Here is a 144,179-nt window from a genome sequence, read left to right as displayed (position 1 = left end):
ACGAAACCTCCGCGACATTGTGTGCATTACAAATCAAACAAAAATGGTCTGAGGCGCCTCGTGAATATTATAGACGGCTACGTACTGCCTATTTCCAAGGTAGTAGCGCACCAGGCTTGGAAGAAGATAGAGGTTTCATATCTCTCTTCTTACATAACCTCCTCCCAAGCGTGCGGACCCATGTCACACTGACATGTCAACGAGGTCGCTATTCGATGAGGGAAATTAGGCGACTAGCCCAAATGACCTGGGAGACCATCGTCAAAACCGCAAACGGAAACGATGATGACCCCAGAGTCCTTAGGCTCCAGGATGCAAATGGGCCCCCGCTAACCTTAGAAGGAGGCAAAGCTCCAAAAGGGGGACCCCCCTGGAGAAATCCCGGTCCAAACCGCCCCTTGCTGAACCATCACAAGGGTGAGTGGAAAAATCGACAAAGTAAGGCCAGGAGGGACCGAGGGCGAGTCCACAGTGACTATGGCAATTGCCCATCACATGAAAAGGGTCGTAGGGAACAAAACGGTTGGCAGCAAAACCGTCATCCCCGCTCTGACCAGAAACGGCAGAAGCATTCCGACCGTAGCTCTAAACGTAAGGGTAGAGACGACCAACACAGTGACTCAGACCAACCTGGTGAGTTCCCCTCAGAGCTGGACTCTTTAAAAGCCCAATTGGCTGAGATTAAAGAACTGTTACAGGAGAGGTCAGACCCCTCAACAGATAAAACAAAAGAGCCCAAGAAAAATGACAAAAAGCTATTCGCTGGCATGACTAGGCCAGGAACCACGGGTATATCTCGTGAAAGGGGGAGGAGATCCCTCTGAAACAGGAGGCGAGGGTCAGGATGTAGGGCCCCCCCGATGGCGAAGGCAAACACACAAAACGCACCTCTCATGTGCGCTAAAGTCTTCACCACCATCTCTCAGACACACGGCTCTCACAAGGCGACCCAATCCCAACCAAGCCCTGCGACATAAACTTCGTCAACTTCACACAAAACAAAACCATTCCCCGTCGCGTATCGCATTAGGACATCTAGGCCTAATCAAACGCTTTCATATCGATTTCCATTATAATCGAATCAAACCTTGTTTGAACAGTCCTCACTCCAAAAGGGGGTGGATGACAGCTAGGCCCATCAAGTCCACCTAGCTTGTATGCATCACTCAACCATAAGCGTACACTAACATTCCCGGTCAGACTTCACCAACCCAATGAAGTAATAACCCTTCAGTATAACATGGTAGATAAAATATTAAAATCCGCTATTATTACTAGTGTGTATTCATCGCAAATACACCTGGCATATAGTCTTGGCAGTGCTATCCTCATTTTTGTGAATCCACAAGACTTAGAGATATGCACCCCCACTAAAGACATCCACTGGGTCTGCCCAGGCAACCCATACATAACACTATGCCAAGTTAGATAAGATGGTCTGTGTCCCTGACAGCTTTAGCCGCAGTAGCGCACGATCTCTGGCCAGACCACCCACTGCTATTACCAAACACAGAAGATGTCTAGAAGATTAGGTTTGCCAACCCAAACACTAATACTTCTTTCCTTCCTTCATTTCTTCTCTTTTCTTGTTTTTTTTATGCATAAGAAATTGAACACGACATGTTTCATGTTCAATGTTTAATATTTTTTTGATGTGGTTTTGATCTAGTTAGTTAGATAGTGATTATATGCCCAAAATGCCCGTAGTGATTATATGCCCAAAATGCCTCTGTCTCCAACTGTCTTACTGGAACTCACAAGTTTACACAGTCTTCACAGGACACCATGAACTGTGTAGAACAAGTCTACCTCAAGGACTATGGACACGGCGATGATACGATACGGTGCTCTCAGTGCTACGACTCCGTCATACCCCTGAGACCAAAAGGGGGAATGTAGGCATCATGCCGCCATTTTGTCTCTAAGAACTACAACTCCCAGTCCTCTTCCGCATGACCTACGTCACGCGTGGGCAGGATCATCTACGTCAGTCCGCCATGCGCACATAAGTCCAGGCGGAAGCTCCGCTCTTTGTCTCTCGTGTCCGGATTCCAAGGAATCTAGACGCACAAAAGAGATGCTCTCAAACCCGAAAACACTTCTTTCTTGCAAGATTCACCATCCAGCGCGTTCTGTGCTTAACCACTGGCCAAGGTAAAAGTCCAGAATAGCGCGATCTTTAAACTCAACCTGAGTTACAACCGGTTTATTCGTATTAGAAGTGACGTCACGACTGCAGCTCAAACGCAGTTTTAATTTGTAATTAGGAGCGACCAGAATTCCTCCTGATTGAAGTTCTGTGCACATTAATCAGAGACTTTCCTTTCATCACGAACGACGCGTCGGATCAAGAGAAGTTCTCTGTCCACGGAATCGACTCACGTGCTTCATGAACAGCGAAGCTCTGCAACGGCGAACATCTTCTCAGAACTTTGCTAGAGGCAAGATATTGAGTAAAATATATTTGGGCATAATAATTAAGCTAGTTTTAGGAAGTTGTTTTATTGAAAGTGTGAATTTAAACCCAGGTTTATTCATTACACTATTAGACACGCAGCGTGTCGAATTGAATTGTTCTGTTTGTTTAATCTCATTTGTTTTAATAGGCTGTGCATGCCTCTCTCTTTCTCTTATTCTTCTTACTAACATAATTCTCTTAAAACACATTTTGATCTTATTAAGAGTTCAGGAGTTTGGTAATGTTATGAGTGTGGAATCCTTTTTTTTTTTTACTTAGAAACACGTGCTCAACAGGCCTGACCAGGCCTGATACACTTTAGATAGCTTCCCTTTTGTCTTAGCTTAGCAACACGAAGCTAATCTGGGCCTACCTCGTGCTCAAACACATTTTGGTTAGCTATACAGAACTAGCCTTTTGTCTAAACACATGGTCAAGCCCCTCCTCCACACTCAACATACCAAGACATCAGATAAGAACATTCCAAATTTTATAGCTCCCTCCTACACCCACCTTGGCTCAGGCCTAGGGGCCTAACACACACACACACACACACACCACACATAAACACACACATATATATCTACACACCTCACTGCTTGTATATATTGATTATTATTTTTATCTTTGTATAATAAATTCATTTATTATCAAAGCTGTGTGTATTCATCTTGTTGGTGTGAACAATATCTGAAGTCCCCAATCGCAAAGAATCCAAAAAGGTGCAGATTTATGTAATATAGTAAGTGATCAATAATAATTTGGAAATATACCATAATCTAGCTGTTTGGTAATTTATCCAGGATTAATGGTATGATTCACTAAATGATTCATTGAACGATTCACTAAATGATTCACTGAATGATTCACTTCAAATGAGACTGATTCTATGGTATGATTCAATTCAAATGAGTCAAATTAAACGATTCAATGGGATTGATTCATTTTAATTATTAACCTTCAAATTTAATGAGACTGATTTAATGAGATTGATCACTTAATTTCAATAATTAACTGATTGCACCTACACAGCTCTTCCTGTTGGTTGTGCACATACTGAGAAAGCGATGGACAACTTTGTTGTTCATAAATATGTGGACAGTTAATGGGTTCATCTTCTCTACTCCTGTAATGACAGCATGAAAGCATAAAATGCTTGCATTTTCATAGATGTTTAAAAACTAAAATCAGGCAAGATCATTATGGAGGAAAAAAATATATCCAATAGTTTGGGAAATAGTGGGCGGCACGGTGGTGTAGTGGTTAGCGCTGCCGCCTCACAGCAAGAAGGTCCGGGTTCGAGCCCTGTGGCCGGCGAGGGCCTTTCTGTGTGGAGTTTGCATGTTCTCCCCGTGTCCGCGTGGGTTTCCTCCGGGTGCTCCGGTTTCCCCCACAGTCCAAAGACATGCAGGTTAGGTTAACTGGTGGCTCTAAATTGACCGTAGGTGTGAGTGTGAATGGTTGTCTGTGTCTATGTGTCAGCCCTGTGATGACCTGGCGACTTGTCCAGGGTGTACCCCGCCTTTCGCCCGTAGTCAACTGGGATAGGCTCCAGCTCGCCTGCGACCCTGTAGAAGGGTAAAGCGGCTACAGATAATGAGACAAGATGAGTTTGGGAAATACCTGTGTCATTAGAGCCATCTGTTATCAAGGTGTAGGGTGCTTCCTTCATTTTTGCCACTTACTCCTCTGTAAAGGATGGGGACAGTGCTTCATTGACTATACACGAAGCTTTTGTTCGAGCACACCTATATTCCTGAGCTGTTTTGGAGTCTTTGAAACACTCTCTCAGTGCAGGCCCCAGGTGGTCGGAAAATGCCAGTGGGACATTGTGCTCAACTAAAGTTGCAGTCATTTTGACCTCAGCCCTCCTTGTCTGTAAGAAAAGAAGTTATTAGCACTCCTACAAGAACACAGTTAAGTTTAAAGAGACACCAGAAAAAATAGAGCACAGGTGCCCTATTGAGCTCTTAAGACATCTCATCTCATTATCTCTAGCCACTTTATCCTTCTACAGGGTCGCAGGCAAGCTGGAGCCTATCCCAGCTGACTACAGGCGAAAGGCGGGGTACACCCTGGACAAGTCGCCAGGTCATCACAGGGCTGACACATAGACACAGACAGACAACCATTCATACTCACATTCACACCTACGCTCAATTTAGAGTCACGGGTTAACCTAACCTGCATGTCTTTGGACTGTGGGGGAAACCGGAGCACCCGGAGGAAACCCACGCGGACAACATGCAAACTCCACACAGAAAGGCCCTCGCCGGCCCCGGGGCTCGAACCCAGGACCTTCTTGCTGTGAGGCGACAGCGCTAACCACTACACCACCGTGCCGCCCCTCTTAAGACATAGAACGAAGAAAACTCAACTGTAAAACATAATACAGAGATTTAAAAAAAAAAACAGAATTAGTCAAAACTATCAATCATGATGATACCATGATCAACCGGACACAAAAACTCTTTAACCTTGACAGGACCATGACACATAGCATACCTTAACCTCTTGGTCGGACATCCCCCCCAACAGAGGGAGCAGACACTGCATACTGGGATATTGAGGCTGTGGGCTGAAGAGCCCGTTGCTTGTCCTGATGGCTTTTGCTTTTTATGTGGCGCACTACATCCGCCACACCCTGGTGGCAACACGTGTTCTCCACACGGCATACTGCACACCAGTAGTGCGTGTTGAGGCTCCCTCTGGTAATGAATGGCCATGTAGAGGTCCACTCATTTTTAAAAGCACACCGATATGATGCTGCCCCAGACAATGTGTGACTCTTTGGGCCATGTCTGGGCTGCTGTTCTGGGGGGGATGCTGTCTGTTGCTTCTCTTCTGTGTGCTCTTCTGTCTGTCCTGTCTCCTGCTCTTCTGTCTGTCCTGTCTCCTGCTCTTCTGCACTGTAAACAAAGAATAGTTGAGAATACTTGAAATTTCAAGGCAACCATCTGCATTAAGAATTTTATGTTTTGCCAACGAATTTTATGTTGTGCCCATGATAATCCAAACTATGATAACACTGTTATCTTTATTCAGAATTCTTAATTAAGTCAATTTTCAATTCCTCATTCTGCCAACATAGATTTCTCTTTTTGCTGAACAGTGGCATTCACAGTAGTACAAAAAGGCAATTGAGGTTATCACAATTTATCATTAAACTATACATGCCTTTTTTCATTGTTCTACACAATTACAAAACTTCAATAATGTACAATAAACTTCACACTTTTTAAAAAACTTTATTTCAATAAGCACTTTTGAACAAAATCAAGTATTTGTATAAAATTACAGCGCATGCCCCCTGAGTTCAATCTATTTTCTGTCTTTTTAAGCATGAATAGGCTACATGGGGTTTCATTTCTTTAATCAAAACATGGCCCTTCAGTACTTGAACTTGGTTTCACAGGCCAAGCGACAGTGCAATAATAAGTGCACTTGTTGTCATTCTAATCTAGCTGCTCTGAAACACAAGCTACATCCATGTCAAAACATTCATGTTTAAGGGGGGGGACATGGCCCTTCTAACTGTTAAGATGCAAATTGACTTAGAACATGACCCTGCGCAGCCTAAATACACACTGGCTGGTTCAGAACATGGGCCTGCACAACCTAAATGCCATAAGGTTCAACATGTCTGGTAAGTAAAAACAATAATGTAAAATAAAGACAATGATGGGCAACTATGGCCCAAGTAAGGAGGTAAATACTGAGGTTGAAATAAAAATTACTTTCAGGTTAAAATAAAATGTTTACACCTGTGGAAAGAACTTCAACCGGAGAGAGAACCACATTGCCCAGCCCTTGCATTTGGGAGAGGAAACCCCGTGCCTTGGTCATTAAGAGCATGCGCTGAATAAACACCTGTGGCAATTATGTATTTTCAATTCAGATTATTCACTATTGTATATTTACACATCATTGAGGTGCACCCTATCAGTTTGATGTGGATTTTTCTGTTTGTTAATAATTATTCATATTTTCTTGTCCATTCAATTGTGAATGTGGAATTACTTGAACAAAGCGTAATTCTATTTTTTACAGTGTGTCTGACATTCTGTCTGTTCTGAATGCTGCTCTTCTGTCTGCCCTGTTTGTTGCTCTTCTGTCTGTCCTGTCTGCTTTTTCTGGCTTGGCTGGACTGTCAAAATAAAATATTCCGCTTTTGTCCTGCCAGTGGTCTTACCCTTCAGGACATCTTACCTTTGAAAGAATTCAAATAGTCATGTTGGTTTAATAAATCTACGCAGTCACAACAACATGCCTTTTCCTGGAGGACAAGTTTCTTGTGTTTATTCTGAACCTTACCTGCTCTGAGTGGTAGGCAGGCCTACAGCAAAATGGTCAAGTTCTTTGATATTACAGGTGACCATGTTTTATTTACTTTAACTGAGCAATTACATACATCATAAATAATTAAAAATAAATACCCTGTAAATAAACAATAGGTATGATGGCTAATGGCTCTTCTTGCATTTGTAATATTATCTCTTCCTTGCTTTATTTTACAACATTTCCAGTATGGCTTCAAATAAAGTCATAAAGTATGATAACATACAGTAAACAAACTAAAAATGCGCCTTAATAAACGTGTGCTAAGGAGGTGCTCTCCCGTGCTGCTTGTTGGGGAAGATAGAGGCTGTGGCACGGCAGGAGGCCTATAATGATTTAGCATGCCTAGTACACAGCTCTCAATATGGCATTAAATATTCTCACAACACTTATAGGCTAAAACGATTAAGAAACTTTATATAAGTTCATAATTACGCCAATAACGCCACACATTGGCGTGCATATGTACAAACCTGTCTGAGACACCTGTCTTCAACTTGGATACCTTCTTCTCCCTCCTCTTCCTCTAAATTGATGGTAGGCAATTATCCAACTTCCGGCAAGTGCAGCATCATTAGATGCGCCACCTACCATAGGGGAGTGTGTACAGAAGGGAACACCTCTCTGCCTGTTTAGCCGTGCATAAGGCATAATTGATCGATCGCAAGTGGTTGGCGCGACGCAATGGGTAGCCGAGATCAGATAGATAAACTAGATTTTTTTCTAGCGTGAGAAATCGGAGGTATGGTGTGTGAGCGTGTGAAGACAGTCAAATGCGTGTGTCTCACACTCATTGCGTGAGAGTTGGCATCCCAGTGCATCTTGGTTTAGGTCACGGTGAGGCAAGAAAAACATGGTGGAGAATTTAGGGCCACAGGGCTTTAAATTCATTAATTGTTCTTTGAGGAAAAAAGGTAATAAAATTTGAAGTCTGTGATTCGAATTCAGTAGCTTTTGGTCCACTAAAAAAAATAATAATAATAATTGAGTGTCAGGGAAAATTCTTTTTATGGCCTAAATTCGAAAGGCAGTCTACCTTTAAATAACTGATTGAAAATATTGACCTTTTTCACAATATTCTCATTGTTTATGATGCACTAGAATGTCAAAATGTCACCATGTGAATGTTGTTTTTCTGATTGGCACAAGATAACTCATGTTACTTATAGTAATGGATGAAACTGGTGGCATTACATCAGTCCGTCTTTCTGTGACAACACTCATATTACTGTGAATAAATATTGACGTAATGATAAGGGACTGTGCAAGTGCTGAGCCAGAAGCCAGAATCTGTAGGGCAGAGGGGTAAAGAAAATCATTTAAGACCTAAAGTCAAGCAACAGTCCTCAGCATGGGCGATTGCTCTAAGACAACGAGGGAGGCTCAGCCTCCTCTAAAAATGACGAACATCGTGTAGGATGAATTGCGCTAGGCTTATGTTATAGCCGACCTTATAACATTGCTATTTCAGATCCAGAATCATAGAAATATATGTGCTCAACCCAACTACAGTGCGAAATCATTCCGTTATAACTTTCCCCAGTTCGCCTAATGTGTGCGTGAGTTTTTCCCCCTCGTGACAGCGCGATGCAGCCCAGCCTCAGTGGATTGGGAGCTATGTGCTTGTCAATCTCAAAATGCAAGACAATTATTGGACAAATACTGCGAAAACGCCCGCCCACGGAGTCTCATGGACTCCCAGCCTCAGTGGACTTCAACGGCATTTGGGAGCTCTGCGCGTTTCAATCTCAAAATGCAAGACGGTTATTGGACAAATACTGCGAAAATGCCTGCCCACCGGACTCACAGCCTCACAGTGGGAGGGACATGGCAAAGCTTTCCGCGAGGAGACTGGTGATTGGTGAAAGCGACAGGATATTTTCTTTGATTGACAGCTCGTTTCAACTATAGACAGGCAGCGACAGTGTTGCCAGATTGGGCGGTTTCCCGCCCAATTGGGCGGTTTTAAGTGCATTTTGGCGGGTTTTGAACATATTTTGGGCTGGATAACGTCAGCAGTATCTGGCAACATCAGTTCAGTCCCATGCGGATTCGCAAGTGCTGTGGTGTATTGTAAGAGATCAGCTTACATTTCGATTTCATTCATTGCATACGGTTTCTACCAGCTTTTTTAGTTTGTATATATTTTCATTGTAAATAAAGTGTAAATATAGTGTTGTCAAGTTTGCTATCTTAGTTCCAGAAATTTTGTTTATTTGAGTGACTGAACTTGAACTTGAGGGGGCTAGTCAGCTAGCAAGAAAGCTGCGCACGGATGCCAAGCATTGCTGATTTAATTTTGGCGAAGCCATTTGCCAGTCTTCCTTTCGAGGAAAAAATTAAAATTAAAGAGCAGGGTAGAGCAACGCCTCAAATTGACTTGGTGAAAAAGGTAGGGAATAATACTCGTTCCTTTCAGCTCTCCTGGTACGAGAAAGTGAATTGGCTAACAGCAAGTGACCCACATCAACAACAGTAAATAGGCTACTTTAGTAATATGTCATGGATGGACCAAAAATATAGAATCTATTTAAAATGTTTATGCTGAGTATATTATATTGGAATATATGTTTTTCTGGATATGAATTAAACACAGCTACAATTTGGAAAACATTTTTAAACAAAAACACAGCCGAGGTCAATTTTTAAACAACATGCCACAATTTTAAAATATAAAATGTTAAAATATACCCCCCCCCAACACCACCATCATGTATATTGGACAGTAGGCTAATGGGCCAAAAGAACCTGTTATTTCACAGTTTGTGACGCTGCCAACAATCAGCCAGATCAGAGGCAAGAGTATGGGCAAAATTGATGTGTTTTTTCTTTTAAAATCTGGAAATATCGTAACCGACCAGCCTCCCCTGTTTGAAAGACTACAGCTGCCACTGGTCCTCAGGAATCCTGCTGGGACGTCGCTATGAGCTGCTCCTGCAGGTGGAATTAAGTGCTGAATTCAAATGAAAATCACTTCAAGGGAAAGATCAAACTTTAATCTTTTCTGCCATCGAGTGTCTTCATGCTTTGTTACTCAGGACACTAAAATATCACAGACAAGCTGTAACAAGTTCTTAACATTATGTTTTTGCTTCCTTCATCTCACACACACACACACACACACACACACACACACACACACACACACACTTTATAGTTTTATAACTTTATTTCCCAGTTTTTTTTCATTACATTTAATTTTTTACTGGGTGTTCAATAAATTCTGTCACAATACAGGCGTCATATTTCTTTTAAAATCAACAATCAACTTCTCCATCCATGGAAACGACGGAGCCAAGGAAGAGCCACAGTGTGGCAGAAAGGGAGCTACTTCTGACTGTTGATGTCACCAAGCTGTAACTGCTGTCATTTTCCCTTTCAATTTTATTTTTAAATGTATTGTTTGTGCTTGTGAATACACACTTTCAAAACTCATCACAAGACATCAAACCATCACAGACGAGCTGTAACAATTTTTGAACACTATGTTGTTTTTTATAACACACACACACACACACACACACACACACACACACACACACACACACAAACACTGAGACTGTGTCTGAGTCCTGAATGCAACCTGGAAGCCTGTTCACTCTGCTGACTCACAACTGTGCAGCAATACACAGTTCGAATCACATCATCACATTTGCTGATGACACAACTGTGATTGGTCTCATCAGTAAGAATGACAAGTCAGCATACAGAGAAGAGGTGCAATGGCTATCGGACTGGTGCAGAGTCAACAACCTGTCTCTGACCGTGAACGAAACGAAAGAGATGGTTGTTGACTTCAGAAGAACACGGAGTGACCACTCTCCACTGTACATCGACGACGCACTCGTGGACAACGTCAAGAGCACCAAATTCCTCAGTGTTCATCTGGTGGAGAACCTCACCTGGTCCTTCAACACCAGCTCCATCGTCAAGAAAGCCCAGCAGCACCTCTACTTCCTACAGAGGCTGAGGAAAACCCATCTCCCATCACCCATCATCACAATATTCTACAGAGGGACTACTGGAAGCATTCTGAGCAGCTGCATCATGGTCTGGTTTGGGAATTCCACCGTCTCAGATCACAAGACCCTACAGCGGATAGTGAGGTCAGCTGAGAAGATCATCGGAGTCTCTCTTCCTTCCATCAAGGACATTTACACCACACGCTGCATCCAGAAAGCCACCAGCATCGTGGCCGACCCCACACACCCCTCACACAATCTCTTCACCTTCCTGTCGTCTGGATAAAGGTACCAAAGCATTTGGGCCTTCACAGCCAGACTCTGTAACAGTTTCTTTCCACATGCCATCAGACTCCTCAACTCTGAAGGACTGGACTGATTCTCACAGACTGTTGATCACACACTCACACTGCAGTCTTTGCACAGTGGACAGTAATGCACTATTGCTTACAATGTCTACAATGTCTCTCACGCAACAAGGTTTACACTTATTTATTCCCGTTTTCATACACTACCTCAATATGCACACTCAACTCTGCACCTTATGTTGTTTGTGTCGTTTATTGTCCGTTTATTGCCTGTCTATTGTGTCATTTATTGTCTGCTGTGTTGCAGTCTTGCACTTTATGTTGTATTGTAGATTTGTAGTCCTGTGATGTTTAATGTAGCACCATCATCCTGGAGAAACGTTGTTTTGTTTTAACTGTGTACATGGTTGAAATGACAAATTAAAAAAAAAACCTTGACCTTGAACTGTGGAGCTTTGTAAGAAAGGGCTCCGCCCCCTGATGTAGCTTTCACTATTTGAGGTACCAACAAATAGCCTGCACCTCTGTTGCACATGTCAAAGTACCTGAGCCTCCTGAGAGAGAACAGTCTACTCTGTCCTTTCCTATAGGAGGCCTTGGTGTTGTCCATCCAGTCCATTTTATTGTTTATGTCCACTCCCAGGAATCTGTAGGTGTCCACCATCTCTATTTCCTCCCCTGATATGGTAACAGGGATTGGGGACTTTCTGCTCTATCAGAAGTCCACTATCAGCTCCTTGGTCTTGTCAATATTGAGCTGGAGGTGGTTCTCCCTGTACCACAACTTTGTACTCTCCCTCCTCCTCATCCTCACTGATGCAGCCCATGATAGTGGAATCGTCTAAGAACTTCTGCAGGTGGCATGCTCCAGAGCTGAAACTGAGGTCAAAGCTGGTGTTGCCCATCACCACATCTGAACTGTGGCCTGTTGGTTGCTGAGGTAGTCTGTAATCCAGGCCACTATGTTGTGGTCCACCTGCACGACTCAGAGCTTCTCCATAAGTATGATGTTGAACGCAATGGAAAAGTCAAAGAACGTGTCTCTTATAGTGCTTCCTGGCTTCTCCAGGTGTGAGTAAGCCCTGTGCAGCAGGTAGATAATGGTGTCATCCATGCTGACATGGGTCTGGTATGCAAACTGCAGAAGGTCCAGGGGCTTAAGGTGCTGCAGAACCAGTCTTCATGACATGTGATGTCAGCTCCACTGGCCTGTCATTGTTGTGAGTGCTGGAACATCCTTTCTTGGGCACTAACAATGCAGGAGGCCTTCTACAGCTGGGGCACCTTCTTCAACCTCAAGGAGAAGTTGAGTAGGTGCTGGAACACTTCTGCAAGCTGTCCAGGGCATGCCTTAAGCACTATAATATGATGATGATCTGCTCACTAAGAACCAGTATGAATTCATGTATACATAAAATTATTTTTAAATAAACTTCTCGGGTTACTTGTTTTTGAGTTATTAAGAAAGCAAGGCTTAAATAGGTTGAAACAGGTTAAATGTGATAAGTTCAATAATGGTTAAACTGAACATTTTAACGTGGTGGACCTCATGTCTGCCTGTCACAGACTTTGTTTTGCATCACTGGACCCCACAGTGAAAGGCGTGGCTCTGTAAATGTGCGAAAGAAGTGTTATGAATATTGAGTTACTTGTGAGTCTGCACTGTTTATTTTGGGCTGTAATAAAAGAGCAATCTTTAGTGATATTACACTCGTGAATCAGTGCAGTGATTCGTTACTACGTTACTTCAGACAGTGGTGAGGTTTCTGAGGCTTCCAAACCAAACACATCTTAATTTCCCTGAGGGAACCCTCCCAAAGGGATCAAAAAATTTCATCTAATCTATCTCTCATGCTGAGACATGCTGCTGTATTGACATGCACTTACTGTATTCCATGACAATGATTTCACGTCAGCAGATGATGCAATAATTTTTAAACACGTCAAAGTGTGGAGTTGTGGTAGGAATTCTGACAAAACATTAAAAAGACTGTGTTTTTAATGATGCTTTTATTTAATGCCTGAAATAAATAACTTTTGAACACAGAAGAGGAAGAAAGATATTCACAAACAATTTTAAATAAATTTTTTTTGAACACTGCATTGAAAACCCAAACAGTTTGACTAACTTGTAAACATTATCGGTATAGCACTCAAAACCTCTTATTTAGTTCACCCAGCAACAAACCGTTTGACTTTTCTGAATGAGTAATGATGTAGTTTATTTGAAGATATGTTTTTGAGTAAAAATTGCCCACTGCATCATAACTTATGAGTATACAAAGACACACAGCGTCTATCACCAACATCTTTGCAGGCTTGCTCTACGTCTTTGAAAAGACACAAGATGGCTACCGTTCAGCAGGCAAGTAGTACGAGGGTAAGTCAAAAAGTTCTAAGACAGATGTTATTATTTCAAAAGGTGTGAAAGACGTCCCCCAGAATTCTACAAAGAAGGAATTCTCCGATGGAAACACCGCTTGCAGAAGTGTTTAGAAGGATATGTAGAGAAATAGCTTTGTTGTTTTTCATAAATAAATATTTTTTTTCAATTTGTCTTTGAACTTTTTGACTTACCCTCATATTTGCGTGCAAACCGTATATCGTATATTTCGTTATTTATGCAAGTAACTGCAGGCCTTACCAGGGAGTCACCAATAGGCATTATTTTCTCAATGTCATGGTCCTACCTGTGGGCTTCTCTCTTCAGGTAACATCTCCACTCAGCATTACCGGCCACACCCGCACTCACTTCCTCTTATTAACTTTCAGTGACTGTCATTGGCTGTTGCCGATCACCTGCTTCCCCCTGGGTGTATTTAAGCTGCAGTTCTCCCTAGCCTCAGTGTCAGATCGTCTGCAGCTCTCAGCCTGATAACCTGCTCTGTGTTCCTACTGCTGTGACTCCTGAAGATTTCTGGGCTCAATGATCTTCCAGTCCTCCACCAGCCAGAAACCTATGCTCCAAGTTCGTCTTCGTCTGTTGGATTCCACCCACACCCTGACCACCCTGGTCGACTCTGGCGCCGAGGCTAATATCATGGACACCGAGCTTGCGCGCCAGTTGGGTCTGCAAAGCCTTCACTTATCCTCTCCCGTTCCAGCCAGGGCACTGGATGGCCATCTTCTTGGCACCATCGCCCGCCTCACTGCCCCTGTCCCGATGACTCTGTCAGGCAACCACCACGAAACCATCCAGTTTCACCTGCTCCATTCCCCCGACCAACCTCTCATCCTGGGCTATCCATGGCTCCGCCAACACAGTCCTCACCTCGACTGGGCCACTGGTGCGATAAGAGAATGGGGCAAGGACTGCCACCGGATCTGCTTACGGGCTGCCACTCTAACCCCCCGTACTCCACCTGCCAGCTCTGCCCCCTCCAAGGACCTGCCCCTCCAGGTGGAGTCTCGTAAGCTAGCACCTTGTTTCGTTGGACCATTCCCTGTCCAGAGGATAATCAGCCAGTCTGCTGTCCGGCTCCAACTGCCCAAGTCCATGAGTGTGCACCCCACCTTCCACGTCTCTAAGATCAAGCCAGTACATGAGAGCCCGCTGGTCCCAGCTGCACCTCCTCCTCCTCCTTGTCTCATCGACGGTGGTCCGGTCTACTCCATCCGATGGGGCCGACATAGGGGTCCTCACCGTGCGGATCTACTCCCGGACCCTGCCCCTGCTCCAACGCCTGAGCCTGACACCGAACCGAATCCTGGGTGGGGGTCCTGGGATGACGATTCTTCTGACGGTGAAGAGGGTGTGGAGGCTATGGACACTGACCGGTCTGAGGAGTTCTAACCCTCCACCGGTATTCCCCCTCCTCCCGCCCGTCTTTGGTGATCTGTGGCTAGGGACTTCTGGGGCCGTCCCTTGAGGGGGGGTTCTGTCATGGTCCTACCTGTGGGCTTCTCTCTTCAGGTAACATCTCCACTCAGCATTACCGGCCACGCCCGCACTCACTTCCTCTTATTAACTTTCAGTGACTGTCATTGGCTGTTGCCGATCACCTGCTTCCCCCTGGGTGTATTTAAGCTGCAGTTCTCCCTAGCCTCAGTGTCAGATCGTCTGCAACTCTCAGCCTGATAACCTGCTCTGTGTTCCTACTACTCTGACTCCTGAAGATTTCCGGTTCTGTTTGACTCTGTCTGCTGTCCAGCCCCGGTAACCTGATCTGCCTTCTGTTGACTCTGCCTCTTGCCTGCCCCTCCTGTACCTTTGCCTGATCTCCAGCTCGCTCAGCCCTACAGCCCCTCCTCTCTGACTATGCCTGGTCCCATCTCATCTCTGCTGCTAAGCAGGGTTGGGCCTGGTCAGTACTTGGATGGGAGACCTCAGATGTCACTACCAGCCATCCCTGCCTCTCAGTTCTCCTGCCACTGGACTTCACCCACACACATTCTTCCAACTCCCCTTTCCCCTATTATTAATAAACTATGGTTTGAGCGCATTTGATCTCCTCTCCTGTCTGTTCCGTGACACTCAAGTCTGACCCTGCTGCTTCTAATAAGCCTTAATGTTTTTTTCTGTTAATGGCTAGCTTAGCTATCTCTGGACAACCACAGCATCCTGACTGTAGGGCTAATTGATTTAGCTCACTGGGTAAGAGAGATAATCTTAGACTTCAGTTTGCACTGTTTATAACTTAACTAATAATAAATGAGCATGTGTGAGTGTGAGGCAAAATAACAACAATGTGACTCCCACGTATTATGTTCAGGACATAGAAGTCTATCTGAAAAATGGGCAGAATCCAGCAGGTTGATTGACGACTCTCGACTCTGACAGGATCATTTGAATCTGTAAAGACTTCTAATAAGCTGGAGCATGAAAGATATTTTAACCGTTTCTCAGTTATTCCAAAACTAGCATTTTTATGGAGAAACAGTGAGACTACACTGTCAGAAATAGGGGTACAGTACAAGTCCATTTCTGTCCCCGAAGATAGAATAGAATAGAATGCCTTTACCATCATTGTATCATTAAAAACCATCCAACAAAAATTGCAGTGCAACTCCAGTAAGGTGCCATTAGTACAGAAAAAAACCTCTACACATTCATTTCACAATGTACCACACAATGACAACAATAATTGTATTTAAGCAAATCTGAGTAGAAGTTATATGCACCCTAGGTACCCCTACCTTCATGACAGAAAGAATCAAAATCGGTGAAGAATTGAGGGAGAATAAGTGATTTGTATGAAGACTGCTCATTAGAGCTTAATTACTCCATATCTTCATTATTAATTGCAGTTATGCAAATTTGTGTAGAAATTATATGCACCCTAGGTAGACCTACCTTCCTACCAAAAAGAATAAAAACTGATGAAGAATTGAGAGAGAAGAAGCGATTTTCGTGAAATGTGGACAATGACAGATGGACAACAGACAGCACATGATGGTATAAACTCATCGCTTGTTGGCCAGATGAGCTAATAACCATACATTCAGGGGTGGTGTGATGCAGCCTGACACAAAGCAGAGTTTGCAACACTGAAGTGCATCATTTTCATCAAACCACACAGTCTGGAGTGTGTTATTCCACTGATACCACAGTGATTTATTCCCACTTTACCATTTTGACGAGCTCCACTCTTCTCTTCTGTTGAAGCACCTTTTGATTTAATTACAGTCTTTTTGGGTCAGAGTCTATCAGCCTGCCACATCTAGACTTGGCGATATTTGCCCACTCTTCCTTGCAAAAGTTCTCTACAGCTGTCAGATTGTGAGCGCATCTCTTGTGCATGGCCCTCTTCAGGTCACCCCACAGATTTTCAATTGGATTTAGGTCTGGGCTCTGGCTGGGCCATTCCAAAACATTTTTGGGGGTCATTGTCATGCTGAAAGATGAAATTCCTCTTCATCTTCAGCTTTCTAGCAGACACCTGAAGGTTTTGGGCCAAAATTGACTGGTATTTAGAACTGTTCATAATTCCCTCCCCTTTGACTAAAGCCCCTGAAAAAGCTGAAGAAAAACAACCCCAAAACATGATGCTGCCACCACCATGCTTCACCGTGGGTATGGTGTTCTTTTGGTGATGCGCAGTGTTATTTTTGCACCAAACATACTGTGGCAGCGGGGGCGTGGTCAAGCATCGGTCTGTGACCGGAGGGCGGAGTCAGGGAAGGTAAGTGGCAGAATCACTGCACCTGACGTTAATTAATGTGTTTGTGTGTCTTCCCTAGTGACCGCGCCCTATTTAAGGAGAGAGAGCGAGAGCAGAGGGAGCTCTCTCCACAACCAGACAACTGATGTGTGTGCGTGTCTGAGTGTGTGTGAGAGTGAAATAGAAGCTGAAAAGCTAAATAAAAGAGTTTTTGTGAACTCACTTCTGGCCTGCCGTCCTTCTGTGCTCCACCCACCTACACGAACTGTCAAACGTACCTTTTGGAATTGCGGCCAAAAAGTTCAACCTTGGTTTCATCTGTGGGTGCAATCAGTTAATTATTGATATTAAGTGATCAATCTCGTTAAATCAGTCTCATTAAATTTTGAAGGTCAATAATTAAAATGAATCAATCCCATTGAATCATTTAATTTGACTCGTTTGAATTGAATCATACCATAGAATCACTCTCATTTGAAGTGAATCGTTCAGTGAATCGTTCAATGAATCATTTAGTGAATCATTTAGGGAATTGTTCAATGAATCATTTAGGGAATCATTTAGTGAATCATACCATTAATCCTGGTGCTTAATAATAAATTACCAAACAGCTAAATTATGGTACATTTCCAAATTATTAAGATCACTTACCATATTATATAACATTTGCACCCTTTTTGAATTCTTTGAGAAAATTGGGGACTTCAGATGTTGTTCACACAAATAAACACAGTTTGTTTAATAAATGAATTTATTATACAAAGATAAAAAGATAAATCAATATATACAAGCAGTGAAGTGTGTGTGTGTGTGTGTGTGTGTGAGAGAGAGAGAGAGGGAGTGTGAAGGACTTGACCATGTGTTTAGCCTCGTGTAGCTAACTACACGTGGTGGAGGCCTAGCTTGTTGGTAGCTAAACAAAAGAATGTTATCTAAACAGAACAAAGGATTAGCTCTGTGTTTAGCCTCGTGTAGCTAACTACACGTGGTGGAGGCCTAGATTAGCCTTGTGTTGCTAGTATGTGTTTGTGAAAGGCCCTATAGCCTAGCTAAAGTGTGTTTGTTAGGCCTGATGGCTTGCTGAGCACATGGTAGGCCTTGATTAGCTTTGTGTTGCTAAGCAGACAAAAGCGAAGCTGCAGCTAACCCACTAGCTCATAACCATACTGAATCCACTGAAATCTTAATGACATCAAGATGTATAATAATGAGAACTATATGTTAGTAGTAAAGAATAAAAGAGAGAAGCATGCGCAGCCTATCTATTAAACAATTGAGAGAACATAGAACCAAAATAAATCAACACGCTGCGTGTTCAACAGTGTAACAATAAACCTGGGTTTAAATTCACACTATTTCAAATAAAAGCAAATTCCTAAGACTATCCTAATTATGCCCAAATGCCAAAATCTTACTTAATCCTGCCTTTAGCAAGATATGAAGAACTATTCGCCGGTGTAGTCTCGGGCCTCGCCGTGGGAGCACGTGAGCCGCTCGTGATGGAGGCGGAGAAAACTTCCGGGTCCAGCGGAGCACTTGGGTGGTTCCCGTGAAAAGCAGAGGGTTCTTGGTCCGAATCTCAGCGTTCGTGAGGAAAAGTCTCTGATCAGAATCAGATGCACAACGCTTTTGAGTTAAAAAGGATTCAATCGCTTCTTAACTTCTGACTGCCTGGGCTGCAGTCGTGACGTCACTTCTAATGCAAGTAAACCGGTTGTAACTCAGGCTGAGTTTAGAGATCGCGCGACTCTAGAGTTTACCTTTGCCAAGGGTAAGAAGCAAAATCGCGCTGAGTGATGGATCTTGCAAGAAAGAAGACGTCTTTTTGGGGTGGAGAGCGCCTCTTTATACGTCCAGATCCATCGGGAGCCAGCCGTGAGAGACAAAGATGGAAGCGTTGTCCCATTGTTTTATGTTTCCTTGTATGATGACGTAGATGATCCCGCCCACGCGTGACGTAGGTCACACGGAAGCAGACTGGGAATTGTAGTTCTGACACAAGATGGCGGCATGATACCTACAGTCCCCCTTTTGGTCTCAGGGGTATGACGGAGTCGTAGCACTGAGAGCACCGTATCGTATCATCGCCGTGTCCATAGTCCTTGAGGTAGACTTGCTCTGCAGTCCATGGTGTCCTGTGAAGACTGAAAACTTGTGAGTTCCAGTAAGACAGTTGGAGACAGAGGCATTTTGGGCATATCACTATGGGCATTTTGGGCATATAATCATTATCTAACTAAATCAAAACCACATCAAAAAACATTAAACATTGAACATGAAACATGTAGTATTCAATTTCCTATGCATAAAAAAAACAAGAAAAGAGAAGAAATGAAGGAAGGAAAGAAGTATTAGTGTTTGGGGTGGCAAACCTAATCTTCTGGGAAGGTGATAGCAGTGGGGGGTCTGGCTAGAAAGCGTGCGCTACTGCGGCTAGCTGTCGGGGACACAGACCATCTTATCTAGCTAGGTGTGTAGTGTTATGTATGGGTTGCCTGGGCAGACCCAGTGGATGTCTTTAGTGAAGGTGCACATCTCTAAGTTTTGTGGATTCACAAAAGTGAGGATAGCACTGCCAAGACTATATGCCAGGTGTATTTGCGATGAATACACACTAGTAATAGCGGATTTTAGTATTTTATCTACCATGTTATACTGACGGGTTATTACTTCATTGGGTTGGTGAAGTCTGACCGGGAATGTTAGTGTACGCTTATGGTTGAGTGATGCGTACAAGCTAAGTGGACAGGATGGGCCTAGCTGTCGTCCACCCCCTTTTGGAGTGAGGACTGTTCAAAAGGTTTGATTCGATTATCATGGAAATCGATATGAAAGCATTTGATTAGGCCTAGATATCCTAATGTGATACGCGACGGGGAACGGTTTTCCCACGATCGAAAGGTCTCGACCAGGGTGGTAGGAACTTCTCTGAGATTCGGGCGTAGTAGGCTTTGTGTCCTTCTACTCTCGAATCGAGATTCTTTTGGGCACCTGTAAAGATTGACTGTAGGTGGCGTTGTAGGTCGGCGACATGTTGATGTGCAGTGTATGCAATCGCGACGCTCATGGCCTCTGGTTTGTATAGGAGATGCGGGGGAAGAACCGACTCTCGCCCAGTCATCATCCCAAAGGGTGTGACTTCAGTGGCGCAATGAGGGGTGGACCGAATGGCCCTTAGCACCAAGGGAAGTTTCACATCACAAATTTTACCATGGTTTGTGATATACTTTTGCAGCATGCTCACAATGGTTTGAATGGCTCGTTCAGCCTGACCAGAGAATTGAGGGTGGTACGCGATATGGAATTTCGCCTTGACGCCTAACATGTTCCACAGCGCAGCCATTACACCAGCGGTGAAATGGGTGTCTGTGTCTGAGTCGATGGATAGAGGGAGATTTTTGCCACTAGGGGGAGTCGCGATGTCAGGTGTTTCGACACCGGACTCGGTGTGCAAAGACATGAACTGAAGTTCTTCAGAAATTTGATCTCGCGTGGCGCTCGGTTGATCGGTGTTCGCACTGATCTCGTCGCAACGGGTTTGTGCATATTTTGTGGGATTCAACGACTGTGGGGTTTTGTTTTGTGTGAAGTTGACTAAGTTTATGTCGCAGGGCTTGGTTGGGATTGGGTCGCCTTGTGAGAGCCGTGTGTCTGAGAGATGATGGTGAAGACTTTAGCGCACATGAAGTGCGTTTTGTGTGTTTGCCTTCGCCACCAGGGGGGGCCCTACATCCTGACCCTCGCCTGCTGTTTCAGAGGGATCTCCTCCCCCTTTCACGAGATATACCCGTGGTTCCTGGCCTAGTCATGCCAGTGAATGGCCTTTTGCCATTTTTCTTGGGCTCTTTTGTTTTATCTGTTGAGGGGTCTGACGTCTCCTGTAACAGTTCTTTAATCTCAGCCAACTGGGCTTTTAAAGAGTCCAGCTCTGAGTGGAACTCACCAGGTTGGTCTGAGTCACTGTGTTGGTCGTCTCTACCCTTGCGTTTAGAGCTACGGTCGGAACGCTTCTGCCGTTTCTGGTCAGAGCGGGGATGACGGTTTTGCTGCCAACCGTTTTGTTCCCTATGACCCTTTTCATGTGATGGGCGATTGCCATCGTCACTGTGGACTCGCCCTCGGTCCCTCCTGGCCTTACCTTGTCGATTTTTCCACTCACCATTGTGATGGTTCGGCAAGGATCGGGCTGGACCGGAATTCTTCCAGGTGGGTCCCCCTTTTGGAGCTTCACCTCCTTCTAAGGTTAGCGGGGGCTTGTCCTCACCCTGGAGGCTAAGGACCCTGGGTTCATCATCGTTTCCGTTTGCGGTTTTGACGATGGTCTCCCAGGTCATTTGGGCTAGTTGCCTAATTTCTCTCATCGAATAGCGACCTTGTCGACACGTCAGTGTGACATGGGTCCGCACGCTTGGGTGGAGGTTATGTAAGAAGAGAGATATGAAACCTCTATCTTCTTCCAAACCTGGTGCGCTACTACCTTGGAAATAGGCAGTACGTAGCCGTCTGTAATATTCACGAGGCGCCTCAGACCGTTTTTGTTTGATTTGTAATGCACACAATATCGCGGAAGTTTCGTCCGTGTATGGCGCATATTCTTCCCTCATGTAATTGCGAAGTTTCGAATAACTATCGCGAATGTTTGGGGGTAGTGTCTCTAAAAAGGCACGAACGCTACTACTGGAGGTCTTCCAGATTAGTTTAAGTTTTTCACGTGTTGTGGCGTTCGGCAGGTCCATCAGGCATCGATCAATTTCTCGTAAATAGTTATTTACATTTGTTCTTTGATTGTCGGGATCGAAATGTTCGACATCTTTAGCAAGTAGGTCAATTTGCCGTAAACGAAGGGTTTGGTGCACGTCCTTGTGCGACCTTCTTGGCTCTTCTGAGTACTCACTGTCTGAGCTACTCTGGAATCGCTCCCGCTTCGCACGAGATGCGTGGTCTGATTCGTCTGGAGATGGATCAGGGAGACTGAAGCGCACTGACCTAGGTGTGCTACGGGCCTGGGCTTCGGATGAGCGCAGGATGGCTCCATCTTGGCTAAACGACGGAGTCGAGTAGCGAGTTGATGGAGTTTGGCGGGGTGTCTGGTCCTCGACCAGATCATTTACGGTGTCCGGTTCGGACGCCTCTTCCCGCTCTGAGCTTTGGCGCATTGTTGGGGGTCTTTCACGCCCCTCGCGCTGCTCATGGGGGGTCTGCTCCTGGGCAGCCCTCTTAGCAACCATTTCGGCTTTCTCTAGCCGTTTGGTGCAATTATCAAGGGAGGTCTTCAAGAGCTCACACTCCCTATGTAAATCATTATGATCGGCTGTCAGCTTGGCGTTGCTGGTGGTCAGCCTTTCAACCTCTCCGCGAAGGCATCTGATTTCTGAATCAGCATTTTGGAAGTATGATAGGAATAGCTTACCTAGTGCCACTTGGATACTAATAGTTGTTCTTTTTGGATCTCTCATATGTTTGTTTGAATTGTCTAGGTTGTTTTGGCATTCACTCTCACTCATGTACTTAATGTTTGCCTTTTCGGAGGCAGAGCAGTGAATGAGGTCTGCAATGACCTCAAGGAGAGACACGTCTTGAGCGTTGTCTTCCATTTTTGAGACATGAGGGGATGCCATTTTACTTAGGCTGGATGTTAGATAATTAATCAAGTTAATTATTAATTTAATCATTATTAATTAACTATGTAATTAATTATGAAGGTTTATTTGGAAATGCTCTCTTATCCTAAGTTGAATAGGTTATGAGTATTGGTGATATGGTTATCACACTACTGTTAACCGTTTTAACACACCTGGGGATATACCTTAGCAGTTGAATTAACTGAGTTTATTTGTTGTTGAACAATATTCCAGAAGTCAACAAACCAATCTCCTCACACGGGGCACCATTTTAACTGTGGGTGCAATCAGTTAATTATTGATATTAAGTGATCAATCTCGTTAAATCAGTCTCATTAAATTTTGAAGGTCAATAATTAAAATGAATCAATCCCATTGAATCATTTAATTTGACTCGTTTGAATTGAATCATACCATAGAATCACTCTCATTTGAAGTGAATCGTTCAGTGAATCGTTCAATGAATCATTTAGTGAATCATTTAGGGAATTGTTCAATGAATCATTTAGGGAATCATTTAGTGAATCATACCATTAATCCTGGTGCTTAATAATAAATTACCAAACAGCTAAATTATGGTACATTTCCAAATTATTAAGATCACTTACCATATTATATAACATTTGCACCCTTTTTGAATTCTTTGAGAAAATTGGGGACTTCAGATGTTGTTCACACAAATAAACACAGTTTGTTTAATAAATGAATTTATTATACAAAGATAAAAAGATAAATCAATATATACAAGCAGTGAAGTGTGTGTGTGTGTGTGTGTGTGTGTGAGAGAGAGAGAGAGGGAGTGTGAAGGACTTGACCATGTGTTTAGCCTCGTGTAGCTAACTACACGTGGTGGAGGCCTAGCTTGTTGGTAGCTAAACAAAAGAATGTTATCTAAACAGAACAAAGGATTAGCTCTGTGTTTAGCCTCGTGTAGCTAACTACACGTGGTGGAGGCCTAGATTAGCCTTGTGTTGCTAGTATGTGTTTGTGAAAGGCCCTATAGCCTAGCTAAAGTGTGTTTGTTAGGCCTGATGGCTTGCTGAGCACATGGTAGGCCTTGATTAGCTTTGTGTTGCTAAGCAGACAAAAGCGAAGCTGCAGCTAACCCACTAGCTCATAACCATACTGAATCCACTGAAATCTTAATGACATCAAGATGTATAATAATGAGAACTATATGTTAGTAGTAAAGAATAAAAGAGAGAAGCATGCGCAGCCTATCTATTAAACAATTGAGAGAACATAGAACCAAAATAAATCAACACGCTGCGTGTTCAACAGTGTAACAATAAACCTGGGTTTAAATTCACACTATTTCAAATAAAAGCAAATTCCTAAGACTATCCTAATTATGCCCAAATGCCAAAATCTTACTTAATCCTGCCTTTAGCAAGATATGAAGAACTATTCGCCGGTGTAGTCTCGGGCCTCGCCGTGGGAGCACGTGAGCCGCTCGTGATGGAGGCGGAGAAAACTTCCGGGTCCAGCGGAGCACTTGGGTGGTTCCCGTGAAAAGCAGAGGGTTCTTGGTCCGAATCTCAGCGTTCGTGAGGAAAAGTCTCTGATCAGAATCAGATGCACAACGCTTTTGAGTTAAAAAGGATTCAATCGCTTCTTAACTTCTGACTGCCTGGGCTGCAGTCGTGACGTCACTTCTAATGCAAGTAAACCGGTTGTAACTCAGGCTGAGTTTAGAGATCGCGCGACTCTAGAGTTTACCTTTGCCAAGGGTAAGAAGCAAAATCGCGCTGAGTGATGGATCTTGCAAGAAAGAAGACGTCTTTTTGGGGTGGAGAGCGCCTCTTTATACGTCCAGATCCATCGGGAGCCAGCCGTGAGAGACAAAGATGGAAGCGTTGTCCCATTGTTTTATGTTTCCTTGTATGATGACGTAGATGATCCCGCCCACGCGTGACGTAGGTCACACGGAAGCAGACTGGGAATTGTAGTTCTGACACAAGATGGCGGCATGATACCTACACATCAGACCATAACACATTTTCCCACATGCTTTTGGGAAAGATGATTTTTTTTTTTGGCAAAATTTAGCCGGGCCTGGATGTTTTTTCTTTGTAAGAAAGGGCTTCCATCTTGCGACCCTACCCCATAGTCCAGACATATGGAGACTACGGGAGATTGTTGTCATATGTAGTACACAACCAGTACTTGCCAGAAATTCCTGCAGCTCCTTCAGTGTTTCTGTAGGCCTCTTGGCAGCCTCCCTGACCAGTTTTCGTCTTGTCTTTTCATCAATTTTGGAGGGACGTCCAGTTCTCGGTAATGTCACTGTTGTCCATACTGTGTGCACTGACTATCAGCATCAGTACTTTACAGCAAACTGCTAGCTACACATGGTTAAAATGGCTCTTGTGCAATATACCTATACTACCTGGGTAATACTGGAAATAATACTGTACCTGTGCAATACTTATATGTGCAATTCCACCTTTATAATACACTTATGCTAACTGTATATCTGCAAACCTGTTAATTTATGCAAATTTGTTAATTTTTATCTCTAAATTTGTAGTTTATTTCTCCTTTTTTTGTATACTTAGTACTTTTGCACTACTCCTTCACTGCCTTATCTTTTTCTCTTTATATATTTTGCTGCTGTAACAATGTAAATTTCCCCATGTGGGACAATAAAAGGCCATCTTATCTTATCTTATCTTATCTTATCTTATCTTATCTTATCTTATCTTATCTTATCTTATCTTATCTTATCTTATCTTATCTTATCTTATCTTATCCACTTCTTGATGACTGCCTTCACTGTGCTCCATGGTATATCTAAAGCCATGGAAATATTTTGTACCCTTCTCCTGATTGATACCTTTCAACAATGAGATCCCTTTGATGCTTTGTAAGCTCTCTGTGAACGATGGCTTTTGCTGGAGGCTGCAACTGAGTAAATGTCAGGAAAATCCTACTTGGACAGCTGAACTTTATTTGGGGTTAATCAGAGTCATTTTAATTGCCAGGTCGTTGTCGTCCCTGATGAGGCCCACCCCTGTTGTGCCGTCCGCAAACTTCACAGTGTGGTTGCTGGCAGCCCTGGGGACGCAGTCTTGTGTCATCAGGGTGAACAGCAGAGGGCTCAGGATGCAGCCCTGAGGGGAGCCTGTGCTGAGGGTGAGGACACTGGAGGTGTTCTGTCTGACCCGCACTGACTGAGGTCTTTCGGTGAGGAAGTCTAGCAGCCAGTTGCACAGGCGGGTGCTGAAGCCAAGGGGACCCAGTTTGTTCACCAGATGCTGTGGAATGATGGTATTAAACACTGAACTGAAGTCCAGGAACAGCATCCACACAAGTGTTCTCCTCCTCCAGGTGTGCAAGGCTCAGGTGAAGAGCGGAGGAGATGGCGTCTTCAGTGGAGCGGTTTGGCTGGTAGGCAAACTGGAAGGGGTTGAATGCGGGAGGGAGTCTGGAGGTGATGTACTCCTTTACCAGCCTCTCAAAGCACTTCATTATAATGGGGGTGAGTGCAATGGACCGGTAGTTGTTGAATGATGTGATTTGAGGTTTTTTTTGGCACTGGGATGATGGTGGCAGTCTTGAAACATAAAAAAAAATAAAAATAAAATGATGGGACTTTGGCTTGATCCAGTGAGGTGTTGAAAATGTCCATTAGAACATGAGCCAGCTGGTCTGCACATTCCCTGAGCACCCGACCAGGAATATTATCAGGTCCTGGGGCCTTCCGTGGGTTGACGTTCCTCAGAGTCCTCCGCACCTCAGCTGTATCAAGACAGAGTGTCTTTTCATCCTGATGGGGAACAGCTTTCACCGCAGGAGTGTTATTTAGTGCCCCAAACCTCCCAAAGAAGTTATTGAGTTTGTTGAGGAAGTCCGCATCATCATCACACTCAGGAGGGGCTATCCTGTAGTTTGTGATAGCCCGTATGCCTTTCCACATACCCCTGGTGTTGGTGGTGTCATGGAAAAGGTCCTGGATCTTTTGACTGTGAGCACGCTTTGCTAATCTGATGGCACAGCGATGAAAACCAAACCAGTCAATCCTCCTCTTGATTCATCAATTGCATCTGAGGAAAATTCTGCCATTACAACAAATGATCCGTGTGATGTGTTCAAAACTAGTGGCCTACAGTTTATTCATCTGAACACTCATATAATCTCTCTCAATTTATTCAGGACTATATTAGAATTGGAAAGAACTCTCAGTCTATTATTGATCTGACTCTAATTTCTGATGAAAATAAAATCTCAGTGTGGTGTCATTAGTTGTGGTATCAGTGATCATTGCATGATACACTGTACCAGAAAACATGAACAGATTGGTAAGCACAGCAATGTTAAACTGAGATCTATGAAGGGTTATAGTAAATCTGATTTTGCTAATAGACTCAGTAATGTCAGCTGGAATTGTGTGCTTGATTCTGATGATGTCAATATTGCCTGGTCTAATTTTAAAACTATGTTTGTCAATGTAATTGACTCTCTTGCTCCTATGAAGGAAGTACGGTTTAAACAGCGTACTGAACCATGGTTTGCTGATACAATTTTGGCAAAGATAAAAAATCGGGATCAACTATTTTCAGACTTTAAGAAAACTAGAGATGAATCAAAAAATTTAATCAGTATAAAAAAGCTAGAAATTTTACCCAAAGGCTGATCAATAAATCTAAAACAGAATTTTTCCAAAACAAGCTGGAAGAGGAGAAAAATCTTCCTAAAAAACTCTGGAAAACTCTAAAAGATCTTGGCTCTCCCAGCAAAGCAAAGCTATCAACTAGTAATATTGGTCTTGACATTGATGGTGAAATTATTTTTGATAAATCTAAGGTCACACATAAATTTAATAAGTTTTTCACTACAGTGGCATCAAACCTGGTACAGAAACTTCCAGTTGTTACAGGTAAATTTGGCATGAGCAAAGTGGAACAGTTTTATGCTGATAAAGGTGTATCACATAATACATTTTCTTTCAATCAGGTAACAGAAGAAAATGTTTGTAAATTACTCAGAAATATAAATTCTTTCAAAGCTACTGGATTTGATAACATTCCATTGAAATTTGTAAAAGTTTCTGCAGAAATTATTGCTGCTCCACTCACTCATATGATGAATTTATCTATATTACATGGTGTTGTACCAGACGATCTCAAATATGCTAGAGTGGTTCCATTGTATAAAAAGAATAGTAAAACCAATTAAAGTAATTATCGTCCTGTGTCTATTCTTAATGTGATATCTAAAATATTTGAAAGAGTGATACATGACCAACTGTATGTCTATTTGCATGAGTCAAATTTGTTATATGAATTTCAGTCTGGATTTCAAAAATCTTATTCTACTGATACATGTTTATTGAATTTAAATGATTATAATAGGCTAGAAATGGACAAGGGTAACTATGTAGGAATGGTGTTGCTTGATTTACAGAAAGCTTTCGACACAGTTAATCATGAGATTTTGCTTGGTAAACTGAGGTGTATGGGTTTGTCTGACTCTGCTGTAAATTGGTTCAAGTCATATTTATTAAATCATAAACAACTTGTTGATCTTTCAGGCATTAAATCTAATCTTGAAAATATCACATGTGGAGTGCCGTAAGGATCAATCCATCCATTATCTGTAGACGCTTTATCCTGTTCTACAGGGTCGCAGGCGAGCTGGAGCCTATCCCAGCTGACTACGGGTGAAAGGCGGGGTTCACCCTGGACAAGTCGCCAGGTCATCACAGGGCTGACACATAGACACAGACAACCATTCACACTCACATTCACACCTATGCTCAATTTAGAGTCACCAGTTAACCTAACCTGCATGTCTTTGGACTGTGGGGGAAACCGGAGCACCCGGAGGAAACCCACGCGGACATGGGGAGAACATGCAAACTCCACACAGAAAGGCCCTCACCGGCCACGGGGCTCGAACCCAGAACCTTCTTGCTGTGAGGCGACAGTGTGAACCACTACGCCACCATGCCGCCCAAGGATCGATCCTTGGGTCCTTATTGTTCTTGATGTATGTTAACAATATGGAAATGGCTGTGAAATGTAAGTTATTGTTGTATGCTGATGATTCTGCATTGTTAATATCTGGTCACAATTTAGTCACTTTACAAAATCAACTTGGTGAAGAATTATCATCTGCTAGTGATTGGCTAGTGGATAACAGGTTATCTCTACATCTTGGAAAAACTGAATCTATACTGTTTGGCTCTAAAAGTAACCTGAAGAAAAATTCGAATTTGGACATTGTGTGCAAAGGTATTGAAATCAAATATTACTCGAAAGTTAAATGCAGAGTTGGACCAGTCCTTAGATGGAGAGGCAATGGCCGAAAAGGAACTGAGTAAGGTATATGCCAGATGAACATTTTTATATCGAAAATCAAAATTTTTAGATTTAAGAACTGAGAAACTGTTAGCATCAGCACTGGTACAATGTCACTATGCCTGCTCTTTTTGGTACTCAAGTTTGACGAAGAAAACCAAAACAAAACTGCAGATTTCTCAGAATAAATTGGTTCATTTTACTCTAAATTTACAACCAAGAACATCATTATTTACTGAACACTTCAAAATCTTAGGATGGCTCCCTATCCGATATAGAGTAGAGCAATTAAAACTAAATCATATGTACCGAGTGCTTGATGGGATTTCTCCGAAGTACCTTTCTGACCAATTCCTTTCCATCTCAAGAAGACATTCTCATCATACTCGCTCTAGTCAACATTCGCTTGTCATTCCTCATTTTGGTGCTTTTGGTAAGTTTTCATTTTGTATCACTGGTGCTCAGTTATGGAAACGTCTTCCTTCTACTTTAGTCAATTCTAGTCAATCTTTGCTAAATTTTAGGAAAAATGTTAAGTCTTATATGTATAATGTTATGACTTCTATTGAGAATAATGATTTTATTTTTTATTAATTTTCATATATTTTTATTAGTATTAGGTTTATATCGCTCTTTCATGTCACATCTTGTATTATGGGGACCACAATGGAAATAAGTTTTTAACTTTTTTGTGTTATCCCTGGCAATATCTACAGTATTTTGTATTTTTTTTTATACTCATGTTTATTTTGGATTATTTTGTTATGCTTATCATTTTTATCTACTGTATTATTGCCAAATAAATCAAACCAAATCAAAAATCAAATCTCTTTTTTTTGTTCTCACATTCAAGTGTTATAAAGATGTACTGTGTGATAATCAGAAATTATTTGGCTGTTCCATTCACAGACTGGTCTGTGTTAGACTTTCTCTCCATTTCCCACTGCACCCACCCACCCACCCACACACACACCAGTCAGCATGTGGGTTGCAGGGATTCCTCGGAAAACCTCCTATTTTGAATATAAGATTGTAAATCAGTCATGCTGTATGTGCCCACTCACGGTTTCTCATTTACTGCTTTGCTGTGTTTGTTATTTAATGCCTGCATGTTTTTACATGCTCAGCTCATCTGTATCTTAAAACTTCTCAGATTACAAGGATTGCCTCATTGAAAAACTGTCACTCTGAATATAGCTTTTCCTGCAAGCCCTTGTTCATCACATGCTTTGTGAGCTGTGTGTTAGCTTACTGATGACAAAAGGGGATACTCCTGTAGCCCACACACTGATGAGTGTGTGTGTCTGTGTCTGTGTGTTGGATTATAAAGTTTATGTTATGATTCACTTTGTTTAAGCTCTTTTACAGACACGTTAATCAATTTTCATTTCAGTTAAAGGTTTTCTACATTACCCAGAATGTCATTTCACTCCCTGCTGATAGTTGTGTCAGTAAGATTTAGCCCTCACTTTATGTTTACTTAAAGAGATTAGCGCAGCGGGGCTTTAGTCCTTTAGTCTGTCCAGATGTGTATAGACTCTGCCCACACAGTGTCAGAAACAGGGGTACAGTAGGAGTCCATTTCTGTCCCCCAAAGGACAATCTACATTACTATACCCTCTAAAGCTCATTATTGTCCTCAAGGTAATTCTGTACCTTTTTAGGGCCAAAAAGGTACATATACACTCTTTAATAGGAACTTACTGTTGATTCTAAGATCCCTGTTCTTGGCTGCAGGAGTGGAATCCAATGTGTTCTTCTTTCTGCTGTTGCATGCTGAGATGCTTTTCTGCTCACCATGGTTGTAACAAGTGATTATATGAGTTACTATATCCTTCCTGGCAAAAAAAGCTCGAAACAATCTGTCCATTTTCCTCTGACCCTCTCTTATCAAACACATTCAACATGTTTATACTGAAATGTTTGTGATGTAGCACAGCTCCACAGTGCAACCACGCTGAGTTGGATGAGAGCAACTCGGCTCGTTAGCAATCCATGAGAGTTCGAGCAGTGCGTACAGATAAGGAGATGATAAAGCTGGACAGCATAAAGGACTAAAGCGCTGCTGCATCACTGTTTTTAATTAAGATGAAGCTTTGGCGATTGCTGCATTCTCTGACCTACGACTCAGAAAATCCGAAGAAAAAACAAAAACAGGCCCTGAGTGTGAAATTCCTACTCGTAAAAACTAGGGATGGTCTCCTCAACTCCAAGTTCAGGGAGTGATGTCAAATCAAAATGGCCACCACAGCATCAACACCAGACATAAACACAGCAGCACTTCTTTACTTTTCAATGACTTACACTGTATGGACAAGTATTAGGTTTAAATCAATCAACATACAAAGATACTGACTTGTTAAATGTGTAACACTGATGATAAAGTTCACTGATCTGAGGAGGAAAAATGTTCACCGTCCGGCTTGCTGAAAACAAAAGACAAGCATGGAGGGGAAACTAAATTTTTAAAAAAATTATTATAATATCACAACTAAATATATAATAGACATCTAAATTATTATTATTATTATTATTATTATTATTATTATGACTGGTTGAGACTTAAAGAGATGTATAAAACTCACACAGGATTGGATCTCACACAGAGCAATCAACCAACTGTGTCTTCTCATCTCATTATCTCTAGCCGCTTTATCCTGTTCTACAGGGTCGCAGGCGAGCTGGAGCCTATCCCAGCTGACTACGGGCGAAAGGCGGGGTTCACCCTGGACAAGTCGCCAGGTCATCACAGGGCTGACACATAGACACAGACAACCATTCACACTCACATTCACACCTACGCTCAATTTAGAGTCACCAGTTAACCTAACCTGCATGTCTTTGGACTGTGGGGGAAACCGGAGCACCCGGAGGAAACCCACGCGGACACGGGGAGAACATGCAAACTCCGCACAGAAAGGCCCTCGCTGGCCATGGGGCTCGAACCCGGACCTTCTTGCTGTGAGGCGACAGCGCTAACCACTACACCACCGTGCCGCCCAGCCAACTGTGTCTTCTTTTCATAAAATGGGCAAGGCCATCACCCCATGTCTCTGACTCTTTTTTGGGCATTCCCTCAAATCACATGCATGGGATGAACAAGTGAAACCGAATGAAAGCCATAAACATGAAGCCCTGAACATGCAGCAACATGTGAAGGAGTGACTTTCTGAATTCTGAAGATTTGAGTCACAGCGCAGTTTTAACGCCTTCAGTTCAATACACTGTTATTGTTTTATGACATCAAAGTCAGGTTTTACTGTCCAGAGGAAAAAAAGTTATTAGGAAGCCGAGGGTGTGGTCGAGTGTGGGCTGCGAGCAGTGATGGAACAGGCTGAACCTGCAGGTAACATGTGATGAGTTACACCTGGTTACTATGATTAATAACTGTGTTTTCAGACAGAAAGAGCATTCTGTCACAGTGCTGTGTGTATGGGCATTGAAAACTGGTTTAAAAATTAACACACTTGTTCTGGAAGCATGGCTCCCAGTTCCTCATTTTCCAAACCCAGAAAGTTCATCTCATCTCATTATCTGTAGCCGCTTTATCCTGTTCTACAGGGTCGCAGGCAAGCTGGAGCCTATCCATTCACACTCACATTCACACCTACGCTCAATTTAGAGTCACCAGTTAACCTAACCTGCATGTCTTTGGACTGTGGGGGAAACCGGAGCACCCGGAGGAAACCCACGCGGACACGGGGAGAACATGCAAACTCCACACAGAAAGGCCCTCGCCGGCCACGAGGCTCGAACCCGGACCTTCTTGCTGTGAGGTGACAGCGCTAACCACTACACCACCATGCCGCCCCACCCAGAAAGTTGTTACAGTAAAATAAAACAATGACATTGTTAGAGAATGCTTTAAAACACCAGCACACAGAAACACATCAAGTTAAATCACTTTATTATAACATATATACAAATTCCAAAAAAAAGGGGGGTGGGGGGCAAGTTGGACCTAAATGTTTCTGGATGAAAACTAAAAAAAATCTTAATTTGTCTTTAATGCTAAGAATACTAATATTGCTACCACTAATAATAATAATAATAATAATAATAATAATAATAATACGTATTGATTTAATTATATTACTTATTTAATATTACATTTTACAAATGATATTACAATATAATATTATTACCCAGTGGCGGCTCCTGAATTTTTTTTCAGGGGGGGCAATTTTCCCCCGTTATGTCTACACGGACCGTAAATGTCCACAGGACTGAAGTAAATTGACCTAGGTAGCAAATCAATTGGCCAAACTTGTTTTTGCCTGGTAAATTCAGATATCAATATAGACAATATCTCTTCTCTCCACTAGGTGGCAACACTAAACAAGTTAAAGGTGGCAAACTAAGGTAGCCTCGTAAACTAGACCCACCCACCTAGCGGCCAAAAATATTTTTGCCTACGAGTGGCAAATATTCACATTTAGTCTGGCTTGCCAGGCTAAAACTAAGGAAGATTCATTGTGAAGCCTTCAAAGCAAAACATCTGGCATCACAATCAATTAATATTACATTACTCATTTATTTTCGCATATTATTCTAGTAGGGTGGCACGGTGGTGTAGTGGTTAGCGCTGTCGCCTCACAGCAAGAAGGTCCTGGGTTCGAGCCCCGGGGCCGGCGAGGGCCTTTCTGTGCGGAGTTTGCATGTTCTCCCCGTGTCTGCGTGGGTTTCCTCCGGGTGCTCTGGTTTCCCCCACAGTCCAAAGACATGCAGGTTAGGTTAACTGGTGACTCTAAATTGAGTGTGAATGGTTGTCTGTGTCTATGTGTCAGCCCTGTGATGACCTGGTGACTTGTCCAGGGTGTACCCTGCCTTTTGCCCATAGTCAGCTGGGATAGGCTCCAGCTTGCCTGCGACCCTGTAGAAGGATAAAGCGGCTAGAGATAATGAGATGAGATGAGAGATTATTCCAGTATTCTATAATAAGTAGACACAAATTCTTAATTATAAACATATTCTAATTTCTTCAATTCAAATTCAATTCAATTTGAACACATACTGTACAATATATAAAAACTGAAAATATGCTTAATTTACACCAAGTCAGAGAGAACTTGAGGCTACTGAAATATTCCAAGCATGGCAATGTTAAACTGCCATTGGTAAAACAAAAACATGGCAATGTTAAACTGCCATTGGTAACACACACACACACACACACACACACACAAACAACCTTTGCCTAGTAAATTCAAATATCAGATATCACTGTACCGTCTGCTGTGCTACTTCCAGGGTGGAAGAGAACGCAAGGGTAGCAAAAAAGAGCACTGACTACATCACAGCCAGCTAGCCAAGTTTTCCGGTGGTACCAGTTCTTGTTAAAACCTCTTGAGCAGGTCTTCTCCCCTTTCGTAGACACTTGCTTGATGTTTAAATTCGGTCTAGGAGGTCCTCGCTGTTTGATTGCCGTTTTCTCCTCATTGGTACAACGACTAAAGGGAACTTCTTTCAGATACGCTATCGTATTGTTGCACTCAACACTCGCCGTCATCTTCATAGAATGTTCACACATTTCCCGCGCAAGTTGCGTTTTCCAGCCCAAAATTATGTTCAAAACCCACCAAAATGCACTAAAAACCAATCTGGCAACACTTGCACGGCGCAACAGGCGTATGACGTAAGCACGCTGCTTGTGCGAGCACATAAAACCTAATAGAAAATGCATTGGGAGCAGGATTTTCGAAAAAAAACGTACGTACCATTAGTGTCAATGGGAGATTTTGGGGCAAATCTGAACCTGACAGAAATCGCCCCAAAAGGGTGTGGCTACACCAGGCGTGACCTTAGCCTGATTGGACAATGACATTACTGTTGCCGTGGTAGTAGGAGTAGATAAAAAAAAAAAATTCCCTCCCTGTTTGGGAGTGCGTCGCCCAAATCGCCCCTATTAACGAGCCGCCAGTGTTATTACCTCCGCCAAGGAGGTTATGTTTTCGGTAGTGTTGGTTTGTTTGTTGGTTGGTTGGTTGGTTTGTCTGTTAGCAACATTATGGAAAAAGTTATGAACGGATTGCTCTGAAATTTTTTCCAGAGGTGTGACTGGGCACAAGTAACAATCCATTAAATTTTGGCGGTGATCCGGATCACCTTCTGGATCCCAGATTTTTTTAAAGGATTCTTGGCTGAGGTCTGCGCTCGCCGAGTGCTTTTCTAGTCTAAAACATTATTAAATAATGTCCAGCATGTTCTGCGTTCTGCGATGCTTTTCTGCTCACCACGGTTGTAAACAAATTTAATAATAATAAATTATTATTAAATTTGTATTAATTAACAATTATAATTATTATTACAACAATTGTTAAGCAATTTATTGTTATATAAAAGTATTTTACACATCTTTCAATGAATTTATTTTATAATCATGATTTATTTATTTAATATACATGTATTTATCAAAAGTGAGGTGATGTTGGGTGCGGGAGGTTTTTGCATGACCCAATAAAAATAACTTCAAAAAAGTAATATATGAGTAAAAGTTCACCAAATGCAACATCAGGAAAGTAGAAATTTTGAAAAAACTTCACAGTCATAACCCTACTGGTGGTATAGTACACGGAAAAAACTACAAAAAATCGATTGGATGGGTTTACCATTTTTTCTTAGGTATGGTGCTCCGCTGGAGCTCCGCTATTATTTTGTGTGTGTGTGTGTGTGTGTGTGTGTGTGTGTGTGTGTGTGTGTGTGTGTGTGTGTGTCTGTTTGTCAGAGGGAGAGAGAGAGGTAGAGAGAGAGAGAGTGTGTGTGAAAGAGTGCGCTCATACAGTGGTGCTTGAAAGTTTGTGAACCCTTTAGAATTTTCTATATTTCTGCATAAATATGACCTAAAACATCATCAGATTTTTACACAAGTCCTAAAAGTAGATAAAGAGAACCCAGTTAAACAAATGAGACAAAAATATTATACTTGGTTGTTTATTTTTTGAGGAAAATGATCTAATATTACATATCTGTGAGTGGCAAAAGTATGTGAACCTTTGCTTTCAGTACTGGAGTGACCCCCTTGTGCAGCAATAACTGTAACTAAATGCTTCCGGTAACTGTTGATCAGTCCTGCACACCGGCTGGGAGGAATTTTAGCCCGTTCCTCCGTACAGAACAGCTTCAACTCTGGGATGTTGGTGGGTTTCCTCACATGAACTGCTTGCTTCAGGTCCTTCCATAACATTTCCATTGGATTAAGGTCAGGACTTTGACTTGGCCATTCCAAAACATTAACTTTATTCTTCTTTAACCATTCTTTGGTAGAATGACTTGTGTGCTTAGGGTCGTTCTCTTGCTGCATGACCCACCTTCTCTTGAAATTCAGTTCATGGACAGATATCCTGACATTTTCCTTTAGAATTCGCTGGTATAATTCAGAATTCATTGTTCCATCAATGATGGCAAGCCGTCCTGGCCCAGATGCACCAAAACAGGCCCAAACCATGATACTACCACCACCATGTTTCACAGATGGGATAAGGTTCTAATGCTGGAATGCAGTGTTTTCCTTTCTCCAAACATAACGCTTCTCATTTAAAGCAAAAAGTTCTATTTTGGTCTCATCCATCCACAAAACATTTTTCCAATAGCCTTCTGGCTTGTCCACGTGATCTTTAGCAAACTGCAGATGAGCAGCAATGTTCTTTTTGGAGAGAAGTGACTTTCTCCTTGCAACCCTGCCATGCACACCATTGTTGTTCAGTGTTCTCCTGATGGTGAACTCATGAACATTAACATTAGCCAATGTGAGAGAGGCCTTCAGTTTCTTAGAAGTTACCTTGGGGTCCTTTGTGACCTCACAGACTATTACACGCCTTGCTCTTGGAGTGATCTTTGTTGGTCGACCACTCCTGGGGAGGGTAACAATGGTTTTGAATTTCCTCCATTTGTACACAATCTGTGTGACTGTGGATTGGCGGAGTCCAAACTCTTTAGAGATGGTTTTGTAACCTTTTCCAGCCTGATGAGCATCAACAATGCTTTTTCTGAGGTCCTCAGAAATCTCCTTTGTTCGTGCCATGATACACTTCCACAAACATGCGTTGTGAAGATCAGACTTTGATAGAGCCCTGTTCTTTAAATAAAACAGGGTGCCCACTCACATCTGATTGTCATCACATTGATTGAAAACACCTGACTCTAATTTCACCTTCAAATTAACTGCTAATCCTAGAGGTTCACATACTTTTGCCACTCACAAATATGTAATATTGGATCATTTTCCTCAATATATAAATGACCAAGTATAATATTTTTGTCTAATTTGTTTAACTGGGTTCTCTTTATCTACTTTTATGACTTGTATGAAAATCTGATGATATTTTAGGTCATATTTATGCAGAAATATAGAAAATTCTAAAGGGTTCACAAATTTTCAAGCACCACTGTAGATGTTGCGTGTGCATGTGAGTGCATACTTGTGAGTGTATGTGTGTATGCATAAATATGCATATGACTGTGTGTGTATGAGTGTGCACAGAATTGTATATGTTATATCATCAGACTCATGATATCCAATATTTTGTAAAGTTTCAGATCAATCCATCAATGAATTGAACATTTTTCCCCATTTCCTGCTTGGCCAGATGGTGGCGCTGTGCTAGGCATCTGAATTACACATGTGAATATCATCACAATCATAATACACAATATTTTGTAAAGTGTCAGATCAATCAGTTAAGGCATTGCCAATGTCTGGCACATTTCCTGCTTGGCCAGGTGGTGGCGCTATAACAGGCAGGCCCATTGGGCGTCAGGTAATCATAATAATCATAATATCTACTGAAGTAAGAAGTGTCCGACAATACAGTCAATGCACTGTGGCTTTCTGACATGTTTCCTGTTTATGTGGCAAGATATTAAAATCATAAGGCCATTTCAACATATTACAAGATATCAAAAATCCCTTCGCAATTTAATATCAGCGACATCTTGGCATCACGTATAACAAATTTCACATGAATCTCATGAACCGTCTAGGAGGAGCATGTTAAAATTCATCATGTGTCAAAACACACATATTCAAAACCCTATTCTTTCCTTGGCCAGTTGGTGGCGCTGTACCAGACAGGCCCATAATGGCTAAAGAGCATCAGAATCATCTCATCTCATCTCATCTCATCTCATTATCTGTAGCTGCTTTATCCTGTTCTACAGGGTCGCAGGCAAGCTGGAGCCTATCCCAGCTGACTACGGGCGAAAGGCGGAGTTCACCCTGGCAGACATCCCAAGTCTCCCGGAAGTTCCGGGAGTCTCCCGCATATTGATAGCGGCTCCCTGATGCCCGCAAATGACATACAATCTCACGGAATCTAGAGCAAGCGAGCAATCTTTATCCCGAACCTATCGACCAGTCAGCGAGTGCATATAGAGCATGAAGAAGAGCAGCAGCTGTTCCAGCTGTTTTCTGGAACCCAGGAAATTAATGCATGGTACAAATCATCGGGGTTTGTTTGTTTGTTTGTTTGTTTTTTAACTGATTTGGTGTTAAACTTTCACGGTTATGATAAAGCAGTGTCTCTTTGTAATTGTCATCTTTGTAAGCTCACTTGCTCGGCGGAAGGCTCAATAATGGCAATAAATGACTTTCCCTTTTGGTGCTGGAGCTGCAGGAGCAGGTGGCGCGCAACCGCCAGGAATTTGTTCGGATTCACCTCCAAAACTAAGTCGCTCATAAAACTACAACCTTCTGGTTCAAACAGAACCAATTAGGACCATGTACACCCTTTCTATTTTGTGCTACAACGTTAAGTGTGTGTGTGTGGGGGGGGGTGTCAACGCGTAATTACCGTTACTTATTTATTTATTAATTACTTTATTTTTACTAAAATCGTATCTCTGCAACCATACAAGATTTTTTTTTCAAAATTCCAATCCCTATGATCTTCTTGCGGTGTCCCTTTACAGAGAGCTGATTTTTAAGGTGAATTAACTGTTTGAAATTTTAAGGTAAAGTCTCCAATAATCACGGGACTGGAGTGAAGGAAAAAGCCATTGCAAGATTAATTTATAATTTATACACTTCCCTGTGTATTTCTGAATCTTGTCGTTGCCTTTTTGTCCACTGAAACACGTGTGATGTTATATTGCATCTAAAAACATGATTTCAATATCAAATGAATGGACACGCCATCCTGTTCTCTCTCTCAACTAACTCATCGGGGTTTTCTGTGTTTATAGGCTCTGAAAGAGATTCTCTCACAATATGAGCAAAATTTACGCTGTTCAATTAATACTGTATCTTCAGGTACTATTAACACATCGTATCCATCTTCCGTCAGATATGTGATTTTCTGATGTGAAAATCAGCACTCTCCAGTCACAAGACAAAGCAGTTCTACAGAGATTCGAGAGCATTCTACGTCAGAAGGTTTCCAAAAAAAAAAAAAAAACGAAATTCCCAGTGAGAGATCAAATCTTGACGAATCTGTCAGTGGTCAATCCTGAGAACCATGATGATGTGAAACCAGAGCAGAACTTGACTTTGGCAGAGAGATTTCCAAATGTAATGAAGGCCAATGCCAGAGAATAACTCCATTTAGAAGTGCTGGATTATGTCTCATCTAACGTGGAAGCACTGGTGCCAAATTATAAGAATTTACCAGTTGACGAGTTCTGGGGGAAGCTGTCCAAAGTCACATCTGTGAGCTCAGGGCGGGTGAGGGTCAGGGAGCTCTCTCAGCTGATGAAGCTGCTGTTGGTGCTGCCAAATTCTAACTGTGATGTGGAAAGGGCTTTCAGCATGGTGCATCACATCAAGACAGAATTTAGGAGTCAGACGTCTCACCAAACACGTGTGAATCTGATGTCTTGCAAGATTAACAAGTTTATTGACACAGAGTACTACGAGGTGGAGGTGTCTGGAAAATTGCTCAAATCTGCAAAGCAAGCAGCCTCTAAATACAATGAAAGCTTGCAAAAGGAACAGGCAGAGAACAGAGGAAAGGAAAGAGCCCTTTAGGCCTAGGCCTACATGTACAGTTGCATTCATTGTCATTCATGCAATTCATTCATTGTTCTGTTATATTCATCTGTGTTTCGGTATCTAAGTAAAGCAATGTTCTGTGGTAAACATTTCTATCTATCCTGGTCATCCTTCCTTATTTGGGGGGGGGGGGGGGGGGGGGGGGTCCAGATTCAATCAGTAAGGACCTTAATATATGGCACATTGTAGTTATCATAGTTTATGGGTTGGGGGCAGCTAAGTCCCCAAGTCAGGGTGTCAGCTATGAATCTGAGTGAATTCACCTATTGTTCATCTCCAAAAGGCCACCGCAAAACCCACCAGAATGCAGGAAATCACATCAAATTCAAATTTTCTGGGGGAGTACCCCCATACCCCCCGGCAATGTATTCCCCCCCCCCAAAAAAAAAAAAATCCTTCCCCAAAGAGGGGGACCTCCCTGAAATGAATTTTGTCAGGTTGGGATGTCTGCCCTAGACAAGTCACCAGGTCATCACAGGGCCAACACATAGTCACAGACAACCATTCACACTCAATTTAGAGTCACCAGTTAACCTAACCTGCATGTCTTTGGGGGAAACCAGAGCACACCCACAGGGAGAACATGCAAACTCCATACAGAAAGGCCCTCACCGGCCACGGGGTTCGAACCCGGACCTTCTTGCTGTGAGGCGACAGCGCTAACCACTACACCACCATGCCACCCGGATTGGATCTCCATCCAGTGTAAAGTCCTCAGCCAGTATCTGAGCCAAGATGTTGGGCTGAATTGTGTTGAATGTGAACGAGAAGTCAAAAAGCAAGATTTTGACATGTGTGTTTTGATGCCTCAAGATGTGAGTAGACAAATGTAACAAAGTTAAAATGGCATCCTCGACCCCTCTGTTGGGCTGATAAACAAATAGCAGGGGGTCTAGTCATTGATGTGTGTGCACGGCAATGTGTTTTTAACTAACTTTTCAAAGCATTTCATTACCAGTGAAGTCAGTGCTATGGGGCAGTAATGGTTATGCTCAGTTGGTGAAGGAGTCTTGGGAATCATGGATGGGGATAATAGTTGATGTTTTCCATGAAAGTGGCACAATGTGCTGATCCAGAGAGGACTGAAAAAACGCAGTAAAAATAGTGGACAGTTGTGCAGCACAATATTTCAACACATTGCCACAGATGTTATCTGGACCAGGGCTCTGGATGTGTTGTATGTTGCTCTGGATAAGAGCGTCTACTAAATGCCTGTAATGTAATGAATATCAGTAATGTAATGTAAAGAGTGGTGATTTGAATTCCTGTTGCCTTCCTTACTGGCAGCTTGAACCAGGTGTTGGTTGAAGAATAACTGACTGTCTTGTTGGATTTTTCAAATGAGAAAACATCAGATGTTGTGTAATGCAGTGAACCATTAATAATAATAATAATAATAATAATAACTTTTCTTTATATCGTGCCTTTCAAAGAACCCAAAGATGCTTTACATAATGAAACAAAAAAATTAAAAACCGAAAGCCTTAGTGAACAAGTGAGTTTTTAGGTGTGTTTGAAGGAACCAAGGGAAGGAGAGAGTTCCAGAGAGTGGGGGCAGCTACGGTGAAGGTTCTATCCCCAAATGTCCACAGTCTGGTGTGGGGGATAAGGAGCATACCCTTATCAGTGGACCGCAGAGTCCAGGATGGGGTGTAGTGGTGTAAGAGGTCTGACAGAGACTGGGGAGCAAGGACATGAAGAGATTTGTAGACCATTATCTTCAAACTCAAGATGATGACTGAAGAACAGAATGTACGGTTATAGTTATAAACTGAATTGAATTATATTAGAGAAATGATGAGGTTAGACGCCGTACAGCAGTCCAGTCACTGACTAACACATAATCTCAGAATGACGTGTACAGGTGTTCCTAATAAAGTGGACAGCTGGTTTATGTTATCTAATGTTTTGTTTTTTGAAAATAAAACTAGTAGAATTGCTGTCAGTGTAAAACAGAATATTTGGAATCTACAGTTTAACCGTGTTATTGGGTCCATGGGTGGAAGGTTTATTGGCTCTAACAGGTAAATATATAACAGTACATGTGTAATTGTGTGTAATGTGCTGAACATTTGAATTAAAAAAAATCTTTATTTACCAAAAACAATCAATAATCTAATTAATTAGCTAACAAATTTCCTCTCGATATCTAACCAGAGTTAACAGTGAACATATTAATATCGAACTTGCGTGTTTATTGATTTCAATAAACAATTTTAAAAATTGTGTGCGTTATTAAAATGTTATTAAAACTGTATAGTGCAGTTCGTGCGCGTTCCCGGGAAGCACTTCCGGGTTTGCATCAAGTGCGCGTTCTCGGCGAGCACTTCCGGTGCTGTTTCCTGTGTTTGTAAACTGTAGCTCGCGCTAGCTGATGTGGAGGCTGCGATAAGGAGCCAGGTTTTTTTTTTTTAAACCCACATACCAAAAGACTTGAAGGTAATAAAAAACGCGGGGTTTTTCCAGCTTATTAAAATATCTTTGTGTGTTTTGCGGTGTTTAGGATGTGATTTAACGATGCGGACGTGCATTCGGAATGATTTTATATTTTCTGAAGGAATTGTTTTCGACAGGGAGTGGAGCGCTAACGGGACTTAGCACACAAGCTAAGCTAAGCTTGTACGCTAAGCTAGCGCTGGCATGGTGTCGTTAAATATCTGCGTACGCACTTGTTAGCATGCATTAGCACCTAAAAGCGAGCTAGATTATTGTCTTTTAACGTGTATTTGAACAGCTTTCACTTAATATTTTCTTTTGCCTCTTTTATATAGTGTGTAAATGTTAGCTAGCTAAATACCAGCTAAAGCTAACCATTTTAGCTGATCCTGAATCAGAAGTTAGTGAGGGAGTTACATGAGCAGAAAATTATACAGCATCCGATTTAAATTGATGGCGAATATGATCTGTGAGTTCAGCTAAATAAAAATACTGATTGCAGCGTGTCCTCAAGCCAATATTTGAAAAATAAAATGAAGAAATTTAAGTTTTTTGTTTAAATCTCAGCCCGAAGAGTTATAAAGGAGTCACGTGACATCATGGATGCGCGATGATATCGAAAACCTCCCATCACAATAGATACTGTCCCTGATTTATTCTGATGTTTCTATGGAGTAAAACTGCAGTCCCAGTTACTCCTAACAGCTGTTATAAACAGTGATATTTGTAAGTTTGTTTTTCATCCTGCAGGATTTTTAAATATCAGTGTATATACATGTAATTTTATACATTGATACCCACGTCTGCTGTTTCATCCTTCTAAGAGGAGTTGGGTTTACAAAACAAGAAACAAACGTATACAAGTATCACGATCCAATTTGCATTTGAATTAGTATGTACTATTTGGTTTGAAAAATTACCTGCTAACTCCGAGTACTAGCAAGCCAACTTATCGTTGTCATGGTAACATTGAACTATTATCATTTATTTTATTTTTTTTTACAAGTTTAGCTAAAAATAAAAACTAGCAAACTGAATAATTACGTCCTCGTGTTTCCGTTTCAATATGACATTCATCCCTCCATTTATCTATCTGTTCTGTCTCTCTCATTTCTCGTCCAGGACGAAAACTGGTGCCAGATGATAGCAGTGGGTGTGTCCTTTTGTCTCGTGCATCATCCTGAGTGACAGCTCCTGGTCCCTCCCCTTGTCCCTGTCCTCTTCAGTGATGTCACACATACCAACCACCTCGGTCCGTGACCATATGAAATGGGTCAGTTTGTGCATGGTCCGACCCCACAAGCTTTTATTTTTTATTTCCTCTTTTTTTCGTTCATCATTGTTTTTTTTAGCCATCCCCATGTGTATGTGGACATTTTTCACTGTCTGATTGTCCTCTTCATAATTGTTATTAATAACGTACGTACGTGTGTGTGTGTGTGAAGGCGGGGCTGCTCGGATGTGAAGCCGTCCTCTCCAGCATGGCTCTAATGCAGGCCAGCACCATTTCTGCTCCAAAGAAGATGATGACGCCACTGGCTCCTCCCCCTGTTCCGGGTCCCACTCAGAGAGACCCGCAGGGGCACATGGGCTTAACAGCAGCCATGACCTGCCCTCCACTGGTTAGGAGATTAAACATAATGCACTACACAAACCAGGGAAAAGGCACAGTGCCAGTGACCACTGAATGTTACCAGTAGATACTGAACCGAATATTTACAGGTGACTCATGAATGTTATTCACCTCACTTAATGAATGTTAATGGTAACTGCTGAACATTACCAATAAACATCATTTTTTTAGCACTGAACATTATTGATTACTAACTAACTACTGACCTTTATCGGTAGATACTGAACTTGGGTATTAAGTTCAGAACGGTTCAGTTTACCGCATACGTGTGACTACCAAAGGTTACAGGTAACTGACTTCTTGAATGTCGCTGTTCATGAACTCCTTTGACCAGTACGGGCTGAATTTCTGCTCTTTCGGACTTGTCTCGGCACTCACGCTGAATGCATTCATCCTACGACTTTACTGCAGCACGCTTTACTGCCGACTCTCCTGATGACGGAATCTACATCATGTGGACCGTGCCTGTGGAAGTGTACTGGCAACATTCACCGAATGTCCTTAGTAACTACTGAATGTCACCAGTACATACTTCATTTGACCATTAACTCTTGAACTATACATTTGTCTGCTGAATGTTACTTGTGGTTCTCAAACATTACACCTGACTACTGAACTTGACAGTCTAGTAAACTAGCCAACTGCTGAACTTTGACAATAACTAGTGGCTTTTGAAAGTTAACTCGATCCAGTCAACGTGACCAATAACCTACTGAACTGTACAGATGACTACCTCACATTTCCTACTGACTGCTGAACAGAACAGGCTCTACACAGCCAGTACAACAAGTAAATATCTGCAAATATCCACATTCTATTAAAAACCTTTCTTTAGTGGGCTTCTTTTAAGTAACAAACGTTTTAAATGGTGATTTTATTTTTACTTTGATATTAATATAAATTTAGTAATAAATTTGATGATAAAAATGATAGTAATATAAAATTGAGGTTTTTTTTTTTTTTGAAAAGTGAAGGTTGTTTTAATGATTCCAGAATGCATTGTTAAAGTGTGTGTGTCTGTGTGTGTGCGCGCGCAGCTTGTCCGTAAAGAAGGCGACTTTCACACCCCCCGCCTGCTGGATGAGAAGGAAATGAGACCGAGCGAGGACATGCAGCTGAAGAAGAAGAACAGGAAGTCTGGAATGCCCTGTAAAGTCCGAGAGCAGGAGGGGAAAGGAGGGAAGGTCAGTGCTGGGAGGAGTGTGGTGTGTGGGGGAGGTGGATGGGGGTTGTTTGTGCATTCATTTTGTGCATTCCGAACACATGCGCGCGCGCGCGCGCACACAGCCTTGGTCTAGGTTTACAAGTCTGTGTATTTGTATCTAAAATGTACTACAGTTGTATAATATCTTGGAGTGTTATTTTTGAGCGTTTATCCATGTATGTATGTATGTGTTGTGTGGAGGAGGGAGGGGAGGAGGAGGCCGCCGAGGTGGTGGTGGTGAGTTTTGGTGTGGGGGAAGGGTGGGGGTTTCTCACAACAAAAAAAAAGGACAATGAGCAGGACAAGATTTACTGTTTTAATTTAAGATGAGATGATGTGCAGTTTTAAAATGAAAACGTATTATCTTTTTAATAACTTTGCAGTCCTGAAGTGTTTTATTTTAAAATGTCCTTTATTTGCCATTTCATGAATGAATGAATAAAGTTTCCTGATCTTTCTATGACCAGAGATTTTGGTGTTTCAGGATGAAACCTCATACATGATGGCATTGAGAGTCTCACACTTGGCTCAGTCTGCAGACTATGAATTTGTGAAACTTTAGAATAATACTTTAATAGATCGTTGAGTCATCAACATAGTTATCCAGTGTAAACTCTAGCAGCTTGTTTTGCATGTTCCTTTGTTCAGCTGTGTTTCTGGTCGTATTGTTAACTCGGGGGTTGATGGTGGTGTTTCGGTGAAATTTTCAGTGCAGCTACATTTTAAAACAGCAAACAAAACCCCCTGAAACTCAGGCCCTGTCCACACGGCAACGGATTCAGGTGAATCCGATTAAATTGTTTATCGTTTCAGCCTGGCGTCCACACGGCACCGGCGTTTTGGGTGCCCCAAAACGAAATATTTTGAGAACGGGTTCCAGAGTGGAAAGATCTGGCAATGGCGCCGTTGCGAGGTCGTCTGGATGAGTAGAACGGATTTGTTTACGATGACGTCACAACCACATGTGTTTCACGCCGGGTAGAAGTGTAACGAACTCGATGCGAGTTGTCAACAAATCCTATAACTTGGTTCATGAAACACGCTTACAAAATATTTTCACTGTGAATATTTATTGTGTAATGGTGCAAAGTGAGAAAGAGAGAGAGAGAGTGAATAGCCCTTACGGCAGAGTCAATCACGCCAGCAAAAATAGGGGAAAAAAAAGGAGCGATCTCACCTCTTCAGATGTTGGTTTAAGTCCTACAATACATTCCTCAAAAAGGGCGTAGAAGAACAAATTAATCCATCAACGTGTAGCATTCAATTTATTCCGAACCATTAAAGACGCCGCCTTCTGCGTAGAATCATACGTCATCCTCGCCGCCATATTGGATGGGGCAAAGCGGAGAATAAAGATGCCTCATTCATGTGCTGCGTTTAACTGTACCAACAGGTTTACCGTCCAAACGAGATCACATGGGATTATCTTTCACAGGTGAGACTGGAAAAATACTTTTCATTGTATTTGGTCATTATAACGTAATTTTACGAACTGATTTTTCTGACTTTGTGGCTAATATGAAGTCTCGCGCATAATAGTTTATGCGCATGCGTCCTTACTTGTATTGTTCTGGTGTCTCCGAAGAGACCGTCTTACAGCACCCCTAGAGGTGTGGCATGTGTATTGCATCGTTTTCAGCAAGCGTTGCGTTGCCATATGTACCTGATATTTTACTGATCCTTTGCCCATGTGGACGCGATATTTTTTTTAATAACATCTCGTTGCCGTTGTCGTGTGGATGTAGCCTCAGACACACTGTTGGGTATGGGAGGCTGGCCTGATCTTTTAATATATAATACAGGCAAGTCTGGACTGCCTTTTTTTTTTTGGAAAATGTATTGGAATTAAATCTGAATATTTGCTATAAAAATAGACCATGGTGAACTGCTCAGTAATTTAAACTAACCTGGAAATCCAGTCCTTTATTGTCCTTTCTGCTACACTGCCTTCACTGAAACATAAGCACTGGGCAGCATGCCACACTCACTCTTTCCACCAGTAGCACTGCTGCTCCTTACTTACTGCACCAAAGCAAGATTTAGGTGCACCCTTTAAACCAACATACAATACAGCACAATGTTTTCATGCTACATGCAGCCTTCAGCCTCTGCCATCTTGGTCAGACTTTTTTTTGTTCCTCACACCTCTCTAGAGAATGCCACATTAAAAAAAAAAAATCACAGCTACCCCTTTTCCACCAAATCAGTTCCAGGGCTGGTTCGGGGCCGGTGCTGGTTCACAGCTCGTTCAACTTGTGAGCCAGCTGAGAACCAGTTTGCTTTTCCATAGCTCGCGGTGCTAAGGGAAGCCACATCAGTTACGTCGCTGTATACGTCAGTTACGTCGCTGTATACGTCAGTTACGTCGTTGTATACGTCAGTTACGTCGCTACGTTTGCATAAACCTTGGCACGAATATCGAAGCAAAAACAACACGGAAGAAGCAGCAGCAATAATAATAATAATGGATGACTTCACGTTTGTACAGCTGCTGCTTCTCGTTGCTTAAAAATGGCGATCTTTCGCGGTCTTGTAATTGTTGTTGGTCTTAACAACTACCCCCCCCTCCGCTGACGTAAGCGGTTCTTTCCTCTGGCCCAGCAGAGAGTTGGTGCTAGCCTGGAACCGGTTTTTCTGGCCCCAGAACCAGTTCTTTGTCAGTGGAAACAGAAAACCCGGTTCCAAACTAAGCACTGGCCCCCAACCAGCCCTGGAACTGCTTTGGTGGGAAAGGGGCAATGGAGCACTTGCATGTGACGTCACAGCCGATCCAGATTGTGACAGACGCCATCTTGTCGGTCAAATGCCATATTCCGCCTTCTACTTCTGGTTCTACTTCTGCTTTTACTTCTACCTTTTCTTCTGGAAAATCCTACTATATACAATTCTACTACAACGGCTGCGGCTACAAGCTCTCCCTACCTGTGCACGTTTTTTGTGTGCATTTTTGCATGTTGTTCATCTGTACCGGACTTCAATATCCACTACAACCGTATGGACTTACTGGACATTGGTTTCCAGCAGAAAATGACGGTTTGTAGCGATTTCCATCGCATGCACAACATTCCGGACGAGATAGTGAGACCAGCGGGGTCTCCGTGGATTGTTATCGGAAGCAAAGCGAAGGAGGCGGCGCCGGGAGCAAAAGCAAAAGCGAGGCTGCAGAGCCGGCCTGTTGACTAAGCTCAGAAAACAGCCACTCAAACCTCCACTGCCAAGCCTCTACCTCTCCAACGCCAGATCCATGTAAACAAGACGGATGATTTGGAATTACCTTATTCTATTCTATAATCGGCTGGTCAGTGCTATACTCAATACTTAAGTGACTTACCCATCCAATGAGGATTCTTGTTTACAAGATGCCACATCTGAGTCGCTGACAAATCCTGAATTTCTGTAAAGATAACTGTCCAGAGATTTATAAGCACGCAGTGCTTCACCACTGAACAGCGAGGGAAAGTTAATGAGATCATTATACACGTCTGGGTATTCCGCTGGCAGTTCAAAATCCTGTCGTGAAGACTCCGTCCGGAAAGCCATAAGGGTCACTAATCTGTAGATCGTTTATTTTAGACATATATCTAGTTATCTGTTCATTAGAAAAATGAGCCGTGTAGTCCATCGGTTGAAATTGATCCATTCTGTATACGAGTGCAGCAGTATTCAGCTGTGCTGTTGACCGACAAGTTGGCGGTTGTGTACTTTCCGGTCACGTGACTGCAAGATCTCTATACTGAACTAATTGGTTCTCATTTGCATGAAGTTGAGAGTTCACAATCTCGATGGTGTTTGCCTCAGCGAATTCACTCCCACTGGTCTGGTCGGTGTGACATCATATCCAGCAGTGGCTCAACAACTTGGTGAAAAGAAAAGATAATTCAGCGTGTTGGATATTTAATGCTGATATCACACTTGCATTTTGCAAATGATAAAATACAATAATTTAATATTAATAATAATGTGTTGCCAGGCAAAACAAACTTCGCCTGGTAGCACTTATGATGAATATGAAGTAAGATATTGCAGGAAAAAAATCAGTCCCCTATGGGTCCATGTGGCTTATAAATAAAATAGTTTTCTGATCCCATGTCCATACAGTAAATACAGCATATATATTTACTCTGAGGCAGGAGCCACAAAAATGAAGCGTAATCCAAAAATGAGCAATTTAAAAATCACAGAAGTAAAATGTACCAAGTGTCTGTACTTTGTTATTCTACTCTTTCCTCTGTTTTCGTAAGTAAAACCTCCAAACTGAGGCTGACACGCGCGCACACACTGTCGCCATGACCCAAACTCTTATTTCCCGGAAATGGCCCAGCGCTAGAGCTCAGTGGAACGCGCTTTCCCTCTGTAATAAGCATAAACATGTCTGAAAGCGATTTCTTTAAGTCTGGTCCATAAAGTCTGTGTTACAGTCACACGGTCTTCACTCACGTCTGCAGTCACTGTCTTGCATCATTCAGTATTTCTTTTTTTCGCTGTAGCCATCCTGCAGAGTCACGAGTCTTTTGTCGTTATAATCATGGAGAATGAGCAGCATCCAGGCTTCAGCTCAGGTATTTTGTGTCGCTCGTATGTAAATGTCCGGGAAACATGAAGCTTTCTTTCTGTAGTTTCTGCTTTTGACAGCAGTTTGTTTTTTACCGAGTTGTTGCAGTGTCGTTGTCAAGTGGCACTTCTGGTTATTCGCCCAACCAAAGTGAATTTCACCCTCCTATAACCTGAATGAGAGCGAAGTGAAATTCGCTGCTGTGGAAATGTACCGTTCGCTCTCCACTCTAATCACTCCATCATGTTCAAGTGTGCTCGCGCACACATGTGCATCATGGTTTTACATTAACTTTTTTGCTCACCGGCCACTGTGGCTAGTGGTTTCCCCGAGTCACTAGCCATTCAGCCTTTTCACTAGCCACAATTTTGTTGCCAGGAAATCGAAGTTTTTTCTTTACCATGATACGTTAAAGTTCGGAAGATCTAGATTTAATTATGAACGGCAGCGTATAATGTATCTCTACAGTAGCACTCAGGTACTCAGTGCTGTTAAGGTCGCTCCCTATATGAAGACATGCAACCAGTTCAGACAAAAATATAAACAGAGTATTCTGTTTATTGAACTCAAATTCAAGCCCCTTACAATATGAAATATTATATAATATGAAAAATAACATTCAGTACAACTGAACTGATTCTAATATTAAAAGTCCAATTCAAAACATTTACCACTGAAAAACATTTGATGTTTTGATATGCAAGTATTATGTGTATTATCAAGTATTATTATGTATTTTATGTATTATCTATTAATAGTGTGTGTGTGTGTGTGAGTGAGTGAGAGAACGTATAGAGAGAGACGTTAAGGCTACGTTCACACTGCAGGCTGAAGTGACTCAAATCTGATCTTTTCGCCCATATGTGACCTGTATCCGATCTTTTATTGACAATATGAACGACACAGATCCGATTTTTTCAAATCCGACCCAGGCCGTTTGGATATGTGGTCCTAATTCCGATCCCTATCCGCTCTTTTCATATGCGACTTCAGTCTGAACCGCCAGGTCGCATTCATCCGACTTACACATCAACAAGCCACAAACGTCACTATTCTGTGCTGAAGTAGGCGGCGGGTCTCTCAAAAAAAGTTACAACAACATGGCGCATAACCACGGGCGCAGATAGAGGGGGGGACTCGTCCCACCCAGATTTAAATTCACCTCGTTCGGTCCCCCCACTTATAGGGAGGAAAAAACGTCTATGCTGTCTTTCTTTGCATAAGGCAAACCTCACGGAAAAATCAAAAGACTAATTACCATTCGGTTTATTGAGGTGCATGGCAGTGTATACATAGTTGCAACAACTCACATAAAACAAAACAAAGACTGATATTCGGTTGGTTGAGCTGCACAGACTGCACAGGTTGCGAGCTCGAGCTTGGTTGCTATGGTTACTAACAAGAAGTTTGACAGGCATATTGGGGTTGGTTTGCTGGCAGCTTTGTCCCCCCCCCAGTTTTTTGTCCTCCCCAGTTCAAAAAACGTATCTGCGCCCCTGCGCATGACATCAATGCAAGGAACGTTTCGGGCTGTGAAGGTTCTGAATCTTCTCAATGGAAGGACGCAGAGGTTAGGGAGCTGATTTCCATTTGGGGGGATGCAGCTATTCAAGCTAGATTGGATGGGTCATACCGCAACCGGGCGGTTTTACTTCCGTAAACACTGGCCATGCTCACTGCGTGTGACGTCGTCGTATCCTGCAGTGCGCATGCGGAACACTTTTAGGTCGCTTTTAGTTCATACTGAGGATCACATACAAGTCGCATATATTTGTTAATGTGAACGACCTCACGAAAAAATCGGATTTCACAAAAAAATCGGAATTGAGCATTAAGCCTTGCAGTGTGAACGTAGCGTTAATGTCCTCATTACATTCATCATCAGATGAGTCTGAATGGTCCATGAAAAATGGTCTTCGTGACCTGAGTCTTCCAGCAGGCCCTAAGTTGATAGCTGGGGCGGATCAACTTTACAATCGCGTGAACGTTTCTAAACAGCAGCTCCATCCTCTCCAGCTCAGCCGACTTCATGACAGCCAGGGACTGAAAGCAATGCTGTCCTGTAGTGAACCAGCCGTCTTCGCCTGCTTTGATGTTATAGTACCGATGTGTGCATTTGACTTTTCGTGGTCCTTTATAGTTTCGAGTTTAAAATTGCTGGTGCCTGTTTTTGCCAGACTTTCTACAGTCTTCGCAGTACATGGTATTTTCGGTTTTGCTATGAACTAGCCAATCTCACCCGAACTTCCATTTGTCATTGAACTGTCTTATCTTCCTATTAGCGTCTTGTTCGTCTCCATGGCCGCAGCCAGCTCTGGGGCCCCCGCTGTCCGGACTTCGGTCATTTTTAAGAGCTGAAAATACATTTGTACGCTAAATATTCAACTGGATAAAAAAATAAAGAATAACATTAAAACATCTCCGTAAAAAGTGCATTGTTAATGATGTTAAACGTTGATTCTGTCTCTGGTGCGTGCGGCTCTGAGACCAAGAACACAAAAGCGAATGAGCGCACGCGTGACTCGGGGGAGGAACACGGTGCAGGAGACATGGGGTTTCCATGGTAACCATCAGCGCACTTTCATGAAGCTGTTAAATTTACATTTTCAAACTTCGTAGTCAGCTGGGATAGACTCCAGCTTGCCTGCGACCCTGTAGAACAGGACAAAGCGGCTAGAGATAATGAGAAGTGACATTTCATGTCCCAGCAGCCAGCCGCTGTGTCCGGGGATCAGGTCATCGAGGCCCCTGCCTTCGACTGCCACCCAATCCACACTGCACCAAACCCCTACTGCTACCTCTGTGGGTGGTGAACCCACAGGAGGTCGGGCCCACGTCACCTCTTCGGGCTGAGCCCGGCCGGGCCCCATGGGCAAAGGCCCGGCCACCAAGCGCTCGCATACGAGCCCCAACCCCGGGCCTGGCTCCAGGGTGGGGCCCCGGCTGCGTCGTACCGGGCGACGTCACGGTCCTGGATTTTTTCTCCATAGGGGGTTTTTGGTGAACTGCTCTTGGTCTGGCCTGTCACGTAGGACCTGTCTGCCTTGGGAAACCCTAACAGGGGCATAATGCCCCCGACAACATAGCTCCTAGGATCATTCAAGCACACAAACCCCTCCACCACAATAAGGTGGCAGTTCTAGGAGGGGTTAGGGCCTCAAGTGGAGGAGTTTAAGTATCTCTGGATCTTGTTTACGAGTGAGGGAAGGATGGAGCGTGAGATCGACAGGCGGATCGGTGCAGCCTCCGCAGTGATGCGGTCGCTTTACCGGTCCGTCGTGGTGAAGAAGGAGCTGAGCCAAAAGGCGAAGCTCTCAATTTACCGGTCAATCTACATTCCGACTCTCACCTATGGTCATGAGCTTTGGGTAATGACCGAAAGAACAAGATCGCGGATACTAGCGGCTGAAATGAATTTCCTTCGCAGGGTGGCTGGGCGCTCCCTTAGAGATAGGGTGAGAAGCACAGTCACTCGGGAGGAGCTCGGAGTAGAGCCGCTGCTCCTCCACATCGAGAGGAACCAGCTGAGGTGGCTCGGGCATCTTTTTCGGATGCCTCCTGGACGCCTCCCTGGGGAGGTGTTCCAGGCATGTCCCCCCGGGAGGAGGCCCCGGGGAAGACCCAGGACACGCTGGAGGGACTATGTCTCTCGGCTGGCCTGGGAACGCCTCAGTGTTCTTCCCGAGGAGCTGGCCGAGGTGTCTGGGGAAAGGGAAGTTTGGGCTTCCATGCTTAGACTGCTGCCTCCGCGACCCGGTCCCGGATAAGCGGAAGAAGACGAGACGAGATAATGAGATGAGATGAAAAAATAAATATTTTATTTAGTTAGTGTTTTTTTTTTTTTTTTTTTTTCTTTTTTATCAGACATCTAATTTTTGGGTTTGTTTACCTGACATGTTTCGACGTACAACTTCCATCTTCCTCAGAGTGTCACCGGATGTTAGTTGGTGACGCATCTTTTATCAGCTGCTGTTTCTGAAGGCGTGGCCTTCCTGTCTGGTTTGACAGGTCGGTCACGCCTTATACTGTCTGTTCGTCCCCTGCAAGATGTCACTCCAGGTATGGGAGAGCATGTATGCTCCCTCATCCCGGTTGATGGTCCTCGGGCTTCGCTTACGGATCTCCATGGCCTCCCTGATCCAGCGCTGATGTTTGTTATCTTCTGTGCGGATGACTCTGGCATTCCCCCAGTCCATAATGTGATTTTCCCTTTTACAGTGATCTGTTATGGCTGACTTATAATTTTCCTGTTGTGCCTTTTCTTTTATTGTTCGGGTTTGTCTTGTAGCTGTCTCCTTTTTGCACTCTTTCTTATGTTCATGTTTTCTTGTGTTGAAACTCCTTCCTGTCTCCCCAATATAAGTTTTATTGCATAATTTACATGGAATCTCATATATGGTGTTGCATCTGTTGTCCGGATGTATTCTGTCTTTGGGATGAACCAGGATCTGACGGAGTGTTGTGTGTGGTTTGACAGGTGTGTTAATGTTGTGTTTCCTCATTGCTCTTTGAATGCGTTCAGTTATTCCCCTGATGTATGGTAATGTAACTACTCCCCTGTGTTCTTGTTTGTTAGTTTGTTTTTTCTCTTTCTTCTGTGTTTTGTTGTTCTTAACCTGTTCCACCCCTTTGGATATTGCCCATTGTGGATATTGACATGCCTTCAGTGCGTGTTGTATCTGTTGTTCCTCCTGTTCTTTGTCCTGTGGATCTGTAATTATTGCTGTGCATTCATGTAATGTTCTAACTACGGATATTTTGTGCATTATGGGGTGTTCGGAAGTCCAGTTTAAATGTTGGTCGGTATGTGTGGGTTTTCTGTGTACTTTTATTTTGATGTCCCCATCTTCTGTGTGTTGTATTTTTAAATCCAAAAATGCTATTGACTGCTCCGTTTCTTCTTCATGTGTGAATTTTATATTGCCGGTATTGTCTATGGTGTTGAGATGGTTGTACGTCGAAACATGTCAGGTAAACAAACCCAAAAATTAGATGTCTGATAAAAAAGAAAAAAAAAAAAACTAACTATATTTAATATAAGACATAATGAACGTAATCGAAAGAAATATTTTATTTCCCAGCTTAAGGTTGGTCCGTATCGTGAAATACTGTGACCTCGGTCCAGAGGCCTCGGTCAGTATTTTCAAGACCTCAGTCACAGTATTTCACGATATGGACACCCCCAGCTGGTAAATAATACACACACACACGACGGTACTGTTCCGTCCCGGGTTATGAGAGATGCGTTACACTGAATCTGACAACATGATGACATCGTGGCTACAGCCTACAAAAAAAAAAAAGACCCTTACGAATGAGTAGGTACGCCTTTTCAACCAACAGGGAACAGGTTCTTGAACCAATTCCATTCAGGATTCTTTGAACAAGAACAGAATCCGTTCTCTGTGGGTCAAAAAGGGGTAACGTCCCAGTTTGGTTATACTAAACACAGGCACTAATGGAACGCTGCTCAGCCAATCAAATTAGTGACTCTGTATATTACTGAACTGTTGTATAATTAGTTAATTAGCTGATTATATCTGAACCAGGGGAAAATGATGCATTCCAGGACCACATTCAGGAACCTGTGGTGTATCTGTGAAGATTCTCAATCATCCAGGTCATAGTAAACTGTGGGTGGTAGAAATGGGCAACTGGACTTGCTTGAAAATTCTTGAAAACGTTTCACCTCTCGTCCAAAAGGCTTCCTCAGTTCTGTCTGACTAAGGCTACGTTTACACTAGACCGTATCTGTCTCGTTTTCTTCGCGGATGCACTGTCCGTTTACATTAACCCCCCTGGAAAAGCGGGGAAACGGGAATCCGCCAGCGTCCACGTATTCAATCTAGATCGTATCAGCTCCGGTGCTGTGTAAACATTCAGAATACGCGAATACGCTGTGCTGAGCTCTAGCTGGCGTCTCATTGGACAACGTCACTGTGACATCCACCTTCCTGATTCGCTGGCGTTGGTCATGTGACGCGACTGCTGAAAAACGGCGCGGACTTCCGCCTTGTATCACCTTTCATTAAAGAGTATAAAAGTATGAAAATACTGCAAATACTGATGCAAATACTGCCCACTGTGTAGTTATGATTGTCTTTAGGCTTGCCATCTTTCCACTTGCAAGTAATAAGTGATATGCGCTGGGATCACACACACAGCGGCTCAGTCCCGAATCGTGGCTTGTTCACTTCACTCGCGCGCTCTGTGAGCTGCGCAGGGCCGGAGTGCGCACCCTCCAGAGGGCACTCGCTGTTCAGGGTGGAGTGATTTGGAGCGCAGGATGCCTGCGGAGCCGAGCGTATCCGCGTATTGGTGTTGCTGTGTGCACGGCTAACGGTTTTAGTGTAAACGCGAATCATTTTAAGAACGTTAATCTGATGATCCGCTGATTCGACGTAATGTAAACGTAGCCTAATAGGGAGTATCAGATATTTATCTTCTCCTGGATCAGAATTCTGATGACCAGCTCATCTAAGGTGTCATTGAGGCATCATGTTGGTGTGGGTCACTGGAGGCTGGGTGTGAACGGCGAGTCATTAGGGTGATCAAAGGATTGCCCGTTAGGGTGATCAATGGCAATCTGACTCCCTCTGTCCTCCTGTGAGTCACCGAAAACGCCAGGACCCAGCTGTTTTCGGTGACTCACAGGAGGACAGAGGGAGTCAGATTGCCATTGATCACCCTAACGGGCAATCCTTTGATCACCCTAATGACTCGCCGTTCACACCCAGCCTCCAGTGACCCACACCAACATGATGCCTCAATGACACCTTAGATGAGCTGGTCATCAGAATTCTGATCCAGGAGAAGATAAATATCTGATACTCCCTATTAGTCAGACAGAACTGAGGAAGCCTTTTGCAGGGTCTCCGCGGATCCTTAAAAAGTCTTAAAAAGTCTTATTTTTAATATGTGTTTTTTAAGGTCTTAAAAAGCATTATATTTCGCTATTTTTTGAGCTATGGTATTAAATTTCACATGGGAGGTATTAAATTTCATCTGGGTAGCCTACGGTAAATGAAAAAAAAAAAACATATGTCTGGATTTTTTTTTCCGCGCTAACGTTATTTATTCAACCAGCGTCGTTTGTTATCAAGATGCTGAACAAGTAGCACAAGAGCCGTTGTGTGTCTAGCACTAGTTCTAATAGCGCAGGAACCACGCCACTGGGGGCAGTGTGTTCTTTTATCCATGTAGTAGACAGTGATGGGAATAACGGCGTTAGAAATAAACGGCGTTACTAACGGCGTTACTTTTTTTTAGTAACGAGTAATCTAACTAATTACTTTTTACATCGTTATAACGCCGTTCCCGTTACTTACAATAAAATACTATGCGTTACTTTATTAAAGCTGTTCTCATCTGGCACGCTGCTCGTTCAGCCTTTCTTTACTCTGCTTTAGTGTGGGGCGGGGAGACACGAGACAACGGCACAGTAAGCCAATCAGAGTAGATTTGGACAACATACGTAGGTAGGCCACGCCTACTGCACTACTGCGCGCTCTTTCAATCGGAAGAGCCAGCGATGGCGAGCGGTCAGCCCAGCACTGCGCTTTCACACTGGAAATACAGCCAGGACTTTTCATTACTTTAAATAAAAGGCAAGAGTGTTTACGTGCAGTGCACATTATGTCGAGGAACAAAGCGTTTGTCCTCGTCAGTGGCCAGTAATTAGTAACAATTTTAATAACTACAGAAATATATTACATTTGATAGATGTCTTATCTCACATTCTCTCACAAAAATATTAATATAGTGTAGATAACATTACTAATTGGTTCTGTTAAGTGTCCATTTCAGTCATTAAACACATTTAACATTCACTTTTATTATGATTACACTAATTGAATTTGATTTTTTTTTTGAGGGGGAACAAAATGTAACGGAATAATTACTTTCTCTGGTAATTAGTTACTTTTATGACAAAGTAACTCCGTTACTAACTCAGTTACTTTTTGGGAAAAGTAACTAGTAACTATAACTAATTACTTTTTGAAAGTAACGTGCCCAACACTGGTAGTAGAACCATTGAGAGTAGAGCAGACGAGGAAGAAGTGGTTGAACTTGAACATGAACGGAGATGGGGAAGTGTAAGTTTAGTAACAAGTGGCTTGAGGAGCCAAAATACAAAAGTTGGCTAACAACAGCAACTTCAGAATATGAAGCGAGATGTAAGGTATGTCGGAAAGACATCAAGTTAACAACAATGGGCTGTAAAGCCCTTGACGCTCACTCGAAAGGGGAAAAGCATATGCGCTATGCTGCTAGTCGGGCAACAACAGTCCCCAGAGGCAGTTCGATCAGTAGTCAAACTTCCTTGCTTCCTCACTGTTTGTTCATGGCAGTACCCTACTATTAAAATATTGAGAAAGCAGTTAATGTTCTGTTTTGTTAACTGAAGATCAATTTGTTTCCTCACTGTTTGTTTACAGCAGTACCCTACTATTAAAATATCGAGAAGGCAGCTAATGTTCTGTTTTGTAAACTGAAGATGCACATTTTTTATAAAAAAAAATGCTTTGAACTTAACCTAGAGTGTGCTTTTTTTTTTTTTTACTGTACGTATTTGTTCCGCGGTAGTGGTCTTATTTTTTATACTCAGTGGTCTTAAAATGGTCTTAAAAAGTATTATTTTTGCTGGTCAGAAATGTGCAGAGACCCTGCTTTTGGACGAGAGGTGAAACGTTTTCAAGAATTTTCAAGCAAGTCCAGTTGCCCAGTTCTACCACCCACAGTTAACCTGTGGTTTAATGTGAACGTGGCCATGTTTTGCCTCTAGTGGCTTTCCATATAGGACGCACCATCAAAACCCTATATTCGGTATCTTGAAAGAGGCTCAAGAGGAGCTCATATGACTCTCTGAGCAGATCGGGTTTGCTTTTCAGGTTTCCTCCGGACTACATGTGCAGCAGCGCATTTGTAGCCTGCCTTGTTTGTGATTTTAAAAATAAATCATTCGATAAGCCAAAGCAATAGAGTGGAAAGTTTCAACTTATGTTTGCCTTGGATAACTTTGCCTAAAACATGGTGGTGTATACTGATTTTTTTTCCCCAGAATGTTGTGTGTCGGTGTAACGGATGCCAGATTGTTAATGTATCTCAGTTCCACAGGCTACATGGTTAGGGGATCTTTTGTCCTCATTGCTTGGGCCAGATCAAACCATTAAACAAGCTTCAATTATTCTCAATCTTGCCACATACATGATTTTTTTTTTTTTTTCAAAACTGATGTTCAGTTCAAACACCATTAAAAATAATTTCAGGAATAGATCTCTTGTGTGGTGTGTAATTCACCCTCTCATTTAAATATGTCGAACATTTTCGGCGCGCGCTTTGCGCATCACGGACCTCGGTGATTTTAAAATGCTGCTCCGGCCCTGATCATCTCTGCCCCTTTTTCCCCGAGCAGCAGGGTTTGAAACTCCAGCTATGTGCCGCCACATAGTGCGCCTGTCAGTCGTCAGCAACTTTGTTGCTTCGTTCATTAACCGCAGGTTACCGCATCACTGATTTTATCTGAGATGTTAACGAACGTTCTAAACAATTCTAACGTCAGAATGTTTATGCAGGTGCTCATGGGAGTTGTAGGCGCGTAATATTACATTGCAATGCGTTTATTATATCAGAGGCCTTCAGAGAAAACTACAATTAAAATATATTGTCATACCACAGAATAAACCACCCGCCAAAGTGGCTAGTGGGACTAAAGCCATTACCCGCCAAAGCCCAATTTTACCCGCATTTGGCAGGTGCTAATGTGCATCATAGCTCCCTCCTGGTGTTTCATGTGATGTGACGTATAATGATTTAAAAAAAAAAAAAAAAAAGTTGCCGTAATTGCAGCTCCCCGTGGTGCACCTAGTTAAATTTTATCACATCGTCTCCAAAAATAGTCGCAGTTTAGAGCCCTGGCGTGATTCTCTATTAACGTTTGTTGCAGTTCCCATTCTTGACCACTAGGGGCAATAACTTTATGGGGTTAAATGTGATGAATTTTTTTTTTTAAATCACTGGTCATTGAAAAGAGGAGTTAAGTATTTAAACAAAGTTTAAAATATATGGAGTAAAGAATAAGGACTATCGTCTGAGGATGAGTGGGGCTCTGTACAACCTGACCCTCTGGACGAGCTGCTTCGTGTATGATGACCTTTATTTATTTCTGTCTCCCAGGCTGTTGTGGTGGATGAGAACGGGAATTGTCCACTTTCCAAAGTGCAGAAGAACTTCATCTGCGATCACTGCTACGGTGCTTTCAGAAGCGGCTATCATCTGAAACGACACATTCTCATTCACACCGGTGCGAATCATTTCGTATTTGTTTCAGAGGGGATAAAAGACAGCATTCTTTGTAGTTTTATTTTATTATTTAATTCATTAATTTACTTTTATTTTTCTGTGCTATTCTTTGGAATTTTCATTTTCTTTTCCTGTGGTTTTCAGAATGCATCCATCTTGTTGTAAAATTGAAAACTATTAAATGTATTGTTTAAAAAAACAAAGTATGTTGAATTTTAGCTTTTTACTTTTTCTCCTCCTTTTCCTTCCCATCCAGGAGAGAAGCCATTTGCTTGTGCCATATGTGACATGAGGTTTATTCAGCGTTACCACTTGGAGAGACACAGCCTCACTCATACTGGTACGAGAAATCCGTCCTTACGGCGTTTTCCCTTATAAAATAATGAGTTTCAGTCGCAGCCATGAAGTGTAAAGAAAGTGGATGAGTCCACATAATTTATTCATACGAGGTGCTCCACAGTGAGAGGAACTGATGTATAATGTAGTACAGAACATCTGAAATTTGGTTTATCTTTCTGAAAAATGATTATAAAAGGAAAAAATATTTTGTGTGTATATTGATAGGATTTGTTTAATTTTTATTTTTTGGTCTAATATTCTGATTGGGATTCCTCCGATATAAAATTAAACATGTCTAGTGTCTGATTTGGATAAAAACCAAATGGTCGATATTTTAAAAATATATTTAAATGTTCTTCAGTGTGACTTTATACAATTCAAATATGTACAAGTGCTGTAGTATTCTCCATTTCGAACTCTACAGTACAAAAACGCTGTTTAGGGTTTCTGTGATGGAGATAGTAGGACATATCAATAATCAACTTAATTTACTGATGCAGTGTCATTTTTGTTGTTGTTCCACCAGAAAGTGACACATTTTTGATTTTCCTGCAGAAGTAGGTAGATTATTTTTGGGGCAGCAAGTTCCCGTCTCTGTTTCATTCCACAAGGAAGAATATGGACGAACGTGGCAGGGGAAAATTCCATAATTCTGTTAACTGCACCGGATTTTCATGAAACTAAAAAAAAATATTAAATGAAAATGTTATATTCATGCATGCATCAAACTGAGATTTTCTGAATTTAGCAAAGTGGATCAAAATACTTGGGTCCAGTAAATCCTTTGAGTTTCTGATTGGTTATAAATATTGTTGTGGGTCAGTTGTCATTCCAACAAAAGCTGCAGTGTTGGTTCATAAAAGCTGTAAGTGTAAATAATAGCTGACGTGAATATAATCAGTGAGCAGGAAAGAAATACAGAGACTGAAAAAAAAAGAAAGCATGCTGCTATTAAACTGTTACGCTGGAATAAATCTCGCTCATTAAAACACCATTCACGACTTGTTTACCTCCTGAGATAGATATTTATCCCACAATAACCCTCTCGTTTCTGATGTTAACTAGACCCACTTTATTTTCGCTCATGAAATAAGTGTTTGAAACTGAACATTGCTTTTCTACACATTATGTTGCTCCTTTTGCTTTAGTTTGTGTTAGTTCCATCTAGTTTGTACCTACAACACATATGGAGTCTAATGTATGTTCATTGCCCAAATGGCAGACAGACTATCTAATATCTATCATAGTCTAATATATCATATCATATACAGTGCCTTGCAAAAGTATTCATACCCCTTGAACTTTTTCACATTTTTCCACCTTACAACCACGAACTTAAAAGTTTTTTACTGAGATTTTATGTGATAGACCAACACAGAGTAGCACATAATTGTGAAGTGAAACGAAAATGATAAATGGTCTTCAAAATTTTAAACAAATAAAAATCTGAAAAAAATGTGGTGTGCATTAGTATTCAGCCCCCTGTACTCTGATACCTCTAAATACAATCCAGTGCAATCAATTGCCTTCAGAAGTCGTCTAATTAGTTAATAGAGTCCCACTGTGTGTAATTTACTCTCAGCATAAATACACTTGTTCTGTGAAGGCCTCAGTGGTTTGTTAGAGAACAGTGAAGAACAAACAGCATCATGAAGACCAAAGAACTCACCAGACAGGTCAGGGATAAAGTTCTGGAGAAGTTTAAAGCAGGGTTAGGTTATAAAAAAAATATCCCAAGCTCTGAACATCTCAAGAAGCACTGTTTAATCCATCATTCAAAAATGGAAAAGTATGGCACAACTGCAAACCTACCGAGACATGGCCGTCCACCTAAACTGACAGAGCGAGCAAGGAGAGCACTGGTCAGAGAAGCAGCCAAGAGGCCCATGATCACTCTGGAGGAGCTGCAGAAATCCACAGCTCAGGTGGGAGAATCTGTGCACAGGACAACTGTAAGTCGTACACTCCACAAATCTGGCCTTTTCGGAAGAGTGGCAAGAAGAAAGCCATTGTTGAAAGACAGGCATAAGAAGTCCCGTTTGCAGTTTGCCAGAAGCCATGTAGGGGACACAGCAAACATGTGGAAGAAGGTGCTTTGGTCAGATGAGACCAAAGTTGAACTTTTTGGCCTAAATGCAAAGCGCTATGTGTGGCGGAAAACTAACACTGCTCATCACCCTGCACACACCATCCCCACTGTGAAACATGGTGGTGGCAGCATCATGCTACGGGGATGCTTTTCTTCAGCAGCGACAGGGAAGCTGGTCAGAGTTGATGGGAAGATGGATGGAGCTAAATACAGGGCAATCCTGGAAGAAAACCTGTTGGAGGCTGCAAAAGACTTGAGACTGGGAAGGAGATTCACCTTCCAGCAAGACAATGACCCTAAACATACAGCCAGAGCTACAATGGAATGGTTTAGATCAAAGAATATTCATGTATTAGAATGGCCCAGTCAAAGTCCAGACCTAAATCCCATTGAGCATCTGTGGCAAGACTTGAAAATTGCTGTTCACAGACGCTCTCCATCCAATCTGGCTGAGCTTGAGCTATTTTGCAAAGAAGAATGGGCAAAAATTTCAGTGTCTAGATGTGCAAAGCTGGTAGAGACATACCACAAAAGACTTGCAGCTGTAATTGCAGCAAAAGGTGGCTCTACAAAGTATTGACGCGGGGGGGCTGAATACTAATGCACACCACATTTTTCAGATTTTTATTTGTTTAAAATTTTGAAGACCATTTATCATTTTCGTTTCACTTCACAATTATGTGCTACTCTATCACATAAAATCTCAGTAAAAACTTTTTAAGTTCGTGGTTGTAAGGTGGAAAAATGTGAAAAAGTTCAAGGGGTATGAATACTTTTGCAAGGCAGTGTGTGTGTATTCCCCAACCTCACAGAGTAGCCTATTATTGACAGATCATTTTGGTGACTTTGATGAAATTTAATGAATTTAACCAAGAAATCCTCAGGCTTTTTATACGATGCATTCTGAAAGTCTGTACTTTCGCTCATTACCCTAAAGTGCATATTTTTCCTCATCGGTCTTGCAAAAAAATTCTATAAAGACCAAAATTTGGTGATGCATTATCTTTAAAATCTGAAGTGCATTTAGACTCGTATTCAGACCTTTTCTGCTCTGACACTCAAAATTGAACACTTAGTGTTTCAGTTTCAAGATTTTTTTTCCCTTTCTTTAACAATAAACTCTTACCAGTTTGACTGTGGTGAATTCATGATGTGGGAGGAGAAAAACTTCAAGACTTGAGGTCAAACAAATTTAGACCGCAGACAGGGTTATGTCCAAATCTGGGGGAAGGAAGCCAAAAATTTCTGCAGTTTTCATGGTCTGGAAGAACATCGTGGCTTCCGTGACCTGAGAACCACAGAGACTATTCTGGAATCTGGAGCTCAGTCAAACCAAGCGAATGGGAAAGAAGAGCTTTCGTCATGGATGTAGCCACAAATTGATGGTCGCTCTGAGATGCAGATGGAAGAACCTGCCAGCAAATCGCCAATAATGACTTCTAGTCAAGTGTTTAACAAAACGCACTGGTGGTTGCATCATGCTGTGTTAGCTGGCTGTTTTTCAGCAGTAGGAACTGGGAGTTTCTTCAGGATTGAGACGAAGCCTGCTTAAGAGTGCTCAGCTGGGATTAAGGATTACCTTCAAATTCAACAGTGACCAAAAACAAAGCAGGTTTGATTTTGGGACAAGTCCATAAACACCTTTGAGTGTCTCTGGCGGAACCTCATAGTAATGCTCCCCATAAAACCTGACAAAGCTTGAGAGGTTCTGCAAAGAAGAATACATTTTTTGATGAGATCTTGGTTTAGATGATCCACAAATCCATCTGGGCTGAGCAAGTAACATCATTATAGCCTCAGTTTTCTTGGGAATCAATGCTGTGCTCAGAGGTATCATTTCTGAGTAAAGGGTCTGAATATGCTCTGAATGTCCGTGATCAGTGGTCTTGTACTTGCCATGTTCCTCAGAATAATTCAGGTAGAATTTGATATTTTTAGGGCGTATGATTTTGTATCTTGCTCTGTGCATTCAGGGGTGAAACCGTACGCTTGCACCATGTGTGACATGCGATTTTTCCAACGTTACCACCTTCAGAGACACAGCCTCATACATACGGGTAATGACCCCTCTTATCCTAACCACTCGCCATGTTTCCGTTGCAGTTGGCTGCATCCAAGCACTTTTACATCTTCTTATTCATTTTTGTAACCATTATTTGGTCAGTAAGCTTTTCCATACATTTCCCCCCCACTTTCTTTCTGCTTATTGGCGTGCATAACTTTCTGCGGCATTCCTTTCTCCATTGTCTGTTTCGCATGCTAGATGTCCGTCAGCATGAGCTTCTGCTTTTTTGTAAAGCAATCGCTTGTCTATATTTTGTGATTCATACTAAATCTTTTTCCTCGCCATAAATAAAATTATGGTTATTACTATACGATGCAGGAAGCAGTGGTTGTACCTGCAACCACTTGGTCTGCAAATATTATGTTTCTGGACCAGTATTCTCCAGAGTATCCACAATATTCATGAGCCCATCAATATTTTGTGTGGAACACATTTTAGGGCAAATGTAAGGAGCTGGTAGTAACGGGAGACAAGTGCTCAAGCTATACGGGTGGTTATGGTGGTGGTTGGGGGGGGGTAATGCAGAACAGCAACACAAGTTGTCCTTTCATGTAGCAGGGAACTTTCAATTAGTGTGAGTCTCCACATAACCAAATACATTTGATCTGAAGAGAGAATTTTTATCCCGTTTGAATTTAAGAGGGGTTCTCACTTTCTGGGAAGAAGAAAAAAAAGTGTGCCATTATTGTAATGTTACAACTTAAGAGCGAATTTTGGTTTTGATGTTTCTTTTTATCACCCAATTTTCGCCCAAATTTATTTTTCTCTCACCAAGCAGCTCGCCTTTATTACACGCTAACGACCTAGGTAGGCAAGGGTTATTGTGCATAACGTACTCGGAGGAAAGTGCTATCGGCCCTCTTCTGCATGCCTGAACTCAGACACCCACGATTGGCTAATGTCACTGTGATTGATAAGGGAGCGAGAGTATGCCACCCCTCCCACCCAGAGACTGGCCAGTATTGCCGTCTTGGCCTCCCGGACACAGTTGGCTGTGGTATCTTAGGGATTCAAACTTGCAACCTCCAGTCAACAGGGAGGTCTGTTGTGCCATTTGGAAGCCCTGGTTTTGATATTCTGATCAAAGGTGGTCAAGAAGCTTACTTGATATCTTTTATCTTAAAATTACAGATGATATAATGCTCAGATACATGGATTCATATCACTACATTGAGGGAGTTAACACTCTGGCTATAATAATTCAGCCATATAGAATTTGATTTTAAAAAGGTTTCAATAGAGTTTTGTTGCTTTGTCTTGTAAATGGCTTCCTGGTGCATTTAGGGACATACCCAATGCATTGAGCTTTTACCAGAACCTCTTGACACATCAGGTGCAGCTGAAATGTGTTGCAAAGTACAGTGCCTTGCAAAAGTATTCATACCCCTTTAACTTTTTCACATTTTTCCACCTTACAACCACGAACTTAAAAGTTTTTTTTTATTGAGATTTTATGTGATAGACCAACACAGAGTAGCACATAATTGTGAAGTGAAACGAAAATGATAAATGGTCTTCAAAATTTTAAACAAATAAAAATCTGAAAAATGTGGTGTGCATTAGTATTCAGCCCCCGTGTCAATACTTTGTAGAGCCACCTTTTGCTGCACTTACAGCTGCAAGTCTTTTGTGGTATGTCTCTACCAGCTTTGCACATCTAGACACTGAAATTTTTGCCCATTCTTCTTTGCAAAATAGCTCAAGCTCAGCCAGATTGGATGGAGAGCGTCTGTGAACAGCAATTTTCAAGTCTTGCCACAGATGCTCAATGGGATTTAGGTCTGGACTTTGACTGGGCCATTCTAACACATGAATATTCTTTGATCTAAACCATTCCATTGTAGCTCTGGCTGTATGTTTAGGGTCATTGTCTTGCTGGAAGGTGAATCTCCTTCCCAGTCTCAAGTCTTTTGCGGCCTCCAACAGGTTTTCTTCCAGGATTGCCCTGTATTTAGCTCCATCCATCTTCCCATCAACTCTGACCAGCTTCCCTGTCGCTGCTGAAGAAAAGCATCCCCGTAGCATGATGCTGCCACCACCATGTTTCACAGTGGGGATGGTGTGTGCAGGGTGATGAGCAGTGTTAGTTTTCCGACACACATGGCGCTTTGCATTTAGGCCAAAAAGTTCAACTTTGGTCTCATCTGACCAAAGCACCTTCTTCCACATGTTTGCTGTGTCCCCTACATGGCTTCTGGCAAACTGCAAACGGGACTTCTTATGCCTGTCTTTCAACAATGGCTTTCTTCTTGCCACTCTTCCGAAAAGGCCAGATTTGTGGAGTGTACGACTTATAGTTGTCCTGTGCACAGATTCTCCCACCTGAGCTGTGGATTTCTGCAGCTCCTCCAGAGTGATCATGGGCCTCTTGGCTGCTTCTCTGACCAGTGCTCTCCTTGCTCACTCTGTCAGTTTAGGTGGACGGCCATGTCTTGGTAGGTTTGCAGTTGTGCCATACTTTTCCATTTTTGAATGATGGATTGAACAGTGCTTCTTGAGATGTTCAGAGCTTGGGATATTTTTTTATAACCTAACCCTGCTTTAAACTTCTCCAGAACTTTATCCCTGACCTGTCTGGTGAGTTCTTTGGTCTTCATGATGCTGTTTGTTCTTCAGTGTTCTCTAACAAACCACTGAGGCCTTCACAGAACAAGTGTATTTATGCTGAGAGTAAATTACACACAGTAGGACTCTATTAACTAATTAGACGACTTCTGAAGGCAATTGATTGCACTGGATTGTATTTAGAGGTATCAGAGTACAGGGGGCTGAATACTAATGCACACCACATTTTTTTCAGATTTTTATTTGTTTAAAATTTTGAAGACCATTTATCATTTTCGTTTCACTTCACAATTCTGTGCTACTCTGTGTTGGTCTATCACATAAAATCTCAGTAAAAAAAAAAAAACTTTTAAGTTTGTGGTTGTAAGGTGGAAAAATGTGAAAAAGTTCAAGGGGTGTGAATACTTTTGCAAGGCACTATGTACTTCAGAAAGGACAATCTGTATTAATCTGTAAAGAAAATAGCTTACAGCTGACTCAGCTGGCTAGCTTGTTCGTTCTTACATGGGCATAAATTTCTTGGTAGTTGGGATTAGGGTGAAATAGTAGGTAAAAGTTTATTGTAATGGGTAAAATCTAAGATTGAGTCTCTTGAAAATTACTCATCGTTTATGACTCCGATAACCTCCGTTTGCTTTCTACAAGGGGTGTAGATGTATTTAACAAAGTCCACGAGGGTAGATAAGACTGATTATCTGTAACTTGTGGATTTGGAAAAGTAAAGTCAGTTAGGACTGTATGACAGAATTGGGTGGAACTTTGGTAAAGAGTTGGTTGTGAGTTTTGTATGATGAATGGTTAAGTGGGAGTTGTGTGGGAAAGGGTCAGGCAGGGTTTTGATTTGGGAGGAAAAGGTTAAGTGATGTGGTTATGGGGTAACTCGATTATGGTAAAGGGTCATGTGGGTCTTGGCTATGGAAAAGAGATGGGTGGGACCTTGGTATGGCATAGGGTTGAGTGGGACTTGGGGTATGGCTAATGGACAGGAAGAATGTAGGAATGGTATATTGTCTCATGGGACTTGGACATGGTATAGTATCAGGTGGCACTTGAATATGGTATCGAGACAGATAGGACCTGCATTGTAAAGGGTCAAGGGAGACTAAGGGTATGGTCAGGAGTCAAGGGGGACTAAGGGTATGGTCAGGGGTCAAGGGGGACTAAGGGTATGGTCAGGGTTCAAGGGGGACTAAGGGTATGGTCAGGGTTCAAGGGGGACTAAGGGTATGGTCAGGGGTCAAGGGGGACTAAGGGTATGGTCAGGGGTCAAGGGGGACTAAGGGTATGGTCAGGGGTCAAGGGGGACTAAGGGTATGGTGAGGGGTCAAGGGAAATGTTAAAAGCTCAGTTGGGACTTTGGTGTGGTATAGGGTCCGGTGGGTAGAGGCCAAGCATTTAATCTTGGTCAAAGTTGAGCTAAATCTGCAAATTAGACTCGCAGACCAGCATCTTGCCCAATAACTGTTCATACACAAATGTTGCAAATATTGTGGATACCTCCTGTCTGTTCTGCTCATGTGTAAAGCACTGCCAGAAAGCATGACATTTGATTTTGATGGCTGTAAAACTGACATGGAACCCTTCAGTTGTAGGAACCTGAAAATTGCATATATGTTGGGTAAAATGGGATTAAATGTATTTTGAGCTTGAATGGGAGCTAATCATTTGCTCTGTGCGTTTAGGGGTGAAGCCCTACGCTTGCTCCATGTGTGACAGGCGTTTTTTCCAACGCTACCACCTGCAGAGACACAGCCTCACTCATACGGGTATGGGTAGTCTCTCCTTACAAATTTGCCCTCTTACACCTAGCTACACTTGTGTGTGCAATTTAGCACTGTTGCCAACTTTTTTCCTTTCAGAAGTGTTTTTTATTTTAAATTCATTAGCAGTTAACCGTGACCAGGACTTAATGAATTGGTCAATATTTCACAATCATCAGTCTTGTGCTGTTGTGTGCGCAGCAAAAAAAAGAAAAAATTCCCATCGAATAAACACTTAAAAGTTAATCAAACTTTTATAGGTTGAAAGTTGACAAGCAGTGCTGAAGTCCAGTCTGAATTGCACATCTATTTCTCCACAGCAAAAAATATTGGTTTGATCTTTGACTTAACAGAGTTGGCAACAATGCATTCAAGTCTCTGCCGCATTTGTCAGTTTGTTTGGTGCAGCGCACCATCCATCTTTGTTTTGGCTGCAACAAACTCGAGTATGGATGTGGTGACTTGAAAATAGGTAGTGGGGAAGGGTATTAAACACATACTGTAGTTTCACTGACTGCCGAATCCTGACGTAATGGTACTCTGTATGTTTAGGGGTGAAGCCGTACGCTTGTTCCATGTGTGACATGAAGTTTTTTCAGCGTTACCACCTGCAGAGACACAGCCTAACCCATACGGGTATGGGTCGTCTCACCTTACAGATTTGCCATGGCTACACTTCTGTGCAATTTAGCACTGTTGCCAACTTTTTTCCTTTCAAGTGTTGGTCTATTTTTCTACCTCAGAACTTGACTGTGACCAGAAATTAATGTGTTTTGAAAATACGACAAACTTATGAGGATTTCACAAACATTGGCCAAATTTTGAAGTTGAGAATTACTTTATCCTGGGAAATGCAAATCTTTTGCTGTTGCATGAGCAGCTAAATATACAAGTTCCCATCGAATAGATGCTTGGAATTTAATCAAGCTTTTATAAGTTGGAAGTTGACAAGCAGTGCTAAACTCCTGTCAGAATTGCACATCTATTTCTCCACAGTGACTATTGTTGATTTGATTTGATTCGATCTTTGAGTTAAGAGTTGGCAACAATGCATTCAAGTCTCAGCTTCATTCACCACAGTTTGTTTGGTGCACCGCACCATCTTTTATTTATTTATTTATTTATTTATTTATTGGCTGCAGCAAACTCGAGTTTGAATGTGGTGACTTGAAAATAGGTAGTGGGGAAGGGTATTAAACACATACTGTACTTGAAGTGTAGTGTCACTGACTGCCGAATCCTGACGTAATGGTACTCTGTATGTTTAGGGGTGAAGCCGTACGCTTGTTCCATGTGTGACATGAAGTTTTTTCAGCGTTACCACCTGCAGAGACACAGCCTAACCCATACGGGTATGTGTCTTTGCAATCTGCCCAAATTTCTTAACCACTTTCCCGAGACATTAGCATGGGACCTATTCAGTGCATGCATTCAGTAGTTGCAATTAAGAAATGATTTTAATCTAGACTCGTATGAGTCTTTGCTGGAATTAAAAACTGGTGCCATCCCAGTTGGGCACGTTCCCATTATTATTATTATTATTATTATTATTATTATTATTTAAACTTAAAATGGTCCCTCGTGTTTGGCTAGAGTGACCATGAACTGAAAGAAAAAAACAATCCATGCTAATACAATGATACTCTATTTAGGGGTGAAGCCATATGCTTGCTCCATGTGCCATATGAGGTTTTTTCAGCGTTGTCACCTTCAACGACACACTCTCACCCACACGGGTACGTGTCAATTTCCTGTGCCAAAACATATCGCTTATTAAACCTTTACCAAAACCACATGTCTAATATTGCCGAGTTTTGGTTAGGTTTCCCCCCCCAGTAATATATTGACTTGGTCAGTATTTTTGGTGTTTGCTAATTTATATACAACCCAGAGTTTGTGAAAGCACTACATTTAACTTTTTTATTATTATTTAAGTCCTCTAAAATCTGTATGCATCATTCCTAGCTAGTGCTGAGAGGTAGAGATGTGTAAAACTTTTGCAAAGCGACAATTTCAAGCTGAGATAGAAGTTACAGTATATTCTTGGTGAAGATCGAGATAGCGTATTCTAATACTAGTACTCTACGTTTAGGGGTGAAGCCATTTGCTTGCACCATGTGTGATATGAGGTTTTTCCAACGCTACCACCTCCAGAGACACAGCATCACCCATACGGGTATGTCTTGTCTCTTTATACTCAATCAACCCCAATGCAAGTGACCTTTTTAAAAGATAATTTCATTTTTTCGTGAAAGTAATGGTCACACAGGAATTATCACGGATACTAAAAAGAATTAAAGATTTTCTTCCATGCTTCGTGTTTTCTTGCATTATTATACGCATGTCTTCATGGATTGGATTTCTAACTAGGGTTAGAAATGAGCAGATTTAAATTTTCTAAGTAAAACCTGCAATTGTCTTTTTGAATAAATATACACAAGACTTCGTAATACTGTCTTACACATGAACTCATTCATATTCATACTTGATATGTACAAAATATAGGTGGATAGAATTCTGTGTGCAACCACTTGACAAAATGGTGTGACGTATGCGTCCGCTGCCATGTTGGATAATATACAAATCCAAAATGCCGTCTCGTTATAAACAATAACTGTGATGTATCTCTGACTTTCTCAAAATTATTATGATTCTCTGGAGTCCTCTGCCAAGTCAAGGTTCAGAGAAAAAGTTGAAATTTGTGGCTTTGGCCTGTATATATTAAAGGAGAGCCGCAGAACCTTTTATTTTTAAATAAATTTCTGAGTGGGTAGTATCTCCTTCCTTGACTCTTGTCTGCTGCATAAATGGGAATAAAAAAAAAATTTTTTTTGAGAGTTAAAATTGACGGCAAAGTTGTGATTGGAGCTGAGCCAGCCAGCCCTGAGCGCATGACGTCACAGCGGGAACCGGTTTTAAGGGCGAGGCCTTTTACAGCTATAGACCAAAGTCATATAAATAAAAATTTATGGTGAAAGTAAGAAATAGCGTTACCGACTCGCTCAACTAAGACTGATTTGACTTCATTGATTGCGGGTTGACTCTCATTAAAACAGGATGGGTGTTATAACTTATGCAACGTACATGTATATGCATTTTCAGTGATTAAAGCGTAAAAGGCTCATTAAATAATCAGATGAACTGAGACAATCACATTCTGAAGCAAATTAAATGATCTTATACCGCTAACTTAAACACACAATACAAGTTACATGGATTAATCTAAATGCAGGTAAACAACGTGTTGTTTCGTATCCAAATGAGAGTCGGAGCTTACCCGTCTGTGTTCTCGCTTCTTGAAGGCTGAGCTTGTGGCCGATATGTTTTTAAACAATCTGACTTTCAGTTGTTCGTTCAGTTCTCCGTTCATTTGCTTCTTCCACGTAAGGGCGAGATATTGCTGCTGAGGCGAGCTTATCCAGCGCAGAAATCAGACGGCTGGTCCACTCATTCTCCATTTTCTCCATACTGAATACTCCGCCATTACTGCTCGGCTCAGGCAATTACTAAAACCCGGGACGTCACCAGTTTTAGCAACAACTGCGCTAAACTGGGTCACTGCCCAAGCAATAATATATCCCGTCCCGTCCCAGGTTTTAGCAACAACCCTCGGCTCACGCTCCAGGAGAACTGGTGCAACTGAACTTACTTTCCTTTTCTTGTAGTTTCCTTTTCCTTTAATTGTTGGTACTGCACCCTCTTTCAATCCGGGCTTATAGCCAACGCTCCTCAACAGATCAGAGGTCTCATACGAGTCTTCAGTAAAATGTGCAGAGGAGAGACCACTTCATAGGCGCCCAATGTGCCCGTGAACACCTCGCAAAACGCGTCCAAATCTTTGCAGTTTGAACATTCTTGGGCCATGAATGCAACGTAAATCCACCTTCTGTCGCGTTGCTGCACCGGCCAGCAACACATCTACGCGGCATGGTGATAAATTAGCTCTAAATGGAGGATCGGAGTTGCCGTCAGCTCTGTGTTTTAGTATAGCGCAAATGGCGATGAGACGGATAGACTTCCTGCTGTGACGTCACAGATGTCAAGGTCATTCACTCAGACCGCTACCTATATAAATCACTTTAATCGTAAAAATTACTATATTAGATTTATTGTTAACGCTTAAAACTATTCCTGTGCCATTCTTGAGGTCTCAAGGCATTTATAAACGAAAAGTGAGGCCATGGCTCTGTGCATCTCCTCTAAAGCTGTCTGATTATACAGAGGATTTAGCCTCATTACCAGCGATGGAATACGCTGAGACTGAACTGTCTCATTCTACAAACCTCATGGACAACCAACACACAGATGAAGGCTTACAAGAGCCAGATACCTACAGTTTCCTTGTGTCTGGCAGGGTTGGTTGGTCGTCTTCTCACCAAACAAAAGATGACAGTGTGCTTGTTCATGCTCATGTCAACCATTCTCAATGATCTCGAGAAACGCGGCTCAAAAGTTCAGTTTAATCAGCAGAAAACAGCTTTAATTAGCAATGAACTCTTCCCGGATATAAAGTGGTCACCACACACACGTGGGTGTAATTAGCTTTTTCCTCAGTTAAGTCTTTATGATGCATGTTTTTGAACCACAGCATACGCACGGTGTTCTCTGGGCAGTTCATCATCTGTTCGGTCACCATTTTTAATTATTTTGGGAATTCTGAAGAACCGTTTCTTTTTGTTACAAGTAGCATTATTACCAAAATTATGTCCCACACACAAAGGGATATAGAAAGTTGTCTTTCTTCAAAAGAAAATCACAAAGTGTTGCAGCAGCTCACATGTGAAGCGCTGCTATCTTGGTTGTTATCATCCAACATGGCGGACTTGCGGTTTGGAAAATAAGCGTGACGTCACATGCACACAAAGAATAGTGCAGTTATTATCCATGATTTTTTTCCCCCCCTTCAATTCTATGCTGTACTTCTCTATGCACACACAAGTTGTCTTAATGATTACTTAGAAATGTCTCCATTTTAGGTTTTAGTGCAGCAACAAAATAATAAAAAAAGTTAATTTATGTCGATTACTGGTTTAAAATAAATACTACATATTACACATCCCTAAACCGAGGTTTTTTCTTTTTTACATTCTTGAACAAAAAGGTTTTTTTTTTTTTGCCTTCTGCCAAAACACTTATACATAATTGATTCAAATTAAATTTTTTTTTTAACAATTCGATTGCTAGATTGTGTCATAGCTTTGGAAAAAAAAATATACCTACAACTATGCTTACTCATTAAATTTTTGAATAACAGTATAAAATGTTCTGGTAGTTAAATTTAGCTATTGATTTTCAGAACCTTGTTTTAATGTCTGAGGAAATGAAAAGTTTGAAAACTGACCACTATGAATATCAGTGAGCTGTTGTAAATGACTTGGCGTGTATTTTTATTTTTTTCGACGTAGTGAATGCACATGACTAATAATTTGCTCTGTGCATTTAGGAGTGAAGCCTTACGCTTGTTCCATGTGCGACATGCGTTTTTTCCACCGTTACCATCTGCAGAGACACAGCCTCACTCACACGGGTATGTGTCTTTCTACCTCAACCCACTATTCTATAGAAATAAACCACATACATGCGACCTGAGCACTGTTGCCAACTTCTGGAATGAAAAATAAAAATTAAAAAAAGTGAATCTTGAACTGATAAAGGGTTAATACAGTTTCTGAATGTTGTCGAGTGTTTATTGTTCCAGATTGTCCTTATAGTCACTTGTGTGCTGGATCGGTGTCGCAGTCTTATACTCAGTATGCTAGTAATATTCTACTGGTATATTTACACCTATATTCTGCTTAGCTTACTAAACTTACTCATCATTTAGTTATATTAGTATGAAACACTGAATTAACTTTCTCAGTGTAATATTTGCGTATTGTACTACAAGTAATAGTTATGTACATGTAATAAGTAAATATTTGTACAGTTTATTTTATAGTTGACTTGTGCAATGATTTTAGTTTACTTGTATCGTTATACTGTTGTTATAGAAGGTATTATTCTATTCTAATACTTTTTAGATATTCTACTTCCATAATTATACTATATTTACCAGACTATAATATCCAAAGTTTACAGATTATACAATACTCATAGTATGGAAATACTTCACTGTCTCCTCCGTATGGTGTAATACATTTCATACTATCTTTCTGTTCTTATTATATTGTAAGCATACATACTTGCATACTTTTACTGTTTTTAAGATGTTAATATTTGTTGTCCTTTCATCATATTCATTTCTAAACTATACTATTTGCACAACGTTTAGTGTCGTGGTGTAGTTGCACCAGTGTTATACTCACTCCGTATATAAACAGCACATTTCTCTGTCAAGTCTTTTGTCTTAAAGATCGAAGGATAACAAGAAATACAGAAATGTTAGTTCTGGTCCAAGTTGGCAACACTGTGTTATGAACATCAGCATGCTTAATCAAATCCTAAACGACCCACACTACTCTCTGTATTTTTATCATTTTAACTATTTTTATGTTGTGCAGATCTTGAGTTTTAATACCCCGTCTTCTGTATTTCACTGAGATTAATATGAGTAGTAATCGTGTAGGAATAGAAATAAACAAAAATGTCCATACTCTTACTTAGTAAATGATTGATTGCGCTTAGGCATGTGCTGATTTAAATATTTTTAAAACGTGTTTCTTAGACATTTGTACAGTAATTTTCTAATATTTGTTCCAAACTTTAGTCTTTTCCATCTGTGTTGCAATGGAAAACAAAACTGATATGGTCGAAGATTGCTTGCTCTAAAGTGACTCCTTTTATAGCAAAGCTTGTTTTTAAATGAAAATACTCTGTGACAGTGAATTTTGGGGGGGGGGGATCTCTCTCGCGCTCTCTCTCTCTCTCTCTCTCTCTCTCTCTCTCTCTCTCTCTATATATATATATATATATATATATATATATATATATATATATATATATATATATATATAAAATTTTCAGCATAATGCAACATGAAATGCTAAAGATTATTGTAAAGCTTTCTAATTAAACCACATCTAATATTCACAATAATATGATCACATGTGTTAATTACAGTGTTGTAGAACAGTTTATCAGTACATGCCTAAATCAAATCATATATTTAAGTGCTGTTGATTTAGTGGGGTTTTTTGTTTGGTTTAAATTTATTTATTTTATGTTATGACGCATCCTTGATAAATGCGTTAGTTTGTTTGTTTATTTGTAGCTCACTGACCGTTCTCGCTGTCTGGTACTAATTAAACTGATTATAGCTAGTGTCAGGTTGCTAGGTCGATGACATGGCTAATACAAATTCATTTATTTTATTTTTTGCACTTAGGGGTGAAGCCTTATGCTTGTAACATGTGTGACATGCGTTTTTTCCAACGCTACCACCTGCAGAGACACAGCCTGACCCATACGGGTAGGTTTCGTCTCTTTATACCACTTGCACATGATGGATATTTAAACTCAACACAACAAACTCGAGTTTGTAGTTACAACAGATCCACATTCCCAAACTAATATACCCAATTCACTCATATAAACTCATAACATCATAATTAGAAACAGCATTAGCTGTTGTGGGGTGTGGTTATTTTATTTTATTTTATTTTTTGGTAATTATTGAATTTAGCTGACGTTACTGTAGAAACCGAGTACCAATTTAAAGCTTATTTTCATTTGTTAATCCTTTAATTGTCCATTTTTAACCAGTCGAGCTTCACCAAGCAAAACTTTGCAGGATCAGGGAAAACTCTGGATATCTTTAGCATCATGTTTGTCCATTGTACAATTAATTAGATGAAAAAATTCAGCTTTATTTCATAATACTGAGCTGAAAAGTCCAGAGCAGGAACTGATTCCTAAAGGAAGGACACCTGTGTTTACTTTCAGCAAGGTTGAGAGATTTGTAGTTATAGAACATTACCCATAAACTTGTACATTTAAATGGATAAAAATTTCACTCTCTGAATAACAATCATAGTATTTGTGTCTTTTGAAAAATCTGTCAAATTGTAAGCCTTAAAGTTTGTGAACTTTTAAGTAAAACTATTAACTCCTTTTCATTGAACATTGCTGATTTTAATAGTTTTTAAAAAGTGGTTGCAGTGTTAAGCAGCAATGTGTAAATCTCCCTCCCATGAATGAAATGGCTTAATAAAAATGATTTACATCATTGTGATTTTGTTCACTGTGATGAGTTTAGACAAGTCTGAGGATATAATTTGATATAAAGCGTATAATTTCAGCAGATACGGAGATTAGATGGTGTACATGTAGAAAGGGCGGGGTCAATGTGAATGATTGGTGCTCTGTGTATTCAGGGGTGAAGCCATACGCTTGCTCGATGTGCGACATGAGGTTTTTTCAGCGTTACCACCTCCAGAGACACAGCCTCACTCATACGGGTATGTGACTCCCATCGACATGCAAGCAGACCTGGCCCTCATGCACTGACTGTTTGAATTTGTCCTGTGATAAAATCTGGAATGTTCAGTGTTGTGCTTTGTGGGTTGCTGTTGAGTTACAACCCCATAACCAACGTGTAAAGTGAAAGGTGGTGTGAGTCACACTCGTACAGTTTTCCCTACCTGTAGTTTCAGACATCCTGCAGGACGGTGAAGGTTATTTTAAGAATTGCTTAACTTTTTTTTTTTGGAAGAACGTGTCTGGAGTTGTTGTGGGTTTTGTTTGTTTGTTTGTTTTTGAAGCTACCTGTTGCGTTGTTAGAAGCTGCTGTAAACACACTGCGGTTAATATTAGGGCGTGTTCATTATGAGTAATGCAGTCGGAAATCCAGTCAGGGCACGCCTGTTAGTCAGGAGCATCCGGACTGAGAACGCCGTTATGAGAAAACATGTTTCTAAAAATAAACAGTGAAAGAACACTACTCAGGAATTTTGTCCCTAAAGAAACATCTTGTGTCCAGTTTTTGCCCAGAACGTTTCTCCTGCTTGTGTTGTGCAGTAATGGTCATTTTAATGCAGTCAGCAGTCCAGAGTGAGCTTTAGTCTTCTGTTTCTGGCTCGATAGTGACACGTTTCTTGGGCTCTTGCCTTTCTGTTTTTGTTTCCAGGCGTGCTGCTGTGATTCGACTTCAAACACGGTGAAGAAGCAGACAAGGACACTAAATTAACGCTTCCTCACATCTGCATTTCTAGAGCAAGTGAACATTTGAGCCGATGTAAATTCTTAATGAACAAAAAAGCAGCCGTCCCCACCGTGTGCCGTAACGCAGTGTTTGGGTTAATTCAGGAAGTCAGAACTCAGACTGGTCATTTTCAAGCTACAACATAAATATTTAGCTGGGCGTTTTTGTTTATTTGTTTGTTTTTCTTTCCTCCACTTCATGTCAGAACGATGAATGAGCGTCACTGTGGAGGTTCAGGGGTCGTCATTGTGCTGGTTTGGAGGTGATCAGTGTCGTGGTGTGTTTCTAATGCTGAGTGTCTGAGAATTGGTGCTCTGTGCGTTTAGGGGTGAAGCCGTACGCTTGCTCCGTGTGTGACATGAGATTTTTCCAGCGTTACCACTTGGAAAGACACAGCCTCACTCACACGGGTATGTGTTCTTCCCCTCTCAGTAAAAACACACTCGGATTCCAGGTGTAAAGAGACAAGTTCTACTCACTTCATTCACCTTGAAATAATGCACAGTGGCGCTGTGTTTTTCACTAAAAATAATAAACATGGCATGGCGGTGGAGTGGGGAAGAAAATAAAAAGCTGTCGATGAATGTAGGTTGAAAGGCCGAGAAATATTTCAGCAATAATTAACCCATAAATAAAAAAAAATTGCTTATCAGTTGTATAAAGTTATATAAATAATTATTTACATTTTATTTGATGAATATTTATTGAGGGGAATTTTTAAAAAATAAATTAATTAATGCTTTGGGCCCACAGTAATTCGTTAATGCTGTTGTGGTCACACTGCCATACTTTTTAAAAAATTTACTTGTACTGATTTACATTTATTTTATATTTTTGTTAATTTAAGTACCGATGGCAAAAGTGATAAAAAGTAATTATTACAACCCCAATTCCAAAAACGTTGGGACGCTGTGTAAACTGTAAATAAAAACAGAATGTGAAGATTTACAATATCATGGAAACCCTATATTTCATTGAAAATAGTACAGAGACGACATATCAAATGTTGAAACTGAGAAACTTCATTGTTTCTTGAAAAATATCTGCTCATTTTGAATTTGATGTCAGCAACATGTTTCAAAAAAGTTGGGACAGGGGCATGTTTACCGCTGTGTTGCATCACCTCTACTTTTAACAACACACTGTAAACTTTTGGGAACTGAGGAGACCAATTGCTATAGTTTTGAAAGAGAAATGTTGTCCCATTCTTACCTGATATACAATTTCAGTTGCTCAACAGTTCAGGGTCTCCTTTGTCATATTTTGCGCTTCATAATGCACCAAATGTTTTAAATGGGAGACAGGTCTGGATTGCAGCAGGCCAGTTTAGCACCTGGACTCTCTTACTACAGAGCCATGCAGTTGTAATATGTGCAGAAAGCGGTTTGGAGTTGTCCTGCTGAAAGAAGGAAGGCCTTCCCTGAAAAAGATTTGGTCTGGATGGCAGCATGTTGCTCTGAAACGTGTTTATATCATTCAGCATTAATGATGCCGTCCCAGATGTACAAGCTCCCCATGTCATGTGCACTAACGCCCCCTCATACCATCACAGACGCTGCTTTTGAACTGTGCACTGATAACAAGCCGGATGGTCCCTCTCCTCTTTAGCCTGGAGGACGTGGGGTCCATGATTTCTAAAAAGAATTTCTACTTTTGATTCGTCAGACCTTGGGATGGTTTTCCACTTCGCCTCAGTCCATCGTAAAAGAGCTCGGGCCCAGAGAAGGGGGCGGGGTTTCTGGATGTTGTTTATACCTGGTTTTAACTTGCATTTGTGGATGCAGTAATGAAGTGTTTTCACAGACGATGGTTTTCTGAAGCGTTCCTGAGCCCGTACAGTGATTTCCACTACAGACACGTGTCTGCTTTTAATGCAGTGTCTCCTGAGGGCCTGAAGATCACAGGCATCCAATGTCAGTTTTCAGCCTTGTCTCTCGCACAGAGATTTCTCCAGATTCTCTGAACATTTTAATATTATGGACCAGAGATGATGTGATCCCCAAATTATTTGCAGTTTTACATTGAGGAACGTTATTCTTAAATTGTTGCACTGTTTGCCCACGCAGTCTTTCACAGAGTGGTGAACCCTGCCCCATCTTTACTTCTGAGAGACTCCGCCTCTCTGGGATGCTGTTTTTATACCCAATCATCTTACTGACCTGTTGCCAATTAACCAATTTTTTTTTTTTTTTTTTTTTTTAAGCATTACACAACTTTTTCAGTCTTTTGTTGCCCCGTCCCAACTTTTTGGAAATGTGTTGCTGACATCAAATTCAAAATGAGCAGATATTTTTCAAAAAACAATAAAATGTATCAGTTTCAACATTTGATGTGTTGTCTTTGTACTATTTTCAATGAAATATAGGGTTTCCATGATTTGCAAATCTTCACATTCTGTTTTTATTTATGTTGCACAGTGTCCCAACTTTTTTGGAATTGGGGTTGTACATGTAGAGTACATCTTAAATTCTAGATAATTATTTAATCAGTAATTAAATTTAACATGCTTGTGGAGTTATGCATAATTTAATATAAATTTATATAAATATATAGATTTCGTACTGATTTTTTTTCCAGTCTCTGCTATGGACAAAATTCCATTAATATTTTATGTAGGTTTCTTTTTGTTTGTTTGCTTGTTTGTTTTTTTTACATCCCCCCCCCCCCCCCCCCCCCCCCTTATTTTTTTTTTTGGGTGAAGCGTTGCTTTTGCAGATGTTCAGACTGGAATTGCACGAATCACAGTCGAGCACTAAACCTGCCCCAGTGTGCCTTTATGTTTATCAGCTTTCACTGCAAACTCGAGTTTGTATAAAGCCATGATGTGTGTAATTTTCACCCGTTTGTAGCGACTGATTTAAATCTAATACGCAAACGGTTTGTAACTGTGTACCCCGCCTTTCGCCCGTAGTCAGCTGGGATAGGCTCCAGCTTGCCTGCGACCCTGTAGAACAGGATAAAGCAGCTAGAGATAATGAGATGAGATGCTGTAGAGCAGAATGAGGGGTAACTGTTGTCATTTTTTAAACTTTTCTGTTAATGATTACGAACACAATGACGTTAATAAAATCTGTGTGTCTCTCTCTCTCTCTCTCCCCCCCCCCAGGTGAGAAGCCATTTGCATGTGATATGTGCGACATGCGCTTCATCCAGAGATATCACCTGGAGAGACACAAGCGTGTCCACAGCGGAGAGAAACCGTATCAGTGTGAACGATGCCAACAGGTAAACCACCAGACACGCAAATATCAACATCAAAAAATAATTCAGTGTTTAGGGATGTACTGTATGTACATGAAGCATATACTTTTTTTTTTTTTACTTTATTTGCATAATTTGAGATTTGCGTGATAAATATTAAATACTTATTTATAGAGTTGAGCTGAATACTCGGCTGAAATGAGTATCCGGTACGGATAAAGCACTTTTGCCGAGTACGAGTATTATACGAGTAATACGAGTCAATATCTGTGCTCGGCCGAATGAAAATCCTCACACAGCGCCCCTCCCCTACACACACTGCTCTGCTCACTCACACAGAGAACAGCCCTCTGTCTCTTTCTGTTAATGTTTCAGGTTTCTTCAATTTCAAATTTGTTTTTCTTTCAGTTTGTACTTCCTTCTAACCAGTAGAGTTCTGGTAAACGTGGGTTTGTTCAGACGTGGTGTTTGGTAGAAAGCGGAGATTTTTTTTTTCTTTTTTTAACCGTCGGTTAAAAACAGTTTTGTTTTTTTTTGTTTTTTGTTTTTTTACTTCACGCATTGAGTGTCTGACACTTTCTTGCTGTAATTCATGTAAAAATAAAGGTAGTAGTGGTATAAGTATTACAAATTAAGCTTCTCTCTCTCTCTCTCTCTCTCTCTCTCTCTCTCTCTCTCTCTCTCTCTCTGCCGGTCGTCGGAGTTTTTTTTTTAAACAGTCAGTTGGCTCTAACCAGTTTTATTTTACTTCACGCACTGAGTGTCTGACACTTTCTAGGTAGTAGTGGTATAAATAATATTACAAATTAAGCTCCACACACACTCTCACCTGGTGTGGAAATAAAAAAGAACCAAAAAAAAAATCACACTGATCATAAAAAAATTAAAAGTTTAAAAAAAGAAAGTTATGTTGAGTATGAAAACTCTTGTTCATTACATTTCATTTCGTAATTGCAACCGCATGTGTTGTATTCATTGTTGCAAAACTTGTTCTGTAAATAGTTCGTTTGCTATCGTGATCAAAACCAGTGATCTGAAGCTCAATGCTGATGCTGTCCTGTAAATAGTTTTCTAATCAGCAATAAATATAACAATTTCTGATCAACCCATATCAATTGCATGCTTAAAATAGCATACTGGTTAAAGCCCCGCCCGTTTCAAGACAACCAGACCCACTTCTGGGTTAAATCCCGCCCACTTCCGGGTTAGGCCCCGCCCACTCCAAGTACGGATACAGATAATTCATATGGTTAACGGGTACAGATAATGCTGTACTCACTCATCCCTACTTATTTATTTTACTGATTACATAAATCTCCACATGAACAAAATTAATTCCTAAATCTCACATTCATCATTAAAAAATTAAATATGATTTATTATACATTAACAATAAGTTAATACTTATTTCATGCAAATTAACAATTAAATATGATCAAATGCATGTTAGACATTAATAAATAGCTAAATTACAAAATATATAAAAATTCAGATATCTAAAAAATGTATCTAAAAATATCTAAAGCAAAACAAATTCATATTGCTTATTGTCTAAAATAATTTATCTTTATCATATAAATATTACAGTTGCAAAATCAATTAAAATGTTTCCATAAAAGAACATTAGAATATGATGGAAATATCTCATAATAAAATATAATAATGATGCATTAACTACACGCGACAGCTGCGGAATTAATCCATTATGACTGTGTGATACTGGTGTCGTGATAAATTGTTAGAGTGCAGTGTTCGGGGAAATCGTGGGAACTGAAATATCTTCAGTGTTCCTCACTGTGGAAGCTGGTGACTTGATAATCTTTTGCTTTTTAAAAATGATGTTCATGTTAATTTTTACACTTTTCCTTCTTTCATTTCCGGCTTGAAATAAATATATCATCGACCCCAGAGTTGAAAGGTGTATTATTTTTAAAATACGTCACCACTGTTTTAGCAAAATGACTATTATTATTATTATTATTATTATTATAATAATAATAATAATAATAATGAACAAAACAAAAACTATAAACACATTTTGAAATGTAAAAGTAAACTCGGGTTTTTAATTCCATCCCAGATTTTTAAGTTGTTGAAGTGATTTTGGCTGATGAGCACGTAGACAGGAATGCAGCGATGATAAGAATCTGTTTGGTTCAGTCGAAAGAGGCAGGTTCTGAAACCAGGCAGTTTCTCTTTCCCCTGATGCCTTTCAAGATTTTGATCCGAGTCCTGAATGCGCTCATCTCAGGTGTGTGTTTGGGGCCAAGAGAACAAATTTAACTGACACACATTCATACACACACCACAAAAATCAATAACCGTGTGTGTGTTCATCCATCCATCCATCCATCCATCAAGCACGATACTGTGGTTGAGACCTAAGACTGATGCTGTGTGTTTGTGAGAAATTGAAGGAACTGTACCGTTTGAACAGAGTGTTCAGATTTCAGTCACCAACACTGAATACTGCCAAAAATAACACAAAAGAGAGTCGTTACCATTGTTCATGATTAATGTGCATTTATTTCAAGACCCAAGTATTTTGATACTGTTGTTAAATACATAAATGAGAACAACACAGAGCACCATAATATAATATCAACAAATAATAATATATTGGAAAACTTGGCAACTTGGTGTACGAGTATTGAAAACAAATATACTTACTATCATGACTATAGCACCCAAAATATGTCCAACATGCTTTCTGTATTTAACCATTTATGAGAGAGAAAGCATTCGGAGCTTCATATTGACGAGGAATCGACTTGAAAAAAATTAATTATTCCATAAAAATCGTATCGCAGCCAAGGCCTACCCTGCTCCCACGCTTGCTTATAAGTTTCTCCTTCTCGTACGCATTATCGGCGGCCTTTTTCTCCTCTTCAGACCGAGGTCGCTTTGTCCCCGTCTCTGGCGGTTTCTGTACACCTTTCACAAAATTCCACATCGCAACGTAGCTTTGGCAGATGTCGATGTAAACAACAACAAAAACACGTGTTTAAATGGGCGATAATGTGGCCACATCTATTAAATTTGATAACGTGATGTGGCAGCGGGGGCGTGGCCAAGCGTCGGTCTGTGAATAGAGGGCGGAGTCAGGGAAGGTAAGTGGTGGAATCATTGCACCTGATGGGGATTAACCTGTGTTTGTGTGTCTTCCCCAGTGACCACGCCCTTTAAAAGGAGAGGAGAGCAGAGAAAGGGAGCTCTCTCTCCCCAACCAGAACACGTGTGTGTGTGCGCGTGCGTGGCTGGGAAGTGATATAAATAGTTAATTGAGAACTCAGTTCTGGCCTGCCGTGCTTCTGTGCTCCACCCACCTGGTCCAATACATGTGATTACCGCGATATTCAACGAGATGCGTTATATGCATGCGCAATAGTGAAAAAACTGACAGCCTGATTCGTACACGATATGATTCGGAATTCTTCGGTGTTTTCCGTCCTGCCGAGAAACACATCGATTAACACAGACACGGCACGCGCTTACTATGTGGCGGCTTTAGTTGACGGTGCATCTGAATCTTTGCTTCATATATATTTTTTATTTTCAGCTAGCCAGCCGGGCTGCCTAGTGACAGGAATTACCCACCAAATGACAAATTAAGTCGCCTCGGGCAACCGGACCACCGCGAATTTCGAGCCCTGTATATACACACATACATACATTTTATACAGTGGTGCTTGAAAGTTTGTGAACCCTTTAGAATTTTCTATATTTCTGCATAAATATGACCTAAAACATCATCAGATTTTCACACAAGTCCTAAAAGTAGATAAAGAGAACCCAGTTAAACAAAAGAGACAAAAATATTATACTTGGTCATTTATTTATTGAGGAAAATGATCCAATATTACATATCTGTGAGTGGCAAAAGTATGTGAACCTTTGCTTTCAGTATCTGGTGTGACCCCCTTGTGCAGCAATAACTGCAACTAAACGTTTGCGGTAACTGTTGATCAGTCCTGCACACCGGCTTGGAGGAATTTTAGCCCGTTCCTCCATACAGAACAGCTTCAACTCTGGGATGTTGGTGGGTTTCCTCACATGAACTGCTCGCTTCAGGTCCTTCCACAACATTTCCATTGGATTAAGGTCAGGACTTTGACTTGGCCATTCCAAAACATTCACTTTATTCTTCTTTAACCATTCTTTGGTAGAATGACTTGCGTGCTTAGGGTCGTTGTCTTGCTGCATGACCCACCTTCTCTTGAGGTTCAGTTCATGGACAGATGTCCTGACATTTTCCTTTAGAATTTGCTGGTATAATTCAGAATTCATTGTTCCATCAATGATGGCAAGCCGTCCTGGCCCAGATGCAGCAAAACAGGCCCAAACCATGATACTACCACCACCATGTTTCACAGATGGGATAAGGTTCTTGCGCTGGAATGCAGTGTTTTCCTTTCTCCAAACATAACGCTTCTCATTTAAACCAAAAAGTTCTATTTTGGTCTCATCCATCCACAGAACATTTTTCCAATAGCCTTCTGGCTTGTCCACGTGATCTTTAGCAAACTGCAGACGAGCAGCAATATTCGTTTTGGAGAGCAGTGGCTTTCTCCTTGCAACCCTGCCATGCACACCATTGTTGTTCAGTGTTCTCCTGATGGTGGACCCATGAACATTAACCTTAGTCAATGTGAGAGAGGCCTTCAGTTGCTTAGAAGTTACCCTGGGGTCCTTTGTGACCTCGCCGACTATGACATGCCTTGTTCTTGGAGTAATCTTTGTTGGTCGACCACTCCTGGGGAGGGTAACAATGGTCTTGAGTTTCCTCCATTTGTACACAATCTGTCTGACTGTGGATTGGTGGAGTCCAAACTCTTTAGAGATGGTTTTGTAATCTTTTCCAGCCTGATGAGCATCAACAACGCTTTTTCTGAGGTCCTCAGAAATCTCCTTTGTTAGTGCTATGATACACTTCCACAAACATGTGTTGTGAAGATCAGACTTTGATAGATCCCTGTTCTTTAAATAAAACAGGGTGCCCACTCACACCTGATTGCCATCCCATTGATTGAAAACACCTGACTCTAATTTCACCTTCAAATTAACTGCTAATCTGAGAGGTTCACATACTTTTGCCACTCACAGATATGTAATATTGGATCATTTTCCTCAATAAATAAATGACCAAGTATAATATTTTTGTCTCATTTGTTTAACTGGGTTCTCTTTATCTACTTTTAGGACTTGTGTGAAAATCTGATGATGTTTTAGGTCATATTTATGCAGAAATATAGAAAATTCTAAAGGGTTCACAAACTTTCAACCACCACTGTATAATATATATATATATACGTACCCATACCCACATATATACACTTATATTATCAATAGCATGTTATTCTGTGGGTGGTAAAAGAGAGCAACTGGACTTGCTTGAAGATTCTTGAAGACGTTTCACCTCTCATCTGAAAGGCTTCTTCAGTTCTGTCTGAACTTAACTGAAGAAGCCTTTCGGATGAGAGGTGAAACGTCTTCAAGAATCTTCAAGCAAGTCCAGTTGCTCTCTTTTACCACCCACAGTTTACCATGACCTGGATGACTGAGAATCTTCACAGACAATAGCATGTTATTGTAATTCCTCCTCCCTATACCTCATAAAGATCTGTTCCTTATACCTTTTTTTGAACTGGTTTATAGTTGTACATTTCATGAGCTCCACATTCAAACTGTTCCATAGCTTTACTCCACAAATAGAGATATTGAAAATTTTTAACGTTGTCCTAGCACTGCAAATTTTCAGTTTCCCCCTAAAATTATAGCCCCCCTCTCTGTCCGAGAACATTATTTGGATATTCCTTGGTACTTTATAATTCCTTACTTTGTACATTATTAAGGCAGTTTTATATTCTATCGACCCTTTTCACTCACGTGACCTTCGTAAACGCGACCGCCATTTTGGACATGAAGAAATAACGGTTTATGGTACAGACCCTTTCGGTTCTCACTTATCTAGCTGCTACAATGACTGCTTAGACTGCAACAATAATACCTAACACACATTTAAGTATCCGTCGTAAAGACGTGAAACTCGTCGAGTGTGTTCATTGATAAGCTAATGCCGCTTTTCCACTACAAACGCGGCTGAGCCGTGCCGTGCCGAGTCGAGCTGAGTCGAGCTGAGCGGGGCTGTTGGAGTTGCATTTCGACTACAACCGCGCTGAACCGTGCTGGCTGGAAGTGGGTGGACACATTGGGTGGAGTTAGCGAAAGTGGGTGGACGTCACATGATGTCGTTAAGCAGCGCAAACGGTGACATCAGTGACAGTGGCGGAACAAGTCAGAGCCGGGCCGGGGGCGGGGCAAATGACCAGGCCCTTTATTAAAGCTTATCATAACATCATTTTAGGCTACAAAAACGAAATCCTTCAAACGAACATGTAACTCAGAAACAAAAAACATTAGGATACTGTACATGGCTCATAATAAAACATCAATAGCCTATACTGCGCACATTATTTGAAGGGCATACGAATGAGCGCTCAGAGGTTGCAACGGTGACAGGAAGAGCCATGTACAGTATCCTAGTGGTCTTTTCAGCGGTGGTCTCACGACCCGAATAGTAAACAATAAACATGGAGGACATGGAGTCGTTAGTGTTGCTGGTCTTGGTGCTGTGGTTTTTTGTCACCGACAACGCCAACAGATACTGGCAAGAGCGTATAGATGAGGCGAGGCGCATAAGGCTTCAGAAATTCTCGTAATTCATAATTATTCTCCTTCCGGGTTTGCGGTGTTTACAGATCCCAGCGCTCTCGTGGGGCGTGTGTGGGCATGTGAGGACACTCCTCCTCACCAATCAGTGCACAGGGGAGTGTCTGCTCACGCCCCCAGCCTCACTCGGCACGGCTTGGCTCACTTCAGCCCCACTCCAAAACGGTGCGAGTTTTAGGGGCTAAGCAGGGCTGAAACGAGCTGAGTCGTGCTGGTTTTTGGTAGTCGAAACGCGAGCCGTGTCGGGCTGAAGCGAGCTGAAGTGAGCTGAAAAAGGGTAGTGGAAAAGGGCCATAACACAATCTAAAAGTAGACATACCATCACACTGCCCTGCCGCTGTGTACAGTTTACCTTCTATGGTTTGTGCACTCACTATTTGCCATTACTTTCTCCAACCCAGTGTTCAAACTATGCCGATATTTTCGGGGGGTCCCTTTTTTTCCCTTGGGGGGGTGCTTGCACTTGTCTCGGAGCGCGGATCTCCAAACACATGAGAAGCCTCTCTTACGCACATATCACGCAGACTCCACACCTCCACACACGCATCGCGTCTGAAGTCATAACTCATCAGGGGAAATCGTGTCCGCACTGGCATGTTCAAAAAACAACCTCGCATCAACAATGATACCGCATAGCTGCCAACTACTACGAATAAATCGTATTTATTACGATTTGTCGTTTTGATTACGAAAATACGAATTTACTACAATAAAATACGATTTTGCCAATTTTCATGGGTCATTTTCAAAGTCTATCACTGGTGGGATTCGTATTTGAACCCGCTCTGACCAATCAGCGCAACAGTGACTGTGACGTAGTCAGAGCGACAGAAAGCAGTGGGGGAGGGTAAACCATAGACATATAAACATAGACGTCGCATTCTGCGTAGAATCATACGTCATCCTCGCCGCCATATTGACTGCGTTTACTGTACCAACAGGTTTACCGTCCAAACGAGATCACATGGGATTACCTTTCACAGGTGAGACTGGAAAAATACTTTTCAATACTGTTCCTTCAGTCTTCAGTTTCCCAGCTCATCTCCACCGGGGAGGTGTAGAGTTATACGCAGTGAGAATTAGAGAATACAGTGCCACACTATGATGAACGTTTTTAACCTTTCTGAATGGGAAGGAATCAGTGATGGATTTTGTTTTGGTATGACGTGAGAACCTGGCCGAACTCAGTTTGGCGCTCATTCAGCTCACTTTGTGGCCTCAGGTTTTGGTAGCTTGCTACGGTATGCTGACTGATTAGCTTACCTGAGCTATCTATCGCTAGTTTGCAGTGTACAGGGTATTTCACACACTATTTATAACCATCACATTAAAAGTTATACGTGTTGTTTTGATGCCTGTTTGTTTCCCAAATATGTGTGTGTGTTAATGGGTGAATAAAAGGCATGGAGTTAAATATTATTGTAGAAAGGGGCTTTATGAAGTTCAGTCCATTTACTTGCATTGGTTTACGGGGAAGATTTGTGACATCCAATATGGCGGACACTCTGACGTATCCCAGCAACGGGCCGCCAGCTCAATGCAGCGTCTATGTTTATATGTCTATGGGGTAAACAAACAGCATGTGGAGAGGGACACCACTGGCGCGTCGAGTGTTTTGGTGAAGATTCAGCGATCATGGAATGAGCGGAGAGCCTCTTCCTGCTCATGTTTCAACGAAAACTCCAAGTCTAATTCTTCTAAAACTGATTCCAAAGCGGAGTCAAACGCGTGCTGTTCACCAGCGCTTTCTCCAGCGTCGCGCAGCTTTGTCGTCACTCCTGCAAAAGCCCGCCCAAAGAATCCAAACAAAAACCTTGCGTTGTGATTGGCCGGCACGATTTGATGCCCGGGGTGTGTTGTTGATTCTGTTCTTTTTGATTTGTAGTCATGTGAAGAAGCAAGTTGAAATTGACACTTTTTTGAGCCGTTTCACTTTGTGCCAAGCATGTTTTGAGGCATTTTTATGTTTGGTGTTGATTACAAGAGGTTCCTTTTATGTTTGATCTGTGCCAAATTGCTTTGATGATATGTATTCTAGTTCCAGGTAAATTTGTTTCCATTGTTGAAAAGAACTTTGCAAAATAATGTAAGATGATAGTTTAGTTTGTAGAATAAATTTTGTCAAACTATTTTGTTTGTGATTTTTCAGGGTAGTTTTGCTAGAAAGCTTTGGCGGTGGGGGGGGGCTTTGCCCCCCCACCGAGACTCAGTACCCAACCTTGTATTACTATTTACAATTTCAGAATGTTGGCAGCTATGATACCGCACGCAAGAAAAAAAAACAGTCAGGCTACTCAACACATCTGATCCACAGCAGCACCAAAGCATCACTGGAAATCATGTCAACAACCAATCTTCCATTTCAACACGCGTCAACAAACAAATGGCACCACAAACATGAACGAATCGGTCAGGCTACTGATTCCAAACCCACAGCAGACGAATAATTAAATGCATCTTACCTTAAAGCAGAATCGACCACAAAGGAAGTCTGTTGGCACTGTTGGCACACTTCCTTTCTACTAGTTTGTGTCCCCAACCTGGCAGCAGCAGTCGTTGTCATATCGGTTTATTTTATCTTTGATGTAAACACAACACTTCGGATATGCAAACGCTTCCCGTTACACACGATTGCTATGTCAATAAACATCATTTTGCCAATATTTTAGAGACCATCCATCTTCTCCGTCGGTCAGCATCTGTCGGGATCCGATAAAATGATAAATCTTGCCTTGTGTGTTGATGGTTACTACATCCAGGTGCACAACAATATAATGGCATGATGGAAGTCTTGCTGAAAGTAAAAACTTTCTTTGATGGCTATATTCCTTTCGATGCTTCGCCGTCGTTCCTCGTTGTTGGCTGTGGTAGACTACTGGTAGTTCATGTCCAAAATGGCGGCCGCGTTTGTCGTGACGTCACGTGAAAAGGGTCCATAATATCCCTGAATTTTAAACATTTTGGATTTAAGAATAGTGAATTAGTATGATCTCGGTAACCAGCACTATGAATTATTCTTTTAGCTCTTTTTTGAAGTATAGCTATTGCATGAAGTGAACATTTATACGTATTTCCCCACACCACTGAGCAGTAATTTAAGTACGGTAAAACCAGGGAACAGTAAAGAATGCGGAGTGAATTATAGTCCAGGACGTGCTTAGCTTTACTCACCACAGATATGCTTCTTGATAGTTTCATTAGTATGTATTTTACATGTGATTTCCAATTAATTCTCTCATCTATTATTACCCCAAGAAATTTATTATTAGAAACTCTTTCAATATCAACACCATCTACCTGTACATTTATTGCCCTATTTATTTTATAATTATTAAATAACATGATATTTTTGTTTTAGACAGATTTAATGATAATTTATTTCGATCAAACCAACTTTTTAACCTGCACAGTTCTGAAGAGATTGTTTTCTAACTCATGTAAATTTGTTCCAGAACAAAACATATTTGTGTCATCTGCAAATAATACCATCTTAAATATCTTTGATACATTGCACATATCGTTTATATAAAGAATGAACAGTTTAGGACCCAGTACTGACCCCTGAGGGACCCCACAATCAATATTCAAATGAGTTGAGACAGAGTCACCCAACTTGCTCAATCGGGCATGTTGGGGACACGTCCGACTTACCTGAATGTATGCTTTACTTTCCCCGGGCAACCAGGCAGTCCTAAATGTCAAGCTCTGTGAGTAATGTTATCAGATTTGGCGAATTCTTGAGTGTGAGAGTCATAATGTAAAATAAGACCATGAATAATGACTCAGTGGCTGGATTACAACAGTTGAGATGAACAGACTGGGTGAAATACCCAGCCTCTGGGGTTGTACAAGACAGCACATGCTTAGGCCCAATCCCAATTCTAATTTCTACCCCTCCCCCTTCCCCTTGGCCCTTCCCCTTGAAACTGAGCTACAAGGGATAGGGCTTGAAATTCAACCCCTACGTATTGGGATAGCCCTTCAACGATCGCATACGTCATCGCGTACCTCCGTCAGCGTTTACGTTTACGCAAAACGCGACCAAATGCGTCATTGGCTGCGACCAGCCACTACAGTCAGAGCCAGAGGCAGAACCAGAAATCTCTGCTGGCAGGGTGTGATTTGTTAACTAACACCACTGAATGGGATATCTTTGGCGCTTCGTGCACCACATCCGACAGAATGAGGTGTCAGAACACTTATGTAAACAATAAAAGCGAGAATAACAGAACAAAACGTACGCAGTCAAGCAACCGAAAACAATACTCACTCCCAAAGCTTTTTAGCAGCAGCTTGGATTTCAGAAATTGCTGCTCATTCTCAGCTCGAAAGCGAATCAAGCGGCGTGTTTCCTCTGGATAACAACTTAAAACACGTAAATAATGGAGAAAATACATTTATGACAATCTTTCGCCGCGGGAACCGCCATCTTTCTGAAATCCGCATGAAATCTCGCTGAAATCCGCATGGCATTGTGGGAAATCACTCAAACCCCTTCGTTCGGAGTCAGCTCCAGGAAAATCTCCGTTTGGAGGGGTACAGAAGCCCTACCCCTTCCCCTACCCCTCCGCGTTAACTGGGATTGGGATACCTCTACCCCTTCACGTGAACGCGCAAAATGGAGGGGAAGGGCCAAGGGGTTGGTCCAAGGGGTGAAATGGGATTCGGCCTTAGTGTCTGTCCCAAGCCCAGAGAGATGGAAGGCCCAGTGTAAGATTAGCATCAGCAAAACTGGTTATTAACCTTCTGAAAATAAAGTCTAATTTCAACAAACTGGGGGGTGGGTTTACTTTAAAACAGGGCTTTTCAAAGTGTGGGGCGCGCCCCCCCTGGGGGGCGCCAGAGTTCTTCAGGGGGGGCGCAACGTGAGGGACAAAACGGATAAATTTTTAGTACCTAAAGCTACAGTCAGTGAGGAGACAAAGTCTGGGCCAAGCAAAAAAAACAGAGCCTCCAGGATGTTGCGATTTGCAACTTCAGCGCAAATTCAACCAATCCCCGCGAATTCAGGGCGGTGTTGCAATTATATCCAATCACCGCAACTTTCCCGCAAATTTGACCAATCATTGGCGTCGTCTTGAGGTGACGTCAACAAACTATCTTCCGCCTTACTTCCGTGTGTTCAAGAGAAGCAGCCTGCGCGCAGTGTTGCCAGATTGGGAGGTTTCAAGTGCATTTTGGTGGGTTTTGAACATATTTTGGACTGGAAAACGTCAGCAGTATCTGGCAACACTGAAAGTGTGTTATGTTTACAGTGAAAGACTGTGTGCACTTTATTTTTTTTTACTTAATACAAGAAATTAATGGATGCCAACATTTTTGCCAAAATGGTATTTTATTTTCCATTGTTTAGGCAGCTTCAGCATCATACTGTGAGATTCTGTTCAAATTGTTTTTTTTCTTCTATGAAGCCTGAGCCATTTATTTTATTAGTTTATAATTGTTGTTTAATTTAGTCTTCAGGAGAGACTGCCTGCACACAGTACTAGTATTAATAGTTTTTTTCTTATATGAAAGCTGAGGCATTTATATTATATTTTAAGGTAACTTCATGTTGTGCTGTGAGGTTCTCTGCACTTTAACTTTAGAACCAACAGGTGCATTTGGATAAGTAAAGCCTATTTTTCTGCATTTTTGTAGTCCTGGTAATCTTTTATATTGGTAAAGTTGTTTATAGGACCATTTCTCAGTGTCTTTGTTTTTTTAATCAATAGTTTTTCAGTAATAACTTAATATTTAACATATCACTAAAACATATCACAAAAAGAGAAAATCGCAACAATTTCTTGCAACTTTCACTTCCTCCCGCAATGTAATCGCAACAAAAACCTAAAAAACACTGCAATTTTCATCGCAATTTTTTTGGAAACCCCCGCAACATCAGACATTTTAGCCTGCAACAATCACAAAAAAGGCCTGCGGAATCCTGGGGGGACTGAAAAAAGAAGGAAGTCTGACCACGATTATTTAAAGTTTGGATTTTCATGGACTGGATGTGAAGATGCTCCACTGCCACAGTGTGTTGTCTGCCAAGAGGTGCTAGCTAACGATGCTATGAGATGTTTAAAATGTGTAAAACAAGATGTTTTAAAAAGCACAGATGTTTAAAATGTGAAAAAGAAAAAAAATAATGTGTACAACAACCATTTTTTTAAAAATACGAATGGAACATTAAGTATAGCAACAACAAAAATTGTAAGGGGGGCGCGGTTGTTTATTTGTTCTCCGAGGGGGGGGCTGACTCTCCCACACTTTGAAAACCCCTGCTTTAAAATAAAGATAGATTTGAGGGAACAGTTACTTTATGAATTATTCTACTGGCAATACTGTATCTATGTACTTCAACTACCCCATGTCTACTGCTAATAATACTGCCACTGTTTACTAATACTGCTGCTAATATCAATACTGATGCTGCTGCAATATTAAATATTACTGCTATGACAACGTAATAACATCAGTTGTTACGATGTTTATTCATTCTGCTAATATTATCACTGCTGTGACTAAGAGATGTCATCTGATCTATTTTAAAGTATATAGAGCCTTTTTAAAGCCCAAGATCACTTTACAAGTACACTGCAACCCCGCGCTAACAAACGAACTCTGGGTTTTTTGTTTGTTTGTTTTTAACTCCAAACATTTGTGTATAACAGATTAAGTTCATGTCCCCCGCCTTTAATAACAGTGAGTCAGAGTCTTCAGAAACCATCACTGTCATGTCCACGTGTGTTTGTGCTCGGAGTATGCAGCAGATTCCCACACATGCACAGCACCATTAGAACTAATTACAGTACCATGCACCTGTTCTGAATTAGAGTACAATCACAGCACGCATTTATAAGGACTGTCTAAACACAGAGTTGAAGTATACATGCTGTACCAAGTGTCTCACATTACCAAGCCTTGGATCTGTGTTTTGACTTTGTGTGTATTTGGACTCCGCCTTTCAGCTTTGCCTCCACTATTCTGTTTGTGCCTGTTGTGCATTTCACACCCCCTGCCTTTGTCTTGGGTTTTTGCCCTGTTTGTAAACAAACACACTTCCTGCAATTACATCCATCATGTGCCTGCTTACACACACACTGAGCCATGTGCTGCTCCCCCCAGAGACAAACAATAAGTAATCAAGTCCGCAGTCGAGTTAACAGTACGTGTTAATGCCATAAAACAAAGGCTTGACGAGCCTCGCTTAGGTGTCAATCACTAACAATTATCAAGAACGCTGATCAAAGGATCGATAAAAGGATGAAATGACTGCCTGTACCGCTAAACTTAACACCTAAAGAGCACCGGTGGTGTTTTTATACCCTCAGCCCTGCTGTGCCACATAAATCAAGTTTCAGATTTATTATCCTTTAAAAAAGGAAATTTGGTGTGCAGCAGGTATTCAGAGAACATGAGTTAAGAAAACATAGACATGGACCACACAGACACGTTCATAAATATATTTACACACAAACACATTACTCAAATAGATATGCCCACCCCCCACCCAAGCCACTAAACAATGACAATAACAATAACTATGGAAAAAAATAAGAGGTAAAAAAAAATTAGGTGTCTCTTAATGAATTAAGGGTCCTAATAGCCACTAAAATAAAAGAATCTCTGGCACGCCTTGTCCTTACAGCAGGAATTCTAAAACGGCGGCCTGAGGGCAGCAAACTAAATTCCCCAAAAAGCGACATCTGTGATTTTACGACCTTTGAATGAATTGAATCATGAAGATTTAGAGAACAGAGTCAGTCAGTGTGTGGGCATCGACAACGATACACCATCATTTCCATAACAGACGAAAAAATCATCGTGATCCTTTCACCCAGTCCGTGAACTGCGATAGTGACTCAGAGGAGAAATTTGATGCATAAAATGTCACATATAATGTGAGTGAGTGGTGTTACCAGTGGGTCCGTTTCAGTATTACGAACATTTCAGTTTAATGAACTATTTGGATGTCGCCCAAGAAGTTTAGCACAGGGTTGCAGTGTATGATCTCATCTCATTATCTGTAGCCGCTTTATCCTGTTCTACAGGGTCGCAGGCGAGCTGGAGCCTATCCCAGCTGACTACGGGAGAAAGGCGGGGTACACCCTGGACAAGTCGCCAGGTCATCACAGGGCTGAGACATAGACACAGACAACCATTCACACTCACATTCACACCTACGCTCAATTTAGAGTCACCAGTTAACCTAACCTGCATGTCTTTGGACTGTGGGGGAAACCGGAGCACCCGGAGGAAACCCACGCGGACACGGGGAGAACATGCAAACTCCGCACAGAAAGGCCCTCGCCGGCCACGGGGCTCGAACCCGGACCTTCTTGCTGTGAGGCGACAGCGCTAACCACTACACCACCGTGCCGCCCGCAGTGTATAATATTACAAAAATTGTTCAGAGAGAACTGAGAACACCACAAAGTAGGGGAGACACTCATATCTCTCTCTCTCTCTCTCTCTCTTTCCAGAATTTTTCGAGAACAGACCGACTGCTCAGACACAGACGACTGTGTCAGGGAAGGGGTGTGGCTAAAGTGGAGGCTCCACCCTGCTGCGAACCACGCCCATTTTCTCAAGACCCTCTACCAGCTCCGCCTCCAGCTCCGCCCAACACCTGGAATCGACTCGCGGTCTGACATTCCATCTCCTGAAGCAGCACGGACCTGGAAACATGAACACACTCCTGGCTCTCTGACTGCTGCCTCGCACAGCGGTGGAGAAAAAATAATAATAAACCGAGACTGATGTTCCAGAAGGCGAGCGAGAGAAAGAGAAACGCTTCTTTACCTTGTTTGTGCTATCAATTCTTATTTTAAGAGCGGGACCTGTTTTGGAGGGTTTTTTAATGTTTAAACAACTTATTCGCTTTATTATTGTTTTTTTTTAATGATTATTGGAGCAGCGTTTCAGCCATTTTGTTGGTTTGTGGCTGACAAAGAAAAATGTCTCGATGGTTGAGATCATGAACAACGTTTCGCAAAACTATCTGCCTGCGGTTTTAGCTCGACGCAATTTGTCGAAGAGTGAGCAAATGAATGGAAATATCGACGACATTTTGTGCAACATGAGCTGCTTTTTATCTTCAGCTTTCACACAGCTGAGGAATATTTTATTTTCTGGAACATTCTCCAGATTTCACGCGTTCGTATCGTTATTCCGCTCTGATTTCGCTGCTCACACTTGATATCAGTGCTGTGTGTAAATAACTGTGTTGACTAAATTTTTACTGTAACACTCGACTCCACAGACACGCTCGCGTCACTGCTGCGTAACATGCTCGTTAGCCAGAACATTCGAATCTAAATGGTAAGTGAATTCAAATGGTTTAATATCACACTTCGGAAATTCTTTGCTAATCAATGTGACCTGATGCTACGGTGCATGAGGGATTTTTTTTTTTTTGGTGCAATCCCTTCTTTTAATCATCAGGTCGCAGATTGCTGGCATAAAATAAAATTTACTCCCGACAACCTTTTTTTTTTTTTTTTTTTTTTAAATCTATTCATGGCACCAAAAACCCCCAGGCTGATTTCCAGTTAATCTTTCAGCAATAATACTGCTAATATTTAAAATCCTGTTCATCAAGTTGAGTTGGTCATGCTGTTGCCATGGCGGTATGATTTACACCTCCTGACATTAATTCCAGTCGTGTGTCTTTTTAGCGCTGGAATAAAACTGATATTTGGCTCACAGCCAGATGTTCCGGTGTTGAAATGGTGACGCAGTTCCATGTCGCAGCCACATCCGTCATCACAACTCTGAATTCAAAGTTGCTTTGTTCAGATATACACAATCTCCGTCAGTATGAAATAAAATAATCTCCAGGTTTACACGCTGAAAGACTTTCTCACCTCCACGAGTGACGCACAACCTTTTACGCTTTGTCGAGACATTAACGCTTCCTGTCCCTCCCCATCATTTATAACTCGATCTTACTGAATGGATATTGTGCTGAAGCATCTCTTACCGTAATAACACAGTGACTACAAAGACTACACATCCCATCATCCATCTCTTCACAGACTGACCGCCTTCAGTGCAAACGGAAATCCAGAAAGACTTCCTGGACCTGGGACCGTCATAAAGCAGAAAGACTGAAGGTTCATGACATCATTATATTATTCAGAAATTATTTACAGCTCTGTATCTTGCTTTAATGGCAGTTTTGTACTTAGTTTTTGTTTAGTTTTTGTCCTGTTTTGTGTACATGTTGGTCAATATTAACACGCAATCCTTCCTGACGAGATCTGGCAACCCGCTGCCAAGTGAGGATGGAAGTAGAACAGGAAGTAGGCTTGCTTGTGCCGATATTTGATTTAATTTTTTGTTTTTTTTAACCCATGAAATAATCTGGAAACTTTCTTCTTCTGAGTGAAAAATTCTCTGCATTAAAAAAAGGGCGCTAAAAATGCTCCATGATAGCAGTGCTGTTAAATATCGTGGTGTATCGTGTCACTGATCATGGGCACATTCCTATTAACAACGCAAGCCGCTTTTTCCCCCTCACTGATATTTCATTTTCGTTTCATGTTAAAATATATATAATAAAATAATGGACTACGACAGTTTTAGTTCTGTAGCAATATGCTGGTGTTTTGTTTTTTTCTGTTTTTTTTTTTTTTTTGTTGTTTGTTTCTAATATAAATTTAAAACACTGGAGTGGAATAAATGATTTTTTTCCTAATTTTTTTCGATATTAAATATAGCGTGTAGTTGTTTAGACAAAGCCGTCTCTTCTGAACCAAACGATTTCTTCACGCTGCCTCCGTAATGTTCATGTAGGGATTAAAAAAAGTTAGAAAAGTTTCCCAGCCCGGTGTTTTTAGTGAATTCTGTTTAGAAATCTTAGAGAAGAAATAAACTGCATCAGTCGTAGTTAACAGTAGTTCTGTTCTCTTGCATGTCCTGGCAGTTATCACTGTAAAAAAAATAAAATAAATAAAAAACTTTCTTTTTTTGGTTCTTTTTTTAAAAGACATGTATTGATGATTAATGTAAAATGAATCCAGAAAACCTTGTGATCCAGCTTTGTTGTGTGCAGTGTGAGAAGAGGGGCTTTCATTACACCGAAATAAAATCTCTTAAAGGAAACTGTGTGTAAACTGTTTTAGATTTGTTCCTGTTAACACTACAAGACGCTTGACATTTTCCATTAACCAGCAGATAAACAACACGTGAATTTATATCACACCTTTCACTGACCTGAGGAGACTTTAGAGTAGCTGCGCAACCAAGAGACAAAACAAAGATCAACAAATCAGCCAGAAGACCCGACTTCGAGAACAGACACCAGCAATACAATATCCTGAGGGAAACAAAAATCTTCCAAAGCAGAACAAACAAATCAAATCAAAGATGTAAACGATAAGAGAGACAGAAAAGCGTCATAGACTGGGTCAGAATTGCAAAAAGGGGCTTAAATAAGGAGTTGCAGGCATTTGTGAGTAAAAGTTGGCAAACAAACTTTTCTAAAGGTATTTTTTGCGCTGATCCATTTTTGCTGTTTGCCAAGCTGTATCTCATACGTGGAGCCCAGTAGAGGGCACATTTGCATATAATTTGCATATTTCGAGTATTTCAGTATAAAACTCTTCAATGTTGTACAGTATGAAAAAAGTAAAATAGCAGAACGTTGCATATACCTCTTGGCTAAATAAGTACAAAATTTGGCTTCAATTGGGTGAAAGGAACTCTCAAAAACAGACTTTAGGTAGTGTGTGTGGTCCAAATTACCATATTAAATTATAAAATTCGTGGTCTTGAGTTTATAGACTATATAAAGGGTAATTCTTTCTGCTGAATCCATTTAGGCAGTCTTTTTATTTGTAACTCAGTAGAGTGGCAGTCTCATAGGCTAAAAAAATAAACAAATTTCTCAGCTCTGGCTCAAAAATAAAATCTTAAATTGCGACAGAAGATTTATTGGGTACAGAAAACAAACAGGCTAATATTTAAAATACAGCCTAGAAATGTGGTTTTTACTGGTAAACGAAGCAGCACATACGGTGCCAGAAGACATTCTGTATGTTCTGAACAAGAAGCACTCTTTGGATAGCATCTCTGTAATTAGTGTCGTGAAGCCTTTTTCTGTCTTCTGCAGCTGCTTTTAATGTGAGAAGGCCCTGTTCAGTTGCTTTGAATACCTGATCTCTCTTGGACTCTTTGCATATAATGCAGGTATCCAATGGTATTGACTGGTCTAGCTTCAAGCTACACACAGCTTCCATAATGATGTTCTTACAATCTGACAGACTCCATGGATGATCTTACCGACAGAAATATTTCAAATGCTACCAGAAATGTTGGCTTATATAGCTCTTTGGATAGAGTTTTATGGTGATGAACTAGGGCTGGGCGATATGGAGGAAAAACATATCTCGATTTCTTCTATATCTCGATATACGATATATATCTCGATATTTTCAAATCCCCCTAAATAAATAAAAAATAAGTAAAACTTCTGCTAGTAGGGACAGAACTGTATCAGTTTTTAAACTGCTGTGGGACAAAACTGTCTGTGCTGCTGCTCCGCAGTAAGATGTTTGCCTACTGCAGCATGGGCGATCGAAGCACGGGCAGTCTGAGTGAAGTCGCTGGAGTAGCCAACCGAAGGCATGCAGTGGAAATATGTGAAAACGCAATCAAGTAAATGCTACTGCACAATATTAAATGCTACTTATCTTTCAACTAACAGTGTTTTGAGGTGTTACAGAGTGATAGGGTGACCAAACCTCTGTAATTCCAAAAAGTAATTTTTTTTCTCGATTAATTCGACATCTCAAAATCCATATCGAGATACTTGTCCATCTCGATACATCTTAAATATCAATATATTGCCCAGCCCTATGATTAGCAATATTTAAACACTGTATGGAAATAGAAATGATGGCAAAAAGTGATTTTATTTTGAATTAAAGTTCTTGTGTATAAGTTTGAAGTTAATTTACAAACTCTGATGTGATGGCAACAGTTTCCTTGCATCCTCAATGAAATGACTCAGGAATGTAAGATTTTCTATTTGTCTGCTTGAAATATAGGGATAAAAGAAGACATATTCAGGACAACAATAAGAAATGAAAGTGCAATTGTCCTTGTCACATACAAGTACCATAATTCTCACTACAAATAAACCTCCTAGACTTGATCATTATTGTTGTACATGATGTAAAATAAAAAAAACGGAATTTACTGAAATTTTAGAGGTTGTCTTAGATTTTGTGCTCTATAGACTTCCACATAAGAGATACAGCTTGGCAAACAGCAAAAATGGATTCAGCACAAAAAATACTTTTAGAAAAGTTTGTTTGCCAACTTTTACTCAAAAATGCCTGGGGGTGTCACATTATCTGAAAATCGACCTAGTCTAATGAGATGCTGCAGAGAGACATGCAGGAGAGAAGTGCTTTTATAAAAACACACCACCGGAGGGCGCTGTTCTCATTCTCACAGACTGCTGGGCTTTCAAACTGACTCAATGCCTGAGAGCTTCAGAGGTCAAAGGTCACTGAGGATTTTGGCCAAACAGCCAACACATTATTATTATTATTATTATTATTATTATTATTATTATTATTAATAAACCACAAAAATTATTTAGTTTAACAGAAATGCTTTATTTATTTCTTTATTTTATTTCATTTTTAAGTAGCCGAGGTTTCTCTCTGAATGTTTTCTGTGTTTTAGTTGAAGAGCTGATCTGTTTATTTCAGGTATTAAGGCGTTTTTTCCCTCAGCATCAGATTTTAAACAGCTTTCTTTTTCCTCTTTCAGCAAATCACATTATAAACATGTGCACAGTGGATATTTTATCTAGAAATAACATTTAATTTAGTGTTTGTGTCTAAATGTGTTATTTTATTTCAACTTATTTTATTTAAAGTATGAAAATACTGTTCAGACTAAATCATGAGGCCACAAAACAGACAGAAAACAGACACGTGTCTCTCTTCCAAGGGTCTCTCTCTCTCTCACACACACACACACACACACACACACTTGCTGTGGCTCTGCTGGGTGGTGTGAGCTGAGCTGAGTGTAATGAACTGATGTAAATCAAAGGCTGCTGTAAAAGTCGGGCTGTAAACTGCTGCAGGAACCAATAATAAATGATGAACAGCCTCATTATAATAATAAAGTCCTGCTGCAGCGACGCTGGAGGAGAAAAACGTGGGAAATTTACTCATGTTAATGACTTTATACTACATGACAATGATAAAATACAGAAATCTATATTCTTATTCTTTATTTCAGTGGGTTTTAATCTCAATGTACATGGTGTAGTTATTAAATCTGTTTCTGATTATTATTATTATTATTATTATTATTATTGACACATTTTTTGTGATAATCACAGCTTAAATACTTTTTAAAAATATCTCAGTCACCTCTGAATGTGTTGTTTTTAAACCATGAAACCATCCACCTCATTACCTGTAGCCCCTTTATCCTGTTCTACAGGGTTGCAGGCGAGCTGGAGCCTATCCCAGCTGACTACGGGTGAAAGGCGGGGTTCACCCTGGACAAGTCACCAGGTCATCACAGGGCTGACACATAGACACAGACAACCATTCACACTCACATTCACACCTACGCTCAATTTAGAGTCACCAGTTAACCTAACCTGCATGTCTTTGGACTGTGAGGGAAACCGGAGCACCCAGAGGAAACCCACGTGGACACAGGGAGAACATGCAAACTCCGCACAGAAAGGCCCTCGCCGGCCACGGGGCTCGAACCCAGGACCTTCTTGCTGTGAGGCGACAGCGCTAACCACTACACCACCATGCCGCCCTACACCATGAAACCATCTAAGTAAAATATTAAATAGTTTTATTGAATGAAGATGACGAGACGCTGCTGAGGAATCATCCAGTCCACATCCTCAACCTCATTCCAACTTGCAGGATCAATGAATATGCATGATTATGCCAATTAGGACGCCAGACAAATATCCTTGTATATATAGTCCTTACAGTATATAGCTGGTTAGTTAACTGCTAGTAAATTTGCCTAAATGTGTCCGATCTCAGAGTCGAGTTGCGTCCTTATTTCCTCACTGATTTATTTTATTTATTTCACAGCAGCTCCAAACCTGTCCACATATACAGCATTTCACCATTACCATGACAACCACCACCTCTTCAAGACTAACATTAGCTATGTTAGCTAGCTGGATAACAAAGATTTCTCAGTACCACATCAACATCTGATAATAATTTGCATATCACTTGTGAGGTCATATGAAGCTCCACCCCTGAAGTAGTTTCACACAGACAGGAAATCTGAAAATGAAAATTAATATATATATATATATATATATATATATATATATATATATATAAAATGTAAAATTCTGTGTAATCATGATCAGCACCAATGAGAAATTTATGATTTAAAAAAAAAATTTAAGTGAATATTTGAATTACTGATGATGTCATAATGTCTGTTGCAGTCGCTGACCAATCAGGAGCTTTTTGTCACATCATGAGTTTGCAAACGTACACTCAGAATTTTTTAATGCTATAATTTCCTATTTTAATGTCTTATCAAATAAAAAAAAATTACTGTATATGAACATTGAGCATCTAAGCATTGAAATCTTTCCCGTAATTACTGAATGAATGCGTCTACCATAATCATGCTAATACGAGAGCAGATTTAAAAAATGATCGCACACGTGGCTTCATCGTGTAAAACCTCAGCTCCTGCTGGAGGCCAAAAAATGTGTCTTATAAACCATAAAACAGAGAGCAGACACAAATCTTCTCGGCCTCGATGCCTCCTCGTGGGAGAGGAAATTTAATTCTGTCCAGAGTCGTAAAATCCGCTCGGAGATGCTGCCACATAAAGCCTGCAGCGTTCCAGGGCTTTTTATCCCGGCTCATTTCAATTCCTGTTTCAATCTCAGAGTGAGAAATTATTCCAGGATCAATGGGTGAAAAAAGAAAATCTGAATATTTTATCACTGGTTTGTGAAGAAGCGAAGAGGAGTGGGGTGGGGTGGGGTGGGGTGGGGTGGAGTATCTTCCACACATTTGTGAGGTTTTACTCTTCGTTTCTGTTTTAATTTTGGTGTTAAAACATGTGTAAAGTTGTTTATTTGTCTCGCAGGGTTGTGAAATGATCCAGACATCAAATAACTCGGACGAAACAGATGTGTTGTGTTTAGTGTTAATTAACTGTTTTGTTTTGTTTTTTGATAAATTGTATTTTTTCGTCACACAAAATTCACAATCATGCTGTAAATGAATTTAATTGAGGAATTTAATGCTGATGATTAAATCTCCTTCACCACCTTTAGGGTGGTTTGTTGTAAATATAAGTTCAAACAGAAGCTGAAAAAAGACCCAAAAACATTAAAATAATTGTAAAAAATAATATAGAAAATGTATAATTGTTTAAATACAAATAAATGTAAATTATATATGATACAATTATTTCTTTATCCTGGTTATAACTCTGCGTTTTGACTGAAACATCTCACTGTTGTAATATTTTGAGGGGCGGGGCTAAGCAATTACACCTAGATTACTGAGAGGGCAGGGCTTGTATAATTGTAACTAATTAACATATAAATTGAGAAGTGTAAATAACTTTTAATGAGTCATATTTTTATAAAATTGACCAGAAACTAACCATGAAATTTGTACAATTATTTTTGACAGGAAATGATCTGTTGTATTTTAATCTGTTAATAATAGCGTTTGGTTTCAGCAGTCGAGGTCGTGGCTCAGTCGAGGCTCAGTAAAAGATTTTTAAATGAAATGAATTCAAACTAAAGAAGTCTACTGGTTCAGGTTATTGTCGACACACCAGACGTTTACTAAAGATGCGCTGAGATTCATTTCATAATTTTCAAATTCGAATGAATTTGATATCGTTTGGACTCTGTGTGTGTGCACTGTAAAACGTTTCAGCCGTGTTTAGTTCTGTCCACTTACTTTTTCTCTTGAACTCAATGAGCTCAGAAAAGTGTTTAATTTGAACTAATCTGTGCAAGTTTTCAAAGGTTAGACTTGAATTACTTAGTTGTCGTGACTAATTGAGACTTTTTCTGAGTTGAAACAAAGATAATCGTCAAATTGAGTTAACTTGCATTTCCAAGTTAAACCAGTTTGAAATGTTTTAGTGTGCGTGTTGTGATGTTATTCTCTATGAGAAGGATATCAGTGATACTGAACATACAAGTGTTTAAAAATCTTGAACATTTTTAACAGTTGATGCTGATGGAGCCTCAGAAAGCTGGGATTTTTTCACTGGATTTTAATTTTTTACTGAATTTTCAGATGTTTTTGTTCCTCTGTGTTTCTGATAACTTCAGTAGCATTTTGTCCCTTTAGTTTAATCATTTAACACAATCATGCGAAAGATTTAAAACTACCAGATTTACATTTTACATGTTTTAGACATGGAGTCCAGGACATTAGGCCTGTTGTTGGATAAAAGATTTGGATGAAACTCGTGTTTACAGGAACAGAAGATAAAGCTTTGAGATTTTCTCCTGCTCTTTTTTGTTTGGAGGGATTTGTTCTGTGCTGCTGCAGCTTTACTTCTCTTTCTGTATGTTTTCCTTTGTGGTTTTAAAACACAGAGAGAGAGAGAGAGAGAGAGAGAGAGTTTTATGGCTGTAATCTGGCTCTGCTTCTGCCTCCCATCAGCTCTGCAGCTGTAATTCACCTCTAACAGAGACATGGGCCAATCAGGAGCCAGCAATAAATCCCCCTCTGTCTCAGCTCAGCCAATCAGGAGCGAGCATTAAATCATAGCCGTCAGGTAACAACCAATAGCAGGACAGCAGCTACAAATCTATCAGCAAGTGCACAGGGGGAGTGAATTACTGACACTGCAGTACTGCAGGAGAGAGAGAGAGAGAGAGAGAGAGAGGTGGAAAGAGAGAGAGAGAGACACACACCTGGAGGCAAAGAAAAGAGAGTGTGAACAAAAGGAGAGAGAGAAAAATAGCACAGAAAAAAAGAAAAAGAGGTGAGGGAAAAAATGGAGCAGGAGAAGATGAGAGAAGAGAAAAAAGCTTGTGGGAAAAATGGTGTGAGGGAGAAAAATGGAGCAGCAGAGAGAAAGAGGGAGAGAGAGAGAGAAGGAGAGAGAGAGAGAGAGAGAGAGAACAATGGAGAATGAACTGATTTTGGATTTTGGCTTGAATAATTATTTATAAATCCTTTTTGTAAAAAAAAAGAAAGAAATTAACAATATATACAGTTTAATAGATCAAATTCCAAAGGAGAAAAAAATGATTTGATCTGAAAAATGTGAGAAAAATCATGACAGAATGTGAGGAAAGCCTCTCAGTGATCTGTAACGCGGCGCTCTTTCACACTGCCTGGAGGATTCTCGATGATCTTGTTATAATAATCATTGCTGGATTATTTATTCTGTTTGACACATTTCTGTTATAAACGGAGCGACTGGTCATCGTTATGGTTTTTAATCAGGTCCTCTGTTTTTCCATCACATTCCAGGCAACTTAACGCTCCTCTCACTCTGCACTAGAAAATGATAAAATTATGAAATATTACTCTGTGGTGCTGCATGGAGGAGGAGGAGGATGAAGAGATCAGCAGCAGCAGCTTTTTCTTCTCCCATGTAAAGCTATTTGCAGTATTTGAGATGTTGGTCATTCAGTATCCAGCAGCTCTGCATGTGATTTAGTATAGCAAGCAAGCACAACTTTATTCATCACACACTTGTGAAATTCCTCTCTGCATTTAATCCATCTGAAGCAGTGAACACACACATGCACACACACACACACACACACACACACACCCAGAGCAGTGGGCAGCCATGTTAACAGCGCCCGGAGAGCAGTTGGGAATTGGATGCCTCGCTCAAGGGCACCTCAGCTTGAGGCCGTCCCATATTAACCTAACCTGCATGTCTTTGGACTGTGGGGGAAACCGGAGCACCCAGAGGAAACCCACGTGGACACGGGGAGAACATGCAAACTCCACACAGAAAGGCCCTCGCCGGTCACGGGGCTCGAACCCGGACCTTCTTGCTGTGAGGCAACCATGCTAACCACTACACCACCATGCCAAACAGGAAAAATTCACTGTTCATTTCCCCCTGAGGGATGAAACAAACACCTTGAGCTACATGAAGCAGACTTCTGTATCATTGTTTTCAGAAATGTGCGACAGCAGGTCTATAACAAATTCTACAACACCAAATCAGAAAAAGTTGGGATGGTACGTTGAGTTGGAATTGAAAGTAAAACTGAAAACAATGATTTGTAAATAATCTTTAACCTGTATTGCACTTAAAACAATACAACAGCACATTATTTGATGTTTTACTCATGAATTTTATTGTTTTTTCCAAAAAAAACCCACATTTAAATTTTTATTCTTGCAACAGATTTAAAAAGAAAGTTGGGACAGTAAAACATTTCCCACTTTATCATGTTCCCGTTCCTTCTCCCAGCACTTAAAAGCTGTTTATGGACTGAAGACTCCAAGTGATGAAGTGTTTCAGGTGTTATTTTTGTCCCGTTCTTCCTGTAAACAGGTCTTAAGGTGTGGAACAGCTCGGGGTCGTCATTGTCATATTTTTCATTTCTAAATTCTCCAAACATTCTCTATTGGGGTCAGAGGGGACACGCCCTCTTCTTCCACAGCCACGCCTTTGTAATGTGAGCAGAATGTGGTTTTGCATCGTCTTGTTGAAATCTCCCTGGAAAAGACGTCGTCTTGAAGGCAGCAGATGTTGCTCCAAAATCTCAGTGTACTTTTCTGCATTAATGCTCCATCACAGAAGTGTAAGCTACCTTTGCCAAGGGCACTGACCCAACACCATACCATGGCACACCCTGGCTTTTGGACTTGTTCCTGCTAACGGTCTGGATGGTCCATTTCCTCTTTGGTTTGGAGGCGCAGCATCCATTTCTTTCAAAAAAGACCAGGAATACTGATTCGTCTGACCACAATACCCGTTCCCACTGTGTGATGGTCCATCCCAGACGCCTCCGAGCCCAGAGAAGTCGACGGCGCTTCTGGACACAGTTAACATAAGGCTTCCTTTATCCACAGTAAAGTTTTAACTGGTGTTTGTGGATGTGACTCCGTATTGCAGCTTGACAAAGGTTTTCCAAAGGAATCCCGAGCCCATGTGGTTCTACGATATCAGCTGTAGATGAATGACGGTTCTTGATGCCGTCTGAGGGATCGGAGATCACGGGGTTCAGATTAGGCTTGAGCCTGATGGAGACAACTACCAATGGGTGCAAAGGATATCGGTGACTGACTCCAAGACTTTGTTATAAATAAATATACAAGAGGGATATCGAGACAATCAGAGACTGGAATGTCCACGAGCAACCACCTGTCAGCTACAAAGCGAAGGCCAGAGAGCGAAGCGCTCTGTATTTGTAACGGACACACTCCCTCACATGTTCAAATCTTTCACACTAACTGGCTTGGGTTTCTGTAGGAGGAAGATAAAACCTGCTGATACCATCAGATAAACCCAGGCACTGATTTGTCTAAAGGGTCGAACAGGTGAACACTGGACTGTGAGACACAAAATGGCGTGCAAACAGTAAACAAAGCTATTGGGAAGAGGCTGAGATCTTTTTTAACCGAAAAACCACACATACAGGCAGAGATTGCGCTTGTTTTTCTTTAAATGCAATATTTAATATTTCACATCTGCAATCTTCGAGTCATACTGTACATGTAAACATCTTTACTCTCAATCCGTTTGCGTGCGAGAACGCGAAACTAACCAATCACCATTGCGCATCGTCGCGTACGTCATGACGTACGACTTGTGAGCGCACCAATCCGAAACACGCTTGACAGGCAGCGTCCTGTGCGTCATGACGTATTTGATCTTCCTCGCGAGGCGCTTCAGGCGAAGCTCTGTGATATTGTTTAGCATTGAACCGTCGCCATGTCTAAAGAGGTAACGCTAAAAACATTTATTTATATTTAATTTTCCGTTTCTTCTGTAATATATTGTTTTTATGTTGGCTTGCTTTATTTTTTGTTTACTGCTTGGGAAAAGTCTGTATTGAGTGTCCGTTGTGCGGATAGTAGTTTAGCTCGCTGTGTGAATTTGCTGCATTTTACAGAATTATATAAAAATTGTGATTTATAATTGTAGTATAATTCGATTAAAATTATGCAAGCTAGCTTGCACGATGGAGACCTTTGTGTTGGGTTGAATCCCAAATGCCTGTGTGTTGACCGCTGGGTTCACTATTTAGGGTCCGGAGTGAGTTTAAGTCAGGCCCTGCGTAGGGCACTACTCTAGGGAGAATGGAGTGAATTGGGATTAAACCGTCGTCTTTTGTGACGTTCAACGGGAATGGAGTAAATATCTCTTCCATTATAAGCCGAGTTTCCCCGCATGCACCCGTGAGAGAGGGTGTATTCAGGTTTTAACCCTGCTTTTGACTGGGATTAAGGTTTATTTCCGATTTTATGAATGGTCGGTTGTTTCCGCTCAGAGGCGTGGGCGTGCAGGCCTGGGAGGGAAGATCACATCCTGTATCCATGGAATTTGAATAGAAATGCACTTCCGGCTTTTTGTTCCATTCATTTAATAAATAAATAAATAAAGTGCTCCTTTGTATTAAGCATGAAGCCTGAGGGTTTTGGTGTGTTTAGGTTTTCCAGCATTACATGCATTTTCTCACATTCATGCAGAATAAATACAGATTCTCATCCCTTTGTCCTCTTTTTCCCCATCCCCCACTTCTTTCCTTTCCTTTCCTTTCCTTTCCTTTCCTTTCCTTTCCTTTCCTTTCAGACGCCTCGTGAGCCCGAGCAGATGCGAAAGCTCTTCATTGGGGGTCTGAGCTTCGAGACAACAGATGAGAGCCTTCGTGCACATTTTGAACAATGGGGAACGCTGACTGACTGTGTGGTGAGTGAACAATCCCCCAGGCTTTAGTTTATCCAGGACACGCTGTTCTCAGAAGCAGAATCGGAGACACGGTTGTGTTTCTGCTGGAACCGTATGCTCCTGAGTGGTTTTTTCCCCTCCCATATACCACAGCAGTTTACCAACAAGTACGATTTATTATTGATTAAAGGACGGCACATCATACTCGTGAGGTGTTTATAGTTACATTTGATGTCAACGAAGCACGTTAGTTCTCATTCTCACTTATATTCTAAACTGCACAAAATTCCAACATCTCCAGAAGGAAGGAGAGCAGCTTTAGTTTTACCTCTGACTGTTAAAGCACTGACACTGAAGACTCCTTACATAAACATATATCAATGATTACAAACTTTTTTTTTTTTAATCCGTGTATCCTGTGAACGAGCTGTTACTCTGCAGTGCGTTAGAATGAGTGAGTGCATTAATGTAAACCTGTCACTTGCAGCTGTACTTTACTTCTACAAAATACATGAACACCTTCCTGACCAATCAGAGTCCAGAATTCAGCAGCGCTGTGGAATGATGCTGTATTAATACAAACTTTCCTAAGTGTGAACACTTTGTAAGAGATGTTTATTATTTGTTCTCAGGTGATGAGGGATCCAAACACTAAGAGGTCCAGGGGGTTTGGATTCGTGACCTACAGCTCGGTGAATGAAGTCGACGCAGCAATGGACGCTCGGCCTCACAAAGTCGACGGGAGAGCCGTCGAGCCCAAAAGAGCCGTCTCACGAGAGGTACGGTATTCTATAGTTATAAACTCCAGGTGTGTTAAATAATTTTGCTTAAACTATTGGTTATCTGTATGACTAAAAATTTTCTAGATGAACTCTAAATTGTCCCATGTACTCAAACCTGTCAATTTTTGCACTCTTTCTTAGTTTTGATTGTCAGTACAAATTGCTGTAAATTAAGTTTTATCCACATTATATTTTTATTTGTTCTGTTATATATTTGCCGTTAATTTATGCACAGCTTTCATGTAAACTGTCAGCTTTTGAAACCCTGTGCCTAATAAGTTTATTATTATTATTATTATTATTATTATTACATCTTTCATTAGTGTAAATAATGAGTCTGTGGTAAGGGAAAGCAGCAAGATGAACCACTCATGTTATCACTCGTGCTTTTAGATAAATGAGCCGTCACACTTCCCAGCTCATAGGAATGTTTTTTTTTTTTTTTTTTCTCATCCTGAGCGCTATTTTAAAAAAAGAAAACGTAGCTAACACCCCCCACCCCATTTTTAATGTTTGTTCAACATCTGTTTTAGGATACTTAAAATAAATTTTAACATTGGTCATGTTCTGCCCTGACTGAACTTTTTTTTTTTTTTTTCCCTCTTTATTTCTCATAATTTCCTTCAGAATCATGTTGAGCTGCATTTTATGACACAAGATGCCGTACAATTAAAAGCTTTTTTTTTTTTTTAATTCCTCAAGTTAATAAAAGTCGCTTTTATTGTCTGAAGGACTCGTGCAGACCGGGTGCTCACTCCACAGTGAAGAAGATCTTCGTTGGAGGAATCAAAGAGGATACAGATGAGGAGCATCTGCGCGACTACTTCAGCCAGTTTGGCAAAATCGAGGAAGTGAATATCATGACAGAGAAGAACAGCGACAAGAGGAGGGGCTTCGCTTTCATTACGTTTGACGACCACGACTCCGTGGACAGGATCGTCAGTAAGTGTGTTGCTTTTGGAACCCAAACAAACATAAAGAGGAAGGATGTTATGGTCTGCGTATAGAAAATAGCTTTGGTGATTTGCTTATTCGTTCATTCCTCTTCCCTTCCAGTTCAGAAGTATCACACAGTGAACGGTCACAACTGTGAAGTGAGGAAAGCACTTTCCAGAGAAGAGATGAACAGGGTGTCCATGAACAACAGAGGTGAGAGAAAGATGTTAAGCAATAAAGACAATGAGACAGAAGCGTTTGACTGACCGTAGTAAGAGTAACCCGTACTCGTGGTAACCACCCGTGCCATAGGTGGCCGCGGAGGCGGTGGAGGAAACTTCGGCAGTCGAGGAGGTGGAGGATACGGAGGTGAGAATTTTGCATCACTGACAGTCATGAGAATGTAAATCATCACGAGATTTTAAACGCAGTTCTGATGGCAGGTGGATACGGAGGAGGTGGAGGAGGGCGTGGCGGATATGGAGACGGATACGGAAATGGTTATGGAGGAAACGGTGTGGAAACATTTAACATAACAAGCACTTGCGTGTAAAATGTCACATGACTGATTTGTTTGCAGGATTAAAGCAGGAAATTTGTAACTGTTGTACCAGGTGGTTATGGTGGAGGCGGTCCTGGGTACGGTGGTAACCGTGGATACGGAGGAGGAGGTGGAGGAGGCGGTGGCTATGGCAACCAGGGTGGCGGTGGTGGATACGGAGGCGGAGGATACGACAACTACAATGGTGGTGGGGGCGGAGGAAACTATGGAGGAGGTTGGTTTAATTTTCAATACAAATCAAATCCCAAAACTTCAGCTTCATTCAAGTTCGCTGTGGTGCATTTCTGTCGTATCAGTTGATTTTAGTTCTTGTGTGGGTCTCTCTCTCTCTCTCTCTCTCTCTCTCTCTCTCTCTCTCTCTCTCTCTCTCTCTCACCCCCCAAATGAAAGCTGATTTTGGGGATTGTGTTGAAAATGGAGTGTTTATTTTTAACATGTCGTTTTGAGGTCAGTAAATTGTCACTATGCGGCTTCACAATGGTCACAAATCTCATCGGTGCTTCTGTGACCCTTCTCTGAGAAAACTACCTTTTTATTTTTTTTATTTTTTTTTAAAATGGTGTTTAAAACTCTTGCAGGAAACTTTGGAGGTGGTGGAGGTGGCGACTACAACGACTTCGGCAACTACAACAATCAGTCATCCTCAAATTACGGCCCAATGAAGGGAGGAAATTACGGAGGTGGAGGCAGGAGCGGCAGCGGTCCATACGGTACTCGGGTCCAAGTTGGAGACTTGTTTGAACCTTTCATGCTGACTGAGTGGTGCATTATTTAATTTGTGCTCGTTTTAGAAGCCATATAGAGCAAAAGTCTGTATCTCAGCAGAACAGAAAATGCACAGGCCACGCCCACAGCTGTCACTCCACGTTCACAAGAGAAAAACCCCAAGTGAATTTCTGACCTGCTTGTGTGAATGTAGGATGAACTTCAGGATTCTCATGTATGGATTTATTTTCTTTTGCAGGCGGTTATGGCAGTGGTTCCGGTGGAGGTGGTGGTGGCGGCGGCTATGGAGGCGGGTCTGGAGGAAGGAGGTTCTAGTTTTAGGTAAGAACCGATCCTGTACCTGTCAGCGTCGTGCATTTCGGTCTCACCACTAGCACCAGGTTCCATATCAGAGATCTCATCAGTTTAATTTGAAAAACCATCAGTAGAACTTTGGAAGCTGTAACGTGTGTGTGTGTGTCTGTGTGTGTGTGCGCGCACGCGAGAGAGAGAGAGAGAGAGAGAGAGAGAGAAGTGGACCGTAATTACCGAAGGGTTCAGCAGCAAACCTTCATCTCTCACGTGAGCAAGCGATGGATCAAACAGAGGGTTTAAGACGTGTGTTAATTAGGTGAATCCAAACAATTAGTTCCCAGTGAATTTTCCGGAACACTCCGAACACAGACCTGCCGACCTTTACACATGTTGTGTAGAAGTTCAGCAATTTAAGGATGTTGACTGTGTGGAAATATTTCATGATCTCTAAAACTGAAAATGTTCTGGAGGTTGGGTTAGTTTGGGGGTGGGGTTTGGGTGTGTCGTCCCCCCCGCTTGTTTGTCCGTCTTCAGGGTCGGCAGGTCTGATGGTGAATGAACTGGAAGAGCCCAAAGTCCAATCTGAGCCGAGTTTGGAAAGCTTCCCCTCTGTAAATCCCTCTCTCGTTTCTTCCCCCGCTCCCTCCGCAGTGGAGCTGAAACTCTGAAGGTTTGCTTCTGTGTCGCTCTTGATTTAAAAGAAAAGAGGAAAAAAAAGCAAAGGAAAGCAGAAAGGTGCAGTGTGTAACTGAATGTATTATGTTCATATTGTCCAACAGGCCACAGTACTTAGGAGAGGAGAGCCAGAGAGAGGATGATGAGGATGAGGATGACAGGGAAAGGAGAGAGATGAAGGAAGCAGGTTTACACACCTAGAATCTGCCCAGCGATATTAACGTCTGCCACACACCAGGAGATGTGTATGATAGGAGAAAGAGAAAAATCATGTCCGGGGGTGGGGGGTCATGTGAGGGCAATGTTTGTTTGTTTTGTTTTATTTTTTTTCCCCCTCTTTTAGTATTTTTGATCCTGGACGATATTTTATTGTTAGCTCTTTAGCTGAACATTGATGTCTGTGAAGTGTAAATCATTCCATTGAAATGTGAGGTCAGTTCATTTTATTTTTTTGGTTTTAATTTCCTTTTTTCAAGTTTTGTTTTTTCCCCCCAGGGCTTTTCTTATGTAATCCGCCATCAATCACGATGAAATAAATCGCTGCTGTTTTTTTTTTTTTTTTTAAATTTAACTCTATATTCCTCAGTGTTTTTACTTCGTCTCAGTATTTGCTCATTAAAAACTTCAAGTAAATTCCAACAATGAAAAAAAGTACAGAGTATTGAGAAGACAAACAATAAAGACAATAATGTACTGCACATAGACTTTTCAGCCTTGGGTTGGATTTTCCCGTAACGGCGTGTCCCAAAGTGTTTCAATCCTCTTTTGTACCACAACAATTTCCCAGCAAGTACAATTTATTAACACACCATTACCCCCCCCCCCCCCCCCCCCCCCCCAGTAATATAAATCCGTGTAATCTCTATCATGTGTTCGTTCAGGGGGCTGCTCCTGCTCCTGAAAGCAGGTTTAACAGACTGAGTTGATGAACCCTGAGATGGGAAACTCAGCTTTTTGGTTCCAGAGCAGCTGATCTGGGTGAAGCGTGTGTGTGTGTACGTGTGTGACGAATATAAAAAGCCATCATGAACAGAGCTCTGATACGATTGACCGTGGTAATGGGCGAGGGGAGATGGGGGGAGTCCTGCTCATGGGTTTCTGAAAGTGCGGTGTGTGGGCTGCCTCTAGGGGGTGAGCAAGTCAAACACTGTAATGGTGGCCATTAGAAATACTGTTTTATATTTTAGGCTTTAATGATTTACATATCACATCTAATCAGGGTCTCAAAACTCCGGTTCAATTCAGCAAGCTTTACTGGCTTGACTGTGTGTATGTCGATTTTTAAATAGAAATGGAGTGTTGATACAAATAGTGGTAATCTTTTAAGAAGTAAAATGAAAGACAATAAGGGCGGCACGGTGGTGTAGTAGTTATCACCGTCTCCTCACAGCAAGAAGGTCCGGGTTCGAGCCTCGTGGCCGGCGAGGGCCTTTCTGTGCGGAGTTTGCATGTTCTCCCCGTGTCCGCGTGGGTTTCCTCCGGGTGCTCCGGTTTCCCCCACAGTCCAAAGACATGCAGGTTAGGTTAACTGGTGACTCTAAATTGAGCGTAGGTGTGAATGTGAGTGTGAATGGTTGTCTGTGTCTATGTGTCAGCCCTGTGATGACCTGGCGACTTGTCCAGGGTGAACCCCGCCTTTCGCCCGTAGTCAGCTGGGATAGGATCCAGCCCGCCTGCGACCCCGCACAGGATAAGCGGCTACAGATAATGAGATGGATGAAAGATAATTAAGAAAAAAGAACAGAAGACAAACCGGTGTGTCCTGATGTAAAGCTACGCACATTAATTCTGCTTCGGCATCAGTCAGGTTTTTGAGGAAAGGACACCTGATGTCCGACAGCTGCTTTAGGCTCAGCAGGAGGGAAGAGAAAGAAAAGAAACCCTGCCACTGAGCAGGATGGGCTCGCAGTCAGTTACCATGGCAACTGGCCCAGAGTTTGTTACCTCTCCTCCTGGAACGGACAAGCCAGAGTTTCTTCATCTCAGGGTTAATAAACTCGCTTTCTGGCGTTCTCCCTGATGATCTAGCAGCTATAAACAGTCGTTCCCTCACTGGCCTTTTTTTAAGTTAATAAGACGGGGAGCCCTGCTGCTTGTCATGTGACCAGTAAACCACAAATAAGTGTAAACTCCTCTGTTCTGAAGATCTCAGATTGGGTCATTAGCAGAGCATCTGCTGTACGCATCCCAGTGAATGAGCTGTTACAATAGAGACGATAATTTATTAGAGAGAGAGCATTAATATAAACCCGTGACTTGCCTTGGAGTCGGAGCTGCTGTCAGAACTGCTTCTAAAAAAGTTTATTCCTCCAGTGCTGTTGAAGTCTCACTTCTGATGGTTTTTTTTAGGTGGTGTTGATTAATTTTCTATCGCAGCAGCTCTGACAGTTTCTTGGAAACATGATGAGCTGCATTTATTTATTTATTTAAACTTGAGAGGGAGAAAAAGAGGCTGTTGAGGGAACAACGGTTTATAGCTGCTATAATGTAAGTAAGAAGAGGAACTAAGTTTTTGCACACATTCCACAACGTTAAATGTAACTGTAAATGGATAAGAAGTACAAAATGCTGTCGTCAGGACATGTCTGACATTTCATAACTGATTTTCATAACGGAGCCCCCACTGTTAATATTTTTAACATGAAAGGGCAGTGATTTATCAGTCAGGCATTACTGGGGTTTCAGTTAAGTTTGTTACACAATGATAGCAGGTTAGACCACGCCCACATTTGAACATCATTTTGAAATGCACAATACCAAATCCTAAACAGCGCATTACTCTGTAGTATTATTCTAATACTCTAAGGGTTGAGTAACCTGGTGCCGAAATGTCGTAGCTCGTTTCTTGACCCAGCGCTTTTGAGGACTTTTAGCTACACGGATGTTTACCAGCTGGAGGCAGAATGTGGCGATCAGATCTATCCAATGAGGTGCCAGCTGAAGGAGCCAGCCAATCAGAAAGCCTAGCCAATGAGAAGAGACGGAGGAAAGTCCGTCCTATGGAAGAGAAGCGATAGCTGAAGGGCGTCTCCAGCTCAGAGAGAGGCGGAGCGAGACAAGCAGCAGTCTTATTGAGGAAAAGCTTATTTCTCACGTAAGACTAGCGAGAGTGAGGTATTAAACATGCAGGACTGGTAGGTAAGAGGCACACGTGCTCTTTTCATGTGTATTTCATGTCTTTATTGCTAAAGAAGTCTCTTTTTGGTCCAAAACTAAACGTTTAACAGCAGATTTAATGTCTGAATGTTTTTAGCTGTAATGTGTTCACTGGTGGTGCATGAGACACCAAAGGCTTAAACAGTACAACGTCTCTCTTCTTAAACCTGGGTTTTTTTTCTTTGATTTTCTCTGATTGTTTTGTGAGTCGTGTGTTTCTTGTTTAACAGATAACCGAACCAAGGGATGGGTTTCTTTATTCCATGTGGAGATTTGTTCTGGTGCACAGCTGATGATTTTGTTTCCTTGAGAAGGTTAGTGATTGATTTCAGTCGTCTTATTGCTTCTGACTTTTTTTCATTTTCTGCTTTTGGAGGTTTTTTTTTTATTATTAATTTATATTTCATACTCTGCCTTCTGAAGTTCATCATCAGTGGTGGAGGATTGGTTTATTGCCGAGTTGAGATGTTCAGATTTAATAACGAATGGATACAAACATCATATAAATCTTTAAATGGTTCACACTGTGGAAGGAGCAAGCAAAACGGTCCACTTTTATTTATCTTACTGATCTTTTATACTGCCTGGCTTTCAGAGTTGGTCCCCAGGAGCAGCTGTGTTGAGTTTTTATGGCCTTTTGATGCTTGATGTCAGAAAAACGTGGTATATTTTTGACGACTGTCACGAATTGAATAGAAATGTAGAAATTCACTTCTGGTACAGTTTTAATAAATGAGCTTGATGCCCAGTCTGGAATCAAACCAGTAACTATTGAGACCCAAGCTGAACTCTCTCGCTTCGTGTTTGTTGAATGTTCGTCTTGTTTCTGAGTAATTCCATGAGATCTGAGATTTAGGATTGTTGGTCAGGAATACTCACACTCACACATGCATGCGGCTCTCTCTAATCATTTCAGCTAAAATTACAGCCTTGATCAAGGGCTATTGGACTCTGTGTGTGTGTACTATACAGCCAAATGTATGTGCACCCCCACCATCACACCCATATATACTTGTTGAACGTCTCATTCCAGATGCATTCCATTTTCTTATTATGAGCTCCACTCTTTTTTTTTTTTTTTTCTTCTGCGAAGGCTTGCCACTAGATTCTGGGATGTGGCTCTGGGGATTTATGTCCATTCATTTATGAGCGCATTAGTGAGATCGGACACCTGATGTTGATGAGGTCTGGGGTGCAGTTGGTGTTCCAGTTCATCCCAAAGGTGTTCAGTGGGGGTTAAGTTCAGTCAGGGCTCTGTGCAGGACACTTGAGTTCTTCACTCCAACCTTCACACACCATGTCCTCATGAATCTTGCTGTGTGTACAGGAGCGTTGTCATGCTGAAACAGGTTTGGGCTTCTTGGTTCTAGTGAAGGGGAAACTGTAAAGCTACAGCGTACGGACACGTTCTGTACAACTGATTGGGAAGAGCCATATGGGCTTGATGGTCAGGTGTCCATGTAGTGTAGGTTTAAAAGCGCTCACTCATTTTGTACTCAGCAAGGACTGTTTAAGATTTTGGAGAACCTCTTGTTAAGGTGTAGAGAACCTTTTTGATCTGTTGTATTTTCTAGAGGGTTCTTCAGGTCACAATGCTACAAAAGAACTCTTATGGAGCTCAGTTTTCCCTCAAATACTTGTTTCCTGGTTGGGTTTGTGTGGGGTATTTTTAATTTGTCTTATTTATAAAAGACCTCTGACTTGATTTCGTTCTCTTTTCAGGGTGTTTCAGGTTGAGGACTAAATGTCTGCTGCTGGATGGAGTTTTAAAATTTTTTTTTATCATGATTTTTAACTTTTTTACAATAAAATTTTAAATAAAGTGACTTGTTCTCTTTTCTCTCTTACAACCAGCATATTTTTAATGAGGTACCGAAGCAGATGATGGAACTCTAATCTGGAGCTTCATTCCAAATAACATCTCTGATCACTAGATGGTATTAAAATGTTTACTTGGGTTGTCATTTGATTTTGATTTGGTTTTTAAACCCAGGAAGGAGATAAAATGAGGATTTTTGTGCCACACTGCAGCTCTGGTGTGATCATTTTATAATCTGATTTATAAGCATCCATTTTGTCCGATTGGACTTTAGAAATCCAGAGATAATCTAAAACATGGTGAGGTTTTTTTTTCTCCTGCATTCTTAAATTCTTTGATTCTTCCTTTTATTTGTTTGAGGCTTCTGAATTATGAGCACCATAAAAACGGAAGATAACGCGGTTTTATTTAATTCATTGTTGAAATTCATCAGATCTGTGATGGAGGCAAGGCAAGTTTAGGTTTGAGCTTCTGTTGGATTTTGAGTTAACGTTCCTTTATGAAAGATTACACACAGTAGGGGATGAGTTCTGAGTGAGTTTCGGAGGTAGTTCAGGATGATTGATTTAAAAAAAGGTGAAATCCTAATGTTTCTGTTTACAAAATGCAAAGTGATTGAACTGCAGCCAACTTGATAAGAAATCAGGAGGAAATAAAAAGAAAATGCACTAAAGGCCCAGGAAATTGACTACAGTGTAGGTTTTTTTTTTAAAATGAATTTCCACCACCTCTGAAATAATGTTAAAACTATTTTCATCTTTACTTCAGTTATGGATGACGTTTGTAGGTTTAATGAGAAACTCTGTTTTGCACTGAGGCCCGAGACACCCAGCTGAACATGTCCAAGGGGTGTGTGTGTGTGTGTGTGTGTGTGTGTGTGTGTGTGAGAGAGAGAGATGGAGATAAATAGATAGATATTCATTCATTGAGATCATTTTTGCTGAAACACAGTGTGTAGTGTAGAAACTGGAACAAGCAGCTTAATGATCAGATTAAATGACTCTGTCCATCCAGTTGTCTTTTCCTCAAGTCATGCTCTGTATTTGCGCTTGGGTATTGAGTGGGCGTCGTTCTCCAGAGCAGTTTGCAGAAAATGCAATCTGCTTGAAGATGCAGTGATGCAAAGCACTTTTTATATAAAGTGCTTTTATAGTCGCATAAACAAACTCTGGTTTGTACAAGTTCTCAAATGCACCAGGTTGTGAAACAGCTTCAGTCTGAAACACTGGTCTTTAAATTATGCTCATCAATTTAAAAAAAAAAAAAAAAAGAATTTATCCAAAAGGCCATCCATTTTTACTGTTTAAAAACCACTGTGGACATGGTTACAAAGCAGCTTTGCAGAAATCTGGGTGTAAATTTGGATCCGAGGTGAAGTTGATGAGGAAAAGAGTGTCGAAAGGGAAACCATGCTCTTCTGTGATGCTGCAGGATCTTGGGAGTGAGTGTTTCCAGGCTGTTCAGTCTGAGCAGAATGTGAATAAGAGTCCTGGGATGAGCACCAAGGCATTCTGAGTCTCCATGATTACAGCAGCAGCTCTACAGAATCCAGGTGACATTAAACGCTGAAGCACAAGTGACCTTTATGGCGATTGTACAAGTTTGTATCAGTGAATTGTGAGCTATGATGCAAGTCAATATCAAGTCAACTTTATTGTCAAATATGCTATACATGCTCGACATACAGTACAGCACAGGTGAAATTTCAGTCCTCTCTGACCCACAGTGCAAACAGGCAATGCAATAAATAAAAATAGAATAACTGAAACAGTATAAACACACTAGATAAGAAATAGACACAGACTAAACACTCACGGGTGTGTGTGTGTGTGTGTGTGTGTGTATGTATATATATATATATATATATATATATATATATATACACACACAGAGTCTGGCATTGATCAGAGAGTCGTTCCCTGCTGTGTTCCTATTGGTTGGTGAGATGTTGGTCATAGCAGCAGCCACAACATGGAGATGGTCATCCTGAATTTCTGACACTGAACCTCTTACTGTGCAGATCACTGTTTTTGATCCACAATCAAAGATATCGCTGCATTGGTCATCTTTCATTTAAACTTTTTTGGGAAGTGTAAATCTTCAGCGTGTCCATGTGATGGCAGTTACAGCAGCAGAAAGAACGTCATAATTTCATAAGTAGATCGTCAGGATGAACGAATGAGGATGCGTGTGAGGATCAGGCAACAGGAGTGTTAACTTTGTCGGTGTGAGTGAGTGAATTCAGACTCTGACAGTTCCTCAGCCTCAGCTACATCCCTGTGGTTCATCACTGATCTCAGCTTGCGAGTGCCAAACTGTTTATTTCTATCAAACCGTTATATATTCTAATAAATGGAGTTAGTTGGCACTAAAATATTAAACAAACTAGTAGCTGAGTGTAAACCCCAGTGACCCTGACCAGGTGCTTACGAAGAAAGAGTGAATGATGGCTGTGAACACAACGCTGCACGTTCATGTTATTAATTAATTGATCAGTCATCGCTTTATTTATCTTTGATATGTACAATGAGTCAAAGACTCATAACAAATACATTCAAACTAATAAAAGATCTAAATTAAAAATATTACAAAATCACAAACTACTGCAGTAAGGTGAATATCAAATATTATATCAAGAAGGTCTTAAAATTAAAATGTTAACTTGAGAATATAACTAAATGCAATTTAACCCTATTGATCACAAACATGGGCACCGCCGGGGGGGAATGGTTAAAACAATTCTAGGGGCCCAGCACTGCCATTGGGGCCCTTTAAGGGGCTGATAATATGCTTTTAATGATTTTAATAAGACTTTTGAAATAACAACAATGCAATATTCCATCTGGTAAAATGAGCTAATTGAACAAGGTTGTCTATTTCTTGAGTTCTTCAACATATTGTCATTTAACCCTCCCCCTTTTGTGAAATGGTACGGTCCAGTTCTGGTAGAAGCACGATGCGTTAAATCTGTGTGCTGATCAGTGCAACGCTACTTGCTGCTGTGTCGCGGTGCAGCAGCCAGCCAGCAGTGGAGTGCGTACAGTCTATGATCGCTAAATATGAAGAGTGGCTGTCAAAAACGTAAAGAAAGGCAGCTGAAAGCTGAGAGGGACCGGAGAGGCAGGCAACTGGTCACTCAGTTTTTCCCCAAAGAAAGGTAGCTAATCGCTCACGTGTGTGTTCAAAATATTAGCGAATGGTAAATGAACAGTATGAACGTGGTTGGATTAGCCTATCAAGAGAACACTTTTACAGTTTGTACAGTGACATTTTTTCCATTTTAATAACTGAACTGACTTGTGTGATAAACAAGATGAAATATTACGTTATGCTGGTGCTAATAACTAGTGCTAATAACCAGTTTCATAACTAATGGGGTGCCCTAAATATGCACAGATTCAGCCTCAGGGGGACCTCCGCCCTACCAAACCACTATCAAAAGTCAAATAATGACAATAGTGCAATTGTGACAAGGGTGGGCAAAGTTGGGGGGCCCAAAATTTCTGGCGGCGCCCCTGATCACAAATATTAGAGTTAAATTGTATTTAGCTATAATTCTTGATTTAACATTTTAATTTTTAGATTTTTAATTTTAATAAAAAATTAAAATTATGAACTGAAATTAGGGGCAGCACGGTGGTGTAGTGGTTATCACTGTCGCCTCACAGCAAGAAGGTCCGGGTTCGAGCCCCGTGGCCGGCGAGGGCCTTTCTGTGTGGAGTTTGCATGTTCTCCCCGTGTCCGCGTGGGTTTCCTCCGGGTGCTCCGGTTTCCCCCACAGTCCAAAGACATGCAGGTTAGGTTAACTGGTGACTCTAAATTGAGCGTAGGTGTGAATGTGAGTGTGAATGGTTGTCTGTGTCTATGTGTCAGCCCTGTGATGACCTGGCGACTTGTCCAGGGTGAACCCCGCCTTTCGCCCGTAGTCAGCTGGGATAGGATCCAGCTTGCCTGCGACCCTGTAGAACAGGATAAAGCGGCTACAGATAATGAGATGAGATGAGAACTGAAATTATGAAATGTTAATGAGCACGGCGTTTCTTTGTCCTGCAAGTTTCATATCTAACTCCGATGTTGTTGTCTTTTGTCTCAACGAGACGATTGCCTGTGAACCTTTTTAAAGCTTTATAAAAATAACCTGAATCGTGCACCTCCTGTTTGTATCTGTATCAGTTTAGAACACATTATCTGTTCACTCTGAATAACATGTCAAGTCAAGTCAAGTTTATTTGTATAGCACTTTTAACAATAGACATTGTCGCAAAGCAGCTTTACAGAATTTGAACGACTTAAAACATGAGCTAATTTTATCCCTAATCTATCCCCAATGATGAAGCCTGCGGCGACAGTGGCAAGGAAAAAACCCCTCAGACGGCACGAGGAAGAAACCTCGAGAGGAACCAGACTCAAAAGGGAGCCCATCCTCATTTGGGTGATAACAGACAACATGACGATAACATTAACAGTTTTATAACATATATACAGTATATATATGTTTAGTTACATCCCTCACCCCTGTGAATGCCAGAGATCTGCACCTTTACCTGAAATAACACGACTAGCTTGCGTTTAATGATCTGAATTGTTCCAGTGTGCAAAATTTACAGCCTCATGGATGCATTTGTTCTTCATACTGAAGGGATTCGATACAACCACAGCACAACACCCTGCCATGGACGTGACCTCACCTCTGGGCTCTTTCTCTGTTTGTTGAACAGTGTTAGACAGATATGTGCTCATCATCATGAACTTGGGTACCTTCCAGGTTCTGTCTCGAACCTTGAGGAACCCTGTGAGCACCAGAACAATGCCTGGACTCCTTCATTACACCAAGAAACAACCCTGAATTAATTTTCTTTTCCTTCCTGTCAGCCAGCCATGGATCTTGAGGGGTTTGGGTTTTTTTGTTTCCTGACAAAGCAGTCTCTCCTTCTTTCCATCCATCCATCCATCAATCAGTCCATCCATCCATGCTTTTTTCAGTCCCTCCACCCTTCCCTGTTGGTCAGAAGAGAAATGATCCAGGTTGTCGATGGAGCAGAAACGAGGCACTGTTTTGTTCTCTGGTTTTTCCATGTGGTTCGTGTTTCTCTTCTGGCTCCATTTGTGGGACCTGGGAATAGAAACACGCCAGTGGAAATACACAACATTACACAACAACGCCATGAAACAACACAGCGTTGTGTAATTGCTTTACAAAGTCCATGACAGCGTGGCAAGGAGGCCATTACACAATATAAATGATGATTATTATGGCATGGCATGTCACAGGTTTGTTTTGACTGCTGTGCTTTTTAACAATCTTCCCATAACTGCATTATTATTATTATTATTATTGCTAAAATTGTGCATGTAAAAGTGATTCAGTGCTGCAGTTTCTTCAGTTACTCCAACACTGAGTCACTGACAAGCTTCAAATTTCATTTAATTTCATTTATTTCTTTATAAGGACGGCACACATTAATCAACATTTCTGTAAATGTGCCAGTGTTAGTCAGCAGGCTCATTTTCAACTGTAGTCCTTTGGCAAGATGTTTCGGTAACCACTGATTAGTTCTTTAAAGCCAAAATAAAAATTTAAATAAAAAACAACACAACACCCTAAACAGAACACCAGGATAGTATTCTTGGGTTTCACGTGATGTCATATCCGCCTCATTAGTTATTCAAAACTTTAGCTGGTGGTCTACCAAAGTTCAGCTGACAAAGCATTTGTACGGAGAAGGTCCATTGCTCGCATAAAAAATACCTTACGCTTGCGTTGTTTTAGGTTGTTTGAATTGATCAAACCGTGAAACTGATAAAAGTTTCTTCAGGGTTCCCCGTGAACTAATAAAAAAGGGTGAACGAACACAGGATTTCACAAAAAGACGTGGAGAAAGGTGGCTTTTGAGCCTCTGACTGAACTCGAAGGGAGCCGAGTCGAAGCCTGCTGGAGTTTGCAGTGATCACTTGGTGAAAGGTTTGTATTTCCCTCTCAGCTCCGTTCTTAGTGTTTTCCAAGTGCTTTTCTTGCTGTGTGTCATTATTTTACGGTACTTTTTTTAGTCACGAAGCGCTAAAGTCCCCAGCTGTTTCTTTGTTTCCTCCTCACAAAGTCCATATGCATGAAGGTCACGACAAAATTCTTCCCCAGCCGTACAGTCCCAATGCGCCGTGATCACTTCTCCGTCTCGTTTAACTAAGATCCAGGTCTTTAAAGGGGTTTCTGATGATCTTTGTGAATGATTTAGCTGAGAGATAAGAGCCAACACAAGTGAGAATCAAGTGAACTGTTGTTTGTTTACACTTCAACTTGCAGCGCTTCGTTGTAAAGACGTGAACGAAAAGCTTAAAAAAACCCAAATACACACGGGCAAAAACAATCCAGGATTCATTCAGCAATGATTTGATCCCGAGGTCCTTTACCCAGCCACATACAAAAAAGCTGTAAGCCTCCATACTCTTCCACGCTTTCATCTGTTTTGTGGTGTAGAAGGACGTCTGCAACACCAGATAGTTCAAGATGTCGGAACTCGACTGAAAGGTAGTTTTCGAGATTGTATGACAAATCCTTCTTTCCCAGACTGTAGGGGTCGATTCCATTGCACACAGCAATCTTCTGAATATACAGTTAGGTCCATATATATGTGGACACTGACACAAATTTTGTTTTTTTACCTGTTTACTGAAACATATTCAGGTTATAGTTATATAATGGACATGGACATAAAGTCCAGACTTTCAGCTTTCATTTGAGGGTATCCACATTAAAATTGGATGAAGGGTTTAGGAGTTTCAGCTCCTTAACATGTGCCACCCTGTTTTTAAAGGGACCAAAAGTAATTGGACAATTGACTCAAAGGCTATTTCATAGGCAGGTGTGGGCAATTCCTTCATTATGTCATTCTCAATTAAGCAGATAAAAGGCCTGGAGTTGATTTGAGGTGTGGTGCTTGCATTTGAAAGATTTTGCTGTGAAGAAAACATGCGGTCAAAGGAGCTCTCCATGCAGGTGAAACAAGCCATCCTTAAGCTGCGAAAACAGAAAAAACTCATCTGAGAAATTGCTACAATATTAGGAGTGGCAAAAAAAGTAGTTTGGTACATCCTGAGAAAGAAAGAAAGCACTGGTGAACTCATCAATGCAAAAAGACCTGGACGCCCACAGAAGACAACAGTGGTGGATGATCGCAGAATAATTTCCATGGTGAAGAGAAACCCCTTCACAACAGCCAACCAAGTGAACAACACTCTCCAGGAGGTAGGCGTATCAATATCCAAATCTACCATAAAGAGAAGACTGCATGAAAGTAAATACAGAGGGTTCACTGCACGGTGCAAGCCACTCATAAGCCTCAAGAATAAAAAGGCTAGATTGGACTTTGCTAAAAAACATCTAAAAAGCCAGCACAGTTCTGGAAGAACATTCTTTGGACAGATGAAACCAAGATCAACCTCTACCAGAATGATGGAAAGAAAAAAGTATGGTGAAGGCGTGGTGCAGCTCATGATCCAAAGCATACCACATCATCTGTAAAACACGGCGGAGGCAGTGTGATGGCTTGGGCATGCATGGCTGCCAGCAGCACTGGGTCACTAGTGTTTATTGATGATGTGACACAGGACAGAAGCAGCCGGATGAATTCTGAGGTATTCAGAGACATACTGTGTGCTCAAATCCAGCCAAACTGATTGGTCGGTGTTTCATAATACAGATGGGCAATGACCCAAAACATAAAGCCAAAGCAACCCAGGAGTTTATTAAAGCAAAGAAGTGGAATATTCTTGAATGGCCAAGTCAGTCACCTGATCTCAACCCAATTGAGCAGCATTTCACTTGTTAAAGACTAAACTTCAGACAGAAAGGCCCACAAACAAACAGCAACTGAAAACTGCTGCAGTAAAGGCCTGGCAGAGCATTAAAAAGGAGGAAACACAGCGTCTGGTGATGTCCATGAGTTCAAGACTTCAGGCAGTCATTGCCAACAAAGGGTTTTCAACCAAGTATTAGAAATGAACATTTTATTTACAATTATTTAATTTGCCCATCTCATCTCATTATCTCTAGCCGCTTTATCCTGTTCTACAGGGTCGCAGGCGAGCTGGAGCCTATCCCAGCTGACTACGGGCGAAAGGCGGGGTACACCCTGGACAAGTCGCCAGGTCATCACAGGGCTGACAGCATCTGAATTGTTTTGTTCACAATTCATTGTGGTAATGTACAGAGCCAAAATTAGAAAAATGTTGCCTCTGTCCAAATATTTATGGACCTAACTGTATCTAATGCCATCAGCGGCTTCTAGATTACGAGTGTACTCTGATAAGTTATCGCTAGTTGTTTGCACTATGGCAGCCGTTTTGGTTTGCTCGACCACCAGCTGTTTTACCGGAAGTGAAATCACTAAGAAAAGTCACGTGACTGAAACCCAAGAATAGGACACTATAAAAAGACAGCAACAACACTAAGACTAGACAATAACCATACTAGCTGACACAGAACCATAAAACCTTCAACTACCACAAGTGCAGCAGAAAACATCAAACATCAACAGACACTCTCGTTAACAGGCAGAAGAAAGACATGGTGGAAATTAACCTCTGGTAGGATGCCAGTATCCGCAGTGGTAAAACACAATTAAGTTACTATACAGTTTAAAGTACTCACATTTCTGTCTGCTCAGAAGCCAATCCTTAAGAAGGTGAGTGAATGTGAAGTAGGAAGTGCAATTTCTTATCTCAGTTGGTCATGTGTTCCATAAATGTGAAGCTCTTACAGAGAAACAGAGTTGACTAAAGGAACTAGACCTAAGAGGGACCACACAGTCTCCTCTGACGGCAGACCCTGTAGTTCTACTGTTTTTCTGCTTTATAAAGTACAGAGTGGTGATGGAGCCTTGCCTTTTAGAATTTTAAAAATTAGGCAGACATCAGTATATTTCATGATGTTTTCCCAACTAAGAACGTTATATTTGTCAAGAATATCACAGGACTGATAAGACTTGGGTTTTCTATCGAACACCTTGAGTGTTTGTCTGTACAATGAAAGAATGGGCTTCATTGTTGAGCTTTTTACCTGAGTCCAGCTTATTTAACAAATAATCACACTCGCTTAAGGATTAAAGGGATGTTTTGATCAAATGCATTGTAATAATGCACTGTTCTAATCATCTGATCCAGCTAACGAGTTAATTAGCTCTTAGTGTAAATCATAAAACATTCAACTAAAGCCCAGGGATGCAAACTAATATTACAGATATTATGGAAAAATCATATATATTTAACACAATCCTAAGTTGTTGATGTGTTTTTTTCATGTGTGATCAGCAGTTAAACAAGTGAAGATGCAATTCAGTGTAAATGAACATCAGGCCGTGAAACTGCACCTGAACTCAGGTAAACACACCTGATCGAATGTGAGAGAAAAGTGTTAGTGAGTGAACTGTATAAACATGACGTTCATCAATACAAATACAAAGACATGCACTACTTGTGAAAAATCTGAACAAATTAATTGTGCCAGAAAATCCTATTTAAAAAAAATTGAAACTAAACAATGCATTATGGGAACAGAGATAACAACAAATTTAATACATTTTGAAAAAAAAATTATATGCAAAAAAATAAAAAAGAAAAAAATCTTGTGCAAAAATGAAAATGCATTACATTTTGGAAAAATCAACATGAAAATTTATCAGTTGTTTAAAAATCATCCGAACAACAAACCCACATGAAACTACACGTGAAAAATGAAAAACGTGAAATATAACACGTTGTTGTTGAAAACCCTCACATGTAAATCATGTGATTATTTACATGTGAAGTTTATGTGACTTCTGTAACTCTAACATTTATTTAACTCCATTTATATTTTATGAATATGATTATAACCCATCTCACTGCTCTTTGTTGTTCTTATCATTATTATGTATAACACACACACACACACACACACACACACACACACACACACACACGTGTTCTTTTATCCTCACTGCCTTTTATAAAGTGTGTTAGAATGAATTTTATAGATTTTAGCTTTGGTAATAAACAGGCTCATGGTCCTTTACAGTAACAGGAAGTAGGAGTGACTCTCAAACACCAACGTCACTGAACACACCTTACAAGAACGCACACATGTAGATACTTTACTTTCTTTACCATAACATTTACTGTTTCATCTGATTTCCTTTATATTGGAGCTCAATCCTTCATTTCTAACTGAGCAGAATTACTGAAAATAAAGATCAAACCCCTGAGAGGGAGGGGAAGGGAAGGGAATGTGTTTGGTCTGTGTGTAATGTGGCTTTTCTCATCGACTCATTTGCAGCTCCTTCATCTTTATCCACTAAAAATAAAGTCAGAATCATTTCAGACACTTTTTTATTTATTAAATTGAGGATTATTGTTTGTTATTTACGAAACACATTTCTAGAGTTGTAGTCCTTGTGTTGAAACTGCTGATTGATTCTGTAAGAAACACCTGATTAATACTCAGCAATAAAGCACATTTCTATCATTTTAAAGCAAATTATAAAAGAAATAAACAGTCAATATGAGATCCGTGTCTCAGGACATCAAATATCCCCAGAAGGAGAGGAGAGGAACATCACACAGTTTGGACATCATGGGGAAAATAAACCTGACAGAAAATAAACCTGATATTATTATTATTATTATTATTATTATTATTATTATTATTATTATTATTATTATTATTATTATTGTTGTTGTTGTTGTTGTTGACATAAAATAATACAAGATTATTATAAATTATATTTATAATATCATTATATAAAAATAATATAATATACATATAATTATAATATATAATTTAATTAATTACATACACTGTACATTTATGTTTATAAAACCTTGCTTGGTAAATCCTTTTTTTTTTTTTTACTCTGTGGATTATATTTTTGGGTAATTTTCATAATTCATCATTTTTTAAAGATTACACATTTATTTATTTTATATTATTAATCATGAATATCAGGATCAAACTCCTATTAGAGATTATTTTTTCATTCTTTATTCTCAACAGTAACCACAGCGACCCTAGTGCACAGAGGACTTGAACATTAAATTTTATTTTACATTTCATTAAAATTTGGTTTCATTATGATTCAAACAAAACACAGAAAGTGGTCCTTCATGAACATTTGGTCAGTTTGGGAGCTTGTGTGGTTTCCCTCAGAGTGAGAGTGTTGTTTTGTTGGTGGCCACCAGGAGGCGCAATTGATTTGTTTTCCATCCTGATTCAGGGTTCTCAGGGTTCTGGAGAGAAAACAGCCTCAGTGTAACACAGTCCCTCTAATTTACATTCACTAATCTGGTGAATAAACAGACACTGCTGTTCCAGTAAATATCGACAGATCCTTCAAATCTGCAAACAATTGATGAGGTAATGTTTGATTTAATAGAAACACAATGTATTTCGGTCAGATCGGACTGAATTGTTGGAGACCACACAATTATATTCCATACACAATTAAGTTCTTATATAGTGGACTATTCTGGGTTTTTTTTTTTCTACAGTACTGAGGGTTTTATTCTGTTGGCTGCCACAGTGGACAGACATGATTGGGTATTTGTTCTGCATATTTGATTTGGCATAACTTTTACCCTGGATGCCCTTCCTGATGCAACCCTCCCCAATCTATTCAGGCTTGGGACCGGCACTAAGTATGCACTGTCTTGTGGAACTTTGGAGGAAACCGGCACACCCAGAGGAAACCCACACAGACACGGGAGGAGAACATGCAAACTCCACACAGAAAGGCCCCCATCAGCCGTGAGGTTCAAACCCATAACCTTACGCTGTGAGGCGACAGCGATAACCACTACACCACCATTCCGTGCCAACACACAGGCGTCAGAGCACTCATAACTTCTCCATTTGTACAGAACATGTTGTACTAAAGAGTAACTTATATTTATTCATCAATCTTCTTAAAATGGCATTAATTATTTTTCAGATTGTGGGTAAAACTGCTCACAGGAGCTGGAAAAACTGGAAACTAAAAACTGGTTTTTACTTTGCTCTTGCGTTCTTGCGTGTGATTGGATAATGTTGCTCTGACTGACAGCGAAGAGAGGAAGAAAGTCCCTCCCACCCAGACAGCAGGATGATTATAATCCCAGCCACGGGTAGCTGCAGTTTCATCAGGTCTCTAACTGCAATCTTTCTTACAGTAAACCTCTTTTAGTAACTTTAGCTAACTTGCAGTCACCTCCTGTATACCGCACATAAACTTGTTCTCATTATCGTTATCGTTTCTATAGTAACAGCTCATTCACTGGGACACATGGTGGAAGCTCCACATCAACAAAATCTACTAATAAACAGATTCTGAAACGTCATTATTTCACAAAGAAACGTGTGTATTTTATTGATGTGGTCTAGTTTTCTGTAAACTGTTTACTTTTCAAACTAACATTTATGGAAGGAGTCTCCAGTGTCAGAGGTAAAGCTGTATCTTGTAAAATTTTAAGGACAGGAGTTTATGCTTTGCGGTTTCTCAGTAATGTGGCAAGCTGCATTAAAAAAAAATATATATATTATTAATGTCCTGAGAAAAAAAAGAGACGCTGATGAGGTTTATAGCTGCTGTAACATAAGTGGAACTAACTTGTTTTGTAAACATCCCACAACATTAACGGTAATTATAAATGGATAAAACATATAATGCATCATCCTTCAATAAATACAAAATGTAATTGTTGGAAATTAGCTGTGTCATAAGAGGAATAAAACACCTGGGGACGTGCTGTTACAGGAAAATAATGAACTTTTGGGTGGTTACAGTAACTCTGCTTCATCACACCGTCTTGTCACTCAGTGTTTCACTGAAATAGCACAACACACAGGTGGTTATTACTTACTTAGTGATTTTAACTAGTTAACCATAACCTCCTGAGGGAATTTTAGCTCAACAGTATTAAAACTTCTGTTGTAATTTTAGTGAGCTGTCAATAATTTCTTGTGGTAACTTTAACTAGCTAGCATTAATCTCGTTTGGTTACATTAACTGGTGACAAATAACCTCCTGTGAGAACTTTAGCTAGTTAGAAACAACTCAGTCAGTCATCTTAGCTCAATAATAAAACTTCTATCACTTTAGCTTGCTAAGAATAACCTTCTGCTCTGTTTTTGCTAATCTTCCACAGTAATTTTAGCCAACTAGACACAATCTCATGTTGTAACTTGAGCTGGATGAAACCTCTGGTGGTATTTAGCTTGCGAAGAATAATACCCTGTGGGAGTTTGTATCTTGCCAGCAATAAATAACCTGATGTAGGAATTCTATCCAGCTAGAAATAACCTACTGTGGTAAATTTCAGTCACTGAAAGCTGTTAGTTTTTTGCAGGAGTGCCCTGTTTGTGTCACTGAGAGTTTATTTTTCATGAGTACCTTGGCAAGCAGTTTCTTCTCAGGAAGACAAGCCTGTTCTTCGTGTTCTTGGTATGGAGAAACGCCCATTAACTCACATGAATTGACATTTCTTAACTCATAGCCCTGAAAGCAAAGAAAGAAAAGAAAAGGGGGGGCACAGCCATGACTTGTGCACAGACTTTCTCAGAGATCGAAGGTCAGACGTAACCTCACTTTACCCTTTAGTCCATGTCACCTCCAGATGGGATCTCTCTCTCTCTCTCTCTCTCTCTCTCTCATGCATTCATTCTCTCATCCCTTCAGATCCTCTGTCTTTTCTCATAAACCCATAAAAGTTGTTCTTTTTTCTAGCTAGCTATAGGATACTACTGCTAGCTGAAGAAAGTTACCACAGGAGATCACCGACAGTTAGCTAAAGTTAAGTTACCTCATGTTATTGTGAATTAAATGTTAATGCTAGCTAGTTAAAACTACTACAGCGCATTGCTAGCAAGTTAAAGTGAGCATAGAAAGCTACTACTCATTAAATATACAATGGAAGGGTTTTGTTTGCTAGCTTATGTTATCACATGAGGGTTTTGTTCCTTTAAATGTACCACAGAAAGTTAATGCAAGCTGGTTATAACTAGTACAAAAGGGTTTTGTTAGCTAAAGGCATTTTGGTAGTGTTAGCTTAGCCTTGCTGTTTACACCTATTGTCCAGAAGAAGCTTTACGTGTTTCACATCCTCAGAATAATATAAAAACAGCAACTCACTTTTATTTTCTGTTATTTTATTTTGCTTTTTTTTCTGAATGCTGCCGCACATCAATACGTAGGCATTATAAAATTGTTGCTACAGTTACATCTCACATTGTTTTTGTCACATCAATTTAAACACATGCTCTTTGGTTTGTTTATTCTTGTTTAACGGTGTGATAGTTAATTAAACTTGTGCTTGTTGTCATGGTTACGTTGTATCAGGAGCCTTGATGTAGATCTACATTAGAGCCATCTGAGACTAAAGACCTCTCGGCTAATCAGAAACGAGTATGTTTTTTCAGGTCAAACCAGATAATGTAGCCTACTTCATTTATTTATTGATTTATTTATTTTTAATTCCATGATCATGGTACATCATAATACTAATATACCAGCACATCCCATAATTTCCCATGTTTAATTTCACATTCACCCTCCTACCTTCTTCATCTTTATGTGGTTCTCTCTCTCTCTTTCACACACTCTCCATTTTCTCCTCTCATTGCTCAGTGTCACTGTAGAGCTGTGACCTTTGACCTCAGGCAGGTTCAGACGGAGGTCAGGCATAGAGATGTGCATTTGTGCTAGACACCTTTTTTTTTTTTAAATCTGTCATTTCCATGGCAACAGAAGCAGACAGCACAGAGAGACAGCGCTCGTGTTGAATGTGGCACTGCAGCAAATATCTCACTTCTCTCTCTCTCTGTCTCTGTTCTCTCCAGAGAGGACAGGAATGTGGACACACACACACACACACACACACACACACACAGACAGTCAGTGCCATACAGGTGCAAAATATGTCCAACATGACAACAAATAATGGTGATTAATTGGTGTTCTGATACGTTATCATTTCTTTAGCAACAGCCCTTCACAGGGACTTGAATGGCAGACACGCCGCATAAACGGATTAAAAAAACTTGTGTAATCTTAGATATGATTAAGTTTTCTGTAATTAATTGAACATTTCTGGAAGGACTCTCCAGTATCAGCGCTTTGTAGCAGTCAGAGTTAAAGCCGTAACTAAGTTTCTTCAGGACAGAGGAGTTTACTTTTCTTTGCAGTTTCTTGAGAACATGACAAGCTGCATTTTTTTTGTCTTATTAATTTCCAGAGAGAGAAAAAAAGAGTCTGGTGAGGGAATGACTGTTTATAGCTGCTATAACGTAAGTGACAACAGGAACTAACATGTTTCATGGATGTTACATAATACAAAGTGTAAACATTATTAGCTTTCATAGCAAGCTAGCTATGAAATAGTTGCATATCAGTGTCTGCTAAATATAATATAAAAATATCCATAAACATGAACAACTTATAAAACCAGGCTATCACACACAAAGATATTAGCTCAGCAAGCAACCTAGAACATGGCCACTAATCATCTCATCTCATCTCATCATCTCTAGCCGCTTTATCCTTCTACAGGGTCGCAGGCAAGCTGGAGCCTATCCCAGCTGACTACGGGCGAAAGGCGGGGTACACCCTGGACAAGTCGCCAGGTCATCACAGGGCTGACACATAGACACAGACAACCATTCACACTCACATTCACACCTACGCTCAATTTAGAGTCACCAGTTAACCTAACCTGCATGTCTTTGGACTGTGGGGGAAACCGGAGCACCCGGAGAAAACCCACGCGGACACGGGGAGAACATGCAAACTCCGCACAGAAAGGCCCTCGCCGGCCCCGGGGCTCGAACCCAGGACCTTCTTGCTGTGAGGCGACAGCGCTAACCACTACACCACCGTGCCGCCGGCCACTAATCAACCTAGCATTTTTCTTCTTCTTCTTCTCTTAATATTTTTTGGGGGATTTAATACAATTTATATATATATTTTTTTAATTAATATTTATAAATATGATTAAAGTTCACACACAATGCAGTCTTCCATCCGTCCATCATTCCACCATTTATTTTGGAAACATTTCAAGAAATGCTAATCTACTTTACTCATTTAGTCAATGCACAATTCTCAAAAGTGCACATCTTTAAACAATCTGCTGAAACACCTGCAAATAGCAAATATACAATTATAATCAGAATTTATTCCTTTATTGATAATATAAAAGACAGCAGAATGCTAAACTATAGCAATATCTTTGTCTCTGCTGTGTCTTCCACAAAGTTTTGTTCACGAAAGCAAGCTGTTGATCTTCACTGTGAAGCTGGAAGAAGCTTGAGGTCATGTAAAGTGTGGGGTTTTGTCCTCGGGGTAAAAGGACAGAGTCAAAGCTGTGCTAAAGGTCGACCTTTCCTCTGGAGAAAGCCAGAGACGGAGAGGTCACATGTGTGAGCATTGAGGTCAAATAAAAGACACAAGGAGGAGGAACGTTATACCCAAACTGCTATTTTTATTTCATTAGACTTACGCAGTAATCATCAATAATCCCCAACACAGCTTCTCCATGATCCCATCATGCACCACAGACAGAAGGGGTGGGGCTTGTATCTTGTAACAGACAAAACAAACATGGCTGCCAATGACAGTCTATAGAGAGTTTAGTCTGCGGTGCTTCTTCTTGACTTAATCGTTAATTAGCTGTACATTTAAATACAAAAAAAGCAGCAAACATTGTTGCCTAGGTTAGCATGCTAACATCACCTAGCACTGAACACTGACGCTGTTGTTAACATCATCTATGTTTGTAACATCACATACCAAACAGCTAGTTTGATTTTTAACCATTTCTCATGAACCAAATTGATGTAAATGTGTGTTCAGTGAACTGATATTTTCATAAACACTTGAAAAACATCATGTTTAAATGTTTAAACTCTTCTTTAATAGACTAATACTATATGGAAAGAATTTAGCTCACATTAGATGACATGGATCCTTAAAATAAGACCAGGATTTCTTCTGGGAATAACACAAAAGAAAAAATAATGATACATATAATGAAGAAATATTCTTAGTTGAGAAACAGCTTCTTTTAATGCAGCTTGCTAAAGCTACAAGCAACATGACAAAACTAGCACAATCACATTCAAGCTTCATCCATGTCACTTTGTGTGTTAAAAGAAAAAAAAATCAAAGTATCACATCAAAAGCGAGATATTTCCTTATATATTATGGACACGAGTGTTTTACTGGGAAATACACCATTTGTATTTCTCGTACAAGCTCCATCCAGGATATGGAGAACCAAAACTGTGACATAAATCTCTATCTGTCACTCGTGAGGAAATCGATAAATTGTTTTGATAAATTTGGGAACTTTTTGTTTGTGAATGTGTCAATATTATAAAAAGAAAATCACACGTTGGCTTGAAGATATGAAGTTTATCTTCTAGTGTTGAAAAACTCACATTTTTCATACAAAATACATTGCGGATTTGAGTGACATATTTCCTGATAGTTCACTCTGATGATGTCACTCCCAGTGTTTTCCCATTGACTAGATGCGCGATGTCAAAATGGCGGACGGGTTCAAAATTAAAATTCTTTTGACAAACTTGCATTTTTTTTTTGGTTTGTGGATGTGTCCATATAATATAAAGAACATTACACAGTGGTATGAAGATATGAAGTTTATCTTCTCGTGTTGAAAATATTTCACTCATTTGCTTCACTTACTCGTGATATACACATTCACCACTGGAAGATAAACTTCATCCCTTCGCGCCACTGTGTCATATCCTCTATGAATCATTTCCTTTGCAACCAACTGAAGCTGTTGCACGACTGATGGATTAAACATCTCATCTCATTATCTCTAGCCGCTTTATCCTGTTCTACAGGGTCGCAGGCAAGCTGGATCCTATCCCAGCTGACTACGGGTGAAAGGCGGGGTTCACCCTGGACAAGTCGCCAGGTCATCACAGGGCTGACACATAGACACAGACAACCATTCACACTCACACCTACGCTCAATTTAGAGTCACCAGTTAACCTAACCTGCATGTCTTTGGACTGTGGGGGAAACCGGAGCACCCGGAGGAAACCCACGCGGACACGGGGAGAACATGCAAACTCCACACAGAAAGGCCCTCGCCGGCCCCGGGGCTCGAACCCAGGACCTTCTTGCTGTGAGGCGACAGCGCTAACCACTACACCACCGTGCCGCCTGGATTAAACATATCGTTTGTTTACTTTAACAAAAACGAAATAATGCACTGATTAACAAACTCCTTGAACTTGTCCATTAAATGGTTGAACTAAGTCCAAGTGACATGAATTCAAAAAAGTAGCAAGAACACCAAACTGAGAGATTTGAAGCTAAACATCAACATCCAGGCTTAATTTAGTTCTTTACATCAAATTAGCTTTTAATGTTTACAGTTTTACACATGAGAAGTTGATCCTGTGAGAATCTCCTGTTGATTATTTTCATTACGATGTGATACCTGGAAAGCTTTAGTTATAAAATCTGCATACTAATTTACTTAGCTAGCCAACTTTACTAATAATGGCCATGAATAGGTAATGGTTATCATGGTGTTATGATATATTTGACAGTTTTGGGCTGAGGTTAAGCTAAATCAATGAGAATACTGTAGCTACATGTGAGATTAATGTGAGTTTATTAGCATTTAGCTAAACAACTAGTAATGTCAGCTAACGTTTTAATGCCACTAATACACATGATTAATACATTTCATGCTTTTTAAGTATATGAGGATGTGATGGGATGAATACAGGATATTATTTTACAGACTTTTATTTGCTATACGCTGATTTTGCTAGTCAGATTTTTCTGTCACTCATGCTAGGCAAATAAAGAGTTTCTAATTCTGACATGATGCACCCGTGATATGGAATTCCTCACAGTTTTCTCGCTAAATTAACCGATAATCAAATTAATCGAGTTAAAAATCGAGTTGAAAGACGTTTTATGAGGTAAAATCGTTAAAGACTGTTGTCTGTGGTTAACAAAAAACAACTACAGGTCCCAGAATGCACCACGGCTCCAAAGTCCTTTTGTTGCCGGAAAGCGAGCGGATAATGCTCGGACACAACGAGCTTCCGAGGTAAAAACGGATTTTTGTTGTATATCTGTTCATTAAAATTGGAAAATATATAAGTCGGTAAAATGAAATGTATTTTTCTATCTTATTACACTAGTTTTGATCACGTTTCTAATGAGCGTGTTTAAACAGGAAGCAGTGCAGCTCTGTTGTTATTTACGACAGTGGAAAAGATCAGAGGTTGAAGGGAATAAGGAGATAAAACATTTTTGGGATTTACTATAGTGAGGTTTTTTTTTAAGTGTTTGTGCATATGAAAAAAATATGTATTGTTTTTGCCAGTTTGGGGCTGAATCCCAAACGTCTGTATGGATATTTTCAGTGCACTAGACAGAGTGCACCCTTTGTAGTTCACTTGTACAGGAACCAGGGAGTCATATGTTCACCATCACATCATAACATCTGGTTCACTTCCAGTATTCTATCAAATATATTACATTCCTGTGATTTTATGCACCAGAAATATGAACAATAGAAACATGGTGGTGGTTGTGGGAAATAATTTTGAGCGTTATAATCCAATAAAACTGCTCAAGCTGAGTGATATGAGGATAAAATATTGATATTAGCCCTGTGATGGCCTGGCGACTTGTCCAGGGTGAACCCCGCCTTTCGCCCGTAGTCAGCTGGGATAGGCTCCAGCTCGCCTGCGACCCTGTAGAACAGGATAAAGCGGCTACAGATAATGAGATGAGAATATTGATATTGTGATCAATTATGTCATGGTGTGTATATATTAGTGCTGTCAAAAATGTCGCGTTATTAACGTGTTAACTTGACTCAATTTTAACGGCGATAATTTTTTTATCGCGAGATTAACGCTCTGTGACATGATGCCACACCCCGCACAGCCAGAGTCCTCTGCCCTCCCCCAAAGAGCCACGGTGCTCGGCTTAGGTTTCGTTTTCCCATCGGCGGCTCCAGCCCCACTTTGCAGTGGCTGTGACAAGACGTGTTATGCTCTGCAATAAAAAAAAAAAAAAACATTGGTACAACCAGTGTTCGAACTATGCCGATATTTTCGGGGGGTCCCTTTATTCCCTTGGGGGGTGGTGCTTGCGCTTGTCTCAGAGCACGGCTCTCCATCGCGCACTCACTTCGGATATGCAAATGCTTCCCGTTACACACGATTGCTATGTCAATAAACATCATTTTGACAATATTTTAGAGACCCCCCAACATTTCCCAAGTCATGTTTTCAAGGGATCTCATGTCTGTTTCAGGGGATCTCGGATCCCCCGAGTACCCCCGTAGTTCGAACGGTGAGCAAGCCCATTCACTTTTTTATGCTGATAAGAGAATTGCAATGGTTTTTCATGTGACAAAAATGTGCGATTAAATTGTGATTAATCGCGAGTTAACTATGACAGTCGCGACATTAATCGCGATTAAATATTTTAATCGCTTGACAGCACTAATATATATATCAGCTGGATAGTACAGTGGTAATGCTCACTGACTACGACACGGGAGATTGGGGTTCGAATCCCGGTCGGGGCAAAACATCATCCAGTAAGGGTCCTTAGCCAAGACCCCTCATGATATATCAGCCTACCTCAGGAATGAGTGAAGACATAACTGATAGTCATACTGACTCAGACGTCGTCCGGGTCAACAAGGTCTGCGTCAGTTGCTAGGGAACCAGGGCAAACTGATGAGAAATGGGCTACATCGATGGACAAGGACAGAAAATACGGATTTGCTGGAATGCTACTATACAAGCAATCCCAGAGAGATACATGCAGCAGGGTTTCATACTTCGAAACCCACAATCAAGGCTAACAAAGAAGCATTAGCCCAGTGTTCCAACATCCGTAATTGAAATCTACTATCACAACTAGAGATTAATGAAATACAATACTACGGCAAGGGGGAGATGTCATCATCATCCCCGCAACCAGAGATTGGGTACCAGGCCCCAACAGCTAACAGCCTCAACACGAGCTGCTGACGACGAATACCGAAGCTGAGTTGCCAAGTACCTTCAGAAGATCTACTAGTAGATTAGATTGTGCAATCTCCACAAGAACCATCACTGAGACCAACAAGCTGATACACAGTACAGCAACAGTAATCATGGAGATGCTTGGACACAAGGTGGGCTCGGGACATAACAAACAGTATCCACCATGGAAGAGACGATTAGAGGCCAAGATAAAGGCAGCACGGAGAGAAGTTAGCCAGCTAGCTTTCTAACTTTCTGTAGAAAGGGAACATGGTGAATAAAGGGGCACCCAGGAAGTACAACTCGAAACTGCCAAACAGCGACTAACAGCTCTGGCCACACAGTTGAAGAGATACACCAAGGAAGGAGAGGCATGGGAACAACAACCGGTCAGACCCACCAAGTGCTGAGGTGGAAAAATACTGGAAAGACATATGGGAAAGAAAGGCATCACACAACACCGATGCCCAATGGTTAGTGGACCTAAGAGCTGACCACAGCAACCTCCCAGAACAAGAACCAGTAACCATCTCAATGGCAGATGTCCAAGAAAGAGTGTCAAAGATGAAAAGCTGGACAGCACCAGACCCCGATATGATCCATACGTACTGGCTGAAGAAGCTAACTGCACTCCATGAACGCCTAGCAGCACAGATGAACCAGCTGCTGAGGGATGAGATCCACCCAGAATGGCTAACCCAAGGCAGGACAGTCCTAATCATGAAGGACCCCCAGAAGAGACCCATCCCATCCAACTACCGGCCAATTACCTGTCTCTGCACAACATGGAAGGCCCTGTCAGGCATCATTGCGGCAAAAATGAGTAAGCATGTGGCTCAATACATGAGCGAGGCACAGAAAGGGATTGGCAGTAACACCAGAGGAGCCAAGCACCAGCTACTGGTTGATAGAACAGTCGCCCGAGACTGTAAGAAGAGACAGACCAACCTGTGCACTGCCTGGATTGACTACAAGAAAGCCTACGACTCAATGCCACACACATGGATACTGGAATGTCTGGAACTGTATAAGATCAACAGGAACCTAAGGACCTTCATCCAGAACTCAATGGAAATGTGGAAGACAACCCTAGAGGCCAACTCAAAACCCATTGCCCAAGTCAACATCAAGTGCGGCATATACCAAGGAGATGCGCTATCACCACTGCTGTTCTGCATAGGCCTGAACCCCCTCAGTCGGATCATCACGAAGAGCGGCTACGGGTACCGATTCTGTAGTGGGGCAACAATCAGCCACCTGCTCGACATGGATGACATCAAGCTGTATGCCAGGAACGAGCGAGAAATAGACTCGCTGATCCACACCACCCGGATCTACAGCGATGACATAGGGATGTCATTCGGATTGGACAAGTGTGGCCGGATGGTCTCAAAGAGAGGCCAGATGATCCAGACTGAGGGGATTGACCTACCAGATGGCAACATAGGTGATATCCAAGACGGCTACAAGTACCTTGGCATCCCACAGGCTAATGGAAACCATGAAGAGGCCACAAGGAAGTCAACCACAGCCAAATACCTCCAGAGAGTAAGGCAGGTCCTGAAAAGTCAGCTGAATGGTAAGAACAAGGTCCGAGCCATCAACATGTATGCACTACCAGTCATCAGATACCCCGCTGGTATCATAAACTGGCCAAAGGAGGAGATAGAAGCCACAGATATCAAGACTAGAAAGCTCCTCACCATGCATGGAGGGTTCCACCCCAAGTCCAGCACCCAGAGACTATACACTAAGCGGAAAGAGGGAGGCCGAGGGCTAGTGAGCGTCAAGACCACGGTCCAGGATGAAACATCGAAAATCCGAGAATACATCAGAAAGATGGCCCCAAAGGATAAACTGCTAAGTGAATGTCTCAGGCAGCAGAACCCTGATGAGAGCGCAGAGGAGAAGGAGGAACAGACAACCTGGAGGGACAAACCCCTACATGGCATGTACCACCGTCAGATAGAGGAAGTGGCTGATATCAAGAAATCCTACCAGTGACTGGATAATGCAGGACTGACAGACAGCACAGAGGCACTAATCATGGCAGCACAAGAACAGGCCATAAGCACAGGAGCCATAGAGGCCAGGATCTACCAGAGTAGATCAGACCCAAGATGCAGACTGTGCAAAGAAGCCCCTGAAACAGTCCAGCACATAGTAGCAGGGTGTAAGATGCTAGCTGGATCAGTGTACATGGAGAGGCACAACCAAGTGGCTGGGATAGTATACAGGAACATCTGCAACCAGTATGGAATAGAAGTACCCAAGTCCCAATGGGCCATACCACAGAAGGTGGCTGAGAACAACAGGGCCAAGGTTCTGTGGGACTTCAGCTTCCAGACTGACAAACAGATCCTGGCTAACCAACCGGACATAGTGGTGGTGGACAAAGAGCAGAAGAAGGTGGTGGTGATAGATGTGGCGATACCAGCTGACGCCAACATCAGGAAGAAGGAACATGAGAAACTTGAGAAGTATCAAGGGTTGAAAGAGCAGCTGGAACGGATGTGGAAGGTCAAGGTTTGCGTGGTCCCCGTGGTAGTGGGGGCACTTGGGGCAGTAACCCCCAAACTGGGAGAGTGGCTCCAGCAAATCCCAGGAACAACATCTGAAGCCTCAGTCTAGAAGAGCGCAGTACTAGGAACATCGAAGATACTGCGCAGAACCCTCAAACTCCCAGGCCTCTGGTAGAGGACCCGAGCTTGAGGATGACATGAATACCACCCCCCCACCGGGGGTTAGAAGGAGATTTTTTTTTTTTTTGATGTCTCTGTAATGTGTAAATAAATATGTTTTGAAGCTAATTGGATGTGGCTGATTTATTCACATAGACTGATGTTAACATTTTTTATGGAATTGTTAAGATTTTTACATAATTTTTTTAATTTCATTTTAGTGGTGAGCAGTGATGGGAATAACGGCGTTACTAACGGCGTTACTTTTTTTAGTAACGAGTAATCTAACTAATTACTTTTTACATCGTTATAACGCCGTTCCCGTTACTTACAATAAAATACTATGCGTTACTTTATTAAAGCTGTTTTCATCTGGCACGCTGCTCGTTCAGCCTTTCTTTACTCTGCTTTAGTGTGGGGCGGGGAGACGCGAGACAACGGCACAGTAAGCCAATCAGAGTAGATTTGGACAACAGACGTAGGTAGGCCACGCCTACTGCACTACTGCGCGCTCTTTCAATCGGAAGAGCCAGCGATGGCGAGCGGTCAGCCCAGCACTGCGCTTTCACACTGGAAATACAGCCATTACTTTTCATTACTTGAAATAAAAGGCAAGAGTGTTTACGTGCAATGCACATTATGTCGAGGAACAAAGCGTTTGTCCTCGTCAGTGGCCAGTAATTAGTAACATAATTTTAATAACTACAAAAATATATTACATTTGATAGATGTCTTATCTCACATTGTCCCACAAACATATTAATATAGTGTAGATAACGTTACTAATTGGTTCTGTTAAGTGTCCATTTCAGTCATTAAACACATTTAACATTCACTTTTATTATGATTACACTAACTGAATTTGATTTTTTTTGAGGGGGAACAAAATGTAACGGAATAATTACTTTCCCTGGTAATTAGTTACTTTTATGACAAAGTAACTCCGTTACTAACTCAGTTACTTTTTGGGAAAAGTAACTAGTAACTATAACTAATTACTTTTTGAAAGTAACGTGCCCAACACTGGTGGTGAGTCATTTAATAATTTCAGACATCTTTAAAAGGACCAAAAGTATCTTTAAAAACAGTTTTTGTCCATATTCTTGTAAATGCAGTGCAACTGTGGCTTCATGTTTCTTAGCAAACCTATATTTTATATCTATTCTTTAAATTCGTTTCTTAAGACAAGGATTTTTTAAGATGTTACCTTGACAGTTTCGGCGATTAAACTTCCGCCTTCTTCAAAACAGTCACCAGATGTCGAGTGGTGACGTGCCTTATCAGCTGATGTTACTCTAAGGAGGCGTGAACGTCCCGCCCAATTTGACAGGTAGTTCACGCCTCCTGCTGTCAGGTCGCTCCTCCAGGATGGCGCTCCAGGTGTGTGACAGCGCGTACGCTCCCTCATCCCGGTTCATCGTTCTCTGCGCACGCTTTCGTATCTCCACTGCCTCTAAAATCCAATGCTGGATTAAGTCCTGGAGGAGCGACCTGACAGCAGGAGGCGTGAACTACCTGTCAAATTGGGCGGGACGTTCACGCCTCCTTAGAG

At 41.2% G+C, this 144,179-nt stretch overlaps 3 protein-coding genes across 13 annotated transcripts in view; all 3 read left to right on the top strand.

The window, feature by feature from the left end:
• Positions 1-42,413: 42,413 nt before the first annotated feature.
• Positions 42,414-99,179, top strand: znf740a (zinc finger protein 740a). 10 transcript variants are annotated; one of them, XM_060910432.1, is made up of 18 exons: positions 42,414-42,513; positions 43,633-43,762; positions 43,956-44,132; positions 45,181-45,327; positions 60,076-60,202; positions 60,458-60,541; positions 64,603-64,686; positions 68,942-69,025; positions 69,572-69,655; positions 70,288-70,371; positions 70,672-70,755; positions 71,112-71,195; positions 74,463-74,546; positions 76,344-76,427; positions 77,332-77,415; positions 78,485-78,568; positions 81,265-81,383; positions 96,557-99,179. In XM_060910432.1, exons 2-18 carry the CDS (start codon positions 43,739-43,741, stop codon positions 96,722-96,724), a joined length of 1,686 nt encoding a protein of 561 aa, XP_060766415.1. In that variant the 5' UTR covers positions 42,414-42,513; positions 43,633-43,738; the 3' UTR covers positions 96,725-99,179. The 10 variants fall into 10 exon arrangements, with proteins under 10 accessions (XP_060766415.1, XP_060766414.1, XP_060766417.1 ...); XM_060910431.1 differs by having other exon boundaries at positions 43,633-43,783; XM_060910434.1 differs by lacking the exon at positions 64,603-64,686 and having other exon boundaries at positions 43,633-43,783.
• Positions 99,180-108,911: 9,732 nt separating this feature from the next.
• On the top strand, positions 108,912-118,905 carry hnrnpa1a (heterogeneous nuclear ribonucleoprotein A1a). Of its 2 annotated transcripts, XR_009651669.1 has the most exons (12): positions 108,912-109,007; positions 109,857-109,973; positions 110,585-110,731; positions 111,466-111,676; positions 111,791-111,883; positions 111,983-112,039; positions 112,114-112,185; positions 112,285-112,446; positions 112,811-112,942; positions 113,197-113,279; positions 117,314-117,397; positions 118,806-118,905. XR_009651669.1 is itself a non-coding variant. In XM_060910715.1 (11 exons), the coding sequence occupies exons 1-10, from the start codon at positions 108,996-108,998 to the stop codon at positions 113,271-113,273; spliced, it is 1,080 nt and encodes a 359-aa protein (XP_060766698.1). In that variant the 5' UTR covers positions 108,912-108,995; the 3' UTR covers positions 113,274-113,279; positions 114,032-114,631. The 2 variants fall into 2 exon arrangements, 1 of the variants encoding a protein (XP_060766698.1); XM_060910715.1 differs by lacking the exons at positions 117,314-117,397; positions 118,806-118,905 and adding an exon at positions 114,032-114,631.
• A 19,020-nt stretch (positions 118,906-137,925) lies between these two features.
• smug1 (single-strand-selective monofunctional uracil-DNA glycosylase 1) overlaps positions 137,926-144,179 on the top strand; it is a 12,722-nt gene continuing 6,468 nt past the window's right edge. Inside the window, exon 1 of the mRNA XM_060909961.1 lies at positions 137,926-138,004. Within this exon, the coding sequence (XP_060765944.1) occupies positions 137,931-138,004 (74 nt within the window). The 5' untranslated portion in view covers positions 137,926-137,930. The remainder of the gene's footprint in view (positions 138,005-144,179) is intronic.

This window comes from Neoarius graeffei, chromosome 26 (assembly GCF_027579695.1).
Source record: "Neoarius graeffei isolate fNeoGra1 chromosome 26, fNeoGra1.pri, whole genome shotgun sequence".
Classification (NCBI taxonomy): domain Eukaryota; kingdom Metazoa; phylum Chordata; class Actinopteri; order Siluriformes; family Ariidae; genus Neoarius; species Neoarius graeffei.
This window is presented reverse-complemented; position numbering and strand designations above follow the sequence as displayed.

Bases quoted from the DNA above. Each gene is read 5' to 3' on its own strand.
- znf740a (XM_060910431.1), top strand. From the start codon at position 43,739: ATGTCACACATACCAACCACCTCGGTCCGTGACCATATGAAATGG. The intron at 60,542-64,602 runs GTACGAGAAATC...CTGTGCATTCAG, and splicing joins ACACAGCCTCACTCATACTG to GGGTGAAACCGTACGCTTGC. The intron at 69,656-70,287 runs GTATGGGTCGTC...CTGTATGTTTAG, and splicing joins ACACAGCCTAACCCATACGG to GGGTGAAGCCGTACGCTTGT.
- hnrnpa1a (XM_060910715.1), top strand. The intron at 109,974-110,584 runs GTGAGTGAACAA...ATTTGTTCTCAG, and splicing joins GAACGCTGACTGACTGTGTG to GTGATGAGGGATCCAAACAC. The intron at 111,677-111,790 runs GTAAGTGTGTTG...CTTCCCTTCCAG, and splicing joins CTCCGTGGACAGGATCGTCA to TTCAGAAGTATCACACAGTG.